Here is a 144,179-nt window from a genome sequence, read left to right on the forward strand (position 1 = left end):
ACTTATGTATTTTTTCAGGCCTGTGAAATCCCACGTTCTGGAAACCAACCACTGATCTAGAGGATTGCCCTTATACTTGTACATGATGCTGGAGTGTGCTGTTCTGTGTCACTCTCCCCCAACTGTCGCTGAACGTGAGAGTTGCTTTTTATTGTGTGCAAACCTGTCATGAAGAACGTGTTAAAAGATAAACTGAGGCATATTAAGCATTTTAAGAGTTTATTTGAGCAAATATCAATTTCAATGGAGCAGCACCCAGCCAGAAGTAGTTAGGAGCACTCCACCGATGGCAGCTTGGGGCAAGACTTTTATAGAGAAGATGCAGAAGCAAAGCAAGGAAACGACCGATTGGCCGTAGCTTAAGTGGTTGCCTATTGGGGAAAGCCTAGTTGGCTGTGTGTGATTGGTTGTCTTTAGGTCTCAATTTCTTAACCTTGAGGCGTTGACAGGCTTAGGTTTTGGTTTGCTTACAGAGGCTGCTAACGCATTAGAACCACCTCGGTCTAATTTCCTCCTTGCTTGATTAATTTAACAGATGTAAACTCAACTTCTCCTGGTTCCCAGAAAACATAACTGTCACTTTGGGCAAATCACCTAATATTCTTGGGGCTTAATTTTCTTATTAAAATGAGGGAGTTGGGCTGGGACCTCTCAAAGCTCTGTCCTAATCTAGCATTATACAGTTCAAATGAACCCATGTGAGGCCGAGTGGGGACTGCTGAAGTACACATCGGGGCCTTGAGGAAGAAGATCAGGGCAGAGAGAGAACCTTGTCTCTTGATTTTTCACAAAAACTGGGGTGGAAGAAAAATTTTTGGAATGTATTTAAAATTCTGGGTTCCACAATTCTGTTAACTCATATGCTAATCTGGTTTTATGAGATGTTCTTAGATTAAACGTGGAATATTTGCAAAAATGCATGGCTGTTTTTCTAAAAGTGGTTGAAATGCTTTTTATACAAAGATGGGTAAAGGAGGAACTGATCAAAATCAGATATCCTAATGATAGTAGCAACGAAAGGAACACTAATAATAATTACTAATTGGCTCGTTGAGTGCCAGCTCTGAACTGAACTTTGTATTTATTATCTCATTGAATCCTGCAAGATAGATTTGATCATCCCCCCCCCCCCTTTTTTTTTTTTTAGGAAGATTAGCCCTGAGCTAACTGCTGCCAATCTTCCTGTTTTCTCGGGAAGGCTGGCCCTGAGCTAACATCCGTGCCCATCTTCCTCTACTTTGTATGTGGGACGCCTACCACAGTATGGCATGCCAAGCGGTGCCATGTCTGCACCAGGAATCTAAACCGGTGAACCCTGTGCCGCTGAAGCAGAACACGTGCACTTAACCGCTGCGCCACCGGGCCAGCCCCTGATCATCCCATTTTTATAGATCCCATCTTTGGCTGGTCAGCCAGTAAGGGGAAGAGCTATGATTTGAATCCAAAACCTTTTAACTTGAAAGTTCCCACTCCTGCGAACATACCTTGAAGCCAGAGCTTTGCTTCTCAAAGTGTGGTGTGATGTCCAGCAGCAGGGGTGTCGCCTAGGAGCTTGTTGGACCATCTTGGGCCCCAACCCAGAACTATTCAAGCAAAATCTGGATTTAACCAGACTCTCAGGGGGAATGTATTCATGAGAAAGTTTGAGAAGCACTGGTTTAGATGACTGGGTTTTTTAAAAACTTGTCCCAAATGTGAGGGCACATCACGTGTTCCCTTGCTTGAGGGTTGAAGAAGAAAAGCTCCACAGTAAGGATGAGAGAGGGACGTGCTGGTGTGGAGAGTGGAGTCCCTGCTTACTGACTGGCTGGTGAGTGTCTGAACCCCTCTTATCTGTTTCCTTCCTTGAGAACTGAAGATGTCATTGACGGCACAACACCGAGAGCGAATCCTGATGTAAACTAGGGGCTCTGGGTGATGAGGAGTTTCATCCATTGTAACAAATGTGCCACTCTGGTGCAGATGTCCTTGTGGGGGAGGCTGTGTGGGGACAAGTGGTGTATGGGAACTCTCTGTATTTTCCATTTAATTTTGCTATGAACCTAATACTACTCTAAAAAAAACCCCAAACCAAAAAAACACAACTGAATATGTGAGCCTTGGGCCTTGCCAAAGATGGGGCGGCCAGTAAGATAAAGCCTGTTAAATTCTTTTTTTATCCATTTGGATAAAAGGTACTTTTGAAAGAGAGGATTTTGTCAAGTGCCATGATCTCATCATCTGGCAACACCAGTGGGAGAGGATCCAAGGGAAACCCAGGGCGTTGACGTGCGGGTGACTCAGGGGCCTTCATCGCTGACAGTGAGCAGCCCTGGTCTGGGAGTCGGTGGGAGGGGTGGGGATCTGCCGGGCTCTTTTGGGCTTTGCTGATCCGTAATGAGAGCCTCGAGGTTCCGGCCGTGGGCTCCAGCCTGCCCAGAGGGCCGGGCGCTGGCTTTTGCATCTCTAGGGTTTTCTGGGCTGTTTCCCCCTTTGTTCTTCCACAGATGGCTGTGGCCTGCGGTGGTTCTGTCAAGACCTCTGCTAACACTGGGCAGCCCTGCACCTCTGTTTACGGACAGTGCAGGCCAGGTCTCATGCTGTGCCCTCGCTGTCAGTTCCTGGGGGCAGTTGACATGCCTGAAACATACCCTCTTATGTGTTTTGCTTGGTTTTCTGGTTTATTCGCTAATATTACTAACATATGTATACAGCTTTTTAAAATTTTTTTATCCCTGTATCTTGTCTGATTCTCACGACAGTGTGTGGTAAATGGATGGGTGAATGGTAGTATTAGGGAGGTCCGGTGGGCGTGCTCATCCTCCAGATAATGAAGAAACAGAAATTCAGGAAGTGAAGGACTTGCCTCAGCTCCATGCTGGTGGGTGACGTGGGCGGCATGGGCCAAGGTTCCCGGGACTCTTCCTCAGGCATCCCAAGGTTTCTGGCCTTCTAAGCCCTGGGATCTCACTTGTGCTGCTTAAATACTGACGTGGTCAGCAAAACAAGTGGTGCATTTCTTGTTAGCCACTGAGGGAGGAAATGAACCCTGTGTGTGTTTGCATTTGCGGAATTTTTCCAAAGTTAGCACTTTCATAGGAGATTTAGGATCAGGGTGGAATACAAGATGACAAAGTGATTCTTTAAAAGGACTTTTTTTTTTCATTTGGCTGTGTTGTTGTGGCTGAGCACTTGAATAAGCCTTTCTTATTTTTATCCACAGTGTTAAGTGTTACAAAACAAAATACCCAGGAAAACAAGGCTGAGTGAAATGATTAGGCTTGGCTTCGGAATGCCAAGGTCAGGTCTCATTGGACAGGGAGGCAGCTGGGTGAAACCACGATGCCCTGGGGGAAGCTGGGGCTGTGGCTGACAGGAGGCGTTATCAGAATTTGAGGCAAATGGTCCAAGTGGCTGTTTAGCATCTTCATCTTTCACAGCTTCCATTCCAAGCCAATAACTGACTTCGGGGGCCACCCGAGTGACCTGTGTTCCCACTTCAGAGCAGTTTTCCTGGAGGTGACTTATACATTAGTAAATGTGAGAAATTACTGATTAGCAGCCGTCTGCTGTGTTAAAGCAGTCTAGGTTATAGGTGCGTATTTAAAAAGGAGAACAACCTCTCCTGCTACCCTCTTCCCTTCCAAGGTACTTGCATTAACACTGGAAGGATGCCTCCATGAATGAAACCACTGTAGCGTTCAGGACTTTTTAAACTGAAAAGATGGATATAAAAAGAATGCCAAAAAAGCCTGAAAAAATTAAAAAACCCATAACACTACCACCCTAATGTGATTGCAGTATTTTTATATTTGTGTATTTCCTAGTCTTTGCCCACATACACATTTATTTGGCATTGTGGCAAGCACATTGTAATGTACTCATTTAGTATAGTGCTTTTTTTTACCTAATATTATATTTTACGTATTTCCTCATGTTTTTACATTTGTCTTTCTTCATAATGATCATTTTCAGTGTCTGCACGATATTCATCATGTTGACACCCTCAATATACTAACCAATCCCTTTGATGGACATTTTGATTGTTTCTACGTTTTTGTTATTGAGGTGGCCAGGAACATTTTGGTATGTAGAGACTTTGTCTTCTTCGAAATTGTTTTTTTTTTAAAGGAAATACCAGCAGTGACAACTGAGAACAGTGTTGGGAGATGATGCCGCTCTTCTGCCTCTGTCCCCGCTGGAGGGAGATGCTCAGTGCTCTCAAGCCGTCTTGCCGGGGCTGCTCTTTGAAATGCTTCCTCAGTCTCTGGAAAATATCCCTCCTTGGTTCCAACTACGCTTTTGCCTTCATTGCTCTCTGCTCCCTTTCTCCCTCTCTTTCCTCAGCCCAAATCTGCCCCTTGGACTCCTCCTGAATATCTATCTCCTTACCCCTGGAAGGGTCTCTTCTGCATGATCCATCTTTTCACTCCTGGCTCCTTTCTGAGGATCTACCCTCAGAGAGATGGAGAGGAGAGGGGAACAACACACGTTTGAATCTTATCAGCCTCTGATCTGATGTCTTATCTAAATATTACTTCTTGTCCTCCTTACCTCACAAGCCCTCCAGGCAAGGGTCATGCCTATACATGTGCCATGGAGAACAGAGAGCACTGCTGGCACTTGGCAAATGTGGGGTGTTGTCGTCGTAAGGTGTTAACCATTGGGAGATGTGAGTAGATGCTCTGGGGAGGTAGAACCCATCCTAGAAACGAGTAGGGCTTCCTGGGAGAACACTGGGGAAAGAGTCTTCACAAGAAGGGGTGATTCTGGACTTTCACCCGTGTCTTCGTATAAGTGTCTGGGGCTTCTGCTGCTGGGAGATACTGGCATCTGAGCACGTGCTTGAATGGATGCTGTCCCCTTGAACGGCACTTCATGGAGTGTTTCGAGTCCTGCCAAGTTAAATTCAGGGCTGTAGACGAGGGAGTGACATGTAAACACCTCTGGGATAATCCTTCAGTGGCGTTGGGCAATGAGGCTGGAACTCCTTGACAGTTCCTACATTTTAATGTTTGAAGTTTCTGAATGGAGGGGAAACTTTAGAGAGGATTTTTCAAGAATAAAAATCTCTTGTTGGGACAATCCATTCTCTATGACATCAACAAAAGGTAAAAATTTGTCCTTTTTGACTTTATCCTAAGATATTAGTGATATATACCTAACCTCCCTTAATAATTTTAGCTAAGGTCTTTCATTAGCTAAATAGAAATTACATCAAGTAGGATAGAAATCAAAATCCTATCTGGTAAGGGTCTTCCACATCAAGTTTTAAAACAACTTAGATGAGTAGGATATTTCTACAAATGGGTTCTTTCTAATGCAGAATCTGTTTTTGTATTTGAAATGTGTTGATGTTTATGAATTTATGAAATTTTTTATGCAAATTTCATAGGAGTGTTACCTATAACTCTATCTACATATTGTTCTGTAGTTCAACAAGTGCTTTAATATACATTTTCTCTTTATTATCACAGCAACTTGTGAAGTAGATAGAGGTCTGCTTCTATTTTACAGAGGTGGACACTGAGGCAGAAGAGGGTAAGAGATTCAGGCAGTTAATTTGTTGAATCAGAATTTAAAGTCAGGCAGCCGGCCCGGTCATGCAGTGGTTAAGTTCACACGTTCTGCTTTGGCAGCCTGGGGTTCGCCGATTCAGATCCCTGGTGCGGACATGGCACCGCTTGACACACCATACTGTGGTAGGCGTCCCACATATAAAGTAGAGGAAGATGGGCACGGATGTTAGCTCAGGGCCAGTCTTCCTCAGCAAAAGGAGGAGGATTGGCGGCAGATGTTAGCTCAGGGCTAATCTTCCTCAAAAAAAAAAAAACAAAACAAAAAAGAATTTAAACTCAGTGTTACGTACGTATTTGTCTAGTGTTGTGCTGCAGCTCTGATATGGGAAATGATGGTAATTTCTGGTGTAATCTCATCCTTGTTTGGTCTTTATGAGTATTCTGTGATTTGTTTCCTTTCTCTGTCTTGTGTTCCATTGTCTGACTTGTAGGTATCATTCTTGTGTTGTTAAAATTCCAGAGAACCCATTGGACTTTGTATTGGAGAAATAGTCAATACATGAGGCACAGAAATGGCAGCCTCAGGTGTTTTCAGGAAACAGAACTAGAAGAGGGGAGGAATGAAAGCCCGGTCAGCTAAAAGCGTCCACTAGGCACCGTGGGAAGCCCACATGAGGCGTTTCGACAGAGGGGTTCTGATGTGTGGGTGGAAGGAGAGCTGGCACTTCTCAGTTGTTTTTGGAATGCGGTAACTGCTCCAGAAAGGCTGCGAAGCTGTGGGGTAACGCTGATGCGAATCTCCAGGAGATTTAGGCTCTCCTTGATACACATTTTGGTGCCCTACCAGGAATGAGCATTTTTGTAGATTTTCAATAGGTAAACATAAATGTTTAAATTACCTTTTAATTAAATTACATGAATTGCTTATCTACGTCTTTAGTGTCTCTTGGTACATCCGCTATTACTACTGTGTGACTTTGTCTTTCTGTGCCACAATTTCCTCATTTATGAAATGGAGATAATATCAGTTTCTACCACATCAGGTTCTTCTGTGGATCGACTGTGTTTAAATGAGAGCCCTAGTGAGGGCTCAATAAATGTTAACTATTATTATTATAATAAAAGCTAACTTGTCCTCTACTGTATTCTAGATGTTAATGAGGTCAGATGTCAATTGGTAATGAGTACATGTCTTTGTTCATTTTTAAAAATTGTGGCACAAATATACATAGCATAAAATTTACCGTTTTAACTATTTTTAAGTGTACAGATCTATGGCGTTAAGTATGTGCACACTGTTGTGCTGAATGCATTATTTTAAGTGGGGAGTGGACCAGGGAAGGGACAGGTATGGTGCTGCGTGTACAGCGTCCAGAGTGAGTGTCAGCTCCACGTCTGGCTGCCTTTCCCAGCTCAGCAGAGTGCAGGAGGGAGCAGGGTGACCGGGCCATGCAGAGGAGAGCCAGACAACCATGGCCAACGGTGAGCAACCGAGAGGCTGACTCAAGCATTTATGTCGTGTTATCTCCCCACTTTGTTTTTATTCACTTCACTGGCTTCTTTTGCTCAGTTCTCTGACCATGGGAAGTAAAGGCCTGAGTTCAGATCCATTTTGTACATATCATTTGTTTGAGATGTCAGCAGATCAGTGGCTGAGAGAACCATTTGAAAGTGCTGTGTACCAGGATCGGGGGCATGAGTCAGGTCTCCTAGGAATGGAACTCAGTGATTTCACCGCCTTCCTAGAAATGGACAGGGCTGCAAATTTAAAAGCTCAATTTCTTTTTTTTTTTAAAAGATTTTATTTTTCCTTTTTCTCCCCAAAGCCCCCTGGTACATAGTTGTACATTTTTAGTCGTGGGTCCTTCCAGTTGCGGCATGTGGGATGCCACCTCAGCATGGCCTAGATGAGCGGTGCCATGTCTGTGCCCAGGATTTGAACCGGCGAAACCCTGGGCCACCACAGCGGAGGGTGAGAACTTAACCACTTGGCCATGGGGCCGGCCCCCAAGAGCTCGATTTCTGAAAGTCATAAAGATGTGGGAACAAATAGACTTTAATAAAAATGAGAAGTCCGTTCCCCTATCTTTCTGAGATTGTTTCTTCAAGTTGGTGGTACCATGAAGCTGGTGAGCATGAGCGTAGCTGGAAAAGGGACTGACAGGAAGCTTGGCACGTGTGTCTGCAAATTCAGTCTCAGAGTGATGGTTTGAAATTCGTTTATTCTTTCATGTGTTCCTTCAACAAACGTGTATTGAGTATGTGCCAGAATTGTAGTGGTCCCTGGAATTCTACTTAAAATGATGTCATCCTCCCCCAGAGAAGGTTTATTGTAAGAAGTTTCTAATGTGTAACTTTTCTGGCAAATGCCTGTTATCTCGACTGCTGAATTTGCTATTTAACTCTTCTGGGCCTGTTCAGCCTGCAGGTGTCAAACAGACACAAGCTTTTAAAGATATGTGAGAGATCTTAGGTTGGCAGACTATTAAACATCAAAGAGCATCGGCTGTCTCCGACGTAACTGTGTCGGTAGGTACTTAGCGCTCACAAAGGGAACTGTCGGTAACCTAAAGGTTCCAGCTGGACAGACCCAGATGCAACCACCTAGGGGCTAGAGATTTTTATTTTATTTTCCAGCTTTATTGAGATATAATTGACATATAACATTGTTTAAGTTTAAGGTGTACAACATAGTGAATTGATATATTTATATATTGCAAAGTGATTACCACGATAAGGTTAGTTAACACATCCATCACCTCACAGAGGTACGGTATTTTTGTATGTGTCGAGAACTTTTAAAATCTACTCTCTTAGCAACTTTCAAGTAATAATATACAGTATTATACAGTATTGTCACTATAGCTACCATGCTGTACGTTATAATCTCCAGAACTTATACATCTTATAACTGGAAGATTGTACCCCTTGACCGACATCTCCCTACTTCCACCACCCCCCCTCCTGCCCCCAGCACCCACCAATCTGTTTTCTGTTTTATGAGTTCAGTTTTTTTTTAGATTCCACATACAAGTGAGATCATTCAGTATTTGTCTTTCTCTGTCTGATATATTTCACTTAGCATAACGCCCTCAAGGTCCATCCATGTTGTCACAAATGACAGGATTTTCTTCTTTCTCATGGCTGAATAATATTCCATTATTATTTTCTTTATCCATTCATCCGTCAATGGAGACATTTTCTTTATCTATTTGATAGTCGATGGACATTTAGTCGATGGACTTGGCTATTGTGAATAATGCTGCAATGAACATGCGAGTACACATATCTCTTTGAGATAGTGATTTCATTTCCTTCAGATATATACTCAGAAGTGGAACTGCTGGATCATATGGTAGGTCTATTTTTAATTTTTTGAGAAAACTCCATACTGTTTTCCATAGTGGCTGCACCAATTTATATTCCCACCAACAGTGTGCAAAGGTTCCCTTTTCTCCACATCCTTGCCAACACTTATCTTATACATTTTTGATATAGAGATTTTATTTTCGCCATCCATCCAACCATCCATTCATTCATCTATCTATCTATCTATCCAAAAAGCATTGAATATGCTCATAAGCATCGGGAATTTTCATGAGAGGGAGATGACATGTAGCATTTGCTTGGCTAGTCTGACTATGGAACCCCACGTATTCTGTGGAGCAAAGCTTTGGAAACACTAAAAAGTGAACTGTGCAATACTCTTCAATTCCCTTTGGTCTCCCTCCTATAAAAGCTTACCTGACTAGCCTTTATGTCTCCTGGGGTATTTTTGAAGAGGAAGATTTTGGTAGGCTGTAGCTAGAATTTGTTATATTCACAAGGTGTTGTGAAATCCTATCTTTTCCATGATTGAGGAGTTGAACTTTCAGTTTGGATGAAAGGAATAGAGAAACAGGTATCTGAGTATGCCAGGCTTCCCCTCCTGCGTTATCTAGATAAACAAAATCTGTCACCTTTCTTTCATGCAGAGCCACCTGGCCTCTCGCCTCACACCTGGGATGTTTCACGTCTAAGTATCTGATTGACCTGCCTTTCCACTCTCTGCCTCCTACTCCCAGTTGGAACCTGAGGAGCTGTGAATGTGTGTTTGGGGAGAAGGCAGGAATTGCACTAGCACCTGGAGGTTGGGCAGGCACACCCTGCAGTGTTTATGTTTGTGTGAAGGTGTAGAGGTCCTGGCTGGAAACTCTTGGGTTGGGTCTAACATGCTGGTGAGGCTTGGTGAAATCAATCCCAAATTTCCTGCGTCCCCAGCTTCCACCCTCTGCCTGAAGTCCCTTGCCTCATTCCGCCCTAAATGGGGAAATGGGTTGTGGGGGAGGGGCTGCAGAGGGCTGTCTCCCTTTATGTAGTCCTTGAGGGTCAGAAGCGTCATAGCATTTCCTCTGCTGAAGAACACTGCTTCCTGACATGTTGCTTGCCTTGCTATCAGGTTTCTTAGCAGGAAGAAATAGCTTCTCCTTCCCTCCCACAAGCATTCCAAGATGTGGAGATGGTCGTATAATAAAAAATAAGATGAGAATGGCTTCAAGTCCCTTTCTGCCTAGCTAGAGGAAGTGGAAGAGTGAATCTACAAACAACATAGCGGTTTCCCTAAATTTGAAAAAATTACCTTTAAAAAAACGAACTGGCCTCATTGTCCTGTATGGTAGCATGCTGAGTGTCATGCTTAAAGAGTCACTTGGCTTCTAAGGTTTTATTTTCATGCGTATGTCTGTATCATCATCGTTATCAAAATAAGATAATATATGTGAAAGTGGGTTGTAAACAGTAAAAGAAACATGTCCAGGAAAGTGATTCTTGTTATTATTGTCCTGTTACTAAGAATATCTATTAAACTCTGCGCTTTGTGGGGTGTCATGGCGGGCCCTTTTAATGGCTGACTTTAACACTTAAATGATGTAAATGGATACTCGCCTCATGGACCTCTGCAGGCTCCTAGAGCCAAAATGTCTCTCCTTGTGGTGTTACCTCAAGTTCCCATTATTTGTCCTGCTTTTATGTCAACTGAGTGGGAGAACATAGTAAGGCATGCTCATTATTGTGTAGCTTATTTGAAAATTTAGCAGACAGCAGAGCTTAGAGGTGCTGGAGTAAAGGATGATGCATTTTGAAATGGGGAAGGAGGGAGAAGAAGCAGATGACCAGAGGTTGGTGATAGCCTACCGACTAGGTGTCGGAAAAGCAGCATGCCAGAACAAAGGAGAAGGAGAATGAAAGCTCCATTTGTTTATGGTTTTCCTTGTTGTTCAATTTAAGTGAATCTGGTGAGATCCTTGCTGTTCAGAAACTCACAATGGATGATACAATACAGATACAGATAAACATATTGAAGACATTGACAAATACCTATATTAAATAAAGCATTTCCATTATGGTAAATGCAGTCTGTGGGGTGTTGAGTGATGGGGAATTCTGTGAAGTTTATTTTCAGATAGCGTGCCTGAAAATGTCCCTGTCTCCTAGAGAATCAGGGACTTCAGGAACCCTGAGAGTGACAGCATGGAGAAAGTTCTAGATGAGGAGTAGGGGATTTCAGGCATGGGATGAGGCTCAAGAGAGGACTTGGCGCTTGGAATAGAAATTTTCAGATTGATCACTGAAATATGCAGGAAATCTTTCTTTCTTTCTTCTTTTTTTGAGGAAGATTAGCCCTGAGCTAACTACTGCCAGTCCTCCTCTTGTTGCTGAGGAAGACTGGCCCTGAGCTAACATCCGTGCCCATCTTCCTCTACTTTATATGTGGGACACCTACCACAGCATGGCGTGCTAAGCGGTGCAGTGTCCGCACCCGGGATCTGAACCGGCGAACCTTGGGCCGCCGAGAAATGGAACAGGCAAACTTAACCGCTGCGCCACCGGGCCGGCCCCTGCATGAAATCTTAAAGAAATTACCCAGACACTGCCCTGGTTTAACACAGGAGAGTTTTAATGTGTTGTAAGAAATCCTGATAAATACGTCTTTCCCTAAGCTCAGCATAGATGCTGGGACCTTTAGTGCATGTAGAGTCTTACTGATGGCCTCAGGAGGATGTGGGGGGCTTCTGAGCAGGCTTCCTGTGCATGTGAAAATGCATTCGCTAAAGATGTGCACCACTGAGTCTGGTCAGAGTCGATCCTTGGAATACAGACTATACGGTGCTGCTGTGTGCTGTGATTTTCTCAAAGGCTTGGGGTGCTTCTGAGTATTTTGCTTGCTGTATGGTTCCTGAAACAAGATAATGTACCCCCTGTGGGATAGGAGGCGTTGCTCTCTGACCGGTTGCTTGATTAAGCTAGTGTTTATTTCTATCTTGGACTTTGGAGAATTTTCAGCTGAATTTACCTTGAAAGGATTATTTCTTCAAAGTTTGTTAATATGATCATTAACGCTATGTTTCCAAATTCAACAACACATTTATTCAAAACCACCGAGAGCCTACAAATGTTGGGGTTTTGCCAGATGCTGCCCCTGTCGAAGATGACTTTTAGGAATACAGAAGATAAGATGCAGGAGAATGTTCAATTTCCCCGAGGCTCAGAGTTGTAATTTATAATCATGACTCCCAAATGGTTAAAATTCCAGAATATCCAAAGCCATTATTTTCATTAACTAATGATTGTTTATTGATGGGTGTTTGAGGTCAAACTAACACTCGGGGTGAATGTACAAAAACCAAGGGCCTTTACTTCAAGGATCTTGTAGTAACAAACCAGCCCATTGTTGAACACTCGAACTCCTGCCATATATGCAGCGTTTCCCAAGTGCTGTGGGAAGTACAAAAGAAATCTAAACCTCTGCCCTTCAAGAATTTGTGGTCTAGTTGGATATTGAGATCAGTACGTAGGAAACAATGGGGCCTGTATCAGTTAGAATGCTTTTGACAGCGAGAAACAAAAACCTCAACAGAAACTGGCTTAAGCAAGGAGCTGGTTAAGTAATTAGACATCAGAGGTAGGACTGGTTTTAGACTAGAGATCCAGAGGCTCAAAAACATTATCTAAGACCCAGGTTCTTTCAGTCATTTCCCTCTGCCAATCTCAAGGCCACTTCCTTGGGCTGTAGGGTAGCAGCCGGCATCATTCAGGCTGAAGGCTCCTTCTTTACGTCCAGTAGGAGAGAGCTGGCATCCTATAACTCTCTCAGAAGAGCAAGGAAATTACTTTCCCAGAAACTCTCAGAAAGTCTCCTGTCACTTCTCATTGGCCCTAATAAGTTACACACCCATCCCTAAACCAAGCATTTTGGCAAAGGTGATGGGAGTACTCTAATTGGCTCAGATTCACCAGGGTTCACCACTGGAGCTGGGATAAAGGTCAGCTTCCACTGAGGCATAGCACTGCATGGAGGAGGAGATACCAGGAGGGGAATATGGGTTCAACTGAAATGGGATCAAACAGATGCTGCGTTGACCAATAAGTATGTTCACTACGGGATCCAAGCAAAATGTTAAAATGTATGGGGAAAATTTTGCTGTCTGTAACCACGGCTGCCTTCTAGTGATGCTGGATGTTATTAGATGGACACCATCTTGCTGGCGCCATCTTTCAAAATGAACCAGGTTTGGAATACGAAGTAGTGGGGGCTGACCAGCTCTACACAGTGGAGGCAAGAAGAATTTGAAGGTGGGGGACTGGAAGAAGAAAAATCCAACAGAGAAAGAGGAGCCAATAGGACCAGGCATTTCCTGGGGTAGGAGCAGAGAGAGAAATGCTTGGCGTGGTGGAGGAGAGGCAGATGAGAAGCTTGCCGAGAAATGTGTACTGGAGAGTTTTGAAGTTGCCGCAGGCAGGTGCAATGGAAACTCTTCCCCCGTGAGACCCTGTGAGCCTCTCTCTGAAACGCTATGTCAAATTTACATTATTCAATAATCCTTTTGCTTTAGTGCTAGAGTTTAGGAATATTCTGCAATTATGCGTTTACTCTCCAGTGTGCCTTTTTGTCACTTCTGAGGGTCATTTTTTTCCTTCCAAACAGGCTTCGGCAGCAGGGAGGCCTAGGGAGATGGAGACACTATCTGTGTCCTCCCCAGACCTCAACCCCTTGGTTCTTCTCGGAGGGAAAGGCAGTGGCTGGGAGGATGCCCAGAGGGGTGCCTTCTGTCAGCAGAGATCTGCTCTAGTGTCTCCCAGTGAGCCCGAAGGCTTCTGAGGATGGTTATGATTTCTTCGTGGTGTACAAGGCGTGCAGAGGTCCCTCGTGCTGGCTTGGACTGCGTGTACAGTACAACGTCCTTTACACAGAGAGTCGTCTTTCTCTTCCTCATTTCACAGGGGCAGTGGGATTACACGCCTGCCCTCGTTTATTCCTCACAACAGTCCCATGTGGTGGGTACTGTTTTTATCCCCATTTACAGATGAGATACTGAGGCTTAGAGACATTCAGCCCACATAGCTAGTTAGGGACATCCCGGATTCAGTTGGAGCCCATAGTCCTAACCAGCATACTGCATTGCCTCCTGCATTTCTGGAGGGGCGTACAGGTGACCATCTAGGAAATGACGGAGACGGTAGGCTTGAAGTCCTCAGTTTCCCCACCCCCAGGCCAGCGCTCGTGCTATAGTCACTGTAGTGAGCTGGTGCCTCAGATGCCTCCTCTGTAAGATAAGGGAATTGTACTAAATAAGGCTCCTTGCAGCTGTCACCTCTGGCAAATCCATAACATGGGTGAGCGTGGGGACTTGTGTTAATAAATCAAGTTCCAAGACTGGGGTGAAATTTTACTTTTAAGTAGCCACACTTTATGTGTTAAGTACATTCCGTCAATATTCAACAAAATTTAAACATCTCCTAGGGGCCAGCACTTTTCTAGAAGTGCCCGAGGCAGACAAAACCCCTCGGTCCATTCTGGGTAACATGTTTTACTAAAAGAAGTACAAGGGGATGTCTTTGGGGCAAGAAAGTGAGTTCTCCACTGTTAGCATGCCTGCCTACCCTAACAGACTAACTCCTTGTATTCTTTGGGGGAATCCATACCGTTTTTGCCCTCGTCTTACTTATTTCCCCCCTCAAGTCAGAGATCAGAGCCGAGAGCAGGAGAATTCAGCTGCCACCCTCCTTTCCTAAAACAAAGTCCGTGGCAACAGATTCTCATTCACAGGAGTGTTGAGAGCAAGTCGGCAGGTTGGAGTAGGCAGCCCTCTCACCTGGCGGGCACCTCGCACAGCCTAGCACATGCTTTATTGGGCAGGAATGAGTGAATGCACTTGTGAGTGAATGATGCGGCTTTCCGGAAATCAGGCAAAGGCAAAATGTGTCCTGAACCTAATAGACAGAAAACATTTCAGAAGTCATTTATATCTTCTCGGGTTTGCTTGGAATTTCAACTCTCCAGAAGTTTGGCATGCTGTCGATCAAAGATCAAAATGAGTGCTCTATTATTATATAACTTTATTGTTTACAATTTCTCACAGTATCTCCTTTATGTTTTGGAATTATATGATACAATCTAAACCTATAAGCAACGAGTTTCCTCCATACTATTAGGACCTAATCAATTTACTTTCTGTAACATACATACGTTAGCAGAGCAAAGAAGCTTGAAGAAGATAGAACATACATTAACTCAAATTGTTTCCCACTCTTTCTTCCTGCTGGACGCTTTATGCTGGCAACAAAATCCACCTCTTTTCTGCGATGGGGGATATCTCAGTAACCAACAGGGCACATGTGTTCTGGCATCTTTCTTTTGTTTAATACAAATATTGACACATTCTCTCTTAAATATTTAAGATGCCTGGTAAAAACCCAAACAGTATTACTCAAATTCCTTAAATCAATGATTAAAGATTTTTAATCTTGTCTTTCAAATAGCACACCGAAAGTACAGCCTGTAAGAATGGCTGACAAGCCTAGTGTTGATGTGAGTTGTAGAGTAACTAAAAAGATCTTTTCAACAAAACCCAAGTTAATTCTTGCTTGATGCTGAATCCCTTTTGTTACTTAACTTATGACTTACAATGAAAAACTATCCTAAAGTCAACTATTTCTTACTTTTGAACTTATCTATTATCTTATAGAGAATAAAAGGGATTTTTTTTTTTACAGATGAACATTTTATTGTTTTGTTTTGGATTTTTTGGTGAGGAAGATTGGCTCTGAGCTAACATCTGTTGCCAATCTTCCTCTTTTTGCCTATGGGATGCCACCACAGCATGGCTTGATGAGTAGTGTGTAGGTCTGTGCCCAGGATCCAAAGCTGCAAACCCTGGGCTGCCAAAACCAAGTGCACAGACTTAACCACTACGCCCCCAGGCCGGCCCCTCAAAGGAGTTTATTACTGGAAAAGACTTCGGAAACCTGTGGTTTACCTCAGACCTAAAAATTGGAGGTCCAAAGGGATCAAATAACTGTCCTGAAATTTCAGAGATATAGTTAAGGGACAGAGCCAGGCATGGAGCCCTGTTTTCCTGACCCCCTCCCAGTGGTTCTCCTCCACTAACGTGGCAGTGCCCACTCCAAGCCATGACCCCAACATTCCTTCTGAAGAAAGAAGTCTCAGTCTGCACCTTGAGTTAGGGACGGGCTGTGCAGGCCGAGGCTGACCTGCAGAAGCTGCAGCTATCTACCTGGCTGCCTTAATTGTGGACCTGGTAACAAAAGGGGGACATTTCCCTTTTTAAAACCCATTCATTCTAGAGGACGGACTGATAGGTTATCTCAAAAGTATTTGTCATAGCCATTATCACCATTATTAGTAATAAAAATATTTTACATTTCATTGGATTAACTCTTCACAGCACTTGCCCCTGTGCTGTTTGGTCCTCACTGTACCTTTGAGTGGCAGGTACTAGCTTCCCAGACTGCTGGTGAGGCGCTTGAGGCCCGTGTGCATTTGCTGGGGGTCACATGACTAGTAGGGGTGAGGAGGTAGGAGGTCTGAGCTCTCACTGGAACCCAGGCCTTTTAATTCCTCTCCGTTATCCATGCATTTATATTAAAACTTCTGTTACTGAGATGACAAATGGTCCTGTAACTGTGAAGGAGGAGTTTAAATCTTTTGTGATATGTTGAAAGAATCTTGGATTATTTGATTCCTACTAAGCCATTCTCTTTGGCCTCTAACTTTCGAAAGTCCTCGCCAAAAGGACCGATCATGACTGGATTCCTGTTGGGAAAGCGCTCATTCCAGGCCTACTGTGTGGCCGGGACAGTTCCAGGGTCCATCGTGGCCCTGGCCTCAAATCCACTTCAGATCCACTTCAGGAAGACCCCATGCTGTGCTGGTGATTGTCCTTTAGTTCCCAGAAGGCATTAGTGCTGGCAATGCCCCAGATTGCCGCTGAGGCACTGCCTCAGATTTTCTCACATGCATTTTCCAAATCCTGAAATCTGTGGATTTCTGGAAGTTTCTCTTAAGATCTCAGGGGCTTATTCTAATGGCTACAAAGGGCTGGTTGGGCCAATTTCCTTAGGGCATGACCTCTCTCTTTGGGAGAATTCTGCACCCACAAATCACGGATAGAACAAGGAAGCGTTTTTATTCACATATCCAGCATTCCCTTTTTTCTTTTGAGTAGTCTACCAAAGGCTCCAGGATTACCCCTCTTGCCTGCTCCTCGCCTCAAGTGTAAACAAATCATAAATTCTGCAGTAAAGCAGTGCAAAGGTTTTAAAGACTGTGTTTACAACCAGGCTTGATCTTCTAAAAACTGAACTTTACTCAAGATAGAGAAAAATCCAAGGAAGAAAGACGAGAGAGAAGGAGCGCGCACTTGCATTGCGTAAATCTCTCTTTTCACCTCATCGTCCTCCAATCTGAGAGAAAGACATTCCTGGTGTTCAGAACCTGGTGTTCTCGCCTATCGACATCTGCGATGCCAGTTAATGGCAGCTGGGTGTTTGTACGGGAGTACTGCCCACAAAACCTGTTCCTCACGATGCATGGTCATTAAGTGTTTCAGCTCTGCAGGATGGCTTCTGTGGATAGGAGAGAAGATTCTGAGCTTCAAACGTTTTTGTTCTTTTAAGAAGTCTGTCCATGGACTCAGAGGCCCTCTGAGGACCAATTTTGGCACCTGGGAGGCTGAACCCAGGGGCTTGTGACTCCCACAGGGCACCTGGTCCTGCAACCACGAATCGGAAACGTGGATGCAGAGTAGCTGTTGGAGGTGTCCTGGCCATCGAATCTACTTGCCAAAACCTCCAAAAGTCTCCTTTTCCTGCTTCCGTCCTTGGTGGAAAGATCTTCATAGAGACAGGCAAATCGAGGCTGTTAGCTATCCCTGGAAAGAATGAAGGGCTGAACCTGGGAATCTGGGGGTGGCTCAACCATTTAGACTCTTTGGGGAGGTGTCATCAATTTAAACAGAATTGAGAGGGTTCCTGATGACCACTTCAATCTTGGCAAGAGGATCTGACATAACATTTACCTTTCCCTTTGTTTTCAATTAGCAGCAAGCAACAATGGCCACTGGGGCTGCTACCAGCTGCTCCCCCCACCCCCCGCCCTGACTTCTTCCCCATGAATCCCAGCTGGCCCCATCCCTGCCCTCATTCCCGCAGCCCCTCCCCCAGGACTACACAGCTGTGGTTGGTAGTACACCTTCTTTGGGTTTGGGTTGACTTTATTTCTCATGTGTTTACTTTGTCTCTGGCTTTTGAGTGTAAGGGTCTCAGGATAGACAGAGTACCACATGACAGCACAGTGAAGGCATAGTGACTGACTCTGCCTTGTCATTTGTTGAGAGCTGAGTCTAGAAGTCTCTAAAATCCAGCTGGCAAGACAGAGGTGGGCCAGCATGAGAGTCTGCTGTGTGCCAGGTACTGGGCGGAGGATAGTGACTCAGCCAAAAGGTGGCTTTGTCATCCTGCATCGTCTCCATCAGCCCCTGTAAAGCTACCTGGTGATAATGATAACAGTCATCTTAATAATGTCTTTTGATCGGGACAATTGTTATTTTTCAATTCTGTGTGAAATTCTAAAGGAACTTTGCTATTTTTCTAGACTTGCCTCCAAGGTGTGCCTGCTATATAAACACTCCTTCAAGACAAGTTCCTGAATTTTCCCCTTTAACCTCATCCTCTCCTGAAGAGAAATTCTGGACCCACCACTGGCTACATCTCTGTGAGTTACAAAGAGGGGATCTGAGGGGCTCATGGTCAAGAAAACTGACAAGTCAATATTGGTCAGTACTGAAACCCTATCACGAGGCTGGCAAATGTCAGAAACAGACATTTTATTTGAAATGTAATAAATTTCAGGGTGTAATAGAGGGACTGTGGCTGACTAACACTCGTTTCAGAAGTGGATGGAGGTAATTTTGCTGTGCACATTCTGCCAAGCACAGGGTAAATAAATAACGTTCAGCAAGTTACGAATTTGTTTAAACAGTGGGTGTCTCACTGAGTATCACAATCGTAAATGTGCCTGAGGTCCCTTTTATACCATCCTCTGTGTGTAACAATCCTGATACCTAAATGCAGCAGTTTTTGAATTGCTTTATTTTCTTTAAACGCAAACTGTTAAGTGACAAACTCAGGAGTGAAAGTTAAGCTTTCAGTATTCAAAAACTCACTAACACACAATGTAAACCCAAAATAATAGTGAGTTCTCAGGAAGAACTTTGCTTTAACCACGGACCCCCTGAGCTCTGCTCCTAGGTGATCTCCCCAATCTTCGTCACAACCTGTGAGATGTGTGTGATTATCCCATGTCATACATGAGGAAACTGAGGCTCGGAGGTAGATAACGTGCCCGGGAGCACAGAGCCGTAAGGGCCGCATGGTGTCTGCACCCAGGTGTGCCTGACACAGCCCCTGCTTGTCGTACTGCACAGCGTGAATACACGGAGTTGGGTTTGGCATGCACGGGAACCAGTTGGAATTATATTTCAGATATTTTCCAACCCATTTAGGTTAAAAAGGAACAAGGGGGAGCCAGCCCTGATGGTTAAAGTTCGATGTGCTCCGTTTTGACGGGCTGGGTTTGGTTGCTGGGCATGGAACCGCACCACTCATCTGTCAGTACCCCTGCTGTGGCAGCGGCTCACGTAAAGGTACTAGGGGGGCCTATGACTAGAATATGCAACTACGCACTGGGGCTTTGGGGAGAAAAAAACAAGAAAGAGGAAGATTGGCAACAGATGTTAGCACAGGGTGAATTTTTCCCAGCCAAAAAGAAAAAAAAGAAAAAAAAGGAACAAGGTGGAGAAGGTCATAAACTGCTTTCTTCTTCTCACCTCCCATTTCATTGGCTTTTTTTTTTCCCATTCCCATTCCTCTCTTGGTCACTTCAAGTCCTGCCTAGATCCTGTTTTTTAAAAGTAATTTATTTTAAAATAATTTTACACTTGCGGAAGTTTTAAGAACAGCACAAAGAAACCTCGTATTCCTTTTACCCAGATTCCCCAATTGTTAATATTTTATATTTGCAGGCTCTTTCTCTTGCCTTCCCTCTCTCTCTGTAGATATCATTTAATATATTATACATATTTAAATAATTAACGTATAGTCTCTGAACCACTGGAGAACGAGTTGCACACGTGCTGCTCCATCAGCCCTAATTATTCCAGACTGTCTTTCCCCAAAGCCAGGTGCTCTCCTACGTGCCATCACACAACCATCCAAGTCACTTTCGTACATTTTCGTTTCATCCGTAGACTCTGTTTACATTTTGCCAGCTGTCCCAACGATGTCACTTCTTTCTTTCTTGTCCAGGATACAATCCAGGGTCCTATGTTACATTTAGTGGTCAAGTCTCTTTTGATCTGGACTTGTTGTTTTGTCTTTCCCCTCTCTTTCAGGACCTCAACTGGAAAGACTACTGTGCTTTCTTCTTTAGGATGGCCTGCCCCTGGGTCTGGCTGATAGCTCTCCATGCCCACACTCAGGCCATGCATGCCCGGCAGGATCCTATAGAATGCTGCCATGCACTGAGAAGTTGTCAGCTGTCTCTCCACTGGACATGTTAGCTTCCATCCTCTGGTTTCTCCACCGTAAAGTTTCCAATTGCCTTTCATAACTGACAAGGATTTTCTGAGATCACATCAGCTTGTTCCCAGCAGCCTAAGCCTCAACTGACGACTCTCTTCTGAATCAGCCACCACTATGGTGGTGGTCAAATAATGGTTTTATTTTTTTTATCATTCCTTCTGCTTAACTTTCCCTTCTCCATTTATTTGCTCGATATATATATATATATATATCTCAACCATATAAAAATATGTCATACATATATGAATGCATGGAGTCCTATTATTTAATGGGCTATCTGTTACCGTCATTATTTTTTTTATGCTCAGAATGAAACATATTTGCCCAGTGGGAACCTCTTCAAACTGGCTCCAGTCATGTCCCCATCATTTTTTTATCTTTTCCTTACTTTCTGGCACAACAAGATATTCCAGGCTCATTGCCTTAGTCTAGGAATCAGCTGTTTCTCCAGGGAACTCTCTGGTTCCTTTTAGTGGAAGGTGGTGTTTAGAAAACCAGGATCTGGTTCATACACAGACACACATATACGTACATCAATATCTATTCCTGTACAAAATGAGTGCACACTGATACATCTAATTCTAACCCAACACCTCAATTTTCTTTTTAACCTTCTCTCTTTCAATATTTATAAATTCCTTCTCTGATGATGAGAAACAGGCTCCCGTGAGCCTCAATATACTCATTTGCTCAGCCCACTGTATGTCATCAATCTCCCCACTACTCCAACTACCTCTTTGATTGGCTGTCTCTGTGGTCCCCATTTTTCCCTGCCTGCCTCCAGCTTGGCCACTGGGCAGCCACCACATCTGCACTTGCCTTCCTCTCTCTGCTGCTCCCGTGGCGGCACACCGCTGCCTCCCTGCCTGCACCCCGCCCGCCCGCCTCCGCTGCTCCCCAGCCACTGGGCATGCTGCTGCTTCCTCACAGGGAACAGAGGGCCTCAGTCCTGGTGACAAACCCTCAATCTGAGCCCTGAACAAAGCTATGTAAGAGGGGCAGCAAGCTTGATAAATAAAATGGAGCTTTTTTCTTTTCTTTTTTCTTTTAGATGAGTAGTGCTCAGTATTTTTGATAATGATGCTGTGCTGTTGTTTAAAATATATTAATAGCCACCTAATAAGCTAGTGCATGAAACTACTCTCCAATCGATGAAGCAAACAAAAGGACCAATTTTAATCTATTTTAAGAAGAAATTTGGGGCCAGCCCAGTGGCACAGCGGCAAAATTCACACATTCCACTTTGGTGGCCCAGGCTTCACGGGTTTGGATCCCGGGTGTGGACTTATGCACCACTTGGCAAGCCATGCTGTGGTAGGCGTCCCACATATAAAGTAGAGGAAGATGGGCACGGATGTTAGCTCAGGGTCAGTCTTCCTCAGCAAAAAAGAGGAGGGTTGGGGACAAATGTTAGCTCAGGGCAAATCTTCCCCAAAAACAAGAAAGAAGAAGAAGAAGAAATTTGCATGCAGCTGTGTGGTACTGTTTCTTAATACGACCCACAAAATGTTTTGAATTTGGTTTTAAAAAGCAGATACCATTTCCTGACAGCCAGAAAAGCTCAGTGTTCACATTTTTTTCCCTCACTTTTTATAAGTGTACAAAGAACGTTTCTATAAAAATTCTCACCTGGCCTATTTGGGAGGGCAGAGGGAAAGAAGACGGTAAAACTCATGTATGACTAGGGGAAAAGTGGAAGTTATAAAGTTATAAAGTTGAAATCATATCAACCATGGAGACCTCAGACCTATTTTCTACCCATGCCTTTACACTGTTTTAAAACCCCACTTCCCCAGCTGGATTACTTTAAATTTTAGTAAAATCGGTCATTTCATTTTGCAATCTGCTTATTTTGAGCGTTATTTCTTGTTATTTTGAGGGTTCTCCCATTTAGAGCGATCAGTAAAGAGTTTTGAGCAAGTATGGTTGTCAAGGACCTGGGGTGGCACAGGAGGGACAGAGTCTGGAATCACAGTTCAACATAGTTAAGCAAGCACCTAACAGAAGAAGGTAGGCCTGCTGGGACCTCTTGGGCCAATTACTTTATTTCTCAGAGTCTCAGTTTCCTAATCTATAAAATGGGGCTACTATTGTGTAGAATTGTTCTGAAGAATTAAACGAGAGAGAAAGAATGGGCCTAGACCTCTTAGCGCATGCTTAGCACACAGCGAGGGGCCAGTCAGTGGAGGTTATGATTACGAGTAAAGTCTAACACTGGCCTTGACTCTGGCTGCTCACGGTCCAGTTTAGTCAGCGAGGCATAAGTACAGGAGATGTCAGAGCACCGTCCTGTTAGCTGCATCCCCTAGTGTTACCACCACTCCAAAGCACAAAAGAACTTGGATAGTTTAGGAAATTAAAAAACAAAACAAAACCATGTTGCTTCCCTTCCCTGTGTGCCAAGGGCGTTCCCCCAGCCCCCACCTCTCCTGTCTTAGGTCAAGCTCTACAGCAGCCCGCCCTCAGAGGAGGCCTCCTGTGCATGTGATTTACAAGGACATGCTCCCTGGGGAGACAGGCAAGGGAGCCGCAGAAGCAGGACAGGAAGCAGAGGTCCCCAAGCAGAGGTGTGGTTTCAAGAAAAGTCCCCCAGGGGGTAGCTTTAGCTCATTCTGCGGAAGAATGCTGGAATGTAAGTTATGTCTTGCAATTATCCCAGCACCTGTGGGTCACTGGGCAGGGCCGCCCTGGCAGGAGAACTCCCAGGCCCTCTGGCTCTCTGGTCTTTGGGTCAAATGGCTCCAGTAGCCCGAGGGCTGTCATCCGGAGAGGAGCCTGGGGGCGCTGCTGTGGAATTGAAAGCCGTGAAGAGGGGCGGGAGAGAAAGTAGGGACAAGGGTGGAGCACGGACGTTTCTACCACTAGACTCCACTTCAGCTCTCGAGGTTGTGGAGCACTGAGCAGGTCGGAGATGACCCATGGAGTCGATGCTCTCCCGCCTCTCTCCCCTCCTCTCCACTCCATGGGAAGGTGGTGAAAGGGCCTTGGTGCATCTTCCTCTCTGCCAGGCTGTACCACCAGAACATGACTTCTGTCCTGCCAGGCCACTTCTCTTCCTGCCTCCTAGGCCCTGGGTTCTTCTCATGTAATTATTACCAGCAAATGTGAGTCATGGAATTCACAATTAGAAAAGAGTCATCTGTCCCAGGAGGGTGCACAATGAATTGTCAAAGTAGTCAATATGATGGAAAGACTGACAGTGCGGAAGAGCTTAGAAGATGGGTGGCTAGAGAAGAAGAGAGTTGCTGAGGCACAGGCTGGTCTTGACTACAGGCGTCGGATTGGTAGATGAGAGGGGAAGACCTTCCAGCAGTTGGAATGAAACAGGCAGAAGTGTAAAGCCATGGATCACCCCATTTGTCAGTGGCACCCAATGAAGAGGAGGGAATTACTGGTAGGGGTGAGGATGCCAGTGAAGAGGCTGAGTGGCAGCTAACCCCTGAGAGCCTGGGTTAGGATGGGTGCAGTGGGAACAGAAGGGACCTTCTTCTGGCACTCCTGATAGTTTGGGCCAATTTTAGAGCAATTATTTTAGGAGCTAGACAAATTGTAGACTTATACACAAAATCGTGACTTTGTCCTGAGGAGGGGATTTTGACAGAAGGTACATTCTACCCACTATCCATGGTTGGAAGAAGGTAGAATTGAAAATAAACATTCCATCCAGTAGTCTAATCTGATTTTTAAAAAGTGGGCCTCAGTGTCTGTGATACTGACACATTTAAGAGACAAATGGAGGTGTGAGTTTGAGTTGCCAGTCCTGGCAAATAGTAGTCATTCAACAAACAATTCTTGAATGAATAGAATAATTTGCTTAGAGCAAATACTGAGATAGTTTGATTTTAGTCTTGTCCCAATATTGTTTTACACCGGGTGGGGCCTCTAGGCTGGGTGTTACAGGGCGATGACTATGAGATAATCAGAGTTGTGTTCTGGTCTCTCCGAGGGTGTTTTCATGGGCACCTAGAAGTGCCAGCTCCCAAGGAAACACAAAGTTCTCGAATGGGGATCACGAGGCCGGCCCCGTGGCCGAGTGCTGACAGTTCTGCGTGCTCCACTTTGGTGGCCCGGGGCTCACGGGTTCAGATCCCAGGTGTGGACCTGCTCCACTCATCGGCCATGCTGTGGAGGCATCCCACATACAGAGTAGAGGAAGACTGGCACGGATGTTAGCTCAGGGCGAATCTTCCTCACACGCACACAAATAGAATGGGGCTCATGTATGTGTGTGTTGAGGGATTTCCCCTCAACTTGATTTTCTAAGTTCTTTTAGGCTTGTAATCTTGTTATTGACATAATCCAGTTTAATAAGAAAGTTCTATATTTTTGTAAATTAAAATAACTTAAAAATTTGATTAGGTAGTATGTACATATGGCACAAAATTACAAAATATGCAAGTTATACACCATGTAGAAAAGTTTCCCTATTGATCCATCCCTTAGTCACCATTTTCCTCCCCAGAGGGGACCACTGATGCCAGTTCCACACAGACCTTTCAGAGAGTCTCTATGCGTTCACGGGCAAGTTTCCGTAAACCAATGGTTGCATAGGATCCAAACTATTTTGTCTCTTTTTTACCTAACCCTGTATCTTAGAGGTGATAACTGATCAGTACATATAGAGCTGTCTCAGTTTTTAAATTTAGATTTTTAATTACTAAACAATCACGTGTTGTAAAGCCTTTAAATGATACAGAAATATATACAGTAAAAAGTGAAAACTCCTTCACCATTCCTCTCCCACGACTTTTTGAATGTCTCAGCAAACACACACGTGTGTTTGTACACACACGCAGAGTACATTTAAAAACACAAATGATATCCTACCGAATACATTTTGTGTGACTTTTTTTTCATTTCATTTCATTTTATTTTATTTTTTAAAGATTGGCACCTGAGCTAATATCTGTTGCCAATCTTTTTTCCCCCTTCTTCTTCCCAAAGTCCCCCCGGGACATAGTTGTATGTTCTAGTTGTGAGTGCCTCTGGCTGTGCTGTGTGGGATGCCACCTCAGCATGGCCTGATGAGCGGCGCCACGTCCGAACCCAGGATCCAAACCAGCGAAACCCTGGGCCGCTGAAGCAGAGTGTGCAAACTTAACCACTCGGCCACGGAGCTGGCCCCATTTTTCATTTTAAAATATATGATTGATATGTTTGTTTCTGTAGATATAAATCTACCTTATTCTTTTAATTTTATTTTTATTAATAAAAAATTTATGAATTTTTTTGAATAAATAATATATGTACAGGGTATAAAATTCAAAAGATAGAAAAGGCTGTACAGTGGGAAGAAAGTGTGCATCCACCCCTGGTCCCCAGCCATCTATTCCTCCTTTCAAGAACAACCCTATTTCTATTCATGTGGTATCCTTCCAGAGACAGTCTATGTATTTATAAACATATATTAAAACATTTTTTATCTACACAAATAGTAACATGCTATCCATGCTGTTCTGTCTCTAGCTTTTGTTTTTTTCCACACACAGATATTTTTCATATCCACGTGTATATAGATGTTTCATTTTTTTAACAGCCACATAGTATCGTATTCCAGAACACGGATGTACTGTAGTTCATTGAATCTGTTCGTTAATCATTTGACAAGTGGAGAGGGGATCTGCTGGGTAAATTCCTAGAATACAGAGACTGTTTGTCTCCCCGATCCTGCATATTTCCTTATCAGTCCATTCATTCATTTACTCACTCACTCATTTGTTTATTTACTAATTCTTTCAACTCCAAAGCCTGTCATGTGTGCTGCCTATCACTCGAAGTTATTGTCTAATTTAAACCTAGCTTTCTTTTTTTAAACATGATATTATTTTGCAAATAGATAAAGACTTGTTCAACTAGAGGAGAGTGTTAAAGCTCTTCCCATCTCTTTATTACTTTTTACTCAGGTCACCCTTAAGTTACCCCAATCAGCTGAGGGGACATAAGCCCTCAGGAGAAGAACATGCCCCAGTGTCTCTGAGCCCCTGGGGCCTTTGGGGGCTCTGCTATTCAGTCCCACCCAAACCTAGTCCCTCTGCCTTGGCTGTGAGTGAGTTCAGCAGTGGCTGGGAAGCCAGTGGATTGTGTTCCAAGTGCCAGATGAGTGGGAGAGAGGTCTCATGCCAGCCAGCCGGTAGGTAAGTATTAGTCAGACGAGAGCACAAACAAGTTTCTAAAACCACATTTAGCCAGCTGTGGCCAGCGGTGTCCCATGGTTGGCTGCCTACAGACACCTCTGTGCCACATTAAGAAAGAGTTCCCACTTGTTGCAGCAACAAAGCCAGCTGCTGGGAATTAGGTGGTAAAGCTCAGAGGAGGGGGTGGCTGCGGAGACTGAAAGGGAAGGCTGAGCCACTCCCTGCGCAAACAATTCCTTCTGCCTCTCCTCCAAACGGGAGCTGGCACGAGAGAGGAAGGTGGGTCAGAGGAAGGGAAGGCGGCTCTCCAAACCCTCACCACTTCTTCAACGAGAAGAGAGGACCATCGATGAGGGACGGTCCTGATAACGCAAACAGGGGCCCCAGTGGGAGAGGTCGGGATGAGGTAGAAGGGCCGTGGCAAATATCGAAATGTGCCAGATTCTTCTCTTGCATGTGAGATGGAAGAGCATTTTCTAAGCTCACCGCCCCAGAGCTCACCGCAGAAAAAACTAGATCAGAAATACCATGCACTGTTTCTCACCAAGACCTTTGGCTTTGGGGCCAAAGAATTACTTTCTGCCAATAGTCAAAGAATCAGTTACAAGTCTTCCTTTCCTTGCTTTGGGTATGATTTCTAAATTTAAATCTGAGTACAGTCTTTATTTTTTCGAATTTCCAGTCTTTAGGAAGTGAATTACTGTATCCCCTCCATTCTGTATCTATTACTTAGGATGTACTCCCGGGAGTAGATAAATATTTCCAAAGCATTTGTAGAATAAAGGCTGTGCTTTCGGCTTGAAAGACTTGTCCATGATTCTCACATCTTTCATTCACTCACTGACATTTTGATTGAATCATCCGTTTAGTGAACATTTATTTAGTGCTTGTTTTGTGTCAGGCAAAGATGTTTCTAAGCTTTTCCTCACTTCCTTCCTCTCACAGTGGTTCCTCCAGAGTGAAGGGTCCACGCGAGGGGGGGGGGGGGGCCTTTGCCTCTTCCCTTCACCACTTTGTCTCCAGTATCTAAATCTGTGCACAGTACATAAATATTTGTTGAAAAAAGCAAATAAGGTTAGTAACATTATTACATCCCTTTTACAGATGATGAAACTGAACCTTCGATGGGTCAAAGACCTGGCTTAAGGTTTCAGAGCTCGTAAGAGGCAGAGTTGGAATTTAATTTCACGTGAGTCCAAAGTCCTTGAGACTGGCTCCGTTCTCTAAAGGACATGGTTTAGGGAAGGAGACATTGTGTGTTCAAATAAGCCTTATACGGGGCAGAGGAAATGAGGTAGAGGGAGTGGAGGGTGTTGTGGGATCACAAAGGAAAGATAATTATTTTGATTGGGGAATCCAGGGAGGACCTTGAGGAGGGGGAGGCATTTGGATCTGGGCCTTGAGGGATAAAATTCCACATTTGATCTCAAGGGTTCATTGCTGGCCAAATAAGGTTGGACCAAGCCCTGATTTAATGGGAAAAAACATGCAACCTCATTTCAGATTGCCCTAATGATGTTCAGACTTCTTTGATGTAAATTCCTACCTGAGACCAGTTGGGCCCTGGTTGTGTATAGTATCCTGTCTCCGTGGGCTTGATAGAAAGCGTGTTGTCCGTGTCTCCCTCCCGAAGAGTATGCCTAAATTGCTCTTCATAGCTTTCTAAATCATGGGCCTTGTATCTCCTTTTCAGAAGTCACTATTTGGATTAAGTTATTCTGTTTGGCTAATGCCTATAAAAATTCCCGTTCCTTCCTAATGGTGGAAAACTGCTCTGACGCTGGACTCTCCCCCTCACCCTGAGCAGCCCCATCCTTCATGTGTGGAAGGAAGGGGAGAGTGAATATTCTTTGCTTTTGATCCTGACATGTCTGCTGCCAGGAGCAAGGAAGGATGTGTAGGAGGGAATGTCTCCGATAATAACAATAACAAGAGTAATGAGTAAAAGTTCTCAACAGGATCTTGAGCAACTGAGTTACCCAGACCATTTATGCGTGTTTACAGAGTGTATGTTTTTTTCTGCAGCGAACAATGGTTCACAAATGCCTTCCTTCCCTGGGCCCCCTCCCAAGCATGTTGAATGGGCCTGTTGGAACTATAGAGGAGCAGCTTTCAAAACTAGACTTTTTCCTGCTTGCTTTTGGCAGTGCATGAAGCGAAGTGGGGCGCAGGGCCTGTGGTCACGAGAGGGCCATGCGCTCACGGAGCCTGGGTTCTGGATCTCATGGCTGGGAGCGTCAAGTGACCTGTTTTGAGCCAATGGCAACTCTTCAACCAAGCAGCTGCTTCTTCGAGTGATTGAGGAGAACTTGCCTTCAATTCCCCTGTCTCTGTCTGTTCTAAGGTAACCGGAGTTGTGATCCTCATGTTTAAGAAACAGCCTGTGACTTCAGCAACAATTGACTGACTTCCTACACATTCCTCCGCACTGCCTCTCGGGTGATTTAAGAGGAAACAAGGTTTCCTCCTCCCGGGCTGTGCTGGACAGAGCCTCCTCCAGGTTGGGTCAGGGGAGCCTCAGCTGTGCGGCAGCAGGAAGTTTCTCTCATCCTCCGCACCCCATTCACATCCTGGTAACAGGAGGATGAGCAGGAAGTGGAAAGTGTCAGGGCGAAGTCTTTCAAGCTCGCAGTCGGCTCCAGGCAGCGCGTGGGCCTTTAGCAAAACAATACAAAACTTTCCAAATGGTGCTGTTAATGGCTCTCTACAAATACTTTACCCAGTTGTGTTAGAAATTGTTAGTCACAAAGACTCTGGGTTATTTATTTAGTTTTTTCTTTTTTCATTTTGCTAAAAAAGGAAAAATCCAGGTTGAGTGTTGCTCTCAGTAACTCTCTGTTTGTTTGGGAAACCTTTGATGGCAGACGGGACAGGCCACTGATGGGTCTCTTGTAGGAGGGAGCAGCCGACGGCAGCCCCTCTGCTCAGGGTCAGCAAAGCCGGTTAGTCCAAGTTGATGCTTTAAATTTAAGAAGACGCCTTCACATGCCAGGGGCCAGCTGCCGCCTTGCTCTGCACTCCAGGCCAGCCCATCACTTTTTCGGGCCTCTGTGTCCTCATGGTGACATGCAGGGGCTGGAACCACTACAGTTTAATATTATCTGAGTCAGTGAGCCTCAGGAGAGACCCCTCAGGATGCTCCGGGGGCAATAACCTTGGGTAGGCCTCACACCCCTTCTCCACAGGGCGCTGCTCTCCATCTTCGTCCTTCTTTCCCCTTCTGTGTGGGGCTGACCTCTGAAGTGCCCTTCAGCAAATCTCCACTACTTGGTGTAAGGCATGGTCTGGCAATGGGGTTTTCACACACAGGTCTTCCAGGGTCCTTATCAGGGTGATGATTTTTAATTTTAGCCCTGGGATCACAAACTGGGCCCAAAGATGGCACCCGCTTGTAAAATCTTTGCTTTTTCATCGGCTTTTCTTATTTAAGCACTCTTGTCCACACTTAGTATTATTCCGCTTCCTGAACAAAGGCCATTTGCAAAATAACCTGGGATGCTCCTCCCTGCCCACTCCCCACCCTTCATCCCTTTTCTTCTTTAGCTGTTGAGGGAGTAATGGGAAAAGGGAGCTCTGTTTTGTTAGGAGGTTGGCATTTACCAAAAATAACATTTTCCCTGACTAATTTCCAGATATTGCCCATCAATTACCTTGGAATGTAAATATATTTGAAAAGCAGACCTGTACTTAGGCATGCCCCAGCTCCCACAGTTGGAGATCTCAGGGCAAGATCTCTTTGACTTGGTGTGAGATTGACATTCAGAAGCTCCATGCGAGATGCAAAAATCCCATCTTCCTTGGATTCCAAGCTAAAGGAATGATGCCCGGCAGAGATACCTCTCCATGGGGCCTCCCTAAATTTAGAAAGTGGTGGATGATGACAAAGAGAAACTATCAAAATGGAAACAAAGCAGATCTTTTGGGAGTTATTTATGTTTCTCACTTGCTAGTGAAGCCTTTTATTCTTTGTTCTAAATGAGGTCATCTATGAGAAGCATCTGGCACCAAATAGGTACTCAGTTAACATGAGCATCCTTCTGTATTCCCACTGCTTCCCATTTCACACGATGGGTAGACGCTTCTACTCAGAGTTAGCATCCTAAAGGGCTGGGGGAATGGGCAAGGAGGAGAGAAGGAGGCTCATAGCTGCTGGTCGAGAGCTTCCTCTCCAGAATAGAGTTGTGCAAATGAAATAGTCCAGGTCTCAATGGATGCCTACGGCAGCCTTCAAGGAGAAGGGGCAGCCTGGGCAATGTGTTGGGAGGTGAGCCGACTTGACCTGCCTGCTTTTCCCTGGTGGCCTGAACGACTCTATGCTTGTACACATAGGAGTCCCATGTCCTTTTTTAAGCATCAGTGGGCTGAGTTGTCCCCTTCTTCCTCAGCAACTGTCTTCCCGAGTCACATGTACTTGAGGGCTTCCCCAAGTGCAAACCATAGCCAAGTCATTGAGTGTTTGCAAGGTCAGATGAGGCCTGGATCTATGGAATTCCCTAGGTTAGAGCCTTCTTGGCCAGCTAGTGTCTGTGAGACTGGAGGCCTGGATGACTCAGTTATGGGCCGTCACAGTAAAGACATTAAAGTCAGGCTGAGATGATAACTAATTCCACTAGTTAAAGTCGTTTCTCCTTTCACAGTACTTAGGTGAGAGTCTGTCGCTCAGAAGTTTGGAAAGCTAGATTGAGAAGTACCCAGACAAAACTGGGGGGCTTTGAAGAGACTACAGAAGCTTTGGCTGTGGTGTCTGCATCATTCGGGAATGTGCGAGACTGGCCAGCTCTTGCGGTTCCGGTTCACCTCCGTGTCACCCTCTCCTTGTCTCCTTGGCTTTTACACGTGTCCTTGCTGATCTGGATCTTCTTCCCTTGTTCTTCCATATCTAGACAGAGGCCAGCTGCAGCTTTCTCCCTTAATTGTTACTGCTTCTCTGCTGTTGTGGCTCTTTACTGCATCAGCACATTTCTAAATTTGATGAATTTCTCTATGTCATGGGAGACACTTCTCTCTGAGGAGCCTTCTCCTTGGCTATGTGGCTGGTCACTGCTCTGTGCTGACCACCTTACCCATCCTGGCCAGGAGCCATGCCATCGGCTCTGGCATTGCAGCCTTCTCAGGCTCCCTCTGATTTGACTCAGATGCTGCACCCAATGCTCCCTTTGGTCTCCACTGACTTCCGGTGCAATGCTTTCTCTGACCACCTTTGTACAATCTCACAAAAGGCTGCTCATGCTGCCTCATGGTTTTGGATGTGAAGTAGTTGCTTCTAAGCAAAGTGTGGCCAGGAGTCTGTTTTCTAGGTCAAGGGAGCTGAATGTAGAATTGTTGCAGCAGGCACTCTGCTAGGCACTAAGGGTCCAGAGAAGAAAGACCATCTCTGCTTTGAGGAGCTCTCAGTCCAGTAGGGGAACCAAACATGAACGTCTCATTTCAAGACAATGTGGTGAATTGAAGGGTAGAAAGAAGAGGTGCTGAAATTCCCTCAGAATGTTGGGTTCAGCCAAACCTGATGCCTGTGCCCAGCCTGCACTCTAACTGTTTGGGCTCCTGTTCTGGGTGGACAGAGCTCAGACAGAACTGAATATCCCCTGGACAGAAGCAAGCAGGGTACTGAGGAGGAAGACTCAGCTCAGTCCTGAGACGGGGGAGGATAAGCACCTCCGAACTGGGGTTACTTAGGTGACAACTTGAAAGAGGGGGAAGAGTTAGGTGAGCGAGGAGGGAAGGGGTGTACCAGGCAGGGGCATCAATCTGAGCCCAATCAGGGAATTGTTAGAAGGCAAGCTGTGCACGGACATCCCTGACAGCTGAGTCCACAGGGTGGAGAGAGCAGTAGGGACGAGGTGCCCTGTTAATGATGGGCAAGCTTGAGAGAGACTTGGTCAGAGTTTTTAAAAACTATATCTGGTGGCCAAGAGAAAGATGGAGTTGAGAGAGGGAGGACTGAGAAGGAAGTCTACTTAGGCACTTGTTAGAGCTAAGGGATCCAGGAAATGGGCGACCCAGTTCTTGAGGTGTTTTCCTCCTCCCTTCTTTTTTACATTTCCCTCTTCTTTCATAGCTTTGAGGCAAGTGACTGAAGGGCCATCCTCTCCCTCCTCCTCCCTTTTGTGTTGTACTTTTTATTTTGAAATAATTACAGACTCACAAGATGTAGCATAAACAGTACAAAGTCCTCTTTAACCTTCACCCAACTTCCCCTAATGGTGTCATCTTGTGTAACTTTACTACAATATCAAAACCAGGAAATTTATTCCGATTTCACCAGTTTGACACACATTTGTGTGTGCGCAGTTGTATGTGGTTTTACTTCACATGCATGTTTGAGTGACCACTGCCCTACTCAAGGTACGGAACCGTGCCAGCGCCCCCAGGGACCTCCTCATGCGGCCCCTTTCCAGCAGCACCCTCCTTCCTGTCCTGACGGCCATTCTGATGAACTAAGCTAAAGCATGTATTCAAACTGCAGCTGACTCAGAAAGGGAAGAAAAGACCCTTCTTGCCATATTTAAGTCTTTTGAGTTTTTCTTCCTTACTCTGTTTGGGTCACATTTACCTCCCTGGAGAGCTTGTGTGTGGGAGGACCCTGCGCTTTGGCCCTGAAGCAGGATTGTTGTCATCCCCTGGAGGGATTCGGAGTCTTGCCTGGGTCCTGAGGCTGAGGACCAGCCCTTCTTTAAAGTACCTCCTTTATGAGATCTCTTAAATCCTCAGCAGAGGACAGAGCTGAGGCTTGGTCAGAAATGGATGTGATGATTTTAAACGTAATAGAGAGGCACAAGAAATAAATAGTATGTGGCCCAATACGTGCTTATTTTATAGACTTTAAATATTGTTCTATTTCTTTTAAAATACCCATTCTTTCCCAAATGATGAATCAATAATTCAATAACAGCCTCTCATCCTCACTCAGACTATTGTGTACTCAAAGTTCACACGCATCACTTATATGCAGACTGACCTCACGGCAGGTGCATTTCGGACGTTTATATATGAAGTAAATATTTCAATATTCGATGGTAAGTTTAGTGAATCAAAGTAGTTGTAATTTTGGAGATGTCACATAATAGCAGCTTAGATTTGGAATGGTCCTTCATATCATCTGGTATAATGTTTTACATAATCTAGGAATTTGCTTCTCCAAAGCTTGGATGTTTGTGGACGTCCAGGAATCAGAGGGCAGCAGCCCACTTCGTGTGAGACAGCTTGAATTGTTGGTGAATTTTCCTTTTTTCAATCCAAAATCTTCCATCATATGCATTTCATTTATTGGTTATAGTTTGTCCTTGTGAACTACTCAGGATAAATGTAATCCCTTTTCCACACCCTGTCTTGTTGGAGATTTGAAAGCAGTTCTGTTTCCTTGAAGCCTTCTCCTTCTAGTATAAACACCTCCACTTCCTTTAACGGGTCCTTACAGGCTTCGTTTCCCAGACCCTCTGCCATCCCGTCACTTCCTCAGGATGTACTCTCATTTACCCATGTCACTCTTAGAATGTGCCATCCACATTTTCTCTGTTATCACAGAAAGAAAAACAACAACAAAGCTTGACGGTTCTAACTATAAACCCCATGTAGGGTATTAAATACTTTAAACAGTATCCTGCTTTTGTGATGTGAAATCTCTGCATTTAATTCTCCCTACAAATCCTGTAAGAAAAGTTAATCGTATGAAGCCTTCCTCCATATATAAGCATTTGATGAAGGTTTACTTTTATTATTGCTAATTTAAAACAACTAACACTATATATTTTAAGAAACAGAAAAAAAAATTTCCCCAAACAGCCACAAAGTCACATATCAAAGAGCATGAATAAAGGGAAAAATGACTAACCGAGAACAATGAGGCAGCTTCCCACGTTAAAAAAATTTTTTTTGAAATATATTTGATATATAACATTGTATAAATTCAAGGCGTACAACATGTTAATTGGATACATGTATATATTGTAATATGAGAGCTGTTATAGTGAGAATTAGCACCTCTATCAAGTTACAAGTTACATAATTATCCTTTCTTCTTAGTGGCTGGAATAATTACCATCTAGCCTCTTAGCAAGTTTGAGCAAATATCATACAATATTGTTGGTCTATATGCACTTTACTGTGCCTTAGATCTCCGGGGCTTGGTTACTACTCGTTGCAAGTTTGTACCCCTAAACCCCACCTGTCCTGTCCCCTCACCTCGCACCCCCTGGTAGCCACCATTTTACTCTCTGTGCTGTGAGTTTGGCTTCTTTGGATTCCACACTGAGTGACGTCACGCAGTCCTTGTCTCTCTCTGTCTGACTCGTCCCACTTAGCACGGCGCTCCCGGCCACAGCTCAGCAGGTAGGGCGGAGGACTGTAACACTTTTCCTACATCTTACCTTCAGTCGGCTTATACTCAAACTGTCCTCACTCCCTAAGGAGGCTTTGCCTTCTGAAGGATAAACAATGAAAATCAATTCATTATTGACATGCATGGGCAACAATCTTAGTTCTTTGCATTCCTGAGATAAAGCTAAGTGGACTTTTTTTTTTTTTCAAGTTACTCTGCTGGATGGGGGTCCCACCTGCAAGGCTCTGGGTGGTGGCAGCACGGCCTATTGAAGCCAGGATGTCACCACACTTTGAAACCAGGATGTCACCACACTTTGAAACCAGGATGGAGACGGTGCTAATTAGGTCTCTGAATCACCTTGGATCATCCTTCCCTTTTCTAGAAGAATAGTGAACGATTGCTGCCAAATAGCTCTATTGTCCAGTCCTGTAAAATTCAAGAAATCCACAGCCTTCATTCATTTTGTCTTTTATTTCTCTTTCCCTGATCCTGGCAGTATTTCTGCTGGTATAATAGTATCTCTTCCTGGCTTCTTCTCAGGTGGCTGATGAAATTCCTGGTTCACACCGGTACTGATCTCCTTTCCAAATGGTGTTTCAGCCACATCCTTGGTATTCTCTCCAGAGCTCTTTCTTCTCATTTTTTGCAATATGAATAAGCTGAGAATTTTCCAAATCTTCAAGTTTTAGTTCTTTTTTGCTTAAAAATTCCCTTAATTTATCTCTTTCTTCTCATATTTTACTATAAGTTGTAAAAGGAAACTGTACCACTCCTTCAAAATTTTGCTTAGACATCTCCTCAGCTAAATATCCAGTTTCACCACTTGCAAGTTCTACCTCTCACAAAACACTAGAACATGATTCACCCAAATTCTTTGCCACTTTATAACAAGGATCCCCTTTCCTCCAGTTTCCAGTAACATGTTCCTCATTTCCTCCTGAGACCTCACCAGAATGGCCTTTAGTGTCTACATTTCCACCAGCATTCTGTTCATGATTATTGAGAAGCTGGAGGATCTTTCTCTAGCTCTCCTTTCTTTCTGAGCTCTCACTCAAATTGCCTTTAACATCCATCTTTCTACCAACAATCCCTGAGTGGCAATTCAGGCTTTTTCTAGCATGGACCTCAAAACTCCTCCAGCCTCTACCCATTACCTGGTTCCGAAGCTGCTTGCCCATTTCTAGGTATTTGTTACAGCAGCATTCCACTTCCTGGTACCCAAATCACGTCTGCTTGGGCTGTCCTAACAAACGACTACAAACTGGGCGGCTTAAGCAACAGAAGTTTATTTTCTCACAACTGTGGACTCTGGAATGTCCAGGATCAAGGTTCTAGCAGGTTCGGTTTCTGTGCAGCCTCTCTCCCTGACTCGCAGACAGCGACTTCCCTGTTTGCTCTCCGTGATGCCGTTTAGCAGCGTCCAGTATTGCACACGCTTCCCTTGCTGGTCCTCCTCCTCCATGAGGAGTAAGCGCCATGAGGGCAGAGATGCTGATCCGTGCGACTCACTGATGGATCCTGGCACTTACAACATGCCTCGCGCATGGCAGGTGCCAAATAGGCATTTGTTAAGTGAGGGAATGAGTTGCCACCCCTTTTTGTGAGTAATAAAACAGAGAATATTATTTCATGTTGACTTTGTTCTCACTGCTGAGGAAAGGAAGCCTGGTCACACCTGCTTTTCACCTAAGGGTTTTTTCTTCTTTGTCTCCATGATCTAAAAGTCTTCATGTTCATTTTTGTTTCTTGAACCCTTACAGACGTTTCCTCGGAGCATGTATTTGGTTTTACGTTCCTGAGATGTTCCTCTTGAGAAAACACGGTTTCCTGTTTCTCTCATTATACGTCTTAAAATGGTAGTAAGTAAGAGGCGTATCCTCACACAGATATCATTCAAATCCTAGAAAAGTTTCCCATTGCAGGTGGCAGATAGCATTCCTGAGGTGGGAATCCTGGTGGCCGTAGACATATAGTTAAAAACAATAATAAAGGAGGCGGGAATAGGGAGCTGTCGTGCCATCCAGCAGCTTTGTAGTCAGAAACCCCGCCGAGCGTGAGGCTCATTTCTCAGTGCTGGTGCAGCCACCGTCAGCCCCAGCCTGTGGGCAGAGCCTCACCCCCAGGCCTGCCTGCACCCCCCTCCCTCCCACACTCTGGGGATGGCGACAGCGCACACGCTCCAGGCTTTGGCATGTCCAGGTGGAAGAGTGTTTTCACAGGTGCACCCCACAGCCCAGAGTTGAAATTCAGCCCGTACTGTGTCCCTGAACAGAAAAGTGAAATTTCTTTTGTAATGAATAAAATTCTCCCCCCAAAATATTGAAACAGGTCACAGAGCATTTGATATTTTGGGACCCAACGATGTTCCAGCCTTCCATTGTTACATGGAAAGTTACTTCCTGCTCCGGACAGAAACTAACGGTTATAATAATTTCTGAAATCTATCGTGGAGTTTGAAATATTTAGGAATTGAGAAAAAAGACTCTTTTCTTCCGTCCCAAGCTGACTTTTAGAAGAGCTCCCCAAATCACAGGCCTTCCTGGCCTTCTGAAGGGTAGAAAGGAAGCATCTGAACACGTCACCTAACCATATTGGCGGGGCAGGCTTGGCCTTTGTTTTATTGTAATTGTTTTAAAAACCATTTTAAAATCTGCCTCCCTCACAGTATCTTTAGTCCCCTGGTCTTAGAAGCCAATACATGAACAGATTTCTGACTGTGGTACCGAGGCTTTATCAACGCAGAGATGCAGCAGTGTGATGGTTAGATGAAAATCCTTCTGGAGTCCGGTGGAAGTCTAACTTTTTAATTTGTTACAAACTCTTACGTGTCACTTTTTGTGTGCCAGGCCATTAAAAAATGTTTAAAATGTTAATATTCATTCATTTCATCCTTGTAAACATTCTATACTCTAGATTTTAACATTGGCCTCCTTCTACAGAGGCAGGGATGGTTGGGGCCTACTACTCAAGGCACGCTGCTACTAAGTGGCAGAATTAGGATCCAAACCCAGGCAGCCTGAGTCTTGAGTCGGCTCTTCAAGACTTCTGGTTTATGGCTGGTGTGGTCGCGGATCACATACATTCTTCCTCCTTCGTGAGAAGCTGAAGTCAGACACTGCATCCTTACTCCTGGCACAGTGGCAAAAGGCCTTGGCCACTTTTCCTCCCCTGATATCAACTGTCACATGCTTGAGGAAAAAAAGCTCCTCTCCATGCCGGGGAGAGAGCCTCCGTTCTCGGCCGTTTCAGGTTGCTTGGGAGTCCTGTGAGTTTCATGGTTTCGGTGCCTCCTCCCACACAGCAAACACCTCAACAGAATGCCTGTTCTCTTTACTGAATGTTTTCGAATATCCCTCACTTGGGATTGAAGGCGAAACTCCTACCTTTCACCTGGTTGGTATTCCTGGCCGAGACGTGCACAGGAGCCACTTAGAGAAGTAGGCGTTGGGAGCGGTACTCTGAAGGCCAGAAAAGCATCCCTTTGTGATGGGAGCAGATAACGTGACATAATCCCCTGGCATCCAAAGCAGAACAGGCTGTACTTTTTAGAAATAGCACCCACCTCTTAACCAGTTATTTTAGGGTCTGTGCATCCTGAGCTGTCACCTGAGGTGACTGAATGAGTCCTGAGAGGCGACTGCATCCTGTGCTCTGGCTGCCCGGGGTCAGGGGGCAGGCAGGCACTTGGAGGCCCGGCTAGCCTGTCGGGGGCTCTAAATAGCACCGGCCAGGCTCGTGCTCTCTCCTTTGAAAGTGCTTTGACCTTTCTAATCAGCTCAAAAGAGGATGAGGCATATTCTCCATAGAGGTGAACTCCAGGCCATTCTGGAGACAAGCCCATGGGAGTTTTTATGATTCATTCAGATCGTCCATCAGGAGAATCCAAAGAGAGAGTCCTTCTTCAGCGAGTGCCCTGCTGGCTGCTGGTGTTGGCCCTGAGTGTCTGGGTACAGTCCTTCTGCCTTGACCTCCAGATGAGCCTGGAAAGTCCTGCTGGCTTTCCATGTGGGCACCACAGATGTGTGATCTGCAGTGGCTTCTTGAAGGTATCATGTCTCATGCCCCCAGGGGATGAAAAATGTGGGATTAGAATAATGTGGGTCTCGAAACTGAACTGGGAGCCTTGTGACTGAAGGAGAGTGGTGGGCATGGGAAGAGAAAAGCTGGGATCCCAGCTGGCTGTGCCCCTTCCCGCTGGGTGGTGTTGGGAAGTGCTCAGGGTCCTCCACTGCAGGCAGGAACAGGGGTCAGTGGGGGAGCAGGCTTCAAGGTACACAAATGTTCACAGCAGCATTAGTCATTAATAGTCAAAAAGTGGAAACAATCCAAATGTCCATCAAATGACAGATGGGTAAATAAATGTGGTATATCCATACAATGGAATATTGTTCAGGAGTTAAACAGGATGAAGTACTGACATATGCATAACGTGGATAAACCTTAAAAACATTATGCTCGCTGGGACCAGCCTCATGGCCTAGTGGTTAAGTTTGGTGCGCTTCACCTTGGCAACCCGGGTTAGGTTCCTGGTCACAGATCTACGCTACTCATTGTTGGCCATGCTGAGGTGGCGACCCACATACAAAATAGAAGAAGATTGGCACAGATGTTAGCTCAGGGTGAATCTTCCTCAGCAAAAAACCAAAACAAAACATTATGCTCAGTAAAAGAAGCCGGGCACAAAAGCTATTGTACGATTCGGCATTGTATGATTCCATTTATATGAACCATCCACAATAGGCAGGTCTGTAGAGACAGAAGATTGGTAGTTGCTTAGGGCTGGGGCAGAGGGAGGAGGAGTGACAGCTAATGGCTATAAAGTTTATTTTAGCGGTAATGAAAATGTTTTCAAATTAGGTCGTGGTGATAGTAGTACAGCTCTATGAATATAGTGAAAAATACTGAGTTGTTTACTTTAAACGGGTGAATTTATGCTATGTGAATTATATCTCAATAAAGCTGTTAGAAAATGCTGTGTGAACATAGGGAAGGAGAGATTACTTTTGATCCAGATATCTGACACCCAGATGTATGAAGGCTTCAAATTTGAGGAGTATTTGAATGAGCAAATGTTGAGAGGCAAATTTTCCAGGTGGAAAAGCATGGAAAAAAACTCATTCTAAACAGAAGCAATTGTTTGCAAAGACATGGAGGAATGAAAAGGAATGGCATATCTGGGGAGTGGCTGGAAGGTTGGAGTGGCTGGAGCACAGGTTATGGTGGTAGGTGGCAGCAGACAAAGCTGGAAGGGTAGGGAGGAGCTGGATTGTGAAGGGCATTTTGCGTGCGCCATGGAGTCGGGCACTGTTTTGTCCACAGCGGAAAGTCACTAAAGGTTTCAGTGAAGGGAGTGTCATGATCACATTTAAGTTGTAGAATGCAGTGAAGAGGATGGTTTGTACCAGGGGAGAAATAGAGAGAGGGATATAAGTTACATGGCTTTTGCTATTGTCTAGGCAGGAAATAATAAAGTCTTGGACTAATATGGTGTGAGTGAGATGCATTCAGGACATCTTTGGGAGATAGAATGGTTAGGACCTAATGACCCATCCTTTTCAAATGAGAAGGAGAAGGAGGAAGAGAAAGTGGAGAAGGAGGGTGGGGTGGGGGGAGGAGAAGATGAAAGAGAAGGAGGAGGAGGGAGCGGAAGATAACATACAGTATTGTAGCTTGGGTGACTGGGTGGGTAGCAGCATCGTTAGACAAAAGCAGAATGTAGCAGACAGGGGACGCATTTGGGGGTGTAGATCATATGTTTAGTTTTAGACATGTTGAATCTGAGGAGGCTTTGGGACGTCTAGGTGCAAATGCTCAGAAGGCAGTAGGGATGATCATAATCATCATGAATCACGACAGCAACAAAAGCTACCATGTAGTGTCTGTCTCCTGTCTACTAGCCGCCATACTAGGTGCTTTATGTAAAGATTTCTGATCATTATGAGCAGACTATACAGAAAGATATGCAACATCATCCCTGTTTTATAAACTAACTGAAAAATAGAGGGGTACTCTGGAAAGAGACCCCCTGGAAACATTGGACATACAGATTTGTTTTCTGAAGACTTAGGAACAATTCACCATTAAAAAGCAGTTTCCAAGCTCCTCAGTGATGGCCTGACTGCCACAGTTGGGGGTTTAGCTGAGCAGTAGACAGTGGGGACCATCAGCGTGACACTGCTCCTTTTGTCAGGACTAGAATTCCACCTCCACCAGGTGTTCTTGCCCCAGGACCAGCAAAAGACAGCAATACGGCACTCTACGTGCTGAGTTGGTTTTCTTGGGAGACAACAGCCATGAGATGGAAGGTGGAAGAAGAGACATGGGAGAGCTAGAAAGACAAAAGCTTTCCTTCTGTGTGTGGATCAGTATCCAAAAGAGTTCAGTTAAATGAAAGGCTCATTCTTTTGTTTGGCTGGATCTTTAAACAGGCGGGCTTTCGTTTTCCAAGGCTACCTTTGTGTGCCAGTACTGCCCACTACTGGGATGCAAACTACTGGAGGAAGTTATTGTTGTGGCTCTCACAGCCCATAGCCTAGATAGAGAAAGGGCTCAAGGAGGATTTGTGGAGTGAATGGATGTGCCAGAATTTTATGCTTGGGTTACGTGTGCGGCAGTTTGCTGGGATCCACCACAGCTTGCCTCCTTCTGTACGGTGGCTTTGCTGCCCAGTTGCCCTGGGGCGATGATACTGGGGCTACCAATCTCTGCAATATTCTTGCCAAAGTCCCAGCTCAATTAGGTGATTGTCTTTTAATTATTTGTGCCAAGATTCCCTGCTGTGAGTGAATCCCATTAGTACCAGTGCCTAGTACATGCATAAGTGACCCTTAATACATATTTCTTGGATTGAAGTGAAACTTTGAATAAACTTGAGGAGTAAGTTAAATTCTTGGCTGACCTCAGCTAGGAAGAGCCCTTGGATGAAATCATAGAAGAATGAATCTGAAATTTTAAATTTCACGAGGTCCCTGAAACCTCCCATAATCCTCGTTTACTTCAATTTTATTTACAATTGATTCAACATCAAGGAAAAGATGGGATTTGAGCAGAAGAGTAAAAAATAACTTTTTCCCCCAAATAATACTTCTTCTCTATGTATTGTGACTGCCTGTAAGAAAAGAAATTGAATCGGGCCAGGATTGTGACAAGGAGGAAAGCCAATAGAGACAGGGAGGGATTTTTAGAACAAGATGAGAAAGAGCTGGTGGCTGAGGGGACAGGGAGCCCTGGTGGGGGGTGGTTCTGGGGGTAGCAGGCTATGAGAGGATGGCCTCTCCTCCTTGTCCTGGCACTCTTCATTCTCTGCCAGGAGGCTATGCCTTGTGGATATTTCACACAGCTCTAATCATCCTCATGGCACACCTGGCAGAACTTCCTGACTGAGGAAAATCTGGAACCCATTGGTCAGGAGCAGAAAAACTCACTATTTGAAAAGAGAAAAACTGTTAGAGATCAGAAGAGACTTTTCTAGTTACTTCTAAGTTCTCTGATGATCTGGGTTGACCTTACCAGGACTTGAAATGGCAGTAGGTGGCCTTTAGTGGGTCCCAGCCTGAAATCTTGTCCCTGCTCTTTCTTCTCCACAGTCCTGCCCTGATTTTTAGCTTTTTCTCTGTTTCTGCCCCAGTCTTTGAGTGCTGTCATGATTCATCTTTGGCAACTGTATAAGTTTTCTATTGCTGCTGTAACAAATTACCATAAACATAAAACAAAACCCATTTATTATCTCAGTTCTATAGATCAAGAGTGTAGGTGGGCTCTGTTGGGCTTTGCTGAAATCAAGATGTCAGCTGGGTGGGCTTCTGTCTGGAGGCTGTGTGGAAGATTGTGCTTCCAAGCTCATTAGGTTGTTGACAGGATCCAGTTCCTTGTGGTTGTAGGACTGAGGTTCTGTTTTCTTGCTGGCTGTCAGCCTGGCCACTCTCTGCTCGTAGAGGGTGCCCGCCTTCCTTCTCATGTGGTCTCCATCTTCAAGCCTCTGGTGGTGCATCGGGTCCTTCTCATACTTCAATCTCTCTGTTTTCTTCTGCCTTCCTCTTTTGCCACCAGCTGGAGAAATGTCTCTGCATTTATGGCCCATGTGACTAGATTAGATCCGCTTGGATTATCTCCCCTTTTTAAGGTCAACTGTGCCATATGACATAACATGATGTGATATTTCAACACCTTCCCAGGATCTGGCATCAGGGTGTGGAATCTTGGGGGACGTTCCTAGAAATCCTGCCTACCGCACCTACCATCAGATCTGATAGCAGATGAAATGAACCCGCCAAAGCTGTTTGGGAAGGTGTGTCCATTTTAGCTACAGCCATTAGGAAGGACAACTGAGAATCACCTGTCTTCATTTGGTGGCAGAGCAGAACGATTTGCCTCACCCACAGGGCTCCTTTAAATGCTCCCTTGGTTTAGCAACTTCACAAAAGTTTGGTAGTTCTTTCAAACTTTAAAAAAAGGTGAATGGCTTAGAGGTGGATTTTCCTTCTTTTTTGATTATTTACTTATTTGTTTGTTTTATGCTAAGCTTTTGCCTCTTTTTAACCTTGCTTTTGCTAAATGAAAGCTCAGCATGAGTAATGTTATGGAAAGTTAATTATTTTCAGTCAAACAATATGGAACCAGGCAATAAAATTCAGGAAAGGGGCCTGTTTTAAAGCCCATGGCCTTGTCTAAATCACTAAGTGTCAATAAATAGCTTCCAAAGCAGGTGGGAGCCCATTTGCCTGGCCGTGGACAGAGCAGCCTGGTGTACTTGCGGGGAACTGTGAATATCTGGGCTCCACAGCCGCATTCTATTAATGCCTCGTTAGACCCAGCCATTCAGACCCTGTCTTTACATGTTATGTGCTTGGTGAGGAGAGAGACAGATGCCAGTTTCCCAAGAGGGGAAAAAAAAAGCAACTGGAAAAAAGGAAATGGCAGATCGTCAATGAGATAGCTTTTGTTTCAATTTTCCCTCCTTTGTTTTCTTTTTAAGCCCTCTGTGAATTACCGTACTTTCCCTTTTGGTATTTTGGGCCATAGATCTCTACATTAACCTAAACCCCTTTTTTGTTTCTTTTCCGTAATATTCATCTGGAAAATACCTCTGCACCTGCCTGGCTTGGTCTAGTGAGATCCAGTGTCCAGTTCCAGATTATTTTACTCGGGGGGAGTAGCGTGGTCCGGTGGCTGGAGGCCCAGCCTGGGAGCCAGGAGAGCTGGGCTCCTTTCCCAGGCTTGTCAACCGGGCCTCTTCTGGGCCTCGAGGTCCCCACTAACCTGCACTGGGCTGCAGTGCGCTCATGTGATAACCGAGATTAGCAAAGGGCAGCCTTTGTTCCGTTGTGGTCCCTGCTGTGCCGTGAACTAGCTGTGTGACCTTGGGCTCAGTCAATATTCTTACCTGAGCCTCTGTTTGCTCTTCTGTAAACTGGGGAAAAGGATATTTATCTCCTTACCAGTGAGAAACCAATAAATGACAAATATTAATATGGAGTTGTGTTTTTCAGCCTTGGTCGGCCTCACAGGGCAGGCAGGATGTGGCCAGTGGCTCTCCGGGACATGGCAGGGCTGGGCAAGAGTAGGAAGGGGCCAAGCCATGGTGTCAAGGCTTGACCCCTTCAAAGCACCTGTTTCCTTATGATTCTGGACAATACAAGGGGACCCTAGCTGCAGCCCTGTGGCTCCTACACCAGCAGGCCTGCTGAGGAGAGTGGCTGCAGAGCAGAAAGGAGCGGAGGCCATGGCAGGGGCGGGGTGGCCAGGCTCAGCGGGGCAGATGACAGCACTCATTTATAGGGCTGCCACCCGGGGGTCTTTGAGTGGGACAGAGCCTCACTCTAGCACCCTGCCCTCATACTTTCCCACATTTTCTCTATGCATTTTTGCTTCTAGCCCTGGTGGTTGTGCTTAAAAAAAAAAAAAAAACGGTGAGCTAAAAGAGCACTGGGCTTGAATTCCGACCAGTTGAATCTTGGATTTGAGCTTTGATGTCACCAGTTCCATGACCTTGGCCAATTGACTTAACTTCTGTGCCTCCATCTCCTCATCGGTAGGATAAGCATAGTAGCATCAGCCCTGCTGACCCTCTGGTTTGCTGTGAAGAGCACATGCCTCACAGGACACTGTGTGTTTTGTAGGCTTTAAAGTGAGTGTTATCGTAATTTGTCTTTTATTTTCCTGTCGGGCATTTTAAGGACAAGCTAAATGAAAGTGGCAGTTGGGTCTGGACATCAGATGACCCCAGCATATTTCCTGTCCTAAGAGGGAACAAGGTGAAGTGACCAAGTAGCTGAGAGTAGAGAGGGCATTATGAGGGGCGCACCCGTTCCTTGATTTCTCATACTAATGGACATCTATGTTTCCACTCAGAACTCCCATCCATTTGTCAGGTACAAGGCCAAGATACCAAAATAGCACTTGTGTCGGACTGGAACTATTACTGCTCAGTTGTTCCTGGGCTTCACTTCTTTCGCTCAACTCCACCTCTCTCAGAGTATCTGCAGACGTGTCAAGGATGTAATACAGGCCGGGTGATGGTGCTCAGAAACGGTCCAAACATTACACATGGAGACAGGAATTTTAGAGCTGTCCCAGCGCACGGGGGCAAGCCCTGACTTCCCTGGCAAGCTGATTGCCCAATGCCAGCAACCTCCATGGGGGCTCAGAGGTGCCCCGCGTGCTGCAGGGGACCAGCTTATGCAGGAGAAGGAGGCCAACACGACAGATGTTCAACTTTCAATGAAGAATTTAGAATACATTTCTGTACATGCAAATGGATGTCATAGATCAGCGGTTGGAAATTCATCCCTTATACTAAGCAGCAAATTCTTCTTCTTAAACACATAGAGGTTTTCTGGTAGACATAGCCATTGAATTCCATGTTTTCCATTAACAGCTTCATCTAAATAATGTTAGGAACATTGAAAATGTCACTTTGAGACGGCATGGTGACCCTGCAGGACAGGCACAGACGTTAGGGCCCATCCTCGTTTCTGTCATCTCTAGCTGTGTGGCCTTCAGCAAGCCCAGTAGCCTTCCAAGTTCCAGTTTCCTCATCTTCCAAGTGGGGAAATTATGCCGAACTTTGAGGTTGTTGTGAGGAGTTAAGATAAAGCGTGAAAAGGGCTCAACCCAGGCCCAACGAGGGTAGGAATTCAAAACCTGGGAACTTTTGTTATTAAAAAGTAAAACGGGATATATTGTGTTTATGATTCAGCATTTTAAGTTCCTGTCAGAATTTTTTCCCTTCTTATATGGAATATGATGGACAAGTTTAGTAGAACTTCTATAATTTTATTTACTTAGTATCTTAGCTGATTTTCCCCTTAGTGAGTTGCCCTAGAAATTAAGCATGAAATAAAAGTCATAGGGGCCGGCCCCATGGCCGAGTGGTTAAGTTTGCATGCTCCGCTGTGGTGGCCCAGGGTTTTGCCAGTTCGGATCCTGGGCACGGACATGGCACCACTCATCAAGCCATGCTGAGGTGGCATCCCACATGCCACAACTAGAAGGGTCCACAACTAAAAATATACAACTATCCACTTGGGGGATTTGGGGAGAAAAAGCAGAAAAAAAAAAAAAAGATTGGCAACAGTTGTTAGCTCAGGTGTCAATCTTTAAAATAAATAAATAAAAAAAATAAACGGGAGAATTTGCATTATGCACCAGGTCATGGGCTGCACATTTTACATCTATAAACAATAAATACTCAAAACAGCCCTAGGTGGTGGTACCATGTTGTCTCCGCTTTGCAGATGACAGAGCTGCATCTTACAGAGTTTGGGTCATTTGACCAGGGACACACAGCTAGTGAGGGACAGAACTGGGACTCGAATTGAAGGTTTTATGACCCAGAGGCCATATTCTCAGTCACTAAAGCGACTGCCCCCCCCACAGCCTGGCAGGGAGTCCCAGAGCAGGGTGGAGAAGCGTGGAGAGTTTATCTGGAGAGAAGCAGGAAAAGACCCAGCATGGCAGCCATCGATCTTGTCTCCTAGTTCCACCCCAGCTCTCATTCACCGTCTGCATCACAGACAAAAAAATCTCATTCCACAAAGGATTGCACCAGTGTGCAGTGAGAACACACAATGAAGAAATAAGTATAAATGCAAAAATAGAATCCAGACCACAGAAAACATAAATTACAGGTCAAGTGCGAGGAACGGGAGAAGAAGGCTGGATAATAAACAAGTGTGTGGAGATCACTTGGACCGGCATCCCGGCTGTTGTTGAGCCAGAAACATGACTCTGAGCTTCCTGGTGGCCAACTTTGAAAGGAAGATGGGGTCAGTTACGTAGTTTTCCTTGTCAAAGAAGTGAAAGCACACCAATTTGTATCGGAAGTGAGATTTTTTCTAGAACTTAGCATGAATAGGAATTTTCTCCATGGGGGCAGCATGATTTAAACAGACACTGACCGTAAGAAAATTCCTCTAGCAAATTCGGGTCAATGCCACACATCTGGCTTGTATCTGTGTTGTTCGCTGGTAGTGCTGAGTTCATTAGTAATGTTCACCGATGGTGTCCAAGCTCTGCCTCTCTCACAGGATTTTAGGTTCCTCAAGATCAGGAACCAAGCTTTGTATGTCTTTTCTACCTCCCATTACCATACTATTTTGACATTGAATCCAGTGAAAATATTTTGAGTATTAAATTTTTTGCTGTGTTTGCAGAAATGATTTCTCATACCCTGTGAAGAGTAATGAGACCAAGCACAGCCGACTCCATCATCCTTTGAACGTATTCCCGAGAAGCAGGTGCTCTAGGGTTCAAGGTACTGTGTAGAGTTTCCATTGTTGTAGGTATTTCAGAAGACTGCAGCCCTGACATCCTCATGGAACTGTGTGCCAAGATGGAAGGGAGCAATAACAATTATCCAGTTCTTAGTTCAACCTTCATGAGATGTAGCTGAGATCAGTGCTGCTTAGCATTTGGGGGTCAAAGACCCATTTGAAAAGATAATAAAGGGCTGGCCTGGTGGTATAGTGGTTAAGTTCGCACGCTCTGCTATGGTGGCCCGGGGTTCAAGGGTTTGGATCCCAGGTGTATACCTAGCACCGCTTGTCCAGCCATGCTGTGGCAGCATCCCATATAAAATAGAGGAAGACTGGCAACAGCTGTTAGCTCAGGGCCAATCTGCCTCACCAAGAAAAAAAAAAGATAATAAAAACTAAGGACTCTTGTCCCAGAAAAAGACAAAGGCACACCGTTTTGGTTTCAGTTTCAGGGAGTTCAAAAACTTCTTGGAGCCCAACCATGGACTCCAGTTTAGAATCCCTGGTCTAACCTAAGGTTTTCACAACCTTTTGTATAAGGGATTTTTCTTCTGAGTGCTCTGTGATCGCATTAGTGATAAAAACAAAGTGATATCCAGGTATCAAGTTCATCCCATAGGGAGGGGAGTGGGCCAATTACATTATCAGCCTCTTACTCCCCTTACCACACACAAATATTCTACAGGAAGGACAAAATAAATATGACACGTGGAATATTATCCAGCCATGAAATGGAAGGAAATTCTGACACTGCTATGACATGGATGAACCTTGAGAACATCATGCTAACTGAAATCAGCCAATCACAAAAGGATAAATCCTGTATGATTCTGCTTACATGAGGTACCCAGAAGAGTCAAATTCATCAGGACAGAAAGTAGAAAAGTGGTTGCTGGGGGCTGTTGGGAGGGAATGGAGAGTTAGTGTTTAATGGGTACTGAGTTTCAGTTTTGCAAGATGAAAAACATTCTGGAGATGAATGGTGGTGATGATTACACAATAATGGGAATGTACTTAATGCCACTGAACTGTACACTTAAAAAAATGGTTAAAATGGTAAATTTTATAGTATGGGTGTTTTACCACAATTAAAAACAATAAAGCAAGAGTTTAAAAACACTGGATCCTGAAGAATGCAGCATGCAGCCTGAAGGGAGGGTGGAATGGGGAGGCCTAGTCTCTTCTGCTAGCTTTGGGGGACTGTGGCCTGACCCAAACGAAAGAGCCTCTGGGAGCCAGCTCTTTCTGCTGCCAGGTAGGCTCCCTGAGCTGTGATGAGTCGCCACGGCATTGAAATCCAGCATCAGGAGCACCCAATTCGTTTGGGATGTTCTGCTAGGAGCTTTGGACTTGTCATTGCAGTGTTTTCATTTCTGGAATCGACCTTGCTACTGACATGTACTTTTCCGATAAGAGGATGGCTTGTGACCATCTTCCTAAAGCTCTACACATAATTTCGAAAGGAAAATGAGGCTGTGTATATGATTCACCAGGCAGGAACTCTTCATTTTATAGGACCCATCTTTTTTATAACAGGAAGTAAATATGTGTTGCTAAGCTACTGTGTCCACCAAAAAAAAAAAAATCATATAGTAGATTCCATTGTACTCTTTGTGTTCAGTGAGAGTTGATGATTCCTCTAGTTAATTCAGTCCTTTTGTTCTTGACCTCTTTTACCTAAAGTTAATTAGAGTGCGGCTATAGTGAACTTGGTGTAAACAGAGAAAAAGGGCCTGAATCATAATTTCCCATGAGAAAACAGTAGGCTTCCGTAAACTTTGTCAAAGGATTAAAAGGCATTTATTGGCCCATATTCTCAGTTCTGCATCTATCTATCTATCTATCTATCTATCTATCTATGGTTCAAGGACCTTGCAAACATCTGAGTTAATCTTATCATTGCAAAGGAAAGAAATACAGGCATCACAGGTAAGTTTTAGGAGTTGCAAGTACCTCTTTTGATCAAATGGGGATAGGGCATCAGTTCTCCACCTCTGAGAAGAATAAGGCAGCTAGAGAGCATTTTAAGATGCACCTAAAGGGATTAGGGCAGAGGAAAGGGAGAACTTCAGGTCAGTTATCCCATTTCCCCAAGACAGAGATCCCCAAATTAAATGGATACCATTGCCCTTATCAGATGCCCTGACCCTCAGGGCGATGGGAGGGTCCTCATGTAATGGAATCATTCCATCTGGGTATTTACTTTACATGAATTCAAAAATGCACACATTGGAGTGAGGAGGGAGCTATGTAAATAGAGCTGGCAGTCACGCCTACCGGTGCCTCCCAGGTCCCACAGGAAGACAGGATGGGGGTCCAGGAATTTGCTAGTTCACAACTGGGCTTCCTCACATGCTCTCAGTGGAAACACCTCACCTTGCTGAGTGTGATTCTTGCAGTTTTTATTCCCATACAGCCTGACTCCCAGATGCAAATCATCATCTTCATCCAACACTCGGTGGTTAGTTTCAACTCTAGTGCAAGAGCTGGCTGTGCTGAGATGGGCTGTCCGTCTCCAACATGCTTCACAATTATGGCCTTGCTCAGGCTAACAGGGGTCATGAAGATTTGAGAGAGAAAAAAGTCATCAAGCTGTGGCATCAAGTACGAAAATGATTGTTAAGGAGACAAGTCAAATATGTAGAAGATTTGAGTGAAGACGGAAAGGGCATTTGGCTTGTGCCTGGAGGACCTGAACTATGAGTATGTGCCTATGAATTTTAACACATGTTCTATCTTCCTGCCAAAGAGGTACAGATTTCTGATGAAAAGGAATTTCCGAGAGTAATTTCAACTCTACATGCTTTTCACCAATATACTGCCTTCTGACCCTAAGTCTCATGGAAATTATAAGGGTTAGAGCATGAACTTTGGGGTCAGATGTCAAATCCCAAATCCCAGCTCCACCAACAACTAACACTAATTTCACTAAGCCTCAGTTTCCTCGCGCATAACAATGGCTCCTACCTTTGGTAAGGGTAGTTCTGTGCATTAAATGAGACAACCCATGGGAAGCACTCCGCACCTGCATTTAATAAGTAATGCAATAGATGTTTACTCTGATTATTCAGGAAGCAAACACAGTCCAATGCTTTGGCTGTATGCCACTGATTTGTGGGAAGAACAAAGGACTGGTTCTGTGCTCTGGATCCAAAGCAATGAAAAAAGTTTCAAAAATATCTTTGTTTTTTACTCTTTCATATGTTATATTTTATAGACCTAATTTCTACACTATTTATTTATTTATTTATTTTAAAGATGGGCACTAGAGCTAACAACTGTTCCCAATCTTCTTTTTCTTTTTTCCTTCCACTTCCCCCCCCCCAAATCCCCCCAGTACACAGTTGTATATTTCAGTTGTGGGTCCTTCCAGTTGTGGCATGTGGGACGCCGCCTCAGCATGGCCTGATGAGCGGCGCTATGTCTGCGCCCAGGATCCAAACCTGCGAAACCCTGGGCTGCCGAAGCAGATCGCGTGAACTCAACCACTCAGCCCCGGCCCCAGCCCCTCTACGCTATTTAAATGTGCGTGTTGCCAATGAAACTCTTCATCCAATGCATTCGGCAGATATTTGTTGAGCACCTGCTGTGTGCCAAGCTAGATGCTGGTGGTGCAGAGGCAAGACAGTCCCTGAACGAGTCAAGGAGGTGGCACATAACCTGGTGGTTATATATACACCAGCCTAAGAATGGAGTGATAAGGGGGAACCTGTAAGGATTTAGATGCAGAAAGTACTGAATGGGAGGGCTTCTGGTCTGAGAAAGGCATGGAGGTGAGAAGCAGCAGGGGGCACTGGGACAACCCAAGGAAGTCAGGTTGCCAGAGTAGAAAGTGCAAATCTGGGAATGGTGGGCAAAGAGGCTGGAAAGAAAGGCTGATCCTGGAGCCCTTCCATCCTCCACCATGGCCTTTGACCTTCATCCTGAAGGCTGTGGGGAGCTCTTGATTGAATATATATTCTCATTCGAGAAAGATCATTCTGTGTGGAAGACGATTAGAGGGAGAAACCAGAAGCAAGGGTCAGGTCCTAGACTCCTGCTGCTGCGGGAGCAATGGCTGGAGGGGGATGTGGGCAGTTTCTCTGGGGAAGGGGAGGAGGCAGGGTGGCGGAGAAATGAACAGTAGTGGGTGGACTCACCAGGACTTGTGAATGCCCGGGGTGGAAAGCGAGGGAAGGGAGGAGTCAAGGATGACTCCCAGGTGTCTACTTTAGGCATCCAAGTGGATGGTGGTGCCACCAACTGAGATATTTTTAGAATAAAGGAAGAAGAACATGTTTTGAGGGTGGAAAATGATTTTGCTCCTTTTGAAACAAATTTTAGTTATATTCATTACCTACGGTCTAAGAAGATAAAGATTCAAATGTGCTTTTCTTTCATTACTGGAATTCTGGATTTCATACATTCCAGAATTCAGTAATCAAAGAAATTATTTGTAATAACAAAATCCTCAGAAAGCATGTCAAAACAGGAAGTTGCACAGTCAGATGTTCTCAGCCAGGACCAACAACATCCAAGCCCAAATACCTTAATAATTCAGGATAGGTAGGGGGAGACGCTTAACAGCTTGAGAATGAGGGAGGCTGGAGAGAGGAAGATGACATAGAATAATAATAATTCAAAACCCTGACTTCAGATATTTTCCCTGACATTTAATTGATTGCATTTCAACCCCTCTCTTTTTTTCCCCATTATCTCTGATGGAGATTCTAGAATAAGCGGTGAATAGCAAAAAATGAAGCCAGTAGAAGGAAGAGGGAGAAACAGCGGCTTGGATAATCCACAAACTGATAATTTCCCACTTAAGTCAGGTAGAGGTTGGAGTATCCAGTAGGCCAGACTGGGAGAGGTTAAGAACAAATGTGGGGATATATCCTCAGATTGGTCGATCTGTGAACTCAGATCCGCGTGCTTCTTTGCGTGGGTTAGCAGCATGAACTGCATACGCGTTTTTCGAATTTCATTTCTTTTAAATTGAGTCATCTTATTTTGGGGAGTTCTGAATGATAATGAGAGACGGTATTTGGTTTTTCCCCAAATCTACTTAAATAGGAACCTGAAAGTGGGAAGGAGAAGAAGATGCTGAAAATGGATCAGAAGTGCCCTACTGCATACAAAGGGCTTCTCAGAGTTATCATTTGACAAAGTGCCTGGGGAGAGGGCTGATGTCAGCAGGGAGAGGGCCGTGGGTGGGTGTCCCCCAGATGACTTCCTCCCTCTCGTCTCCCTGCCAGAGCACCATCGTCCAAACCTGTAATCCCTGCCCAGGCAATTCCAGTTCTGGGTGTTTCTCAAGCAAATAGAACAAATCACGCCAGTGTTAGAGGTTGCCACCTTTTATGAATTGTATTCTAGAGCAACTCCTCATGGCTTTTCCTCATGACTCAGCATCGCTGTTTCATCCATGCCTTTGCTTTCTCCCTCCTCCAGCTCCTTAGAATGCTCACATCCGTATGTATAGTTAGCAACTGTAACGGGCTGTCACATTTTCTAATTATCTACGTTGTGAAGTGGAGCACGCACTTATTTATACCTATCACATTCTCCAATTATTTCTCAGGTCTATGTTTGACTGCCAAACTATACGGGAAGCTTTTCGTGACTGGGAAGAAATCTGTTGGCTGCTTCCTGTATAAGCATCTTCTCCACCCTCCTCTCTCTGCCCCCCACCCAGAGTCCAGCGCACGGCAGGCAAGTGTTCAACAAATGCTGTGGATTGAGAAGCAGTGTCTCCAATATAAATATTTCCAAGTTAAAAAATGAAAAATCGTATGTCCAAGCGCTGAACATAAGGTTTCTACACAAAATGACAAGTTCCTTCCCCTTAAAGGAGGCTCTTTCAGTGTTCATGGAAAGAGTAATAACAGCAATGCTTGCGAAGCGCTTGCTGTGTGTCAGGAGCAGTTCTAGGCACTTTATGGGGATCATTGTATTTGAACCTCACAATAATCTTCTGCTTATTGTTACCCTCATTTTACAAAGGAGGAAACTGAGTCACAGAAAGGTTAAATAACTTGCCCAAGATTGGAATCAGACTTCAAGCTTAAGCAGTTTGACTCCAGAATGTACACTCTTACCTCCAGACTACATTGCTCTTTGCATCCAATTTAAATCTGTTTCTACCTACAATGTCATTCTCCTTTGCTTTCTTCTAGAATATTTATAGGTTTATTGTACATTTAGATCTACAACCAAGAAGAACAGATTTTATCTCTGGTGTAAGGTCAAGACTCTTTATATCTAAGAAGCAAAAGTCTTCCAACTTTTTTCTTCATTTTCAAGATTACCTTGACTACTCTTGGCCCTTTGTATTTCCATAAAAATTTTAGAATCATTTTGCCAATTTACACACACACACACTCCTGCTGGGATTTTGATTGGGATTGTGCTGACTCCATAGCTCAAATTGTGAAGAATTAACATCTTAACTGTATTGGGTCCGTGCACATGGTACATCCATGTGTTTATTTAGGTGTTCTTTAACTTCTGACGATGGTATTATATAGTTTTCTGTGTAGAGGTCTTGTTCACATTTTGTTAGATTTATTTCTAGGTATTTGGTTTTTTGAATTATATTGTAAATGCTATCATTTAAAAATTTTCTAATTGTTTGTTGTGGTATATAGGATTTTTGTATATTGATCTTGGAAGTACAGACCTTGCTCTTCACCTATTAATTATAATTGTTTGCAGAGTGTTTTAGATTTCCTGTGAATACAATCATGTCATCTGCAAATAATGACAGTTTTATTTCTTTTTTCCAATTTCTAAAACTTGTAATTTTTTTCTTGATTTATAGGCATTTAGAATAATGTTGATTAGAAGAGGTGATAGTGAGAATTCTTATTTTATTTCCAATCTTGGGGGGAAACTTTCAATATTTTGCTGTGAAGTATTATATTTGCTGTATTTTTTTAAATGTAGTTAAGATTTTAAAAGATATTTAGTTAAGGAGTTCCCTTCCATTCCTAGTAAGCTAAGCCATTTTTTAAAAATCTCAGATAGGTGTTGAATTTTATCAAATGGTTTTTCTACATCTATTGAAATGATCATGATTTTTCTTCTTTATTCTGTTAATATGGTGAGTTACATTGATTGAATTTTCCCTGTATAACTTTCTCTTGTGGTAACATGCCTAACATAAAATTGACCATCTTAATTATTTTTAGGTGTACAATTCCGTGTCATTAAGTACATTCCTGATGTTGTGCAACCATCACCATTATTCATTTCCAGAACATTTTCATCATCTCCAACAGAAACTCCATACCCATTAAACAATAAATACCCATTCCCCTCCCCCAGCCCCTGGTAACCTCTGTTCTACTTTCTGTCTCTATGAATTTGAATATTCTAGGTATCTCATATAAATGAAATCATACAATATTTGTCATTTTGTGTCTGGCTTATTTCACTTAGCATAATATCCTCAAGGTTATCTATGTTGTAGCATGTGTCAGTTTCATTCCTTTTGAAGGTTGAATAATATTCCACTGTATGCATATACCACATTTCGTTTATCTGTTCATCTGTTGATGGATATTTGGGTTGTCTACATCTTTTGGCTATTGTGAATAATGCCACTGTGAACATGGATGTACAACAACCTGTTTGAATCTCCGCTTTCAATTCTCTGGGATATATACCTAGAAGTGGGATTGCTGAATCATATAGTAAATCTATGTTTAACTTTTTGAGGAACTGTCCAACTATTTTCCACAGCAGCTGTACCATTTTGCTTTTCCACCAGCAATGCACAAGGGTTCCACTTTCTTTATATCTTTGCCAACACTTGTTTTTTTGTTTCCCTTTTTATAATAGCCGTCTTAATGTGTGTGAATGGTATCTCATGGTTTTGAGACCATGAGATTTGCATTTCCCTAATGATTAGTGATGAGCATCTTTTTCTGTGCTTGTTGGCCACTTGTAAATCTCCTTTGGAGATATGTCTATTCAAGTTCTTTGTCCATTTTTCAATTGGGTTGCTTATTTTCTTGTTGTTGAGTTGTAGGCATTCTTTATGTGTTCTGGATATTAACCCGTTGTCGTATATGTGATTTGCAAATATTTTCTTTCATTTTATGGGTTGTCTTTTCATGTTCTTGGCAGTGTCCTTTGCTGCACAGCAGTTTTTAATTTTGATGAAGTACAGATTACCTATTTTTTTCTTTTTTTGCCTGTTCTTTTGGTGTCATATCCAAGAACTCATTGCCAAGTCCAATGTCATGAAGATTTTCCCCTCTGTTTTCTTCTAAGGGTGTTATAGTTTTAACTCTTATGTTTAGATTTTTGATTGATTTTGAGTGAATTTTTGGATATGGTGTAGGTAAGGGTTCAGCTTCCCTCTTTTGCATGTGGATATCCAATTCTCCAAGCACCATTTGTTGCAAAGACTGCTTTTTCCCCATTGAATCTTCTTGGTACCCTCTCTTATTTTGACTTAAACAACAGAACCTTTACTTTTTCAGAGTTCTGGAGGCTGGAAGGCCAAGATAAGGTGTGGCAGGTTTGGTTTCTCGAAGGCCTCTCTCCTTGGCTTGCAGATTACTGCCCTCTTCTTGCCTCTTCATGTGGTCGTCTCTCTGCGAGCATGCGGCCCTAATGTTTCTTCCTCTCCTTATAAGGATACCATTTATCCCAAATTAGGGCCCCATCTTAACGGCCCCATTTTAACTTAATCACTTCTTTAAAGACTATCTCTGAACATAGTCACATTCTGAGGGACAAGGGATTGAGACCTCAGCACAGGAGTTTTAAGGAGACACAATTCAGGCCATAATACCCATCCCAGTTGGTGGAGCTCCCATCCCTTCAGCTGCTGGGACCCAAATCCCCAGGGTCATTCCTGACTCCTCCTTTTCTCTCTGTCACCTACAACATCCAAAAACCTGCTTAGTCTTCCTTAAAAAATGGACTCAGAATCCAAGCACTTCTCCCACCTCCAAGACCACCACTCTGGTCCAAAAGCATGCCCCTGGACTTTACAGTAGCCTCTCCCTGGGCCCCCCCCCCCCCCCCCTCCCCCCCCCCCCCCCCCCCCCCCCCCCCCCCCCCCCCCCCCCGCCCCCATCTCTTCTCCACTCTGCAGCCAGATGGAGCCTATTTGTGCCTGGATAAGACCACCTCCCTCCTCTGGTCGAAACCTCCTATTACCTCCATAATAGACACCCAACTTCTGAGGCAGCTATTACAGTCCAGACTCTTGCTCTATCCTCTTTATTCTCACCTGAAAAAGAGGAGACTTGTGGTTTCCTGAGCACCCCCAACTTGGCTTTACCTCTACTAATTTGCATATCCTGGTACCAGTTCCTGGGATAAATGTCCATACCTCTTACCACTGGTTCCCAAAAATGGGAACCCCTCCATAGAACTCTTGTCTTGGACTAAGGGCCTGGACTTGGGGGGCATCTCCAAGGTCCCCAGACCAAAGGGCTTAGAAAATAGCAGGTAAAGAGTCTCAGGACACCACAATCCCAGAGACTATATGCAAGGGGGTGGGACCAGGGAGGGACCGGGACACCCTCCACTTCCCTGTGAAGATTCCATAAGTGCTTCATCAGCCATTGGAACCCGGGGAGGAGGCAGGTGACCAGGGCTGGGCTCCACGGGCTCAGGCCTCACTTATTTCTCTGCTTCCCTCTGGAGCCAGGTGACCTCAGGCCATCAGACTAACCTCTGTGCTTCAGTCCTGCCTCTTAGCCAGCTCTGTGACCTCCAACAAGAAATCAACTTCCCTATAACTCAGTGTCCCCATCACCCCCATTTCAGTCTGTTCCGCCTCTGAGCAGCCTCTGGAAAAGTCTTAAAACCCTGATTCAAACTTTCCCCCTTCTGTTCACAACCCTCCGGACCTCACAATGAAGTACCAGTGCTCAGCCTGCCATTCCGGGCGCGACTCTGCTCACACTCTGTTCTCTACAGACGCAGGAAGGACCCCAGTTTCCTGAATCTTTCCAGCTCAGTCCCACCTCCAAGCCTTTACACGTGGTGGTCCCTCTGCCTGCAACACTCTCCCACACTCCATCACACTCGCTGTCAGAAACAGGGACCCCACCCAGGAGCGCCTCCCTGGCTTGGACACAGGGGCCTGGGCTGCAGCGATGTGAGCACGCCTCCCTCACTCGGGGCTTTAGGATTTGGGTTGGAGTAAGGGTGGGTGAGGGCCTGGAGAAGGAGGCAGCATTTACCTGAGTCCAGTCTGCCACTGTGACTGCCCCCATCCTAATCTGTGGACAGAGCAGGGTCAGTCAGCAGTTCCCAGCAGGCCCTCGGACCTGCCTCTGTGCAGTGACGATGACTCCTCTTGCGCCTTACCAGACCTGTTACCTGGGGCCTCACCTGGCCTCCTGGAGCCTCTGAGGGGATCTCTTATTACCTTTGAATGTCTATAGACTCTGTAGTGATGTTTCCTTTTTCATTCCAGTCTTGATTTTGGCAATTTTTTCCTTTTGTTTTCTTGATTAGTCTTACTAGGTATTATTATCTTTTCAAAGAACCAACTGTTGATTTCCTCTCTTGTACATTTCTTTTCTTTTTTTCTTTTTTAAAATTCAAAAAAAATTTTTCCTTTTTCTCCCCAAAGCCCCCTGGTACATAGTTGTATATTCTTAGTTGTGGGTCCTTCTAACTGTGGCATCTGGGATGCAACCTCAGCATGGCTTGATGAGTGGTGCCATGTCTGCGCCCAGGATTCTAACTGACGAAACACTGGGACGCTGCAGCAGAGCTCACGAACTTAACCACTCGGCCAGGGGGCCCGCCCCTGTACATTTCTTTTCTATTTCATTAATTCATGTTGTTATTTTTATTTTTTCTTACTTTTTTGGATCCAATGTACTGTTTTTGTACTAACTTCTTGAGATGGATACTTAAATAATTGATTTCCAGCCCTTTCTTTTGCCTAGTGTGTGCATTTAACGCTACACATTTTCCCTTAGCCGTAATTTTAGTCACCTTCCACAGGTATCTGATGTCATATTTTCATTATAGTATAGTTCAAAATGTTTTCTAATTTTTATTGTGATTTATTCTTTGACTCAGGGTGGGTTTTTAAAAATATTAGTTTATTCTTAAAGGTGAATTGCTTAATTTCCAAACGTGGGCATTTCACTGTGGTCAGCAGGTATACTCTGAATGATTTTAATAATTTGAAATTTGTTGAGAATTTATTTATGGATAGCGTTAGGCCAATTCTGTAGATGTTCCGTGTGTGCTTGAACGAAGGAGCACTCTTTATTGTTGAGTGGTGTATTCTGCATACGTCAGATAAATCAAACTTGTTAATTTTGTTATTCATATCTCCTGTAGCCTTACTGATTTATTGTTCTTTTTGCCTCTTTTTTCCTCTCTTATGCTGAAAGACATTTGTTAAAGTCTCCTACTATCATTGTATAGTTTTTCCTTCAGTTCTTCAACTGTGAAGCTATATTAGTTAGAATTATTATATTTTCCTGATGGATTTACATTTTTCTTCTTTTTTTTTTTTGAGGAAGATTAGCCCTGAGCTAACATGTGCCACAAATCCTCCTCTTTTTGCTGAGGAAGACTGGCCCTGAGCTAACATCCGTGCCCATCTTCCTCTACTTTATATCTGGGACGCCTACCACAGCATGGCTTGCCAAACGGTGCCATGTCTGCACCCGGGATCCAAACCAGCGAACCCGGGTCGCCAGAGCGGAATGTGTGAACTTAACCGCTGCACCACCGGGCTGGCCCAGGATTTACATTTTTATCTTTATGATTGTCTTTTATCTTTAGCAATGTTTCTTGCCTTAAAGTTTACTTTGCTTGATATTAATATAGTTATAATGCTTTTTCATTAGCATTCACATGGCTTATCTTTTTCTATCTCTTCCTTTTGACCTCTTTGTGGTTAAGGACTTTCCATCACATCCTCATATTAGGGCGTGTACACTGTAAGCTGCATAGTGGTTTTGATTTTATTATTCTTGTGGTTGTTATACAGACTGATGATATTCGTCTTTTAAGTGGAATAAAACTCTTTATATTTAGTGTAATTACAGAGGTAATTTGGTTTATCTCTCTCTTCTAAATATTAACTTTCTTTATGTTCACCTGTTTTACGGTTCCTTTTCTCTCCTTTTTTGCCTTATTTTCTTTCAATCAAATGTTTTTTACTATTCCACTCTGCCTTTTATTAGCTTGTTCGTTTATTCTTTTTTTTTTTTTTTTTTTGAGGAAGATTAGCTCTGAGCTAAGATCTGCCGCCAATCCTTCTCTTTTTGCTGAGGAAGACTGGCCCTGAGCTAACATCCTTGCCCATCTTCCTCCATTTTTAGGTGGGATGCCACCACAGCATGGCTTGCCAAGCCTTGTTACGCCTGCACCTGGGATCCGAAGCATGAACCCTGGGCTGCCAAAGTGGAACGTACACACTTAACCGCTGTGCCACTGGGCCAGCCCCTGTTTATTCTTTTGCTGTTCTTTGATTATTACTTTAGGGATTACAGTATCATTCCTTGACTTATTTGCATCTAGTGTCATTAGTACTCTTACCATTTCCTGTTAAACAGTGTTTCCTAGATAATAACTCATCTCTTCTTCTTGACTCTTTTTGTTTGTTATTTTTGGTATACATTTTAATTCTATATACATCTCCAACCCTATGAAACACTTGTGTTGCTGCAGATACAGTCAAAATTAATATGTCACAAATTTAGGCTTTCTATTCCTGCATTTCTGTGTTTCTATCTCTTATTATTTTTCTTATGTAAGAATTTTCATTGATATTTCCTTTTTAAAATTTTTTAAATTGCGATATGATTGACATATAACATTATATTAGTTTCAGGTGTACAGCATAATGATTTGATATTTGTATATATTGTGAAATGATCAGCGCAATAAATCTAGTTAACATCCATCACCACATAATATTTCCTTTGATGGAAGTCTACTGGCAATGAATTATCTGTCTTTATTTGCCTGAAAATGTCTTTAATTTATCTTCATTTTTTGGATGGATATTTTTTGGAAGGATATTTTCAGTCGGTGCATATAGAATTTTAGGTTGGCATCATTTTCTTTCAGCACCTTCAAGACATCATTCCTTTGTTTTTTTGGTTTTATTGTTGCTCCTCTGAAAGTAATGCGTATGTTTTCTCTGGTTGCTTTTAAGATTTCTGTCTTTGTCTCTGTTTTCAGCAGTTTACCTTGATACACCAAGGTGTGGTTTCTTTATGTTTATCCTACTAAGGTTCTAGAGCTGGATTTTTCCTTGGTGGCTTTTGTGAGTTTTTGAAATAGCTAGAATATTATCTCTTCATGTATTGCTTCTGTCTATTTTGTTTCTTCTCCCCTTTTGGTGATAATTTCCATTTGTCATTTATTTTCTTGAACATACAACTTACAGTTATTTCAATTATTTTAAAGTCTGTCTCTGATAACTCCAATGTCTGGGTTACCCATAAGTCTGTTTCTACTACCTATTTATTTTTCGGGCTTGTTTCTTTTCATGGCTGGTAATTATGGATTAAAGGCCAGACATTTTGTATAAAAAATATAAGAAATTCTGGATGAAATGATCTTCCTCTAGAAATGATTCGCACCATCTTCTCATAGGCAGTTAAAGTCGGGCTGTTTTGAGATGGAGCTGCGGTCTCTGTAAGGCTCGTCTGTGTTTGGTTTGTTCCTCATCTCTGTGGTGTGCGCTTCCGGACATCTCAGCTGAGACTGAAGTATTTACTAAGGCAGTCCCTTCCCGGAAGGTCTTACACTCCAATTTTTTTTCTTTAATCTTCAGTACAGTGAGACTAACGCCTCTCTTCCTGTGCAGCCTAAGAATTTGGAAAGTGCCTCAAACGTAAGTGTCGAATGTGAGGCTCACGTTTCTGTCCCTCCATTCTCTCAGGGATCTTGCCACCTCAAGTCCTAGCTGCCTGAGAAGCATACTCCTACAATTTTATTTGTTTTGCTTGTGTGCACCCCCTTAAATTCATATAATGAAACTTAATGTGATGATGTTGGAGGTGGGGCCTTTGGGAGGCGATTAGGTCATGAGGGAGGAGCCCTCATGAACGGATTAGTGTTTATAAAAGAGGTCCCAGGGAGCTCCCTCATGTGAGCTTACAGTGGGAAAATGGCTGTCAGTGAGGACACAGGCTCTCACCAGACACTGAAGCTGCTGGCGCCATGGTCTGGGACTTCTCAGCCTTTGGAACTGTAAGAAATAATTGTTGGCTGTTTATAAGCCGTCCAGTCTGTAGTATTCTGTTATGGTAGCCCTAATGATCTAAGATGGAGGGAACTTTATTTTCTTTAATTGAGGATATAATTGACATAAAACATTATATTAGCTTCAGGTGTCTAACATAGTGATTCGAGGTATGTATATGTCGTGAAACAATCACCACAATAAATCTAGTTAACATCTATCACCTCACATAGTTACAAATTTGTGTGTGCGATGAGAACTTTTAAGATGTACTCTCTTAGCACCTTTCAAATATACCATATAGTATTGTTAATCATTGTCACCATTACACCCCCAGGACTTGTTTATTTTATAACTGGAAGTCTGTACCTTTCACATACTCCCCCAATTTTAATATTTGTCTCCCCAATCCTTTGGGATTGCTGAAAGATCTGTTGACATCCTGCTTCTTAGCAGCTGTCATTTATCACCCCACCAAGAACCCACAAATGTCATGGGGAAAGCACGTTGCAAGTAAAATGTTGGGATTACCTCGACGACCTTCTCTTCACTCTAGAATCTTGGGTCCTCATGTCCTGGCTGCCTGAACAGCTCCTTCATGACCTCAGACAGTTGTTCTTTTTTTATTATATTCAGCTTTTATATTTTTTTTCTGTAGGAGCATTAGTCTGCTACAACCTACTATATCATAGCTGGAAAGTTAAATTACCAGAAGCGGTCATTTAATGTCAAATAATATGGAATTCTGTGTTAGAGTTCTCCAGAGAAACAGAGCTGGTATGGATACATAAGAGGAGATTATTATGAGAATTGGCTCATGTGATTATGGAGGCTGAGATACGCCATCTGCGAGCTGGAGAACCAGGAAATCTGGTGGTATAATTCAGTCTAAGTCCAAAGGCCTGAGAACCAAGGGAGCTGATGGTGAGTCCCAGTCTGAGGGTGAGGGCCTGAGAATGCGGAGGGTGGGGTGGGGGGCCTGGTGTGAGTCCCAGAGTCTGAATGCCCAAGACCAGGGGCTCTGATGTTGGAAGGCAGGAGAAGATGGATGCTGACGTCTCAGCCCACGAAGAGAGAGAGAGAATTCACCCTTCCTCTGCATTTCTTGTTCTGTTCAGGGCCTCCAGGGACTGGATGATGCCACCCACATGGGTGAGGGCAGATCTTCTTTACTCAGTCTACTGAGTCAAATACTAATGTCTACTAGAAACATCCTCACAGACAAACTCAGAAATAACATTTTACCAGATCTCTGGGCATCCCTTTACCCAGTCAAGTTGACACACAAAATTAACCATTATAACTTCTAAAGACTTTTTATGTATATTATCAAATTGCTCCCCAGATGGCTATTCTCATCATGTTTCCATCTAAAGGGTATTATAGTGGTCCCCCTTTCCACATTTTCACTTTCCACAGTTTCACTTACCCAAGGTCAACTGCCATCCGTAAATATTAAATGGAAAATTTCAGAAATAAACAATTCCTAGGCTTTAAGTGTACACCATTCTGAGAAATGAGGTGAAATCTTGCACCATCCCACTCCGTCCTACCTGGGATGAAACTCATCCCTGTGTCCGGTGCATCCATGCTGTAGACACTACCTGCCTGTGGGTCACCTGGTAGCCGTCTCAGTTATCAGATTGACTGTGACAGTATTGCAGTGCTTGTGTTTAAGTAACTCTCATTTTACTTAATAATGGCCCCAAAGTGCAAGAATAGTGATATGGGCAATTTGGATATGTCAAAGAGAAGCCATAAGGTGCTTTCTTTAAGTAAAAAGGTGAAAGCTCTCAACTTAATAAGAAAAGAAAAAAATTGTGTGCTGAGGTTGCTAAGATCCACAGTAAGAATGAGTCTTCTATCTGTGAAACTGTGAAGAAGGAAAAAGATATTTGTGCTAAGTTTTGCTGTCGCATCTCAAATATGTATGCATATGAGAAAACATAGTATATATAGGGTTTGGTACTATCCTTGGTTTCAGGTATCCACTAGGGGTCTGGGAACATATCCCCTACAGAAAAGGGGATGGGGGGGACTACTGCATCTAATGACCAAGCGCAAACTCCTAATGTAGTTGGTTATCTGTGTGCACATGATATCCACTATTCAGGGGTAAGCTGATGAGCAGAAGAAATTGTGGCCTTACTCCCCAGCTTACTCAGCGTAGTGCTTTATTTACAGTAATGTAGGAAGATGAGAACAGCATAGTTTCATCACTTTTAGTTGTGCAATCTTGAGTGGATTAACTTGATTCTGTGTTTTAATTTTCTTATCTTAGAATGGTGTAAATCTCCTAGGGTTGCTTAGATGATTAGTCGCGCTCCGTGTGTAAAGCTCCAGGCACAGACCGTGTGTTCATTAAATGGGAACTGTTTTTATAAGCAGTGAGTCGTAGATACTTGTTGAATGAATGGATGGATGAATGAGTGAATATGCTGATGATTTAGGGAGAATGAAGCTGCCTACACCTGGGTTCAGTGGGACAGGAGACACCATGAGGAGGTGGGGCATCTGCAGCAGGGGACAGCATAGAGGAGCAAAACAGACTTACGCTGGGCTGTGTTCAGCGCCAATGATATTTCACAGACTCGCCAAAAGGCAAAGAGGTAATTGTCAGAAAATAAGGGAGCAACTCCCAGTTGTTCTGTGGGCTGCTTTGAATTGTGGGGGACTTCAGAATCATCTGTGCTTTCTGTTACTTTTGCCCTAAGGTGAATACTGAGAAAAGAGCTCTCTTTCCCTGTCACTTGAAGCACATGTAAATTTGTCTTGCCATAAAGCAAAGTCAATGACGATAAATTCTTTGGTGAAAACCTTTCTTCACATCTCTTACCAAATCGTAGAATTCCAGAATTGCAGAACTCTCTGAATCCGAGAGCCTGAGAGACCTCAGAGCCCCTTGGTCCTTTTCTTTGTTCTCACTGGAATCCCTGTGGCAGAGTTCCTGACAGTTGCTCGTGCACCTGCTGCCTTTTTGCTCAGTGCGCCGTGGTTACTATTTCACGCTGGCCGGCCAGGTACGATGTTCTTCCAGGAAGAGAGCTGAAATGGGCTTCTTGATAATGTCCCTATATTGATCTGATGTTCAGAAGGCTGGCCTTCTAAAGTCTCATGGAATAATTCTAATCCTTCTTCCTAAAATGTCTTTTTCAAACATTTGAAGGTAGCCCTCCATAGAAAAACCACCAGACGAGCAATCAGAAGACTTGAATTGTTATCCAAGTTCTCTACTAACAATGTGACGTTGTGTAACACTCATTTTATAGAATAGGGACCTCAGGCTAAAGTTCAGCAAATTGCCCAAGGTCACAGAGCTGTTAAGTGGCAGACTTCTACTCTGAGTCCCGTTTGTTGATGCTGAAGCTCAAGCTCTTACACATTATGTTATGGGGCATCTGTGTGCTACTGCTGGTCTGTACTGAACTTGAGGTCAATTAAACTTCAGTCTTCTCTCTCCCACGAATTTGGTCCAGTCAGCTTTTCTCCATTTGGAACTTATGTGAGCCTATCTATCTATGTATCTATCATCTATCATCATCTGTCATCTACACATTTATTTTTACCTCAATGTATAACTATACTTTTCCCTGTTAAATCTGAAACAGAGGGGTTGACCATCATTTCAGTCTATCAAAATGATCATCGGTTTTTATCATATAACATGTCCCTTCAAACTTTGGGTTATCCACAAATCTGACAATTTTCAAAGTTGTAAAAGACATTGCTAAAATTTTTAATGGGATTATATTAGGCAGGGTCACATGCTAGGCCACTGGCAACTTCAACCATTTGTGAACATATCCAACTGTCCTATTAATCACGTATTTTCAATTTGACCACAGTGACATCCCAACAGGCTTCACCTCATTTCCTGGTGGATATGTTGATGGTTGGCATTATGACCTCGGTGAACCCATATTGGCTCCATGTGATCACAGCATTCTTTTCTAAGTGGTTCACGAACCATCTATTTAGTAATTTTATTCTAGAATTTTGCCAAGGTTTGACATCAAGAATTTGCTTTGACCAAACTGTAGTTCCCAGAATCTAGGCTTTCTCAAATTTCACAATCAACAACTATTTTCCAGTCTTCTGGCACCTCCTTATTGTTCATGTTTTTCCCCCCCAAAGACTGCCAACAGTGATTGCATAGTTACATCTCCGAGTCTTTCAGTGCTCTGAGCTGTGATCTGTCTGGGCTGGACGGTGTGATCTCACTTAAAGTGTGATATAGCAGAAAGAGAAGGGCATCTCGAGCTGTAGACCTGAATTCTTGTCTAGTTGCATCATGTGCTAGTTGTGTGACCTGCGGTGAATTACTTAGTCTATGTAGCCTCTGTTTCCTCATCTGTAAAGGGCTGAGGCTTGAAAGGATTACATGAGTTAACAGCTGGAAGTGTCATAAGCTTCAAAAATCTGAATTTCCCTTAATGCCTTATCTATCTTGGATTTCAATTTATTCTTTACATTTTTAAATGTCCTTTAGAATTTGAATACAATTCTTTTTGCAGAGAAGACAAAAGGAAACAAGAACTCTTTGGGGATGCAGGATGGGATAGAACAACGGAGTGGGAGTAACATGAGATGTCGCTTAATGTGAGGATGTTTCATTGACTTGCTGTGTGACCTTGAGCAAGTCTTGTGATCACTCTGGGTTTTATTTTCATCTAGAAAATGAGAGAGAAGGACTGAGTGATTTCTCAGATCTAGTTCTTAGTTCTAAAGTCTATGAATCTAATTTTGTCTTTTGCCATGTCCTTGAACAATATAACCTTCTTCCTGTAAATGGGTCTATCATTTTCGCCAGTTCCTGACCCACTTTGTGAATAAACCTCAGAAATTAAAAAATCCTGAGCAGACACCTGGCAGCACAAAATGCTTCTGAGCTGAATCTCTGTCATCAGTGGGTTGATGTGGGCTATTAGCCCAAATTAGGATGACAAACCTGCTGTCCCCTACCCTATTAGTCACTGCTTTGGATTATCCAGGATTTGATTCTATCCCTAGCCTAATGATTGAGAATTGATGGCATAATAATGCTATGTCAACATATAGAGATGTTATGGAAATAATTATGTAGCACTTTCCAAACGAAAGTGTTTTTTGATAAATGAGAATGGATTTCAGATGTAAAATACAGCAATTACTCTCTGGCCCCAGAATGCTGAAAGGCGGCCCCGGACCTACACAGGAAGCAGCTATTCATCAGTTGTGATTAATTTGGAAAAAAATCACATTCCTTGTCTCTAAAATATTAATAATAAGAATTCTGTTTTTATTGTGCCTATTTTCTACTCTTGGGACATTAACCAAAATCTACAGAAAGTGTTTTCTGGTCTCAAGGTAATGAAATCCACAGCCACTTGTGCTCCTATTTTCAGGGCGATTTTACCAGATACATTTCATTCCTTCATTTGCATTATGTAGACATTAATTTATTGAAGAAACATTTCAAACACTTATTGTGTGCTCAGCCACATGTGGGCTCAGAAGAGAACTGAGGGGGTGACCCTACGTTTAGAGCTGAATGAGGCGGGGGAGGGCGGTAAGGCCACTGGAAAGGAGGCTCTGGATCCCTGACCTTTCAGGAGGTTAATCCCTCCCTCTGCGTTCGTAACCTCTTGTTTTTATCATTCAAATGTGCTCTGTGTCTTTCATCTTAAAAATAAACAACCTTTACTAACCCGTTATGTCTCTCCAGAATTACCTTGCTTTTGTGTTCCCGTGAAAGAGCCATCTGCCCGTGCTGCTCCACTTTACCTCCCATTCATTCTTCCCCGACTCTGACCCAACTTCCCCTCCTCCGTCCCACCAAAACTGCTCCTGATAAGCTTGCTAATGACTTCCACCTTATTCAATCCAATGGATACTTTTAAATTCCCATCTTACTGGATCTCTCAGTAACATTTGAATCAATTGATATTCCCTCTTGAAATACCCTTTTCCTTTGAAAATACACCCTCTGTTCCCTTTTCTTCTATGGCCAGTCCTTTTCAGTTCCCTCTGACGGTTCCTCTTCCTCTGTGCAGCCTGTAAATGCCGATATTCCTCAGGACTTGTTCCTGCACCCTCTCATCTTGTCTCCTCTCCTCTCCTCTGCTCTCCTTTTCTCTCTTTTTCTTTTCTCTCTCTCTCCTCTCTTTTGGAGTAACCTCATCGTTTCTCATGATTTAAATGCTACCTATATGTTGAAGAGTCTCAAATTGATGTCTTCGCCCAGCTCTCTTTTCTGAGCTCCAGTTGGCAATACTGAACAGCCTACTTGATACTATTATTTGAATGTCTCATAGACATTTCAAATTTAGCATCTTAAAATATGAGTTCCAGATCTCCCTCCATAAATCTGTTCCTCCTGCAGGATTCTCCATCTCATGAACTCTACCTCCATATGCCCAGATGCTCAAGGGTATCTCTGGCCTAATTCTCTTTTTTGAATTCTAGCATCACATGTCTTATAGGCATCTCAAACTCAATATGTCCAAAACCTGTCCATTGACTTCCATCCTTTCTGCCAGCACTCTGCTCTCAAGAATCTTCATAACAAACACATTTTAAAACACACATACACAAAAAGAAGGAAGGAAGGAAGGAGGGAGAGAAAGAAGGAAAGAAAGAAGGAAGGAAGGAAGGAGGGAGAGAAGGAAAGAAAGAAAGAAGGAAGGAAGGAAGAAAAGGAGGGAGGAAGGAAGGGAAAATGGAAGAAAAGAAGAAACAAGGCCATCTGGGTCTGCCTCATGACCATCTACTGTGCTATTAAAGTCAGAACCTGGTGGTGAGTTTTGACTCCCTTTCCTTTATCCCTTATATCAAATCATGCAAGAAAAAGTCACTTCCACTTCTAGCCATGATGGAATAACAGGGAGTAAATTCACCCTTCCACCTTATAGGCTGAAAAACTATAAAATATATGAAATGATTTTCAGAGGATTGCACAACTGGTTTATTGGACAACAGGCGGTGCAGGACAATGGTCCCCGAGAGAAGAGAAACAATTAGTGTGAGCCCTACGATTGATTTCCCAACTCTTCCCTGGCACGTTATTTTACCTTTGTGTATGCCCGTGTATTGTCTGTCTCCCTCCACTAGAATATGAACTCCGGAAAGGGCAGAGACTTGCTCGTCTAGCTGAACACCCCGCCCAGCGCCTAGCCCATTGTAAGCACTCAGTAAATTTCCTGCATGGGGTAAATAAATGAGTGAATCCTTGATAACTTCTGCTCCCTCACTAACCAAGTCCAATCTATTCTATCTTTTAACTACATCTCAAATTCATCCATTTCTCTCCAGCTCCGCTGGTATTACTCTGACCCCCAAGACCATCATGTCTCCCCTGGACAAATACTATACCTTCCTAGGTGGTCTGCTTACTTCTCTTGCCTTCCTCCAAACACTTTCCTCAAGTTGGTTATTTAAAACGTAAACTTCATCCGACATGCAGAAACATCAATGGTTTCTGCACTTTGAATAATCCAAACTCCTTGCAAGGGGGTGGGCAGCGACAGCCTGTCTGCGCAGACTCCTCCTGTACCTCTAGTTTCCTCATCCAGCAGCCCGTGAGTCCACAGCACAGAACTTGAAAACCAGTAGCTAGATGATTGCTGACATCCGTTCAGCTCTTGGGTGTATGCTGTGATGCTTAGACTTATTAACCACAATCTAAATTACCCACTAAAATATAATTGATGAAAATTACCCATAAGTGACAATTCTAAGCATGATGACAAGAACAAATGGAACTAGAGTGTCTCTCGTTGACAGTGGGAAGAATGAGGGCTGGGCTGTAGGAATTTATGTGTCACTCTGGCGGCCTCAAGTGAGAGGGATATGTCATTCTGAATACTGGTCTTGGCTTTTCCAGCATAGCAGTCGTGGAAGACAAGTTCTCAGTCTACCAGAACTTTCTAGAAATCTCATGTGAGAACATGCCAACATCTTTGCTTTGATTCTCTGTTGATAGGTCAATGCTTTGCTTTATTGTTTGGCTTCCAGGGTGCACTTACTCACCCCAAACACTATGTCCAGTTTAAATACACGTCCTTGCTTTTCAGGCCAGTTTTATCTTTCTCTGTAATTTAACGTGGTGTTCTCCCAGCTCACGAATCACACTCTTGTGGGTTTAATTAGTATGAATCAATTCACCAGCCACTGGATCATACAGAATGAATAGATAGAATGCATTTTGTGGTCCTGAAAATTTGAGAACCAGACTAGAGCATGAACTTCTCACCAAAGCGTAAGTCTCCTTTGATGAAGAAATCATGTCATGGCAGAGGAGTGTCAAACACAGTGTTATACGGTGGTGGTTCAGGAAAGTTTGAGGAGGCACCAGTTCCAGACCATGATCTCAGAGATGGAATGAAGAGAAGGAGAAGGAAGTAATTATAATAATAGCCGATATAATTCATATGACCCATTTCAGGTACATGGAGAGACAAATAAAATCACAATCTACCTTTTTGGAAATAATACTTTCTCTACTCCCCGCATGGCCAGATAAGTAGAAAATCCAGTCTCTTTCTCTCGCTCTCTCTCTCTCAGCCCCTCTCTCCCTGTTATATGGCCAATAGTCGAAAGGGTCTTGTTTGTACCTATCTCTTTGGGTTGGGCTCAGAACCCAAGTGCCCCTTGAGGCTGGAGGAACCTCCTTGCTGAGTTCCAACATTTTGTTGTTGCTGGTTCTGCACCAAAACTCACACCGTGTCTGGGTGTCTTTGTGGGGTTACTGCTGTAGGCACACGGTTGTTCTTTGAAGGGTAAAGGGGTTCGACTCCTGTCAGACCTGCCCTTCCCCTGGCCCCAACAGCATTCCCCCAGCCCAGCACACACACTATCCCACCTCAAACGGGCCTCACCCCAACATCCTACTTTTAAAATCCTTGTGCTTCACTGCCGATTCCCTGGGTGCTAGCAGCCTTGGGAGGGCTGGCTTGGGACAGGCTCCAGCATCCACTGCCACGTGGACCTCGAATGGCCACGACCTTGAGGTCATTAACTTGCTCCCCCCAGGACCAAGAAGAGCCTGCCCAAGAGACATGTTCTTACTTCCACTTTTAGAGCCACAGGAAGCAAATCTCTGGAAGATTTCCAAAATATTTTGTCCCTAATTTCACCCTCAGGAGTTCAGAAATGTTGAGATCTAGTATCATAACATCCCAGTATACACTCAAAAAACTTTGTTTTAATAATTTAAAAAGTAGATATTTGTGTTCCTTGTTTTCTGGTGTGTATGTGTTTGTTTTTCAAATTTTATTAAACAAGAAGCTAAAGTACTGACTTTAAGTGCTGGGCACAACACATTCTGGCCTCATATGGTGAAAGATGCTATGTGTATGTGTGTGTGAGTGAATGTACGTGCTCCTGCAAAAGCACAGGCTGGGAGTGGCTGCTGCAGGAATCCATCCGGCCCGGGGCACTCAGTGGATGGGGGTGGGGAGGGGGTGTGGATAGGCAGGGGTGCCATCCACAGAGACGGAAAACTCAGGAGGAGAACCCCACTGGGGAGAGAGGAGATTCCATGTGGTGTAGTAGTTGAGAAGGTGGATTCTGGAGCCAGACTAAAGAGCAGGGTTCCCAGTCCTGTCCTGCTAGTTAAGCCGTGTGGCCTAGGTTTCTTCACGTGTAAAAAGGGGACGATGATGACGATAGAGAGATTAAAGGAGTTAATATACATAAAATGTTAGAAAATGCTACAAAAGCCTTAGCTCTTGGTATCATCATTTTTTCCATGTGTGCAAAGCTAGAACAATGTTTTAATTATTTTCTAAAACATTTCCTATCCTATATGACTTATGACTTGAGTATTCCCAAGAGCGTCAAGAACTATAAGTAGTTAATGTTTAGGCTAAAAGAGGGAGTTTTCTCTTGCTGAATGCCATTGAGCGAGCTCTGGCCTTTTTGGGTCTTGGTGGCTGACGGGGGTGAGGTGGGGAGTGTGTGATGACCAGGATTTTGGAGAGGGAGAAAGGGTGAAGCGGAGCCCAAGCGGCCGGCCGTCACAGTGGAGAGGGGAGTACAGAGCGAGGGGGATGGACCCGGAGAAGGAGAAGAGAGAGATTGCTACACGATGAGTGACGCCACGCAGATGCCTGCATATCCTCGAGAAATCATCAAGAAAAACGACATTATTTCGTAAGGCCTGAGTCAGATCTGAATTTGGTTTTGTTTGTTTTTCAAAACAGGCCCCATCATAGTTCAGGTAGCTGTGTAAAGAACTTTGAGACTCAAAATCAATTATGTCCATCAATTCCTCTTGTCTTTACATTTCTTTCTCTCCTAAAATACTAGAGTTACTTAGCATGAGTTCCCCCATTTTGCCACATTTTAAAAGTATGTAGGGTTTCTGCTGGATTTTCTCTCCTAGCAGCTGACCTGTCATGTAAGTGAAGCTCCTGTTTCGTTTGCACATGCTTCTCAGGACTTTCCCGTGGGCGACACTCTGCCTGGCCGTCTGCTAGGCACGCACTGATGACGGCCTCTTCGACATTTTGGGTAATAGTTCCTTCAGAACCTTTGAGTAACTGCTCTCTGGCCCTGATGACGTTTGTTCTGTCAGCCAGGTCTAGAATGTTCTGGGCATTTAATATCTCCCATTAGTGTACTTACAAACTGAATTTGGGAGGCAAAATTTTCCAGAAACTCCATTTAGTCTCTCTTTTTTCCTTTCATCTTCAAATCTTTTGTACCATGATCAAAAGGAGTCCTACAGCCTTCCAGCGAACTTCCGTATTCTCTTACCCCTGTGTCTGTAGCTCCCTAGCAGGCCCTATGTTTGTTTTGCTGCCCAATTTCTGGTTTACACCTGTCCTTCACACTGTGTGTCTCCTTGTTCCTCTCACTGGTCAATATATATACACTAAAAAAAAAAAAAGATTTTCCTCCTAAAAGAGAGGTGGTTTTTGTTGTTTGTTCGTTGCTGAGGAAGATCAGCGTGAGCTAACATCTATTGCCAATCTTGCTCTTTTTTTGCTTGAGGAAGATTAGCCCCGAGCTAACATCTGTGCCAATTCTTCTCCATTTTATATGTGAGTTGCTGCCACAGTGTGGCTGACGAGCAGTGTAGGTCCATGCCTGGGATCTGAACCTGTGAACCCGGGCTGCTGAAGTGGAATGCACCAAACTTAACCACTACTCCACCAGGCCGGCTCCTTGTTTGTTTTTAACAGTTAGTGGTCATATAGAATTTTTTTTTTTTTAAAAAGAAACATCTTTTTTATTCATGGCAAATACTTTTCTTGGGCTTCTAGTAATGCTTAAGCAGTAACCTGGCTTTTTCAATTAATTTCTCTTTACATGATTCCTTTTAACATTTTCTTCTTTTTTTCCAATTTACTGATGTGGGTTGGTCATAGTTCCCTTTTAAAAGTTGAGTAACTACATAATGGATTTTTGAGTTTTCTGCCAGAATGTGGAACTAAATCGTGTTGTAACTACTATTACACAGTGGTTCCTGTGAAAACACTTTCTATGTAAGTTCTTATCCAGCACTCAAAGCCAAGACCACGATATTCCCTTTGTTTGTGGGTTCTCAAGAGCAGTCCTTTGTGTGATCTTGAGACTGTGCCTCCTGCCTTATCAAACATGTTTTATCAGTTTGTATGATAAAACAAGGTCTACCATTTTCCTGCCTAGCTTGCTCTTGTGGTTTCTTCACTTTCATTTAGCATCTCTAGTGTCATCTCACAGATTTTTGGCTTACAGTAAAATTCCATAGTAACATAATCATGATCCAACTGTGAAATTTCTGCATAGAACAGTTCTACTGTACTTTCCTAGCCCTGCAAGAATTTTCCAAGGCTGCTGCTGATTTGTGCCTCACACACAATGTACCTCTTTTCTAGGCAACACCCTGCATCCTCGCCCATGTTTGTAACTGGGCAGCTCGTAGTGCATTGTTGACTTTCCTTCTTCTAATGATTGCTGTGTAAAGCCCCTCGCTTTCAGCTCAGGAGCCGAATCCCCCTTTTCTATTGCGTGTGTTTCTAAGCACAGAGGGTACTCTGTGTGTTTGCTCACTTTCCCAAACCCCACCTGCTCAGTTGTCTAATTAGGTGGTTTGATTACCTTACTTTCTTTTTTTCCTCAATGTCCAGCTAAAACTCATGTTCCTTCACACTGATCAGATTTGTTCTGATATTTACTGTGAAGAGATCCTGTCAGCTTTCTAGTGCTAGAAGCCTCATAGCAGCTTGGTTTGGGTTGAGCCTGTCCTGCCTCTGTAAGTTCTAGTTATCAAAGACAACTTGGTTAGTTAGGTAATTATCAGGAACTCTACCAAGTTAGAAGTTCATTTCACTTTCAGGTAAACGTTATCTATGCTGGCGCCTTTATCGTCAGGCACCCAGGGTCCTGTATTCTTGTGTCACTATCCTCAACATGGCTTTCACTTTGAGATCTGAGATGGCTTCTCTGGTCTCAGCCGTCACGCTTACATTTCAGTGACCAGGAATGAAAAATGCACAAGAACAGGGCATGCACCCTTCTTTTAAAGACATTTCCTAAAGTTACACACACCACTTCCTCTTGTAATCCTTTGGCCAAAATTTAGTCAGATGACTACACCATTGCTGTAAAGGAGGGTGGGAAATATAGTCTTTATTTTAGGCAGCCATGTGCCCTTTTAATATTTTGGGATTCTGTTACTGAGCAAGAAGGGAAGATTCGATATTGGAGGTCAATTAGAAATCCCTATATATACCTTAATTCCACATAAATTCCCAACTTCCTCTTTCTATAATCTCATCTAAGCATCCAAATTTGGGGAATTATTTATTTTATTTCATTTTCCAGCTTTATTGAGATATAATTGACATATAATACTATGTGTGTTTTGGGTGTACACCGTGTTGATATGATACACTTATATATTGCAAAATGATTACCACCACAGCATCAGCTAACACCTCCATTGTGTCACATAATTACCATTTTTCTGTGGTGAGAGCATTTAAGACCTACTCTCTCAGCATCCTCCAAGTATATAATACAGTATTATTAGCTATAATCACCATGCTGTACATTAGATTCCAAGAACTTACTCATCTTGTAACTGGAAGTTTGTGCCCTTTGACCAATATCTCCCCGTTTCTCTCCTCCCTGCCCCCGGCCCCTAGTAACCAACACTCTACTCTCTGTTTCTATGAGTTTGGCTTTTTTAGATTCCACATGTAAGTGATAGCATACAGTAATATTTGTCTTTCTCTGTCTGACTTATTTCACTTAGCATATTGCCCTTAAGATCCATACATGTTGTTGCAAATGTCAGGATTTCCTTCTTTCTCATGGCTGAATAATATTCTACTTTATATATCTCTCTCTCACATCTTTGTCCATTCATCTATTGACAGACACTTAGGTCATTTCCATTTCTTGACTATTGTGAACAATGCTGCAATGAATGTGGGAGTGCAGATGTCTCTTTGAGATCCTGTTTTCCTCTCCTTTGTATATACACCCAGAAGTGGGGTTGCTGTTTGGGAACTATTTAATTCTATAGTCTCCGAGCCTTCAGGAACACCACGGTGGAGATCCTGCACGTCATTCTTTTAATGAAGAGCTGATTTGTTTTGCCCTCGGCCCTCCCCACCCTCAATAGCATTATGAGTTATGCCACCTTTGTTCTGGCACTGAAGGACTTTTCTGGTAAACTGGAGCCTCGTGAATCTGAGAAAAGATTCTACTTTTGACAGCGTCAAAGGCTAAAGCTCTCTGCTAAATATTTTATTTCATCTCATACTAATTCATACATTTCTAATTTTTGGATCTCCAGTTCACATCTGTTTACCACATCTTTCTCCTAAATCCTCCACTTGTGGGTGGGGAGGTTTTGCTCATTCTTTTGCTTTTCCCGTTTGCTCCTGGCACATCTTCGTGTTTACATTCATTTCACATTTCTTTCTTCCTGAAATTTGCTTGCGTTGCTTTTCACCAGGTTTGAATGTCTTTCCTGGTGGCTGCCTCACTTTGTGTGGAGTCTCTATTTTGTTTTGGATTTTGGCATCAGTTTCACCTTTTTCTGCTTGCTACAGAAGTAATTATGGAAAAGAGCAGAAACGTCAGGTAAAAGGTTTACATGATACTTAAAAGATCAATTATCTTTATCTGTCTTATACCAGCTACACTTACTCAACAACCATTTTGATTTTGAGCCCTGATTGCCTGTCCTAGTAAAATACGTTTTGGTTACGCGTAGCACTCTTCTGCTATTCTGTTATAGATTAAAACATGACCTGGCAACTATACACTATTTTGATGGGTATGCTCAATCCCCCCCAACTTTGTAAATTTTAAAGTTATATGAAACGAAAGCCAACAAGAATATTAACCTTAATTTTAACCATGTGTCTTAGAATTAGAAATTAAAAAGGAAGTATTCCACGATGACTAGCTCAGTAATAAATGTTACGAAATTTAATCTGAAAGACACATCATAATCTTCATAAATTCCTCCTGTTCAGGGCCACCGCCACTGCCCCATCCCAGGGTTTTCATTCTCTCCTTCCTCTCCTTCACTTCTTGTGTCCAGTCATTCACAAGCATCTTTCCTTTCTCTGCAGAGTCTCTTGGATTTGTCCCTGGCTCTCAGTTTCAGCTGCCACTTCTCAGAGCCAAGCCCCTATCAAGTCCCATAGAAATTACTACAGCAGCCTCTTCACTGATCTTCTCACTTTCGATTTGTCCCACAGATGGCTGCCAGAGTCATCATTGCTTTCATCATCTCTCTCTCCCGATTAAGACCCTACACTCTGGCTTATTTCTGATTACTACAAGTCTGGACTCCTTAGCCTGCAAACAATGAGCCTGGCTCAGTAAATCATATTTTTCCGTCTTCTCCATGGAGCATCCCACTCCGCACGCCCTACTCCAGCAAGTAAGTTGTCTTCATGTTCTCTTCTCTCTTTTACCCATATAGTCTATCTTCATGTCTCCGTTGATACTGTGCCCTCCCTGGAGAATCTCCTCTCCTCCTCTCCGCTAATCCACATGAGGCCTTTCCTTCAATATCCTGAAGATTTTCTGCTCTCATCCCATTCCTCAGTCATTTGTCTTTTCTGTATAATATTTCTGACTTCATCTGCATTTACCAAATTACTTCAAGTGAATTGAAGATTGCCTTAAAGTTGTTACTTAATTGTTCTACTTATATACATCTTCTCTCCTCAACTAGTCTATTTTATCTGCTTTCTGTTCCTAAATGTGTCTAGCTGGATGTCATTTGGTAATGACTTTTGTTAAAGAAATCAGTGGTAGGAGAAGCTCATGAGATTCAACACATTTATTTCACGTGTTTCACTTTAATGCCCCCATACCTGTTCTTATAGTGGGGTTAGGGTTTGACTCTTTTCATTTTATTCATAAAATTCCACATTATTCTAAAACATAGCTTTGTTCCTTATCTTTATGGCCTTGTAATTTCCATTAATTGCTTAAGTGAAACAATTATGAGATGCAGAGCACAGATTAAGCACAGGGCGAATGAGATTAAACCAAGGAAGGAGAAGAGAAGTAAAAATGTCCCTGGGATCTGTGGCCTACCCTTGTTGGATTTAATTCACAAGAAATTTGAAAATGTTCAAATTTAGAGCAAGGTCCAGCTGTCTATTTGAATTTGTTCCCATCTTGCCTAAGCTATTGAGAATTGATTTATGTAGTCTGTTTCCATGATATTGGATAAACTATCATATATCTTAAGATCCATGATAAGATATTTTGTATAGCCAAACGAAAGTAGGTAGGTTAAGAAGAACTAAAAGGAAGAAAGGAGGAAACCACCAGTAAAGATGATTTACCTCAAAACTGTGGCTCTCCAAATCCATTCATCTTAGCGAGAAATGAAGCTTTGAAATTCAGAGGCTCAGGTTAGCTATTGGAGACCGTAAGTTTGGGCTGATGTTATGGCTGGAATTAAAGCCCCAATATGGTACTCCTAGGAATGCTGAGAAACGTGAAGGCAGCTGCTGGGCAAGTTAGGATCGTTCTGGCAGAGTTTCACATTCATTGGCTCTGACCGGGCCAGGAACTGCTACCTTTTCAGGTAGCAACCTCTGCGCTGAGGTTGATTCGTCAGTTCCTGTGAACCTCAAGCTCGTTCATGCGGCAGACACCTGGAAGTCGGGGTGCTCTCTGTAGAACACACGCTGCCATACAGAGACTGAGGAGATGCTCGCCAGTCCCGAATCCTCTTTGTGGGCAGCCCTCGCCTTCCCTGCAGTTAAGTTGGAGCCATATGGTTAGTTCTGGTCAATGGAAGGTGGGTAAAGTGATAGCCTTCACTTCTGACCTGGCCTCCAACGTCTCCGAGGAGATCCTTGGCCTGCTCTTTCTCTTTGCATGCTGACTGGTCGGATGAAGAGAATGCAGCGGAGGATTTGAAGGTGGAGGATGGCAGAGCCATAAGATGGAGAGATCTTGGGTCCTGGAATCATTGTGTGGAATGCTGGCCACATAATATCATCACTAAACAGTGAAATGAATGCAAAATATACTTTCACTGGTATTGTTTGCTAGCATTATTAGTCTAACTAATACAAATAATGATATCTTTAATTCATCTCAAGATTTACAACAGTTTTACTAAAAAAAAAATTACTTGTCTAAGAAAAAATTTTAAAGGCTATTAAATTTAATTCAATTTAACAAATAGTTGATGAATAACTACCCATGTGCAAATAATAATAATAATAATGATGCCATTATTTATATAGTATACTGGGAATATGATGGAGAACAAGACAGACTATTTTACTGGGAAGAACAGTTGAAAAAAAAAAGGGGCCAAGTGAATAACGAGTGAATACAAGCGAATAAATAGTATGTTCATAAGTGTTGTGAAGAAACTAAAGCACACTAACGTGAAGGAGAGTGACTGGGTGGAGTCTAGCTTAGATTGTGCCCAGGGAGGGTCTCTGAGAAGTTGACATTTAAGTTGAGACCTGGATAAAGAGAAGGTGCCAGTTGTGTAGCTATCTGGGGAAGAGCTGTCTGTATGGAAGGCACGGCATGTGCAAAATCCCTGAGGCAGGAACAAACTTGGTGTATTCAAGAAATAGGAAGATGACTAGTCTGGCTTCAGTTTAGCAAGCAAGGAGAGGGCAAGAGTGCTGGGTGATACGTGGCCTGTAGACCGCGGTGAAAGGTTTGTACTTTATTCAGAGCAACGGGGACCATTCACAGGTTTTGGAAAAGGGGTCTGATTTGTGTTTTTAAAAAATCACTGGCTGTCCTTTGGAGAATGGATTTTAGAGAGAAAACAGAGAGGCCAGTCAGGATGCTAAGCAGTGATCCTGGCAAGATATGATGGTGGCTTAAGCTAGGATAGAACTGGATGGATTTGGGATTGAGGTGACATGATGATTTTTCAGATGGATTGAACATGAGGAGTTGGAGGAAAGAAGAATAAAGATTTATTAATTAATTCAACAAATATTCATTTAACACCTACTACATGCCAGGCGCTCTTCTAGGCTCTGGGGATAGAGCAGTGAACAAAACACATCAAGTCGCTGCTCTCCTAACCCTTACACTCTGGTGGAGAGAAACAGATGGTAATAAACCACACATGTCAGGGAGTGATAGTGAAGGTAAGTAAAGCATTGTGAGGGGATGAGGAGTGACAGGGTGGCTAGTTTTAGATAAGATAATCAGGGGCATCCTCTTTGATGGGGTGATATTTGAGCAGAGAAGTGAGGAAGTAAGCCATGCTGATAGCTGAGGTGAGGGTGCTCCAGGAAGAGGAAGCTGTGAGTGCGGAGGCCCTGGGGTGGAGGCATGCAGCCTGGTAGAGGAGCAGCATGTAGACAGGGCGGCGGTGGCGTTGGTGGCGGGAGCAGACTGAACAGAGAGGAAGTGGGAGGAGACGAGGTCAGGGAGAGGTAGGTGGGTGGGCAAGTCATAAGCTAAGATCAGTATTTAGGTTTTTATTTTGAGATGGGAAGCCACTGGAGGGTTTCGAATAGAGGAACGGAAGCAGGGAGACCAGCTAGGAGGCAATAGTCTTCGCAAGATATGGTGGTTTTGTTTTTAGCCACTGGTTGGATATTGATGCCATTATTGAGAAGGGGAAGATAGAGAAAGAAATATGGGAGGAGAAATCAAAGTTCTATTCAGGACAGATTAAGTTTGAAATGCCTATTAGACATAATTAGAGTTATCAATTAGACAGCTGGATATTTGAGCCCAGAACTCAGGGCAGGAGTCAGGACTAGAGATAAAAACTTGGAGTTGTCAGCTTTCAGTGCCTCAGGACCAGATGGGATCAGCCAGGGAAAGGCTGTGAATAGGGAAGAGAGCTGAGGTGTGGCCCTGGGGCTCTCCTACTTTTAGAAGTAGCACAGAGGGGAAGGAGTGGCGAGAGAGGTGGGATCAAAATCAGAAGAGTTTCATGTTGCAGAAGCCAAGATAAGACAGTGCCTCAAATTAGGGAGTTCAACTGTGTCAAATTCTGCCAAGAGTCCAGAAGGAGGAAGACAGAAAAGTGACCACTGGATTTGACAACGTGAAGACATGGGTGACTTTGACAAGACCGGTTTGAGCGGAGTGGTGCGGGTGGAAGCTGGATAGGACTGAAGACAGGAGATGGAGAAACAGACAAGGGACACGAACAGCTCATGAGACAAATTTTGCAGGAAGGAAACACAGAAATGTGGCAGTAACAGGAAGGAAATGCAATTTCTATGACTCAAACTCCCATTTTCCTCAGTTTATCTGATCTCTCCAAGATGTTAGGGGAAAGCATCACATTACAATCTGTACAGGACTGATGTCTTAACGTATGGTTTCCTTTATATATATTTGCATTTTAAAAGGAGGAACTTTGTCTTTCGTGTGGCAGAGTGTCTAATACACATTGGATACCTAGAATGAATGAATATTCTGGCAAACACTAGCTCTGGAGTGTGTGTGTGTGTGTGTGTACGTGCATTGTCTTCACATCTAGTGGGCTGGAAATCTTCCTGACAATCTGTTAGGCATCAGGGAATTTTATCTCGAGAGGGGTGCCCCATTTTTCTTCTTGATAACCTCTTACTAATGAAGAGCCTGGGATGGGAGTTCCATTTACAAATGGTGAGTCATTAGAAACAGATTTGCCGGCGGAGAGGATCTTCCAGCAGCGGAGCCTCAGGGCTGAGGCATGCCGTCTGTTTCCTGCACAAATGGGCCCTGTGAGCAGATCCATGGAAGAAAGACGACTCCCTACACAGCCACACTCCCACACGCGTGCTCCCTACAGCCTCCGTCTAAAAACCTGAGGGCAAAGGGACGGGCACTCCATTTAAAGGTCACCTCCAGCCCCTGGCCTTACGGTTCCTCCTCATCTTCGTCCGTTAACAGCTCTCTGGGAGATGGGAATGTTTCCTTGTACCACAGCCTGCGGTTGTTAAGCTGCGGCCCAGTCTTTGAGCTCTCTCGGCCCGTCTCTGGGCTTCCTACTTGCCTGTCCTTTGTGGGGACAACCTTCATTGTCTGCTGCCCCGCTGTTCTGGAGTGGACCTGCTCCTGCTCTGAGGCCGGCTATTTTTCTCTAATTCAGAGTGGAGACAACTCCAGGGTCTCCAGGCCTTCAGAAACACTGTGGAAGGCGGGCGAGGCCAGTGGACTTTCAACGGGAAAGAAGACTCAGGACCAGCCCACATTCCAGAATTTATTATTAGTGTCTACCCTCCCAGGTCCTAGCCCCTCACCCCTACAACCTTTTGATGGGTGATCTCATTCTGCCCAGCCTCCTCCTTCTAAACGCTCATCACCTGAACATTGTCACTGTCCATCCGACCACTGGAAGAGTGGTTCTGGAACTTCAGTCATTACTATCCCTCCTTTATGGTTTTTTTTGCCATCTCTATGTACCACTAATGGTATTATTTACCTAAAATTTTTCTTTACATCAACTCACTATTTTAGTTAAATAGTTATTTAATAAGGACATTGTTACTACATAAATAGAAATTCAGGGTAAATAAAAAATAAATACAAATAAGACACCAAATTTATATTATCAAATTCTAGTTGTATGCTTATTTACCAAAGGATCTAAGTCTGCTTCTCTTTTTTTTTTAAAGGGGAATTACCAGATACTAGAGAGTTATTAAAGATACACCAGCACCAAACTGAGATTTTTTTTCAGTGACACAGACTAAAGGATTGAAGGCAAAGTACTGTAGGCACAGCACTGTAAAAGGACTAGAAGCCACTGAATTGTACACTTTAAAATGGTTAAAATGTTCAATTCCATGTTGCGTGAATTTTACCTCAATGAGAAAAGCAGAAGTGAAAAAGGATAATTTTGATTCAGTGATTTTTTTTATCATATTATAGTACTGCTTAAAACCTTTTGTCTCTCACTTTTGCAAAGCACTGCACCAGTAAAGACAGAAGGCCTGCAGGACTGAGCCCCGCCTGGTGCAGTCTCAGAGCAGCCTTGCTGTCGGAACACAGCGCCAGAGTCGAAAGCAGTTTTAAACTAAGCCAATGCCTTCCCTGGAATTTCTTGAACGATTGTAAAGTCGGGTATATAGAGCAATGCTCTTCTAAAGCCCCTATTTGTTTCCTTTTCTGAAACCTACAATATGTTTGAACTTGAACAATTTACTTTTCAGAACTTAAATGTCTGTATGTCTAAAATAGAGATGATAGTACCTAACTCATGGTGGTGGTGTGAGGATGACGTGAAGAGTCGTGGAGCAGCCTAGCAGAGTTCCCGTGTGGAATCAGTGCTAGTTCCCCTCCCCCCACCCCCTGCATCAGGTAAAGAATATTATGGAGTCACATTCACACGGACGCTTTACGAATGATTTGATGCTGATGTGACGATTTGCTAGAAATACTTATAATCTGCAAATGGAGTAACTTAGAGATTCCGGAAAACAGTCACTATTAAGTATTTAGCCAAGTCCAAAAAAAACTAAAAGAACAAAAAAACCTCAGTCAGACTACTCTAAGCTTCATCTTCAGAATCATTGACTGCTGAGATGCAACTTAACGTTTGCTTTAAGAAGTGTTAAATCTCTATTTGGATCCCCATTGGGTTTCTATTGAATTCTCTTTTACTACAGTTTTACATGCTGGGACTTTGCCAATCTGGTTTAATTAATTAATCTTCAAGTAAAACCAAAGCATCTTTAGAACATTTATGGGATTTCCTTATGAAACATCATCACTTCTGGTTCACTCGCATTTTGCTGTTTTGGTCGTCATTATTTGTGTTGTTGTGTTTGGCAGCAATCCTGGAAATACAATTTACTTTATGCTAAAACCATGTCTAAGGAAAATCGGTGACTCCGCTGTGGAGTGAAATATGGCAGACACTCCCTTGCATTGTGTTCTCAGTTTTGGATATTCATCAAACTAGAAATGATGTATTCTTTCAAGCTTCAGAACTTGAGTGTGGGAGGTAGGGAACTTTCAGATGCCACAAACACACTTTAAAAAGCATTTCAGAACCAGTCCCTTCTAGGGAGAGAAATACAATTAGATTCTCCAATCTTTTTAACCAAAAAGAAAGGTTTTAAAAAAAGAGCCCTGGGATGGGAAAAAAGGAACACTGTGAATCTAGGCTCTCGTGGCATCTGAAAAGATGAGCAAGGTATCAGTTTGTATGCCTGAGGCATAGTTTGGCCCAAGGAGTAACTAAAGCCATATGAAGTGTTTTATGATGGATTTTACAGTTCATTAAACGTTCACGAACAAGGAGGATCTCTTAACACTGTAATTCCTGAGGTAGGCATTTTCTTCCTCAAAGTCCAGAATAAAAGTTCTCTAGAATGAGAATCGGATGTTAGGCAAATTAAAGAGAGTTGGAGCTGCTTCTTCTAGGCTTTTCCACTGTGTTTTCAGCAGATGAATTATTTGGGGAGCCCCCTGTGTAAATCTTTCATTCTTATTCTTTGAGCATAGCAATTCACATATTTTCTGGGAAAAGAACTATCTAAACACTTACATCTTAAAGATGACAATGGGGATATACACATATCTAGGATAGATGTTAAATGTCTCCCTTGACTCCTGTCATTTATCAATATCCCAGGTTTGGTCTGCACGCAGAGACAGTCCAACTATTTGTGGGTTTGTTACGAGTAACGTAAACTGGCTACACGTTTGGGAAATTTGGGCTCATCCAAGAGGCTATGGATTATGGTTCTCAGGAATAATACCAACGACAGGAAACCAAGAGGAGTTTTTTGAATGTAATTAATTAATTAATTCTAAAGCGACTTCTCATCGGGTTGCCTGACCTCCGGTGGCACTGGATAGCTCTGAGTTGTAATCCCCTTTGAGTGTTGTGAGATCATTGTGTTATGTAGACAGGTAATCTTCTCGCCAGGTTTTGGGGTCACCTTGTTGGTAGGTCTGAAACAGTAGCTCAGTGTGAGCGTTGGGGCCTGGTCTTTCCTCACAGGGTGTGCGATCACATTCTGCTAGACAACACTGCTCACTTTCTTTAAATGCAGAAAGCCTGTGTGGGATTAAGTAGATGTGAGGCTCTTGGTGGAGTGCTAGAGCGGACAGAGCACTCCCCCGACAGCGACGGTCCAAGGTCGGAGGACGGGTGCGGGCTTCCTCCTCCTTTGTCCGGGCAGCACAGGTGACTCCCCCTCACGAGACTGTCCCTCCGGAGAGAAGACAGGCACCGCGTCCAAACCAGGGGCCAGGTCCTGATCCCGACTCCTCCAGCCAGAGGCACAGTGTTGAGGTCCCGGCATCTCTGTAACCACTTCACACCCCTCTTCCCTCCATTTGATCCCGACAAGTTTGAGTCAGTTCTTGCCTTGCTCAAGCAAGCGCTCCTGGGAAGACGCAGACCTTGTCTTTGGTGCATCCTGTCTGCCTTCCTTTTCTGTCCTTTTGTGGCTTTTGGTTACTTTTCATCCTCAGGCATTTTTTTGTTCTTAGTTCCTTTCATCTCCTCCCCTCCAAGAACAGACTCTTTGGCAAGGGCTCTGATAAGCACATTTGCACTGAGGTGTAAATGGCTGATAGAAGATGTGTTTCTTCTCCCAGGAGTATCTGCATTGGAGCAAGGATATAAATTTCTAAGGGTGGAATTTCAGATCAACAAGCCAAGTGGGAGAGGGGCTCGGGGGTGAGCAGTCTTCCTGAAGCTCCCACAGGTCTGCTCCTGAGGACAGCTCTGCCCCAAGGTGGCCAGCAGCTGGCAACGGGAGGCCCAGGCTGCTGGCTGTGGGAGGGGCTGGTCCCGTGGCCGAGACTCTGGCCTTGCTCCATGACCAGACTTTGAAATCGTGAGGCCCCGTCTGAAAATCTTGAGCAAGAATCTCGCTTATCCCAGAGGAATGTTTGGAAACACTATGAATATTACATTTGTGGTAAATGTTTCATTATCTTCCTGTTTTCTTCAGCTGATGTGATAGACACCTCGTAGTTTTAAGGATTCTTGAACTTGCCCTTTTGTGAAACATCCAAAGTTCCCACATGTAGGTTAACTCCTGCTGACAGAAACCATTTAGTCTCCTCATTCCCCAGCTTGTCTAAATCAGAAGTGTTTTCGATATTCAAATGCTGGCCTCTGGGTAAATGAAAAATTGTCAAGTCGCAGTGAAACTCCTCCAGGCTTGGAGCACACATTCATGAGCACATCCGTGCAGAATGGGATGGCTGGGGCTGGTGTCAAGACAGTGAACACCAGCGCCTGTGCTAAAGCCTGCCCTCCCTTGCAGTTCTCTTAATGGACCAGCCAGTCCTCTGCCTGCCCAACACGTGACAGCTCTCAAAACAACCCCCACCCCATTTTCAAAAATCATTAAGCTGCATGTAAGTAAAAGCAAAGAGTGTTGTTTAACATTTTTTTCCTAAAAAACCATTCACATCTTAGAGAGACTAGTTTTGGTTTCTGTTTCCTCCTAGTGAGTTGAAAGTTCACTATGCATTTCCCTCCTCTGATGTTTGTGTGCTGAATAACAAGTCAGCCCTGGGGTGTGTGAGTTGTATGTTTGCCTGTTTTCTCTACAGTCTGAGCTCCTTAAGGGCAACAGCTGAATCTTACATATTTTTTATTCTCTCCAGGGCCTTATAGATAGTAAGTTTTCATAAAAAATTGTGAGGTGAAAACTGAATAAAGATGCTTCTTCCTAACCCTACTTTTATAAGTTAAAATCCTTCATTTTCTGGCTGTTTTGTCTACAGCACTCTAAACATCCTATATAGCCGTAATAATACTGTTTATACTACAACCCGGGAGAACCTTGAAACTTAGGAACTTAGGCTCAGTGAAAGAAGCCAGTCACAAAGGACCACATAGTGTATGGTTCCACTTATATGAAATGTCCAGAAAATAGAGACTATTCTGTCTCTATAGAGACAGAAAATAGATTAATTGTTGCCTAGGGCTGAGGAGGACAGGGGGAAATGGTGTTGACTGCTAAAGGGTATGAAGTTTCTTTTTGGGGTGATGAAAAATATTCTAAAATTGTATTATGGTGATGGTTGCATAACTCTGTAAATATACACTGAACAGTACTCTTTGAATGTTATAGTATGTAAACTACATACCAATAAACCTGTTAAAAATGAATAAACTATGGTCTTGGGTGAAACAGAGAGAAAACGAGAGGTCTTGGCTTGGATTCCTAACTTTATACTGATGTGGAAAAAAGAGGAGAATGAATCTTAGAATTTTACAGACGCTGTAAGAAGGTGCTTTGTTGTGGATGTGAAGATGGAGACGGAATGAGAGATGGTATTCTTTGGGGATGAGAAACAAAATTGAGGCAAGTGAGGGAGAAATAAAAATTGAAGCCAAAGAACTTGTAGTGGACACAGCCTGAGGTGACCCCCCCACGACCCAGCTTGTGTAATTCCCTCCTCGTGAATGTGAGTAGGAGCCGTGACTTACTTCTAACCAATAAAATATGGCGAAGGTGATGGGATGTCACTCCCACAATTGTGTTTTCTTCTGTAAGACTTCATCTTAGTAGACTGGAGGGAGAGATGCTCCCGCTGGCCTTGAAGTAGCAAGCTGCTCTGATGTGGTTTCCCATGGAGAGAGTCACACGGCTGGGCACTGCAGGGGGCCTCCAGGACCAGTAGGCAGCCTCCAGCAACAGCCAGTAAGAACCAGGGGCCCTCACTCCTACAACCACAAGGAACTGAATTCTGCCAACAACCACATGAGCTCGGAAGAGGACTCTTACCTCCACAAGGAACGCAGCCCGGCCAACACCTCACGAGCAGCCTTGTGAGACCCTGAGCAGAGGACCCAGTTCAGCCATGCCTTGACTTCTGGCCTAGAGAAACTGTGAGATAACAAAGGCGGTTGTTTCAAGCTGCTAAATTTGGGGTAATTTTTTTTTTTGGTGAGGAGGATTGGCCCTGAGCTAACATCCGTTGCCTATCTTCCACTTTTACTCGAGGAAGACTGCCACTGGGCTAACATCTGTGGCAGTCTTTATCTATTTTGTATATGGGATGCAATCACAGCATGGCTTGATGAGCAGTGCATAGGTCCGCACCCAGGATCTGAACCTGTGAACCCCTGGTCGCTGAAGCAGAATAGGCAAACTTAACCACAATGCTACTGGCCAGCCCCCTGGTATAATTTTTGATCTAGCAATAGAAAACTAATATAGAGCTGTTGCAGAAAGAAAAAGTGATTGGGGGGATCATTTAGTTGAAGGGCTTCTGGAAGAGAAAGCTTGAGGTGACGACAAACCTGGGTTAGGATGGGGATCTTGCTGTTGTCATTTGCAGAAGGCAGTTAAGATGAGCAAAGATCAAATGAATCAAGGAACATGGCTCCTGTCCACTCAGATTTGTGCTTGGAGGTCACATCCTGCAGATGAGCAAAGAGACGACAAAGCAGAGCAATGTTCAAATATTGACTATCATTAACAAGGTGGTAACAACGACAGTAATAACATATTGAAGATTAGTGGTGCCAGGCACTGGGCTAAGCCCTTTATATGCATATTTCATTATTCCATTTTCAAGAGATAGCATAAGATAGGTTCCGACTGAATTTAGACCACCCGGTTCCAAGTTCCGGCTCTGTCACACTGCCTTCAGCAAGTCACTTAGCACCCTTTCCTCTCAATCTACACATTTGTAAATGGACCTCATAATAGTATCTACCTCACAGAGTTGGTATGAGGATTAAGTGAAATAATGCACCTACAGCTTCTAGAATGGTGCCTGGTACATGGTGAAGTCTCAGTAACCACTAATTGTTATTGCTACTGTTTATTACTGTTACATTGCATGGCAGTTAAGAGTACCTCCTCTGCCACTTAGTCATTGGGTGACCTTGGGCAAGTTATTCCCACCGTCAGTCCTTTGTCTTTAGAATGGGGATGGAAACAATAGCTTCTTCACAGGATTTTTGTGAGGATTAAATGAGACGATGCCTGTGCCCTGGTGCTGTGTACAGAGGTCTCACAGATGAGACAGTCTCCCTTCCCTTCCGTCAGGGAGGAGCCATGCCTTCTGGAAAGATGCCAAGTGCGACATGGGACCTTAGAATCTCTTCCCTCCTTCAGCATTTTTGTCTGCAAGCTTGGGAAAGGCACCTAGCGTAATAATCAAGGTGTTAATCCTCAGTGAGTGTGTTACTGTTATTATTGTGTATAATCCTCACAGCACCTCTATCAAGTTGGGTTCTTTATTATACCTATTTTACATATGCAAAATTTAGGCTTAGAGAGGGCAACTTGCCTAATGCTAATCAGAGTCAGAAATGAAAGGCAGACCTGCCTGATACCAAAAACAAGAGTATTTCAGGAAAGCATATTTTGTACAGACTACAGAGGACAGAGACCCTTGATAGGGGTCCAGACAAAGAAAATACTTGGAAATGAGAATTGAGGGACGATAGATAAAAGACAGTCAGTAAGTGTAAGTCATGACAGGAAAGAAAAGAAAACACAGGCCAAATGAAATTTCTGGTAAATAAGCCCATGGCACTAATGTCCACTGAGTCCCCCTTGTACAGGTAATTGTGATTTTTACAAGACAATAACGATGGGTTGGAAGTTCTCGTTTCCTGGCTTGGGGTGAAATGCATGGACAACCCAAGCGAGTGCTTCCATATCTGATTTCTCTGGGCCCTGATCCGAGACAGACACGATTACAAAATCTCACAGTCTGGCTGGAGTCGGTTGGGAGGCAGGAATCAATTGGTTTCTTTCTCCAGCTAAAAGAGGGAAGACAACAAGCAAATGAAATTGTTCCAGGGCCACACACTCTGACTTTGTGCCAGCTTGTATCCTGGCTTCACTCTTTCGGAATCCCGAGGCCTCCCTTGACAGTATTTCCTACCACCGGAGTATGAGCGTCGCACCACACTGGCCTTTGGGGCAGCCCCAGAGGCTGCCAGACGAACACAATATTGTTTGTGCAACAGAGTCACCGGCCCAGGGCTGACTGAGCAGCCGGCCCAGCTAGAGCACTGTTGTAATATGAGATAGACATGGTAATCCTGGACAGCAAAGATGATGATGATGATGATGATGGTTACCGTTTGTTGACTTGAAGAGTGCATTGAGGTGTTATGAGCCATTTTAATGTGTGTTAAGAGCACGGACTTTGACTCCGAATTGCCTAGGTTTAAATTCCAGATCTGCTACTTACTAGCTTTGTGACTTTGGGCAAATTAGTTAACCTGCCTCAGTTTCTTCATCTGTAAAGTGGAAATAATTATAGTACCTACATTTTAGGATTGTTGTAAGGAGTATGTTGTTATAGGCTGTGTGTGTGTGTGTGTGTGTGTGTTTGTATGTGGGTGTGTATGTAGTTACATAGTATTTAAAGCACTTAGCACAGTAAGCGGTAGCAATGATTGAGTGCTTCCTCTGTGATAAATGCTTTAAAGATAGGATCTTATTTAATCTTTACAACAGCCCCGTGAGGCATCACTTTTTCCATTTTACAGATGAGAAAACTGAGGCAGAGAGGTGAAGTGACGTGCGACAGGTCACGTGCTGGTGGAGCCAGGGTTTAGACCCCGGTCTGTCTGACTTCAAAGCCTGACATACACAAGGGTAAGGTATGCCATCTCCGCAGACACTGAAGCAAAGGAAAACCTCCTCACAAATGTCACAGTGCCTGTATTTCTCTGAGATATCCTTAATTTGTATGCCAGAAGAGAGACTCAACTATGAACCTTACACATATCTGCATGGTTTTAGCATAAAATGATTTACAGCCACTCTATTAGAAACCAGAACATTACACATGACACCTAAAATGTGCTCCACTGGACAAATGGATTTTACAACCCGCAGAGAAAGGGGGACGAGTCTGCTGGGGAGAGAGGATTCATCTAAATGAGAATTTTTCCTCTCTTCTCTCCAATACTTCACACTTACCATCCGGGAATAGTGAAAATTTTATCAGATTGCAGCTGAAGGGAAACAAAAAAAATCCGAATTAGGGATTGTGCTTTCCCACCCTAACCGCACTTAGTTATCCAGAGGGTGCCGTTTAGATTTAGTGCCACAAGATTTAATTCATTCAGAAGAGAGATTGGCAACTGCAGTGCCAGACACTGTGTTAGGTGCTGAGCGATGAAAGATAAGCAGTCCCGAGTCCCACAAGTAAGGAAGGCACGTCCAGCAGAGGGTAGAGCAGGTGGCCTAGCCTGAGGGAGACAGAGTGTCTCTCTGCTGACGGGAGGCCCCGAAAGCTTCATGGTGGAAGTGAGTTGAGCCCGATGGATGAATGGGGGCTTACCAGGCAGACAGGAGGCTGACATCCTTCCAGGTACAAGAAACTGTGTGCAAAGGTATGGAGATGTGAACAAGGCTGCACACTCAGGAAACAGAACAACGTCTGGTCCAGCTGGAGCAAAGAGCGAAGAGAGAGAGGAGGAGGGCTGTGGTGGGACTGTGTAGCTGGTGAGGTCGATGGGGGTCGGTCTGGGAAGGGCCTTGTATTCGTTTCCAGGAGTGTGGACTGTAGCTTTGGGAAGCGGGTCGCTCGACAGGCAATGACATGACTGTTTTCAGGTTTTACAGGCCCTGTAAAGACTGGAAGCAGGAAAGGCTGGGGAGAGCAACCAGAAAGGAGGTAACTGCGATAGTTAGGAAGAGATGAGGAAAGACTGAATTCAGGAAGCCATAGCAGGAGGGAGAAGAGCAGGAGCATGGGAGAGAGGTCCGTAGTGCTGAAGCATCGGGGACTGCTCTGGGGTCAGATGGGAAAGGTGAGGGCGGGAAGACAGTAAGGATGACTCTGGGATTTCTACTTTGCACAAGCAGGTATTTGACTACATAGGAAATACAAAGGGAGCATCAGCAGAAAGAAAATGAAATACTAGTTTGAGATGGATGTGAGAGAGTGAGCCACACTACAGGCTGTGTCTCTTACTGATTTTTATTTCAGATGGTAGGCAATCGACAAGTGGTTGTTGAGTTTGCTGGATTCTAGTTTGGGGAGCCAGTGGAGAGATGGAAAGGTGGCGCCGGGGCCAGGAGAGAGTTGAGGAGCAGAGACCCAGACTTGGAGTCACTAGGATATGGTCGTAGCTCAAGCCACTGGTAAAGGAGTTTGCCCAGCGGCAGCGTGTGGAGCGAAGGGCTGCAAATGCGCTTGGGGGAGCACCCACATGCTGGAGGGACAGGAGCTGGAGAAGGAGATCACAGAGAGTTGTGGAGGTAGGCACAAAAATAGGAAAAACAAGCCAATGAAAGTCAAGAGATTAGAAGGATTTGAGTGGAGAAGGGTGGGTAGCAGCAGATGCCACCAGGAGGCCACGTAGGAGAGACCTGAAAATTAGTCTTGGGTTTTCTCATTAGGAATCCTTGGAGAAGCCAGCAGAGCACCTAGGATTGATGGCTCACCACAGGAGGTGAAGGCGTGGATGGGAGGTTGTTAGGAGAAAAGGAGGTACTTTACCTGAAAGTTCTGTCATTATTGTCCAAGGGTGGGTACCGAAGTTGGGAGTCCTGTATTACTACACTCACGTCACAGGATCATTTTACAACATCCCATCACCAAATCCTGGAACTTAGGAAAAGATTTTGATCATGCTCACGGCTTGTGGAACCCCACGGAAGAGGAGAATTTTGAAGAAATGTAAGGAAGTGTTTCGTGAAAAGGAGAAAGAAAATCTCCTCAGCTGAGAGGAACAGCAGGAAAGGGTGGGAGGCGGCAGTGAGCGAGGCAGGTGAGAGGGGAGGTGGGGGGTGTGCTTGTCTGTAGTGTCTGGCGTGACGTGTAATGGCACTGGAAGTTCGTGACTAAGTCCTTGGATCTGACCTGAAAGGCCAGTGGGAGCTACAGTAGGTTTCTCGGAAATAGAGTGACGTTATCAACACAACATAGTACACGCAGCGTCAGGGTCCAGGGCCGGAATGTCAGAAATGACTCTGTGTCCTACGCTTGCTTGGTCAAACAGAGTCTGAAGTGGACACGACTGTCCCAACCAACTCCAAAAACGGCTTTGGCGTGGGTGGCTGACACCACACTCAACTGCACATGCAAATACAGTAACTATGCCTGAAATATTAGAGGTCAGCTGGAGGCCAGTGGAAGATTTGGCCTCTTTGCTTCCAGATTTTGAAATAGCAGATTATGCACAGCTCACTGTCTTCCGCCAAAACCTCGTTACACACATTTGCCAGGATCTCATTTTACAATTTTCATTCTTTTAAAGAGAAATCACTGCATAATGGCGGTTCTGGTCAACCGAGTGCTTTTCCCCAAAGTGTGGGTTGTCATAGGCTGCCCCCTTCCCCCCCAGGCTGTCTCCTGTACCTGCTGGCCTCCAGGACCTACTGTCTCAGGGCCGCAAAGGAAAACGCTCGACGCCAGGATTTTCGTAGGAGACACATTTTGGGAGAGGAGGTTATAACAGAGTCCTGAATATACTATGGCACAACAATCTTAAATATTCCAGACAGGAAAAGTTTTTTGTCAAAGCCTCTGACAGTTTAAACTTTAAAGCTTCAGCAAAACTTTTAAACTTTTAAACTTTGAACCTGTTTGAACCTCTCATGATTTATGAATTATTAAATGTACCACTGAAAATCACAGACTTTCTCCTTAACTAGTAAAGCTTTTTGCCTAAAAGCCACTGGGCAGAGGGTGGTTGTGGGAAGGCAGGAGGAGGAGAGGGCGCGGCTTCCATCGGATGGCGCTCCGCTGGTTTGTGTGAAACCCAAATCCAGAAAGCATTTAGCAGATAAAAGGCCCAAACCAAGGCACACGATGTGAAACAGGAGGAGAGAGATCAAAAAGTAAAATGTAAACTGCCTGAAGTTAGTTATATAAGTGTATTTAAATGAGTTGAGCTAACACACACACACACGCACATACATGTATACATATTTAAGGATAAAATATACATCTTATATATTAGTGGTAAAATATACATAACATGAAAGTTACCATTTTAGCCATTTTTAAATGTACAGTTCAGTGGCAGTAAGTACGTTCACATTGCTGTGCAGCGATCACCACTGCCTATCTCCAGAACTTTGTCATCTTCCGGAACCAAAAGTCTGCCCCATTCAACACTGATGCCCCATGCCTTCCTCCCAGCCCCTGGGAGCCTCCGTTCTATCACTCTGCATATTCCAGGTACCTCATATATGTGGGATTTACACACACACACAAATATTGTATGATTCCACTTAGGTGGGGTACTTGAAATCGACAAATAATAAATGTGCATTTTTTTCTCTACTATATTCCTAATATACTAACAAGCACGAGGAGGGCATTAGGCAAGGAAAAATCTGTTTTCCATGCCTTTCAGACAGAATTGAAAGGCAAGCAAAGGGAGTCCAGAGAGAAAAAGAAATTGGTGATAATTTCTGCTTCCCAGAGGGCACGATTCATGTCAAGCCTCGGGAGCTCCGAATCTCTGTGGAAATGTCCGGGCTGCGTCGCGAGGACTCCGGCGGGCAGCACATAGCGCGCGGCCGGCAAGGCAGCCGAGCAGGAAGCGCCAGGGTAGCGGTGCGCACGGACACACGCTGGGCAGCCGCGATGCGGCGGGCGTGCAGCGGGCACACGCTGGGCAGCCGCGAGGGGGCTGTGACCTGAGTCCTGAGTCCTGCTGCAGCTCAGGCCTGGAGGATGAGAGCGCTGGCCAGCTTCCCTGCAGCGCCCAGCGCAAAGGTTGTTGCTTTCTGTTAGTGTGTTTCCACGGGCTTAGTAACCAGCTCATGGAAAACCCCCTCAGCTCACAGCAGCAAGTGTAAACTCTGCCTTCATCCTAGCAGCCTGCAGGTGAGCAGCAGCAAATTTAGGAATTAACTAAAGACTCTCCACCAGCTGCATCTTTTGCACATTTGACCAGGGTTAAGGCAGAATGGCACCCGGGAAGGGCAGCCCAATAGCTAGTTGACACGTTAGCAGGGATCTGGTCCTTTGATAACCTCTATCGTTACCCAAATGAGACAGAGCCCTCAAAAGTCTAGGACGAGGAAAGGGATGTCTCATGAGGAGAAAGGAGGAAGGCAGGGCTCTTTCAGTGGGTGGGTGCCTCCACATGGCACGGGGGCACAAGGTCCGTGGGAGGGAGGAGCGGGGACCCCAAAAGGGGAAGGGTGGAGCAGCAGCTGCACACTGCTTGCATCACAGTTTGCCAAGTGCTGTCCCTCCCTTTACCTCTTGGAGCAAGCCTGTCCTCATGCCGTTGGTTTGGGGAGAGTGAACAAATCTGCCCAGAAGTTGCTTGTTATCATTGGCTCTGCCGAGTACCCCATCCTGGGTAAGGGTGCACACTCTCTTAATGACCGAGCTTCTGCGACAGCCACCGTGTCGGGGCTTTGATTCTGGCAATAGCCAGAAAGGCAGGAGGAGAACGGGGCTGGGGTGGGGCTCCTGCTGCTCCAGCTCTCAGGGCCAGAGCCTCCCTAGCAGCAGGTGGAATTGACGCCATGTCCCAGAAAACTGGACTCGAGCTGTGTGAATGCCTCCTGCTCAGGGTAGTGCAGGGCAGGGTGACAGGATGGGCACTCTAGCTAGGAGCCCACTGCGTCCCAGGGTGGATGCTCAGGAGTCAGCTTGCTCCTCCTGCCTCTGACACCATCACAGCTCCAGATCCACATCCTCAATGGGAGCATTTTCCTCCTTCCCCTCTGATGGTGGCTTTCCTAAATCCAGGGGAGGTTTTGTTCCACGATGGGTCTCTCAAGAATCTTTGTGTCAAGGACAGCACACCAGTGGGTGGCCCCATTGGGCGGATGTCCCCAAGATGGGGCTTACACATTAAGGTGTTGCTTAACTGTCACCAGTCCAAGAAAGAAGCAGGCAGCGTCTGCTCACTGTTGCCAGAAAGAGCTGCGGCCCCCTCCCCTTCTCAGACCCTCCCAGACACAGTGGTCACAGGACAGAATGAGAACAAGATGAAAAAGAGGGCAAGATGCCCCAGGAAACTGAAGGGACATGAGCAGCCTGGACATTTAAACATGGGGTCTTGGCTCTGGCTTAATGTCAACGGAGGTTGACCGGAGCCTCAGAACTGAGAGAAAGAGGAAGAGCAAGGGCAGTCCTGAGGTCGGCAAAGGGGAAGGTTTGGAGGAGGGGCCCCGGGTAGGAGACCACCACTTACTCACAGCTTTGGATACACTAAGCGCTGGCTAAGTGCTTCATTTAAACCTTGTCGTCTCATCTTGGAGGAATTCCAGAGCCAGACTGCCTGGGTTTGAATTCTGCTTCCACTCTTACTTCTTACGTGACCTTAGGCAACTGTCTTAAATACTTGTGATTCAATTTCCTTGATTGTAAAATAGAGAAAATAATAATATCTAACTCACTGGTATTATGTTCTGAGAACTGACTGAGAGAATATTGTAAATCTGTTAGATTTGGCACACAGTGGCACATAGTAAATGCCACTTAAGTGTTAGCTATACATATATATGTGTGTGTGTGTGTGTATATATATATATATGTGTGTGTGTGTGTATATATATATCCCCATTAGTGTGGATAAAGAAACTGAAGCTCAGAGAGGCCGAGTAATTTGCCAGAGGTTGCCCAGCCAAGATTTGAACCTGTTTGACCATTTCACTTGTGGTCACCTTAACTGGCGTCATGGAATATTTTCAGAAATAGAATCATTTCTCTGAGATGATGGATGATGATGATGATAAATATATTAATAGCTAAAACGTACTGAATGCTTATATTGTGCTAGGTGCTTTATATGCGTTATTGAATTTAGTTCTTAGACTGGCCCTTTGAGTTATATATCATTATTCTTTCGTTGACCTACTAGTGAAGGAATGCCAAAGAATGTCGGCAGCCACCAGAAGCTAGAAGAGCAGGGGATGGTCGTTCCCTAGAGCCATCAGAGGGAGCGTGGCCCTGCCCACACCCTCGAGCCTCCAGAACTGTGAGAGGACAGGGTCCTGTTGTGAGGTGCCCAGTTTGTGGTCCTTCGTTTGGGCAGCCCTGGAGAACTGATACAGTCCAGCTGACGTTTGAGAAACGGAGGCTCAGGGAGGCTAAGGGGCTTGCCTCAGGTTAGCTTGTGAAGGCCAGCAGACCTGGGACGTAAGCTCGGGTCTGTCTGATCCCCACACAGTGCTTTGATGTCCTCTCTGAGTGCCAGACTTGCCGAGTCACCGGCTCCATGTCAGGGCCAGCTGTCATTCGGACATTGCCCAGCACCGTTGGGCCCAGTCTCTCCTGCCCTTGACCCTGAGGTCCAGACACCATGACCCGCATGCTGCTCAGTGCACTGTGTGGAGGGGACTAAAAACCACACCTCCCACATTACTGGGGGAAAATCCACCAGAATCTTTAGAGAGAATTTCTCACTTAAGTGGGTATTAACTTATGTTCTCTTTAAGTACAAATGATCAGATAATTAGCTCCCGGTGAAGTACTTTGCTTTGTATCTCCCCAGTGCACAGAATCAGATTGGTGCTCACTCCTGGCTCATGACACACTTTTCACCTTCAGTTAGTGCACGGCTTTGCCGCTAACTGATTCTCTCTATAACAAACGCCCACAAAGCCACCGGTGAACCCCAGGACCAGAAGCCTGACAGTGACTCCCAGCGACCTGTGTTCTCCTCCCTGTCCCCCTTCCCTCCCTCCTTGTGGGTAACCACTCTCTCGAATTTTGTCTTTATTGTTTCTCTTTTCAAGAAATCCTTCTGGCAGATGTGCGTGTGTGTGCCCACGTGGATCCATGTGGCCTGGCCACGTCTTCAACCTCGACCGGTGCTTCTCTCCCTCCTTCACAGCACACCAGCCGCACTGGGGCTCCTTGCTGTTCCCCAAACATGCCAAACAGATTCCAACCCAGGGCCTGGGTACCGCTCTTCCCTATTCTTCTCCCCTATAATGGCACTCCCTATTTCATTCTGGTCTAGGCCCAAATGTCACCTCTCAGAGCTCCTGTCTCCCTCAGTGCTTGTTGCCAGCTGACAGGATGTGGTTACACATTTGGTTGTTGGCCAATGCCCCCACTAGATTGTACTATAAACTTCAGAAGGGCAAGGATTTTTCTTCTGTTCTATTCATTTCTGTAGCCCTAGTGCCAGGCATATAGTACATGTTCAATAAGTCGATTCATTTCTTCTAGTAAACCAGTATCTCTTCCATAGCTCCTACATTCCAGGCAATACGCTAGGACACAAAGCTGGACAGAGTCCTGTCCCTGCTGTTCAGGAGTTTATAGTTTAGTCAAAACATCGAAATGGGGGCTGGCCCTGTGGCCGAGTGGTTAAGCTTGCGCGCTCCACTGCAGGCGGCCCAGTGTTTCGTTGGTTCAAATCCTGGGCGCGGACATGGCACTGCTCATCAAACCACGCTGAGGCAGCACCCCACATGCCACAACTAGAAGGACCCACAACGAAGAATATACAACTATGTACCAGGGGGCTTTGGGGAGAAAAAGGAAAAAATAAAATCTTTAAAAAAAAAAAAACTTCGAAATGTCAGCATTAATTCAGCAACATGGTCAGGGTTTGCACAAGTTGTGACAAGAGTTATGGCAGTACTGGAGGACTTCCTGGAGGAGATGCATTTGAGCTGAGCCTTGAAGGATGAGTAGACTTATGTCCAGGAGCTAGAAGTCGGGTGTAGCATTGTAGGAAGAGGGAATAACAGAGGCCAAAGCACAGAGGTGACGAGGACCATGTGAGTTTTTCTGCATGGCACGGCAGCAGGGGTGGTTTATGAGAGCAGTGAGGCTGGAAATGAAGGCAGAGGCTAGACACAAAAGGCTGGGTGTGTGACACCGTCTGGCCTGACCTTGTCCTGCTAGACCTGGGGAGGCGTGGGGGATTTGAAGGAGAGGAACAGCAGGGCGAAGTGTGCATTTTGGACATTGGCAGTTTGCTTCAGTGCGAAGATCGGATTGAAAGGGGCGGAGGATGAGGCAGGGAAAGTGATGGGAAGGCTGTCTCTGGCGGGAATCCAGGCAGGAGGTGAGGCCGACCCCCAGGAAGCAGAAGAGGGTCCCTGGATCATGCTGGTGGACTTCAGTGGAGATCGGGGGTGCTGCCAAGTTCACTGTAGATGGGGGCTTTGGGTCTCTGTGGAAACCCAGGGCTGCCCAGCAGGCAGGTGGTGACTGCTGCGCTGTTCTTGGGACCCCGCCTGTGTGGGTGGCTTTCGGGAATGCTGTTTGGTGAGGGGAACTTGACAATTACGACTTCATTTTTATCAGGAAAACTTCCAAGGATGCCCCCATTAGAGCGCGCATCTGAATGAATGAAAGTCCCACACTAAAATGTAGAATTGTTTTTGTTTTTGAGGAAGATTAGCCCTGAGCTAACATCTGCTGCCAATCCTCCTCTTTTTGCTGAGGACGCCTGGCCCTGAGCTAACATCTGTGTCCATCTTCCTCTACTTTATACGTGGGACGCCTCCCACAGCATGGCCTGCCAAGCAGTGCGTAGGTCCTAACCTGGGATCTGAACCAGCAAACCCCAGGCCGCCAAAGCGGAATATGTGATCTTAACTGCTGCGCCACCGGGCTGGTCCCTAAAATGTAGACTTTTAATTCATTTGCAACAGACTGCTGTGTGACCTTGGGCATTCTCCTTAACCTCCCGGAACTCTACTTCCAGGAGAGGTAGGACAACCCCATGCTCAGGTTTCTTTCCTTACTCAGATTGTGTGATTCCCCACTGTTCAGGTGGTGGGGACATGATGGCAGCAGGGTTTGCTGTCAGTTTCTTCCTCTTTGAATTAAGAATTGCAGAAGTCTTGGGAGAGACCTTAACTCCAGTTTATTCATCCTGGTTGGTCACTGGTGGGGCGTGGTCTTCGTAGCCCAAATGACTCATCGAGTCACATTTCCTGGGTCCCTGTGAATGCCAGCACTGTGCACCCGCTGATACCATCCTTGAATTATCCCACCCCCTTGCACATCCTTGCTGGCCCCTCCAGCAGGCCTGGTGGCAGACCCCTGTATTGGAGACAAAGGCACAACTTGTAGAGAAACAAGGGCCAGTCGAGGAGCGTGACTGAGCAGAGTGCCACGGGCACGAAGGTGTGCGCAGGCACAGAGGTGTGCACCGGCTGGGTTTCTCAGCCGAGTCTCCAGGTCATTTGATAGCTCCCTTAGCTCTCAGGTGTCCTTTCGATTTGTGTGACCACACTTTTTTTAGGAGGGACTCAAACAAAAGCTTAATCCTGTGGCATTTTTACACACAGGGGCTTTTGTTCCATGTTATTCTGCATGCAAATAATAATTTTGAAGCGGTTAAACAAATCTCCTTGTAACCCACTGAGGCCCATGCCCGTCTCATATTCTGCCGAGGGAGCAGGGGCCCAGCTGAAACCCAAAGGACATGCTTCTTTGGGGGGAGACTCTGGTTGGGCTTTTCCTGCCGGGTGGATAACACCTGATTTAAACTTCAGTGCCAAGGTCGGGGTGATGCTGGGATTGGCAGGAAGAGGGGAGGAGCTTGGGAAATGGAGGTAGTTAGGGAAGAGGGACTTGGCTCAATATTGTCCCTTTTTGTGGGAGGGGAGGAAGCGGGAAAATGCATCCTCAGCTGATTCCCAGAGAGAACCGACTGTCTGGCACTTTCCCTCCTGATCGCTGACATTCTCCTCCGTGAATAAACACAGAGAAGGAAACAAAAGCAGAAAGGAGACTTCTAAGTAATTCCAGTAAGTTGTTTCTCCAGCCAGAGACCAGCCTCGAGCCAGCACACTTCAAAGGCCATACAGTCGCCTGTCAGCTGCAGAATTTCTATTCGTCCGAGGTAAAATATTGCCTGGAGGGATGAGGCAAAAGGCCTGGAAGGAGAAGGTGATAACACGAAGCCAAGGGAACCAAGGAGCAGGCGCACTGGCCCAGCAGGGAGACAGCTCGGGGCGCCGGGGACAATCTTGGCCCCGACCTAGAAGGTAGAAACGTCCTAACAGGCAAGCAGATGTCCTCTGGCCGAGAGATCAAAGCTGCTGCATTTGGAATATTGTCACTATCCATTTTTAAAAGGTGGCCATCCTCCAGATGGACGTGCAGCAACGGGCGAGTGTGATCACGAGAGGTACTTGAGTGGAAATCATCAAAATCACAGCTGTTATTCCTTTTCCTGGGAGATTAACAGTGGGTGGGGCAAGGATCGAGGCCAGGCAAGGAACGCCTGGGGCTTCCAAATGGACCCTTGGAGGTTCTGTTTTGGACATGGCCAGTGATATTTGGAAGGGTAATGCTTACCCAACACTAGTTCGGCACACGCAGAGTCCACAGATCAAAGGAGGGAGAACGGGGGCTTTCCTCCAGAGAAGTAGCCCAGCAAACGCTTCATTAAGCAGAGAAATGAGCTTTGGCAAGAACAGTCTCTTACACGTGCCGGAAACTTGATCAAGGTAAAGAAGCTGGTGAAAAGCTCTGGAAGCCAGAACTGTGGACATTTTCAACCTAGATAGAAAGAAAGAACAGGGGCCGGCCCTGTGGTGTAGTGGTTAAGGATGGTGCGCTCCATTTCCGCATTTGCGGGTTTGGATCCCAGGTGCAGACCTACACCCCTCATCAAGCCATGCTGTAGCAGCGACCCACATACAAAAGAGGAAGATTGGCACAGATGTTAGCTCAGGGGTAATCTTCCTCACCAAAAAAAAGAAAGAATAGTCATCATGGTGACAACTACAATTCAGTGACATTTCCAGCAACAAGGGATCATGACATTAATCTATTTCCAGGGAAAGTTGGTTGTGGTTTGGGAAGTTTTGGCTTTTCTGGGGCCTCTCTCTGAACAGTAGAGCCAATGATGGATTTGGAACGATAGGCCTAGTGGCAGCACCCTGATCAGGAACAACTCAGGGATGGGAGGGAAGGACTGGGATCCCAAGGAGGCGTCCCAGTCCTTGACTAACCCCTCTCACCATTTGTTCTGTTTTTTGGGACAGCCAAAAACAACTGTCTGCCAAAGTCGAAGTGATGGATTTGGGGCTGTCACCTATTTGGGGTCAAGAGAGTTTAATAGGTTTCAGTTGCATGTGTTCAAGTCCAAATGATGGACGTGCAGTACCTGCTGGAGGATGGAAACATGAGAAGGAAAGGGAGGACCTAATGGTGTAGGGTATGTATGCATAAGGTGGGATTTCAGGGAAGGAATGAAGCTGAAGAGATTTTGAGAAACCAAACCAAACCAAGAGGTATGTTAAAAGAAAAGAAGGAATCCCGTCTGCTGGAAGACAGTGTCCTAGTTCCTTGGCACAGTTTATGAAGCCCCTCATGGTCTGTACCTTCCTGCCTCCAGCCTCGTGTTGCTGCCTCACCCCCGTGGTACAAGACTACCTGCTATTCCCCAAGTGGACTGTAGGAGGCAGACTCTCAGATGGCCCCCAGTGATCCCCACCTGGTAATGTAGCTGTATAACCTCCTCCCCTTGAGCGTAGGCTGGCCTAGCAACTTGCTTCTAGCTAATAGACTATGACGAACGTGATGCGATGTCACTTCTGTCCAACTAGCAGACTCTCTATTGTCTGGCCGGCTTGCAAGCTTTGATGAGGCCAGTGGCCATGTTGGAGAGAACCACTTGGCAAGGAACTGAGGGCAGCCCCTGGCCACCAGCCAGCTAGGAATGAAGGCCCTTGGTCCAACAATTCTCAAACAGAAATCTGCCAACAACCACGTGAGCTTGGAAATGGATCCTTCAGATGAGCCCCCAGCCCTGCCCAGCAGCTTGATGGCCACCTTGTGACGGACTCTGACGAGAGGACCCGTGACCAGAATGCTGCTGCAGAGACACTGTGAGATAATAAATTTATGCTGTTTTAATCCAGTAAATGTGTGGGTAATTTGTTAGGTAGCAAGAGATATTAATGCAGAGCCCTTGCAATTTCGTGGATCCCTGCCTTTGCTTCTGGTCTTCCTGAGGCCTGGAAGGCCCTCCCCCGCCTTCTCCTTGCCCGCCTGGCCAGCCCTTCCCCACTGATTAAGATGTAGCTCAAGCACGACGTCCTCAGAAAGGCCTCCTCTGCCTGCCCCCATGGACCCTCCCTTCCCATGGGATCCCCTCTCCCTTCTTGGGCCTCGTATAGACTTCTCACAGCGTTTAAATCTACATGCAACTTTCTGTTCTTTCTATCAGTCTCCGTAAACATTGGAAGGAAGAGGCCATCCAACTTCCTGGAAGGGAAAAATGTTTTCACTGTGAGAACTGCAGTGGACCTTTCTGAAGCACATGAAGTCAGCTTGGCTCACTATGAAAGTGGCCACCATTCAGTCTGGTCTGTGACGAGGGAACGGTCACAGTTTTCATCAGGACAGAAATGAAATAGCTACCCGACTGTGGCCACCTGCGCACTCCTCCGGCCTTGCATTTTAAGGCAGTTCACACCTACGCTCACCGCCCGCTTTGGTGCCATGCCTGCACGTGGAGGAGGGGACCACTTATTTTCAGACGCTTAGCACCCTGTGTTTAGCACATGGTATAATCATTGATAAATGCTTTGTTTAGGGAATGGATGAATGAACAATGAATGAAATGAGCGTCTGAGTGAATGTTTGATGACAAAAGACACGTGGCTCAATTTGGGGCATCTTGGTGCTGAGAAGCAGGAAGACGTTCTTACAGATTGCCTGTCAAGCAGGCTCAAGGAACGTCCCTGGAGCTGGGGAGGGCTCTATGTGAGCAGTTGCTGCAACGCTGGACCAATACAAGAGCACCTGGGGAGGGAGGGAGGACCGGGGAGGGGAGCAGGGAGGACCAGGCTGTCTGCTCCAGGGCAGAGGAAGCGACAGAGGAAGGGCCCAGCCAAGGCTGCAGGTGGGTGGCAGAGGTTGTAGGGAGACAGACAAGGTGGGGAGGTGACCGTTGGGACGCAGGCTTTGGGACAGAACAGAGATGGAGGAGGGATGGTGGGGTGTGGCTGGAAGGCGGCATAATGCTCAGATGTGAGCCTAGCTCACTAGGTCATGCGGGCTAACGCCTGGGATGCAGTTCAGCGCCATGAGATTTCCTCACGTTTTAAAGATGTTGCACCCCCCGGTTTTGAACTTACTTGTAATTGTACACGCTGTCACATATGTGTTTGCTTATCTCTCGGGCATCCACCACGTAGTCTTGTTGAACGTTATAGCTGAGGGTTTAGCAGAGGGGAGAGCTCACGGTGGGTGTTCACTAAGAATGTATTGAACACGAGTTCTCTTGCATGGCCACCTTTGGGTGGCGGTTACACTGGAAAAGAGGAAACAAGCAGAGCCCTCACTGGAGGCGTGATTGCTGATTGCGGGGTGGTTGCTGATTGCCAGGAGGAGCCGCCTCTGCTCTTTCCCACCAGGGTGGCAGGACCCTAGGCAGGAGCACTTGGTTACTTCAGCATTCTGTGAGCTCCTACTGACCATCGAATAAGCGCCAAGCTTGTACGAAGATTGGGGATACTGTGACAAGACAGGATAAGGTTCCTGACCTTGAAGGGCTTGCAGTTGCCTGGTGGGGAGAGTGGGTGGTGAGGGCGGCAGATGTGTAGACAATTCCAAGTCAGTATGATGAGCGTTCAGAGAGGGGAAACGGTGGGCGTGCCAACTCAGGCTGCGGGGCACTGTCAGGAAACCTTCCCCGAGAGGCTAACCCCGGACTCAGGCCTGAAGGATGAAGGGGAGATAGGTGAAGAAGGGAGGGGGGTGGTCAGGGAGAGCAAGCAGCAGGGCAGAGACCTGCAAGGGTTCTGGAGGGCTGGGTGGGCGCAGGGTGGGCTGCGGTCAGCAGGACACACCAAGAATAGCTTCCCTGTGGTGCTTGGGTGTGGTCTCTGATCTGTATGCGATGGGACCCAGCAAGGAAGGCAATGATCAAATGATGGTGGGCTCTTTGGAATGGGACGAGCTTGCGGGTGGAGAGAGCCTTAAGGAACCTGCAGGGGCTTCCAGGTGAGAAAGAAGGAGGGCCCAAGCTGAGGACTGGGAGTGGAGGAGGGGTGAGCGTGGGAAGACTTCTGTCTGGGCCCAGAGGGGGAGTATCTGCATGTCCCTACTTGAGAAGGGTGTTGGCTTAGTGAGCTCAGGTTGCCATAACAAACTGCCATAGACTGGGTAGTTAAAACACCAGAAACTTATTCTCTCACAGCTCTGGAGTCCAGGAAGTCCCAGATCAAGGTCGGGCAGGGTTTCGTTCCTGGTGACAGCTCTCTCCCTGGCTTGTAGACAGCTGCAGGGGGAGGAGATGTAAAAAGAGAGAGGGAGATCTTCCTCTTCTTATAAGGCCACCAATCCTATTGGATAGGGCCCCACCCTTGTGAGCTCACTTAGCCTTAAGTACCTCCTAAAGGCCCATCTCCAAGTACTGACACACTGGGGGCTAGGGCTTCAACATATGCATCTTAAGGGACACAATTCAGTCCATAGCAGGTGTTTCCTTCCAGAAACAGGCAGTGCACCCAATCCACAGACAGTCCAGGCTTCACCTGTCCTGAGGCCACATGCCCAGGCAAAGGGCCAGGGCTCCTCCGGGCTCTAAGTGCAGTGCTGGGAGCATCTGACTCTTGGTCTGAAATGACTTAATGCCCCAGGGGTGCTAGATGACATTTCAAAGCAGTAGCCTTTCAGAGCTGACAGGACCCAGGCTCTACAGCTAGTGCGATGCTTTTCGGTAGAAGCAATTGTCGTGGTGTGGCGGCATCTGCTTGTGGGGGGTGCCGCTGGTGTGGCTGTGTGAGGCCAGCTCAGCACCGGGGAGAAAAGTGGTCACGCCCAGCATCACAGGCAGTGATGGGGTGAATGCTTCTCTCTAGGATGGCCCAGTAAAAACCGAGCCCAAGGCTTGAGGCCAGGCCCCACAGAGTTGTCCTGGGTTCCTGAGCACCCGGGCCTCCCCATGTGAGCTGTGAGGAAGCTCCTGAACAGCTAGCAGACCTCCTTTAACCACAGGCAATTCTCACCTCGCCTCCATCTCCCGCCCTCGTTCTGAGGTGCACTTGGCCTGTGGAAGTGGATACAGCGTCTTACACAAGGGAGGGAGCCAGGCAGGGCAGAGAGTGTGGGACAGACGCCTGTTCCTCTGATGACCCGGGAGCACGGCGACCGGCAGAGCTCCAATCCCAGCCAGGCCCCGGTTGGGGAATTAGTCCACCTTGAAAATATAAACTGTTTTTCTATTGAAAAGCAATACCAGCTCATTATAAAAAGTTAGACTACATGAAAAAGGACAAGGGAGAAAAAAATCCTCCATAATCAAACCATTGAAAGCCCCCACTATTATGATAATAGTGTATCGCGTTATATTTTAATCCATGGATACTTTTGGTTGTTTTATAGTTTTATTCATATAATGAATATAATTTTATCCTGATTTTTAAAAGTTCCAATTAATATATAAACATTTAAAAAGTTATTACAAACTTTGTAAATTTTATGATTTCTTGAGTTACAGACAAATAGTTTGTTTTTATTTTTTGCAACTTAGTAATGTAAGCGTTTTGGGCAATGACTTGTCCTCTGGGAAAAGTCTTTCATCAGTGGTGTGTTTTTGTTAATAGTTCTTTCTGAATTTTCTATGTTCTCAATTTAGATCTCAAATTTGACTTGTTTGTTAAGTATCTAAAAACTCTAAATGATGGGTTTTTATTTGTTAAAATAATTTAAAGTGGCGATTACTAGATTGGCAGGCCCATTAGTCCTCTTTGCTGCACATTTCCAGTGATTAACTATTTAATTGTTAAACAGCTTTGTACATGAATCTCTTTCCTTAGAACATGAATTCTCGGTGGGAGGGATAGTCGCCCCTAAGGCGGCTAAAACTCATTCTTGGGGGTGAAATAAATCTTACTCTTTTTGTGTATAAAGCACAGATATAAATGCAGCACATAAGCAAATATACAGTGTATCTGTGGAATGAAATGGTGGGGGAGACAAGGAAAAAGGTGTCTAAACAGGCTCTTTAATAAAGGGGCACTGAGGGGCTGGCCCAGTGGCACAGCTGTTAAGTCCACATATTCTGCTTCTGCAGCCTGGGGTTCGCCAGTTCAGATGCCGGGCATGGACCTACGTACGCAGCGTTTGGCAAGTCGTGCTGTGGCAGCATCCCACATAGAAAATAGAGGAAGATGGGCACGATGTTACCTCAGAGCCAGTCTTCCTCAGCAAAAAGAGGAGAATTGCTGGTAAATGTTAGCTCAGGGATAATCTTCCTCAAAAAAAATAAATAAATAAAGGGGCAATGATAAACAGAAAGGTTGAGAAACACTGCCTCGGACTAGAGGCCCAGAAATGGAATCATTAACTCAAAGGGCTTGAACATTTCCAGGGGCTACATACATATTCCCAGTTTGCCTTCTACAAAGGTTGTACTGATATATACTATCTCCAGCAATATAATTTTTATTCTAATTATCTCTTACCAGAAAAAGAAAATACTGTCTTTGAAGTATCCATAAAAGAAGAAACCTTTTATAATCTAAATCTCGTTTTGAACATTTAATGATTAGTATTGTTAAGAACGCAAGCTTTATAATCAGACAGGTATGAGCTGTGTGCCCTTGAACAAGTCACTTCACCTCTCTGAGCCTCAAATTCCTAACCTGTAATGCAAGAACTTTAATCTACCGTATCAGCTAGGGTTCTTGGTTGTAAGTAGCAGGAATTTATTCTGACCGATTTAGGCACAGAAGAACTTTTCTGATGGGATTTGAGTAGCTCAAAGAATCACTGATAAGGCTGGATCAAACCAGGCTCAGAAAATGGGCTGGAAACCAGGGAGGAGGCCCCTGACCTGCTGCCTCTGGCATCCAGATGTTGCTGCCAGTGCTGCTGCCGGAGTGAATTCTCCCCGTCCCCTTTCTTTCTGCCACTTGCTCCTGATTAAAATCTGATGACCCAACCAGGTCACATGCCCACGTCCTGGGTGCCGGGGAAGGAGGAGCAGAGGGCCTGGGCTTTGCAGCCTCTGGCCAGCAGCGAGAGAAATGGGCCCCAGAGCTTGCAGAGGGAGGATTTCCCCACACTGCGAAGGCGGGACAGGTGCAGGGCGGCCAAGGCACATAAGTCCAAAAGGCTCGGGACGTCCTTTACGCCACTTTAGAGGGTCGCTGGGAGGGTGACGCGAGCTGGTGCATGGAGGGCACCGGCCTTTGAGAAGAACTCAGGAGACGGCGACCGCTTCTGTTAGCTAACTATTCTCAGTCACAATGCTACTCCAGCAAAACTGTGTCCTCGTGGCGAGCCCCCGCTCCTCCTCCGCTTAGCCGAATTCTGGCTGTCCTTCAACGTCCAGATCAAGTCCACACTCATCACATAACCCTCTCTGGAATCATCCAGATACACTGCCGTTTTCTTCAATTTGGTGCTCAATTACATATGGACTCATCTTTCTCTGGGACTTTCCCCCTATGTGTGTGTGGTTGCCTTACATGATAAAAGGTCAGACCCTCAGCAGGAAGCGGTCACTGGTGGCAGCTTTTGACCTCCCCACCAACGGGACGAGGGACTGTTTTCTCTGACTGTGACCTTGAGGTTGTGGCCTCTCCTTCTGTCCAGTGCCATCCCTTGGTCATTGACTCTGTGTACGTATATACTTCACTTGTTCACTCATTCATTCTTCCACCATGTATTCATTGACTGCTTGCCACGTATGAGGCACAGATGGGAGTATTATTAGGAAAGAGGAAAGATGTTCCTCATCGTGGGGAGAGCGTGTGACTTTCCTCGTTGTCTTACAGTTGTGGGGGTCAGAAGTCTGGCTGGGCTACCAACAAGACGTGGGCGGGGCTGCATTCCTTTTTGGAGAGTTTAGAAAACAGCCCATTTCCTTGTCTTTTCTGGCTTCTGGACGCTGCCTACATTCCTTGGCTTATGGCTCCCTTCCCCCGGTCTTTAAAGCTAGCAAGGTTGCATTTCTGTGACCCTTGTTCTGCCATCACATCTCCCTTTTACTGACTGTGGCCAGGAAAGGTTCTGTTTTTTGTTTTTTTTTTTAAGGACTCATATAATTAGATTGGGCCCACCCAGACAATTCAGCAGAATCTCCCCATCTCAGAAACCTTAACACATCTTCAAAGTCTATCCAGGGATGAGGACGTGGGCATCCCTGGGGGCCATTTTTCTGACAAACAAGAGTTTGTGTACAATGACTATAGTTCAATGTTATGGGATATTCAAACAAAGAACCGTGGAGGTTTAGAGAAGAGAGAAGCCACCTTGAATTGAGGAGGAGTGCAGAAGGCAGAGGGAAAAAAAAAAACCCCTCAGCTCAGTTAGCCATTTTTGACCATAAAGCCTTCTGAGAGAGTGAGCGGCTACTGAGCGTGGGCTGGTAAGACCCGGACATCCATTTCCTTATTTATACTGGCTTAAAATATCTTTTCCTAGCCACTGGTACCTTTCACCTCGCTCATGGGATGCGACTTTATGGGCTCCAGGCCACACCTTTTGGTTTTAAGCCCGAGGAGTTATTGTCTGGTGGAATGACCTCTTACATAGAGATGAATGCCTTTTAAAAATCACATGGGCTTCTCAATTTTCTCTCCTAACTGGAGATATCTCTGGGTCACCTCAGGAAACTCTCCTAATTTTCCAGCCTCTCCAAACATGAATATTCCTTAATTCTCTGCTTATAAACAGCGTCTGTCTGTCTATCTATCTATCATTATCATCGATCATCTCTATCCATCATCTCTCCTCTGTTTTACCACCATCCCGGCCCTTACTGGGATCACATTTTCTAGCTTACTGCTTCCCAGGAATCTCTGAAAATGTTATTTCTAAAGACTGCTTTAATGTTTGCCAACTTTTCCTGGACCAGGAGGCAGGAATTCCCTCATTCCAGACTAATTTGAGAAGGGATCACTTCCTTCCACTCCAGTGTTACTGACCACATCTTCCAAGGGAGTCTCAGAGAGACTTACCCCTTGTCCAGAGTCCCCCACTAATGCCAGATCCAGAGTGAGGGGCTTGCTTCTCCTCAACACTCTGCAGAGCTCACTCACTGCTCCCAATAGGAGCTCCCGCACCAGGACACACACACACACACACACAGACACACACACACACGCTCACCTCTTTAAAGAATAATGCAGTAGGTAAAAGTTCCATATAGGACGCTGGGAATGTCACAAGACCATACTTGATTAAATGCCCAATGGTTGGTACAGACAGTTAGAAACTGAGAGCAGGAAAAGTCACTTCTGGTGGGGCCAGGCAGGGAAGACTTTGTGGAGGAGGAGAGAAAGAAATGAGTGATGAAACAGGGGCGATTGCATAATTTGGCTCATGCTGTGGAGTCACATATATCACAGTTCTTCAGCACAGGCTGAGAGCCCCCAGGGGTGACTTTCAATTTGATCTGCAGCCTCCAGAGCTTTGGGGCTGCATTGCTTTTGTGGTGAACTCTACCCCTCCGCTGGCCGACCAGGGACACAAGCGTTGGTTTACCACATGAGGCCTTTTGGAAAGCCCCGAATGGTTGCTAGAGTGTCTGAGAATTCCAGCTCCTACTGTAATAGTCAGAGCTGATATCTGTGACAATAGTGGTCCATCCCTTTGGATATTAAATGCATACCAGCCCCCTCCAGAGAGTCCCTTCCAGCCCCTTCATGCTGTTTCTGTTCCTTCCTGAGGCTGGGCCCTGGCACCTGCCCACACAGTGAGCAGGACTGCCATTTCCTTGCCCAGATGGTGAAAGCCCATGTCTGCCTTTCAGTTTGAGAAGAGAAATGGGTTGCTATTTTTAACTTTGCATGGGAAAGTCTGAGGGAGCAGGGAGAAAATGGATCAGCCAAAAACCTTTTCCGGGGCAGCTGCCATCTCAGCCGACATGGAGCAAATGAGGAGAGCAGGGAGGGAAAGACGTCTCAGCCCCTCCATTCAACGCCGCTGTCTTTGAGGGCCTCCCTGGAGCACCCTGGCCATTAGGGACGCTGGAGAATAGCATCTTTCTTGTTAGGCAGACATTCTTTGCCTGCAACAGGCAAAGAGGAAGGATGAGAAAGGAAGAGATGAGAGATTCATTGTCTTCTGAAAGTAGTGAATACCATCAGCAAGGCCCGATGGGAGCTGCCCATGGGCACTGAGCAGGACAGGAGGTGGCCCAGTGGGCAGGGTTGGGCTCAGCTACAGGGGATGGGAAGAAGCCCAATAAGACAGACAGAGAAGGTGGGGCCAGGACACTGGAGGCAGGCCAAGCAGTCGGTCCCGGCCAAAGAGAGTGAGAAGTACAGCGCAGGGAGGCGGGCAGAGCAGAGGCAGGGCAGGGCACAGGGAGGAGGCCCTGGGGGCGTGTGGTGTGTAGGGGAGTCAGGAACTGGCTCCAGCTGCTGGGATGAAATCAGGGGCAAGACTCTAAGGCTGTGAGGAGAGGGGGAGAGCAGAACAGCGCCTGTTTTTTGGAAGAAATAAGGTGCCAGGCAGGTGATTCAGTCATGGAGAAGCAGCACGTCGGATGAGAAAGTGGGGTTTTCAGGCAGAGCTGGCCTCAAATTCCCGTTATGATTCCTATTAGCTGAGTGAGCTTGAGCAAATGACTCAGCCTCTACCCTTTGGGCTGGCCGGCCAGATGTTACAGTCTGAGGGCATTTGTAGTCCAATGGATTTACCAGAATTGCGCCGGGAGAAGCATTGTGCTTTGCAGCAAAGCCGTGATGTCCCATTTGGGGGACGATGCTGACACCCCAAGACATGGATGCCAGCTAGGGAGAGCCAGGGGAGAGTGGGAGGCTTCGGAGGCTGAGCAATGTACGTCGTGCCCCTCTTCTTCTTGACCCCCAAGTCTCCAGTAACGTTGCTAAGCTTGTGAGTGGGTTGGAGATCTTTTGTGATAACCAGAGGAAGAGCTGAGGCTTGTGTCAGGGTTGATGTGGAGCAAATAAACAGCACTTCACCTGAAGTGCTGAAGTGAAGGGGAGAGGGCTTAGCTGACCTCTCAGTTACAGGCAACAAAGGGGTTAGTGATACCAACCGCCTTGCGGGGTACTTGTCAGGAGGAGAAGGGAGCCCACAGCGTGGTCCACCGCGTGGCATGAAGCTGGCACTCAATAAGTCAGAGAATTGCTCATTAGCCAGGCAAACTGACCCACAGGGGTTAGATGCTCCCCACTGTCTGGGCGTCAGCTTCAAGGAGAGGCTTCAGGCACTAGAATGAAGCGGAAGCCCAGATGCTGACCTGTGGTCAGCAGGGACAACTGGGTGCCGAGTCGCCCCAACCCGAGGACCAGGCTGCCAGACGGCGGGGAGGGGCTGGCGCAGAGCAGGACTTGGCTTTGCCATCTAGAACAGCATCGTGGACTCTACATGCTGCTTCTAGTCTTTCTTGAATTTGACTGATGCCACATTGGGAAAAAAATTATGACAAGTGAAAAATGATTTTAATGTTCACGTGTTGAAGCCAAATCTAAGGGTTTGAATAAATGGCTCGGGAATCTCTGTTTTTCATTTGAGGGACAACAATGCAAAATTGTATTTTTCCTTCTTGTTTATTTAAAACCCTTGTTCGTAACTTTTTAATTAACCTGTTTTATTTCTTTTAATGTGACGGTGTCTCGATGTAAAATACTGATACTCAACCCTAAGGTAAAGCTCGGGAAGAAGAACTCGTAAGCAATTTCGTGTTTGCAGCATTACCAACTTTCAGAAGCTGACCTCCAGCAGCGAGGGGTTTCTCCTCTCCACCCATAAATGCCTGGAGCTTGTTCTTTTGATAAATACTGACACAGAAAACAAGCATTACTGACCATTACAGCTTTATCTCTCCTCGACTATGAATGGACACACCCCAAACACAGTTTTCTCCCCCAGGCATGTTCTGAAAGACTGCACCGTCTTTGGAGAGTTGGGATGGAAGCACAGCTGTCCTTTCCTCGACACGTTCCATTCAGGTGGCCGTGATTTTCCCAGGGGGTACTCGAGGCCACCGAATGACGCAAGGTGACGTTCAAAAGCACCAGGAGTTGAATTCATGGGGGCTGGGGGTGGGCTCTTTTCGGATGTGAAAAATGAATGTCCTCTTTTAGTTAAAAGTCCCCTGTTCCGGTTGGAAACTGTTCCTAGTGGGGGCCCTTACCTACGATGGCTGTGGTTTTGATGGTAATACGATGTGTGTGAACGGTTGGCCTGGAGCGCGAAAGGCGTTACCTCCTCCAGCAGGATGCTTGTGTCCATTGGGAGCTTTAGGAACGCTGTCTGCCCCAGGGAGGATTCCCCAGGTGGAGCCTGGAGACGAGGACCCTGATGCACGTGATTTTTGTATGAGAGCTCCAAGGGGACGTGTGGCGAGGGGACCACCAAGGGAGGAGGCTGAACATGGAGGCGATATGAAGCCCAATCCTGTGGAGTCCTGAGGACAGGGCCAGGTGCGCACCCATCCCAGTCATCCTGCTCAGGGGGAAGGGGGCGGAGAGTTTGCTCTCCTGTATCTAGCTAAAGGCTGCCGTTGGAGGTTGCAAATTCCCAGGCCTTCCCTGCATGCAGGCAAAGTGGGCTCCGGCATCTGAGGGTGGCCCCCAGCAGAGGTGGCAGTGCCAGCTGTGGGGAGTGAAAGCATCGGGAAGTGGTCATCAAAGGAGATGCTGGGGGACAGTCACCATGTCCCAGCCATGTGACAGCCTCAGCCTCTTTGTCACTCATATGTCTCTTCAAGTCTCCAGAAGTTTCTCATTTGTTTCTGGATATGAATAAACACTACCTCAAGTTATACACTGATGAGGAAATGGCTGATGCAAAGTCGTAGCCGCTTCCATTTGACTCTGCTATCTTGTCATTACGGGATAATTCAAGGTGGCTCTTGAAGGAGAGAGGGTTTTCTCTCTCCTTCTTTGAGGAAATTCATCCAGTGGGGATGCACCACCTCTGGCTCTGGTTCCAGTGAGGGGCTTGGGACATTTGTGCCGACACTTGACCCCTCTCCGCGTGGTTCTCCCTTAACGCGCGTCCTCTGCCCATGCTGTCTCCCTTCTCTCTCCTCTCTTAGGTTGTCTCCGGAGGATTTTTGTCTTCTGCCCTGCTCACCTCTCTGCTTTCATTTCGCACTGCTGTTCCTCTAGTAGTCTCTTCTCCAGCTGTATTTAGTCCATTCGGCAAACCTGGATGAAGCACCTACTGTGTGCCTAACTCCCTATCTGGCCTGGAGAGACAAAGATGAACAGAATTTCTGCTTCTACAGAGCTGGTGGTCCAGGATGGAATACAAACCAATGAACAGATAATATCAATGTTGTGTGAAACATGTTAGGTACCCAAGTCCAGGGTGCTACAGGAATGAGTAAATGGGCTGCCATTCAGATCCGGTGGGCTTCCCAGAGGAGAGGAGATTTTGGAGACATAAAGGGTGAGTTGGAATAAGCCAGGAGAGGAGCAGAGGGCGTGGGAAGAGATCTCCAGACAGCACAAGTAAAGGCTGAGGCAAGAAAGGAAAAATCCCATATGACTGAATGATACAAGATGAGCTGGCAATAGAAGACAGAAGGAGAAGAGATGGGGCTGGCGGGGTGGGTAGAGGCCCAGCACACAGGACTTGTCGGCCGGCTAAGCCTCTAGCAGTTGTCTGCGTGCTCACGCGCTCCCTCTCCTTGGGCCTTCTTACCCGACATTCCCTCCACCTGAAAAGTCTCCTCTCTAGGCAATACCCTCATCCAGGGTTAGTGTCCCCGTTCCAGTGCCCTTGTCATTACAGGCGGTACCTCTGCCATAGTAGCATCACCCTCACCATGGGTGGCTGTTTTCTTGGGCATGTCTCCCATCTGGACTGTGCGCAGGTTGAGGGCAGGGTCTGTCTTTGCACGTGGCATCTGGCTCAGGGCCTGGCCCATAGCAATTGCTGACCAGCATCCTGTGTTGTCTTCACACGATGCCCACCGGCCTGGCTTGGCCTTGCCAAGGAGGTCACTGGCCTTCCAGGGAGATGGAGGTGTTGGGTCCGCTGAAGGTGGCTACAAGAAGGGGAACAGGAAGAGAATGCAGAGGCAGAGAGGGACAGAATATTGAGAGATGGAGAGAAAACAGATAGAAAAGGGAAAGGAAATGGAAAATTTCGCTCAGCTTTTTGGACTTCTTGGGGAAAGGGGACACAAGTGTGATCTGTACTACACCTGAGAAAGGACCACAGCCACTCACCTTCAGAACTGGAGACTCGGGAAGAGAAAGAGTGTACGAAAGAGTATCTGGCCGCGTCAAGGCACAGAGGCCTGCAGTGGGGGCTGAGTGGTGGCCGCTGGGGTCTCTGCCCATCAGTTAAGGGCAGGACTCCTCTGAGCCTTCCAAGCAATCAGAGCAGTCAGTACCCGCTGCAGAACTGTGGTTTGCTTTTCTGGCTTTAATTAAATTGAATTAACTACAACAATCAGGGCTTCTGTTTGCCTTCCTCTCCAATTCCAAATGGTCTATTTTAGCTGTTGGGCACAATGCTTCTGAGCTGAAAGGCAGAGCTGTGTGCATTTGTGCTCATTTTTGTCTTTTTCTAGAAGGGCAGGCTGATCTTTTAAGAGCTGAATCTCAGTAATAGGAATGGAAATGAGTTACGTATGGCAGCCGAGGCCCTAATGCCACCACTGCTTTGTATCTGTGAGCCGTGGCGTGGGCCTCACTCCAGGGGAGGTCTGCTGGGAGGCCCGCTCTCTCCTTCACTAGCTGCAAGATCTTGGGCAAAACCCCACAGAACAGCCCGAGATCCGTAAAACAGGAATGATGGCCACACCTACTCCTCAGGGCTCCTTGGGGATTAAATGTTGCACAGACAGCACAAGCCGATGCCTGGCACTCAGCAAGTGCTTAATAGATGCGCCAGTGACACACATTTGTGAAAAGTCCCACAGAATCCCTCTTGTTTTCAGAGGGGTGAAAAAGAGGCCTTTGCTGGGGAGCTGAAGCCCCTGTGCTCCCCTTCTACCTCTTAGCTGGTGCCCTTGCCATTAACCCCCAGTACCTGCTCCTTTGCCCCGGGATTACGAGGGATGGTGCGGGAGGACCGCTGATCTGCTTCCCCGCCTGTCCCCCAGCACCCCAGCTGCCCCCACGATGACGAAAGTCTCCCTCCCAGGGCCCCTGGTGTCTGTCTCCACCCTAGTCACCTCCCGGGTGTTATCTGCAGCTTTCCTTTGGAGTTGATACTTCTACATGTTGGGAAATGATCACCACAATTAGTGTAGTTAACATCTGTCACCACACATGGTTACAGAATTTTTTTTCTTGTGATGAGGACTTTTTTTTTTTTTTAGGAAGATTAGCCCTGAGTTAACTGCTGAGGAAGACTGACCCTGAGCTAACATCTGTGCCCATCTTCCTCTACTTTACATGTGGGACGCCTACCACAGCATGGCTTGCTAAGCGGTGCCGTGTCCGCACCAGGGATCTGAACCGCAAACCCCGGGCTGCTGAAGCAGAATGTGTGCACCTAACTGCTGTGCCACCAGGCCGGCCCCTGATGAGGACTTTTAAGATCTATTCTCTTAGCAACTCTTAAATATTCAATAAAGTATTATTAACTATGGTCACCATGCTGTGTATTACGTCCAGTGACATTTTTATTTTATAGCTGGAAGTTTATACCTTTTGACACCCTTCGCTTCCTGGTGTCATGCCCTCTAGGGACATTAGCCTGCTTCAGACCTCACTGGAGGCACACACTCCATCCTGCCTTCTCCCCATCCGAAATGCACAAGCCGTGGACACTGCAAGTTTTTCCTGACTCCTTGGGTGCTTAAACCTGAACTCCCATGAGGCCCTCAGAATCTTCATTTACCCACTTAGAGAGACAAATGGATTACTGCAGAATTAATAATGCGTTTGCTTACAGGATGCTCCCCAAAACTCATGGCAGGAGTTATGTGATTCAAGGTATGCACTGAACTGCTCTTCTAAAATTGGAAGAATTCCGAATCCCAAACACATGTGGACCCCTGGGTTTCAGACAGGGCTTGTGTACCTGGAACAACAATGGCCACGTTCGCAGACTTTCTGCCATCTAATCCCCACACGGCCCTGTGGGTAGGTCCTTTTAGCCTCCCCATTCAGCAGCGGCTGACGCAGATAAAGGTTAAGACCAAGCCAAGGCTGCACGTGTAATAAGCTCAGAGTCAGGACTGGACCAGGCGGCGTGGCAGCAGAGCCTTTTCTCTTCAGCATTTCTCTATGTCACCTGTGTTTTCTGTTCCACCCTCACGGAAATATGAATCACCTGCTTAAATTAGAGAAACACAGTATTTTGTGGTAGTTAAGAACATGGCCTCTGGAGACAAAATGCGTGAGTTCATATCCCAGCTCCACCACTGATCAGCTGTGTGACTTTGGGCAAGTTACTAGACTTCTCTGTGATTCAGTTTTCTCATCTATGAAATGGGGATAATAACAGTACCTACTTCTTAGGGTTGCTGTCAAGATGAGTTGCTACATGTAACGTGCTCACGTGGCACATGTTCGTGTTAGCTATTATTTCATCTCTCCTATGTCCAGCTAACCTAGAGCCAAAGAATCTTATTAGATGTTAATTGAATTAGATTAAGCTCTAGGGGCAAATCTTGATCTCTTCAGATAGGGGTATATACTGCTACTCACTGTTGACAGGGACAGCCTCAAACAGGGTTAATGTCATCCTGGCTCTGCGAACCTCTGTTTTCCTGTGGCTTCAGAGAGTGGCTGTGTGCGTAAACCAGGGGTTTCCCAACTTTACAGCACAATAAAATGAAAAGCCAGGCAGCCACATTGGTTGATCATCTTTTTTTTTTTTTTTAAAGATTTTATTTTTCCTTTTTCTCCCCAAAGCCCCCCAGTACACAGTTGTGTATTTCTAGTTGTGGGTCCTTCTAGTCGTGGCATGTGGGATGCCACCTCAGCGTGGCCTGATGAGTGGTGCCATGTTCGCGCCCAGGATTCGAACTGGTGAAACCCTGGGCCACCGAAGTGAAATGCATGAACTTAACCACTCGGCCACGGGGCTGGCTCCTGATCATCTTATTGAATTCTCAGTTCCAAAGGAAATTCATTTTACCTTATCAAATTGTTACCAAGATGTTTGCGTATGTCAATTCTAGAAGAATGTCTTTGGGAAGGTGAAAGAGTTAAACTTTTACTTTTAATACTTTAAATAACTTCTAAACACAAGCCTGTTTGGAGAAAAGGGAAGAAAGCAGGCGAATGTCTCGCTTTGCTAAAGAACAACAGGAAGCCTCAGCGGGCGATGTTTTTCTGAGCACTTTGGAGAGCTGGAGGTCAAGGTGCAGAGGCACCGCCAGGGACGGGGCTGAGGCTGGCCTGGCTCACAGGTCGGCGCCATGTGCCGCTTGCTCAGGAGGAGCTGTGCCTGCGCATCTCCCCTGGCCAGCCTGCTCCCTGGATCTTCCTGAGCCTTGTGGAAGATTCATCGTGGGCTGTTCGCAGGGGCTTTGTGCAGCTTCCACATCGGAGCCAGCTCAGGCCCGGTGGAAAGTTTTGAGGGTCATCTATTCTTAAATATTCAGGGGACAGAACCCTTGAAAATGACAGGAAAAGGTCACCCTTTCTCAACACATGGAAGTTATGTTATGATTCCTGAAAACCACAACAAAAAACAGAACAAAAAAAGTCAAAATCTTTCTGTGCTGAAAATTCAAGCAGGGAGTGATGATATTTGGGAGACCAGTGTTTCTCATGGGTCTGCCCTTCACAGATCTGCAGTTCTCCAGGACTTTCTGGATGGGGTCAGCAGCCCTTGGCAATGGGGGTCAGTGCGCCAGGCTCTCCCGTCATGGGAGTAGACAAGCAGAGGTGATGTGTGCTGGGGTTGGGCCCGGGAGTCGGCAGCCAGCCAGCCTCACTCAAACCGCAGCTCTGTCACTTCACTTGGTACTTGTGGGGCTTTGGGCAAGTACTTTATCCTCTCCGCCTCAGTTCCTCAGCTGCAAAATGGGGAGAATAAGGGTATCCACCCCACGGGGTTGCTGCGAGCATTAAATGAGTGAAAGCATGCAATGCTTTTAATGCCTTGCCCATAACAGCTAGTCAGTAAGTGTTATTTATTATCGTTGTGTTCTGATCCTAGCTGTGTGACCAGCGGAAAGTTATTAACCTCATTTAGTCTTTATTTCCTTCTTATAAAATGAAGTAAAAATACTTACTTTGGGGCCATTGTAAAGCTTAAACAGAATAGTGTACAAACTAGCATTTATTGAGTTGGATTTAATAAATGGCAGCCTTCCCAGGAAGGGTTTTTTTCTGAGTCTTCTACACTTAGATTCTGCATGACATCTTTTCAAACGCGCATCTGGTAACACTCCCCTGCTTCCTGGACAAGACAAGGTGTGATCCTTGCTCAGAATGGCAGGGCGCAGCAGTAAGGCAGGCGGACCTCCAGCTGGGACAGGCAACCCAAGTGAAACAAGCACCGAGGGAAACATTTAGAAAGTTGCACGCACTGCTAGGCACTGCTCTACGCATACGATAGGTTATTTAAATCTCACAGCACCCTTACAAGCTAGAACTATTAGCATTCGCATTTGTAGGTGATGAAACTGCGGTCCAGAGAGCTGAAGCAGAAATGGGATTTGGACGCAGGGCACTTGGCCCTGGGGTCTGTGTCCTGAGCATGTGGCACTGGCCTTGAGTAGGAGAGGAGGCTGGGAATACGTAGCAGGAAGTGAGAGGAGAGTTCAGTTAGGGTGTTGTAAACACCAGGCCCATCTTCGATTTAAAACAGTTTCTTCAAGGAAAACACAACTCCAATTATTCCTTGTCATCAAAGCAGCTGCAGTCCTTTGTTCTGTGTGTCCTCATATCCATCCTTTCCCACTTCCTCTCTCCCCTTCCCCTGACCGCCTCATGGATAGGGACATGGACAAACGAGGCCAGAAAACTCCAGGGACCGCACAGTGTCCTTCTGTGCGGGCCACTGGCTCACAAGGTCAGCACAACAAACTCACCCCACTGCAAGGACTGTCCCTGGGAAGCTGGGGGAGGAGCGGCATGGGCACTGCGGCAACTCTGTCTCCTCCTGTCCAAGGCCAGCGTGGGGACCGCCAATGGGAGAGGGAAAAGTTGGGGGAGGGCAGGAGCGAGGTGGAGGAGGAGCTGAGAATCCGGCCGAAGACTTCACTGGGGCACTTTGAAAGATGACTCAGGAGGTTAACTGCAGTGAGCTCGTGCACCGCGAATACTTCACGATCACTGAATACCTTGTTACCTTGTTTTGGTAACAACTAGAGTTTGAATCAATCACTTTTCCGCTCATTATTTTTAAGCCCACGAATGTCAGAAATATAATAATCCTTAATGTTGACGTTACTGTTTTAGAGGATGTGGGGAAAGATGAGCCAGCCTCTGAATCATCCACACGCAGTATATTTGGCCATGTAACTGGACCAGAGATACCTCAAGATTCATATTGTACATTTGTGAAACACTAGTCTATAAATTATTATTATTATTATTTTGGTGAGGAAGATTGGCTCTGAGCTAACATCTGTTCCAAATCTTCCTCTTTTTGCTTGAGGAAGATCGTGCCAGTCTTCCTCCACTTTTTTATGTTGGATGGTACCACAGCACAGCTTGATGAGCGGTGTGGAGGTCCGCGTAGGATCTGAACCTGTGAACCCTGGGCTGCCGAGGTGGAGCGCAGGAACTTAAGTACTATGCTACCTGGCAGGCCCCTAAATTATTTTATATACATTTTTTGGGAGATATAAAATCATTCTGCTTCAGACCGAAGACCCTCTCGGAAAAAAATCTAAATATCTTTCTTTCTGGGCGAAGCTTTCCCAAGCCACAGCTGCAGAACGGGGCTTTCTTTTCTCCCTTTATTTAAAGATAATATGAATCTCAGTCAAAGAAAGCCACTGATTTTAGGTGGCTAAAAGCAAAGATTTAGAAAGAAGAAAGGAGACTTGTTCAGATCTGCCTGTTTTGGAAATGAAGAGAGTTTTATTTCTTACAGACCCGAGGATTTATGGATTTATGCTTCCTCCGCAAGACAAACGACCCAAGCACGTTTTATTTCCAGTACTGACTCTAATCAATTTCCTTTGTTACTAAAGAAATAATTTCTACAAGTAAAAGAGTTAAAGTGCACTGGGTTCTAGTGTTTGGGGTTATTTGAAACATTTTTCTTTTTCAGCCTCTAGAGATGCGCTTCAGCTAATTCCTAGTTACAGAGTTATCTTTCCTTTTGCCAGGAGTCTTGATCCACGTGAGACAAACAGGACGGGCTTAGAATCACAGAACGTTCGGGCTGGCGGGCCCTAGCCCGGTGCCGCGGTTTTACAGTTGAGACTCGGAGGCCCAGAGAGCTGGAGCGTCTTGCCCAGCGTCACCCAGCGCGGAGGGCCGGGGACCTCCGAGTCGCAGCCGACCTGGGGCTTGCACACCTCCACTTGGCTGCTTCTGACGCTCGCTGCAGAGCCGTCCCTCCTCTGTTACCGCTCGCTTGGAGACAAAGCCCTCTTCCTGCTCCTCCCCCATCGCAAACAAACGGCCCCGGCGTGCGGAGGCTCCGGCCGAGGCCGGCTGCGGCGCGGGGACGCCTGGGGGCCGGCTCAGCGCCCGGCTCCGGCGGGGCGGCGGCTCGCGGGGGTCAAGTCCAGGTTGCGGCGCCGGCGGGCGGGGGCGGGGCGGCCGCGCGCTCCCGGTCTTCGCGCCGGGCGCGGAATGTTGGGCCCGGTCCCTGGCGAGGTATGTCTGTGTAAACATCGTTAGCCTCCGCGGCCGGCACGTTGTGCATTTTTAATGTCGCCTTCCGAATCGCGGCCTCCTCGCGTTGGAGGAGCGTGGAGACCGTGCCTCCCGCCTGTCTGGGGCCTTCCCGGGCACGAGCGGGAGGGGCGCGCCCCTCCGTGTTCTGCGCCCCAGGGTGATGTCCGTGCTGGATTCGTAACACACCTCATTTGTAACATTATCTGTGGTTCAGGAGGAAATCTTTCCTACTCACCTGGATCTAGCAAAACGGGGCTTCATATTACGGTTTCCCCTCCCGGGGTGGAAGAAGAGAGCAGAGGCCTCTCGCCCCTCTGTCTTTGCAACCACACGCCGCGACAAGGGGCGATGGCCGCTCCGCTCTGTCTGCGGCCTGCGGGTCGGGCGCGCTTCTCTTTCCTCCTGCGCAGGCCTCCATGGGTCCTGCTCACCTGTGTCCCTGCTACCTTTCCACCGCGCCCGGTGCTCCCCCCACTTCATCTCTCAGAGCACACATTGCCATTAAAAGCCCATTTCACCATCTCTAAAAGAGCATCTCTGCTTTCTTCGCTCTGATGGGAGGGGTCGTTCCCTCACTGGGGTAAGACACCTCAAAGTTGAGGAGACTCCTTTCGGAGTATGTATTTTGAGGCAGATCATGCAAATGACGAAGATAAAAATCTCGTGGAGGCTATGGCAGTTTTGACTTTAAACATGAAGCGAGTTAACAAGGAAAGAGCAATAAATTCAGCCCAGGGCATGACCCAGCACTAAATTGTCTCTTACAGTGTCCAGATTTCTGGCCAAGTTGTCAAGTGGATGCCCCCTTTCTCTGCTCGCCTCCTCAAGTCCCCGTCCAGGTTGTGTTGTTTTTGTTGGTTCACTTTTGTTTTACTGCCAAGTTCTCTCTGCCTAACCGCCCCCCCGCCGCCCCCATTTTCTGAGTCTGTCTTCCAAGTTCCTTAAGCATGACCAGAATAACACACCCACAGCTTCTCTGCTAAATCCCTCCAGTTGCTTCCCTGGTAGAAATTTTGAAACAAGCTCATGTTAGAACATTTTGTTCATCCCTCCCCACACACAAGCTGGTGAAAGATGGAAGGATTGGGTATTTGCTGGAAACACAAACATGGGAGCGCTGTTGGAACCGACACCACGATGTTCTTTTGTCCTTTGCACAAGGTGATCGGGTATCCTTCACATTCTGTATAAGAGCAGTCCAGAAAGAACATGTCGCCCCGACTGGAGACGAGCAGAACTAGCGAGGGTTAACCAAGGAGCGCTTAATGTGCCTGAGTAAATAGTCCAGGAAAGGATTAGACCATATTAGACTAATAGGCTGATCATAGTGATAAAGTTATCCCGAAGATTCTTTCTGCTTTATGTTTAACAGTTACTTTTCTTCAAAGGCAATGGGTAAATGGTGTCGGTTTTATGGCCTGGATCCCTCCATTCAGACAGCTAAACAGCAAGCCTGCATTAAACATTGCATTATCTTTCCTGCTCTGTTAGATTTGGAAGGAAACCATGATATCATTGTATACACATCACACAGTATTTTCCTCTTGATGCTCTACAAGTCAAAAGCGAGATCAAACACGTTCAACACGCTGAATAAGTGCTTCATAGAATAAATCGCCCACAAGGCGGAGGTTAGGGGCGTCAAGAAGATAATTCCAGCTACCCACTGGACAATGTAAGAAAGGAGAGGAGAACGAGGACTTTCCACAGCACACGAAGGTTGCTCAAAGCACATCTCTGTTTAGTGATATCAGTTGCCTTCTGCATATTGCTCAGCCGTGAAGATAATGACAGTGACAATACTACTAATAATGATATGTAACAGCTAACATTTACTGAACACTTACAATGTGCTAAGTGCCTGCATACATGATCTCATTTAATCCTCATGAAACTTCAGTGAGCTGGACCCCTATTATTCCAATTTTATAGATGAGGAAATGAAGTCAGAAAGAGGTTAGGTCACTTGCCCAGGGCCACACAGCAAGGAAACAGAGATGAATTTAGAGCCCCACTTTGAACTCTTACACTCTTCTGCCTCCCATACGATTTCATCCTGAAAAGTCAGTGGCAAAGTAAATCAAGAAATGAAATAAGACCTATTAAGTGTCTGATTCTGAGAAAACCTACCATGAAGGGGGCACTTACTATGAGCTAGGCACTGCCCCTCAAGGGAGGTGCATAGTATCACTCCCAATCTGAGGATGGGGCAACAGAGGCTCAGAGAAGCTGACTAACTTTTTCAAGATCTTGTAGTGGTAGAGCTGGTCTGAACCCTGAGTCTGGGCTTTTCCTCTGCACCCTCGCTTATGTCCGTGTGTGTGTGTATGGAGGAGGGAGACAGAGAAGTCCACTTAGGATGAATAGTAAGAAATGAAATCTTTTCTTTAGTAGCCTGTTACCCTCCTTAAATTCATATCAACTGACTGCAGTTGCTGTGGTAGCCCGGAAAATGGAGAGATCAGGGCAGGTGGGAGTGACTGTGGTGGGCTTCAGGAGGCAGGGGCTCTGGGGACTGTCCTTAAGGACAGGTAAGGTCTGGATGGCGGGAGACGAGGGGACACCACCTTTGCAGAGGGCTAGGCGTAGAAATGGGCATGGCAGTGAGGAAGGAGTCTGGCTGACCTGGAACTCGGTTCATTGACTGTAGCTGAGCCTGGCATCGCGTCCTGTTCATCTCAGAACCCCCTCGTCTAGCACATGCCTGACAAGCAGATGCTCAGTAAATGTCGAGGCGAATCGAGCTGAGTTAAATCAGCTGCACCTCCTCACCCAGTTTGAGACCCATCTCCCTCGACCCTCTCGCATCACCACCCTGTGCCTTGCTTCCTTCCCTCTTCTCTGCATGCTTGTATTGGATTCACCAGTTCCTTGCCACAATCAGGAGACATTTTTAAAATGGAGAAATGGCAGAGCTCATTGGCCAAGTCCCTGAAAGGAAGCAGTGATGGTGAGGATTGTAAACATGTACATAGCTCTCTGGGTACCAGCCACTGTTCTAAGCACTTTATAGGCATTAATTTGTTTAATCCTCTAAGAAGTAAGCATGCTTATGATGCTCATTTTACAGATGAGGAAACTGAGTCACAGAGTAAGTAGTCTGCTTAAAGTCATTCTGAGACGTAGAGACTGAACTCTGGCTTAAACCCAGGTAGTCTGGCTTCAGTATCTGTATTCTTAACCATTTATAGCATACTGCCTTTTAAACATAGCTGAACATTGTTCCAGCTGCATCCAGTCCACACACAGCCACCTCTCTGATGGGCCTAATTCTGACCCTCAAGTCAAGGAAGTCAAGGTCAAGTCTTGTCGTCTCAATCAGTTCTGAGATGTGCTGGCTCTCTCTCTCTCCTTCTCTCTCTCCTTTGTCTTTCAGTTTTCTTGGAACTTTTAATTCTTCTTATTCGTAATCATCATGGCATAGCACCCAATTTAGGCATGAAAATATGCCCTTTTGAAACTCCCGTAGAGAGCAACTTGTGGCTCTAGATCATGAGCATTATGAAATAATTTTCATTAAGACAGGCCTTGTGTGAACTGGCCTCAAATTCAGTGTCCCATCTGTCCTATGTGGGACTTACAGCAACAGAGGAGAACTCTTCCACCCCGAGAGCTCATCTGTCTTCTTGTCTGCTTGTCGGAGCCTTGCAGAAGCTCAGGATGAAGACGTGTCGTGTTCCAATCTGCGGATAACACAGAGAGCTCACTAGCCAGCTTCACCACCTCGAGCTGACTGTGTAACGGCAGAGAGACCTGACTAGTTCCTTCCAAACTGGAAACAGGAAGCGGCAACACATGAAATTTTGGACTCCTGAATGCAAGTTAATACATCAAGCAGCTGTACTGAATGTGACCATGAACTGGTGTTCCTCTCAATGCACTTAACAGCACAGCCAAATTTGCACTTCCTGTATTGCCCTGCAAGCATCCTTCAAATCTGGCCTCTCAGTGACGTTGGTGAGCTGGACATTTTTAGGATTGGAGACATTGTGTTAAAGTAGAGGCCAAGAACACGATAGAGAAGAATGGCTTGTAACAGCAACAAGACGGTCCAGGGAAAGTGATGTGCCATTCTAGTATTGAAAACGCCCTCTGATAAGTGTATGAAGTTTCCTGGACATTAAATAGGAACAGGAAATACTATGCAGAAGACTTATTAACACAGTAACTATTGAATATTCTAGTTCAAGGTAGCGCTGGATTGATCAAGACGAGTATAGGCACTTGTAACTGTTTAAAGCAGGACCCCAGATCTATGCTAACCCCTCATTGGCTGAAGAGCTGGACCACAGGCGGGCTCATTTAGGCAAAGCGAGGAAGAGTTTGAGGGGTCCTCAAACCTTGGGATAAAAGTCCATATGAAACAGTATTCAGACAATTTCCTCAATGCTAGGAAGTCAGTTAGTTTTGTATTTCTGCCAGTTCTAGAAATAAATACAATGCCTCGCGTCCTATTTAAGCCTGTGATCTCACTTTGCCCTTCACAACTGCTCTGTGAGGTAAGTGGCCCGTAATCTCCTTGACGTCTGTTTTACAGATGAAAAATCAGTTATAGGAGATTTAGGGCCTCTGTTCAAGCTTCAGAGGTTTATCTGTTGGCCCTGGGACCCAGGTCTTCCAACTGCCATGTGAATACATCTTCACCATAGTCACACAACCCAGGCTGCTCAAGTTTGTCACATGTTTAATGTAAGATGTGTCTGAGGATGATGGGGGTTCTGGTAACAACTGAATATTGGGGTGAAGTAAAGACATTGGGATATCCCCCTCACACCTGGGAACAATATTCTGCTTGTTCCACAAAGCTTTCAAGACCAGGATAAAGGTTGAACCATGAGCATGTGGGCCTGTGGGAGTTGGCCAGCAAGCTGTGAGGAGAGTTCAGGTTCGTTCACTCTCATTGCTTGTTCATTTCGTTTGTCCCTATAGCTGTCTCTGAGTGAGGATAAGGACTGTGATTCATGAGTTGCTAAAGACTGTGGAGGAAACTACTCTTATGTAAACACCACTGATGTGGAATAGCTGTAGAAAGCCAATTATTCAAAGTTGACTTTTATTGTACTTTCAAACTGGATTTGTTGTCATTCTCCATCTCTGTTCTTTTCCTTTTAGAGTTTCTTTTCTTTTTTTGCAAACAACCACATCTGAGTAGCTTAACACAATTAGAGCGTAATATCTTGCTCACATCAAATCTAAAATGAGTACTTCTGATTAGCGGGCAGCTCTTCTCCAAGCAGCGATGGTGAGCAGGCTGTTCCACACTTGGGCTCTGTCACATCGGAGCTCATCAGTGTGTGGCCTCTTAGATCTTCATGCTCATTTCCATCAAGCCCACAGAAGTAAAAAGAGCCTGCAGCATTGTGCGTGGAAAGGCTATTTCGGCCCCCCTGGAAATGGCACATGCTACTCTGCTCAGATCCCATTGGCCAGAATTTGGTCCCAGGTTCACACCTACATGTGGTGCTGGGAAGGTGTCTAGCTATGTGCCAAGAAAGAAAGAAATGGGTTTGGAGAAGAGCCAACAGTTGTGCCACACTACTTCATGCAGATGAGTTCTCCTCCTGACAGAGCTGTGCAGGACCTTGAGTGATGGGAGCGATATCAGAATGTGTGGGACTCCTGCAACATGTGGCGATGAACCCTTACTTTAATTCAGGCTAAAAATGGCATCGATGCCCTCTACTGCAAAGAGGCACTTTCACATTGAAAAAAGTTTTCAAGTAATCGATTTCATGAAAGAAAACACAGGCAATTAAAAAGAAGGAAAAAATACCCACAAAGAATCACTATTATCATTTTGATATATCTTATTATAGTTAATTTTTATTAAAAACAATTTTTTATTAAAATAATTTTATTCCAGAATTTTTTATTAAAATAATCTTATTTAAATTTTACTTAAAACGCATCTCCACTTATACTTAAATATAGGTTTTCCATGGTTGTGATAGAGAAGTATAATTTTGAGTTCTGCTTTTTTCATTCTGTAATAATACTTTACACGAGTATAGTATATTACAGAGTACGGAGGACATTTTTGCACCCGTTTCCATGACCTTATTTAAGATTACCTACACACTTTTCTACGTATCTGTATAGTCTTCATATTTATAGTCTTTAATACCATGTATATTTTGCTGTTTCAACTGGACGATAATAGGCTTAAGCATTCTCTTCTTAGATTTTGATTTTGTTTTCTTCCACTCTGTAGTGGACAGGGTGGGTGCTCCCTCCAGATCCTTGGGAATTCTTTTCAGCATTTCTGTGTTGATAGAAATGTGAGTCATTTAAGGTTTTTTGGAAGACTACCTGGAAGAATATATTCAAAATTCATGCACCTTTTGACCCAGAAGTCCCTCTTAGGGACTGGTATTTTTATGATATAGATTCCCAGGAATGGACTCTCTGGAAATCATATTGAGGGATTATTCATAGTAACAAAACAGAAAGAAAAATAAAATCTCAGAGTAAAACAACAAAAATCTGGTGATAACATGATTGTCTGGTAATGGAATATTATGCAGCCATTAATGAGAATGAACGGGATTTACACCAGTGGAACTGAAGGGCTTTCCATGAAGTATTGAAAGGTGAGACAAAATGCAAGAAACTGTGTATAGTGTGCATAATATGATCCTATTTCTAGAAAACAAACAGGACAAAAATAAACAAACAAAAAAGTCTGAGTGTATGTTTTAGATGACCCAAGTGGGAGTCCAGATATATTTACGTCCCAGTCACAAACTTTATTTTTTCAAGTAACTGGAATAGTGATAATCAAATGAAATGTTATCTGTTTCTTTGGAGCAGAAATTATTACCCACCTCCAGTACTTGATGAGAACGAGCATTTTAAATACGTGGTCTGAAGGCATTCATTTAGAATCCAAGGGTTAAAGGAGATGTTTATTTTGATTGCCCAGAAGTAATGCTATTCTTAGTCGGGCAGTAGTTTGGCCTCACGTTTTCAGTACTGCTTGAAAAGCATTGTGATACTTGTTCCTGGGGGAAAATAAAATCGTGAGATAAAGACTGTCTGTCTGTTTAAAATGATAAGGATGACAATAACTAACCTTTACTGTTCGTGCTATGTTCTAGATAGTGGACTAATTGCTTTAAATGTATTAGCTTATTTGTCACAATTCTGAGAGGTATGATTCTTCTCTCCACTTTCCAGAAAACCCAGAAAAATAAATATTTATTGAACCTTATACAGCTTGTGAGTGGCCAGGTCAGACTTGGAATCAGAGTGGCTGACTTCAAAGCCTGTGTGCTTAACCATCTTCCTGAGTGGCCTGTCTTTTTACAGCATGAACTTCTTTCCATACATGGAATTTATGCGTTCTTGAAATATCATGGTATTTTTTTCGGCTTGAATCATAATTCATTATTCATTTCTATTTTAAAATTAGATACGTGTTCCTAAGGCCTAAATGTTGGTCAAATGACAATATAAAATTGTATATGTACATATATATATGAATATATATGTATAATATGTGTGTGTGTATATATATGTAATATATGTGCATATGTGTAGACAGAGAGTGGAGGGATATGAACGGTATGGAGCAGCTTTGTATTTCATTCTGTAGCTGAGCAGTAGTTTTACCTTTCTCTTATTTGGGGTCTAGACAGCAAAAAGGAAGATGAGCTCTGTGTTACTCATCTTACGGATTTTGAGATACCTTGATTAAGCTGGAGCCGGTGAGAGGCTGGAAGTGGTGGGTGCATCTACAGAACAAAGGGAGCTTAACAATCCACGAAGAAGGAGGAGTTTGAAGTAATTAAATTAAAAAATTACATAATGTTTTTGTTTTACATGTTGATTATTGCCCAATTCAACAGGGTGTTTTACTTCATGACGACATTTCCACTTTCAGGAAAACTCAAGCTATCAGTAAAGTTGGAAATATATTAAAGACAATAGAATGGAATTATCTATGCTGCAAGTAGAACTTCTGTCTCAGATTTAAAAATACCAACAACTTTATAAACAAAGAAGATTAATGGGATAATTGCTATCTCTATTTTACTTTGGCTGGTAAAAATATATGAGTATTATTGGGCGTATATTAAAATGTTTATGTATTGTAATTTTTTAACCTAATACAAATTTTTTTCAATATATTAAGGGCTATCTATTCAAAAATAAAAATAATAAAGTCCACAAAATCAATGACTTCTTATGCTCCAGATGTTTAAAAAATGCTTTCTTCCTCCTCGATACACCCAAGGCAGGATTAGGTTTTCATTTTCGCACATACAGGCACACTGGAGGAAGCAAGAAGACTGCCTGCAGAGCATTTGCTTGTTACTATTATTTTGATCCCCATTTAGACACCCTCTAGTTTTAAGAAATACAGCTAAAGGCTGGGAATCAGGAATTCTCTCTATGGCGCCATAGAGATCTGCTAATGAATCTTCCCTGAATTGCCTGAGAAAAAAAAGTAATTGCTCTTTCTGTATATCATAGAGATGGAAAAGTTTTCATTTCCCATGCCAGCTTTGACAAATTAGTCGTTGTTCCCTGGGTTGAGAAGAATTTTGAGGCCAACTTCAATTTTGAGTTTAGTCAAAGTGTTCTGGGACCAGTATTTTATGCTGGACTTCTGAGTTTACCATATTTGGTAGATTGACCCTACGCATAAAAATGTTAGATTAAAAAAGTGTTCAGAAAATACTTTAAAATATATAGTTAGGCCAGAAGGAAAGGGAAAGTTTTGGGTTTCAAAAAAACCTCAAACCTAGAGCGGGGAGCTACAGCTGGTGCTGAGATGACCCGCGTGTAATGGGCATGGTGTAGGTCTTAGGAGCTGGGTGCTGAGAGTTTTAATACATGGTGACAAGACACGGTCTTGAGGACTGGGACTGAGGCCCTCAATGTGGGACACTCAAAGAGCCACTGGCCTTTGAAAGGGGGACTGCAAAAACAATGTCTTTGGGTCAGACTGAAAACTAGAAGCAAATATAAAAATTTCTCCAAAGGTACCCTTGCCCAAGCAGGGCTGCATGGGACTCCTACTGAAAAACAACTTTTGCTGAAGATAAGCTAAAAAAATTACAAACTCCATGAGGAACAAAGCCACCATGATGCAAAGTCACCAGATGCAATAAATGGGAATACTGGCACCCAAGAAGGGGAGAAAATAGAACAGTCTGAAAGAGACACAGAATAAAAATGCTTGAAATGAACAGAAGTAAATTATAGAAATAGGAAGATAATGACTTTATAAGAAAAGAATAAGCAGATTTGAAAAATAACAAAATAGAGGGGCTGACCCCATGGCCGAGTGGTTAAGTTCGCGTGCTCCGCTGCAGGCGGCCCAGTGTTTCATTGGTTCGGGTCCTGGGTGCAGACATGGCACTGCTCATTGAGCCACACTGGGGCAGCATCCCACCTGCCACGGCTGGAAGGACCCACAACGGAGAATATACAACTATGTACTGGGGGGCTTTGGGGAGAAAAAGGAAAAAAAAAAAGAAAAAAAAAGAAAAAGAAAATAGAAATTGTAAAAATGAAAAGTACTGAAATTTAGAATTTAACAGATGGATCAAAGAACAAATTAGTCATAGTCAGAGGGAGAATTATTTAACTGGAAGGTAGAGCAGACGAAATCACCTGGAATGTAGTACAGAACGGTAAGGAAATGGAAATTTGAATAAAGATCTAGTGATGTGAATGATAGACTAAGGAGATCCAACACATCTGGTTATGAGTTCTGGAATGAACGTATTCTGAGAATCAAGAAGATGTATTATTTGAAGACAGAGAGGCTGATAATATTCTAGAAATGAAGAAAACTTTGAGTCCTCAGAATGAAGCAGCACAGTCTCCCATCAGCAATTGTTCTCTCTCTCTTAATCTCTATCAATTATTCCCTCTCTACTATCTTATTAACTGTCAGCAAACGTATCCCAATAACATGTCTTTGTGAAATAAATTAAACTTCCCTTGTCCCCCGTCCCCCAGATGCTGCTCCGTTCCTCTGTTCTTTTTACAGCAACACTCATTCAGAGAGTTGCCTATGTCCCCCACCTACACTCTCTCTCCTCATAGACTTTCTTGGTCCCCTTCTCATAAGGACTTCATCTGCATCCCTCCACAGAGAGGTCACCCAGGATCTCCACATTGCTAAATCCGGCGGTGCAATCTCAGTCCTCATTACGTGCAATCAGCAGCAGTTGGCAGAGTTGAGCACTCCCTTCTCTTTGAAATGCTTTCTTCACTTGGCTTCTAAGGCACCACTCTCTCTTGGTTCTCCTCATACTGCTCTGCCTGTTCCCTCCCAGCATCCTCTGCTAGTTTCTTTTCATCTCCTGACCTTAAACTGTGGAGTCATTGAGTGCTTAGTCTCCTTCTCTGTTCTGTAAGGCAATCTCATCTCTGTCACCTGGCTGTAGGTAGTAAATGTTGCAGCTCCCAAATTTCTCTCTCCAGTTTGGAGGTCTTCTCTGAACTTTAAATTCCTATATCCAGCTTCTTCCACTACAGCTCCACTTGGATGTCTAATAGACATCTCAAACTTAATATATTCAAAAGGAAACTCCTGGTTTCCCCTATCCCACCCCCTAAGCTCTTCCTTTTGAAATTTCCCATCTTAGAAAATGACTATTCTATTCTTTCAATTACTTGGTTCACAAAATATGGTGTGATACTTATATCTTCTCTTGATCTCATACCCCACATCCAGTTCAGCAAATGCTATCAGTTCTACCCTCACAATGTATCCAGAATTTGATCACTTCTCAACACCTCCACCACTACTGCCAGGGTTCAAATCTCCATCATCTTTCCTCTGGACCACTGTGATGGCCTGCTAATTGTCATCCTGTTTCCATACTTGCTTCCCTACATAATAAAATGTCTGTCCTCTGCACTGCAGACAGAGTGAGCCTTTTAGACATATGTCACTCCGTTATTTAAGACTCCAGTGGCTTCCCAGAGCCTATCCAAAGTCCTTCCAATGGACTGTAGGGTCTGTGTGCATTAACTTTTGCTTGTCTGACTTGATCCACTACCATTCTCTCTCTCGCTTCTCCTGTCCAGCCGTTTTGGCTTCTGTGCTATTCCTCGACCACACCTGCTCTGACTTCAGGGCTCTCACACGTGCCATATCCTCCCTCATAATGCTCTTTCCCCAGATATATACATAATTGGTGTCCTCATTTTCTTCAGTATCTGCTCAAATGTCACCTCATCAAAAGAGCTTCCTGATCACCTTATTTAGTACTTTCTTAGAACTCAGTATCCCCCATACCTTAATTTATTTTTCTCCATAGCACTTACCATTACCAGACATAATGTATTTGTATGAGACTTTTGTTTAATTACTGTTTCCTCTCACCAGAATGTAGGCTGCTTGAACACGGGGACTTTGTCTGATTTGCTTTCTGTTGATCCCTAGTACTCAGGCCTGGCATATAGTAGGTGCACAATAAATACATATTGAGTGATTGAATGGGTCCTGAACAGGATGTTATAAATACAAATCTATACCTAGGCATATCACAATGAAAACTGCAGAAATCAGAGAATCAAGAGAAATAGTAAAAGAATTCAGAGGAAAAAAGACAGATTACCTACAAAGGAATTATAATCAGATTGAACAGAATTCTTAAAAATAACAGCAAAAGATGGTGAAATAATATTATTAAATTGTAGAAGGCAAAAACAGTCAACCTAGAATGAGTACTTAGCTAAGTTATTAGAAGTGAAAGTAGAATGAAGACATTGCAGATAATTTAGAGTCCATTAAAGAGCTACTTAAAAATATGCACGTATTGCCCACTTAACTCCAGTAATTCCTTCCCCCAAATCAGGCAATCTACATGAAAACACTGCCAAGCCTATTTCCCATTGTATCGAATGGGAAAAATTCTAATTCATTATATACCAAGTCCAAATTACAAACTACTTTCCTAAAATGCAACCAAAATAGAGCAAAACTTTGACAGATAACTCCTATCAAATGCCTAAATATAGAAATGCTTAAAGCATCACTTCCTGATTACAGGATAGTGAATATGGCCATCAACAAACACTGGTTTGGATTAGCACGCGGTGCTTCTCTTCAGCGCTGACACCGTACAGATGTGCCCTTTGCTGACTCCCAGTGGGCTTTTCAATATGTCTTCACATGATTCTACCAATTGTATATGGAATAAAACTTTAGACTCTTGCAGCTTGCTTTGTTTAAAGTGTTGATTAAATTTTGAGATGTACATAAATTTTCTATAAAAACGTTAGCCAAGAAAGCATTGCATTCAGAAATAGATAAGTTGTAAGATGTTTGGGAATTAAAAACAAGAAATTGTTAATCTAAGAATCAGTTTTCAGAGTATGCCTGCATTTCAGTGAGAAGGAAATTGAAACCAATGGAGAACAAAAAAACTGATAAGCATATTAGTAAAATAAATAAGCATTGATGTAAAAAAATCCCCAAAACCAGTAATGATAATATTGACTAATAGAGAGAGTTAAAAATAAAGTGGAATTAAACGCTAGGTAATGATATGGCTGACAGGAGGGGTGCGTGTCCCTCACTTTGTTTGCGAGAAGATAGAGCCGTTGGTGCCTTGTGACTTTATTACATGTTCACGTTAAAATGTTTAGTGGTAACTCAGCAAAAGAATAGAAATACAGCTTATAACTTCAAGTCAGTAGAAAGAAACAAAACAGAACAAAGAAAGAGTGATCCTATATAAGACAGGAACATGGAGAAAAAGAAGCAAGAACTGTGGTAATAGAAAACACAAAATAAGATGGCAGAAATAAGTCAAAGTATCAGTACACAAATTATTCAGTTAAAAGACAGGAAATCTCAGATTGTATTGGAGAATACCCAACCACATTCTGTTTATGAGACTTGCTTTAAACTAACGATGCAGAAAGATACAGAAGGATGTGAAAGAATCTTATAAAGTCCTTTCCAAGTGGGAAAGACTGTGATTTATTTAAGTTACGTCACGCACTAGGTTATTCCTTGATTATCTTTGATTGTCTCCCCTGCTACAGCATGAACTTTTTGAGGACAGTTATTATGCATTTTCAGCACTCTACCCTAGTGTCCAACACATGGTAGGCTCTGAATAAATATTTGTTAAATGAAAATATGAATAAATGAATGAATGAATGGACAAGATAACGTCACCCTTTGACATTTACTGTTTTACCTGTGTGTGTGTGTGTGTGTGTGTTAAAGTTCTTTTCTTTAAGTTGATAAAGAGTTCCATGGAATTATTTAGATAGTGTCAATTTTATTTTAGTTTTAATTGCAGCTATTAAAATATCTTGGTTATTTTGTAATATATCAGGTCTTTATTTCCTAGTTTCCTCCCCTCCTCGTTTCATTGGCTCGATGTCACTGATTCTCTTCTTGAAAATGAAATGATGCCAAAGACATCAGAGTTTGTAAAGCCTGCATTGTTAGTGTATCTTCTTTCAGTTTTTCTTATTTATGTTGCCCAAGGTTGTGGTTATGATTATTTCTGAAAATTATAAAAATGTCTCCAGGCAGGCACACCCTCATTTGTAAATAATAATTGTGTCACTTAAAGAGTATGTACAGCTTGGTAACCATCGGAATTAAAACAGTTCCTATCAGTGTTCTCGGTGAGGCCGTGTAGGATGAGGGAGGTGTTTGGCTGGGTGCTGTCATGTCCGTACTTGAGCCTCTGGGAGGCTGCCCGTGGCGGCTTCAGGCGGGTGTGTGTAGAATGTAGTGACAGTTCTTGTTCCATCCTCTGGGAAACTAGAGACAGGAAACACCACTCGATGTCCTATTAATAAAGAACAAAACCACTTGGTGGTAATTAATATCATCCTCATGACTAAATATAGGTGTTAGCCAAGTTGTTCGGGTGTGTTTGCTTCTTCTGAAGAAAATGTTATCTGGATGTGGCTTTTATCATTTTGCTATATTAATTCCAGCTTTACATTTTTGTGTGTGAAATGCTCTAAGAACATTGCCTCATACCCTCAGCTTAATTCCACATGATCAACGTCGAGGCCGAGACTGCAGGACACTAAACATCTGGATGTTCACAGACATTCAGTTTTCTGACTGAAGTTTTCACTTGTTGATGTGGATTTGCCGGCCTTCCTTGACACTTCTGATTACCAACCACCAACAAAAACTCCCTAAATAATCCCTATAGGTGTTATTTGAACTCAGGGTCTCTTTACAAAGAATGAGCTATTTGTACAGAAAAAGCAACTTAAAATGGTCTATTTGCATGTTCTAGATTTGAATCCTCCTTATGCTCATTTGTGGGCTCTGGGCTGGGCTCCACAGGTGCACAGACAACGTGGGCCCCAGTGCCTGGGCCGTAGACCCCTCTGTACACGCGTGCTGCAGCCTGGGCTCATGACTGGCTCAGGGAAAGACCTGCGCCTGGGAACCGCTGGCGCAGACGAGGACTCTTACTGGCAGCACAAACCCAAATGGCAATTCTGAGTTCTGCTGAATGAGATCCTCATCACCAGGGAAAACGGATCCTGGCACTGCCAGGTGGCCGACTGTCTCGGTGTATCTGGGACTAGGGGGTTTCTTGGGACCCGGGATTTCAGAGCTAATGCTGGGAGAACCCTAGGTAGCCCAGGATGGTTGGTCACCCTAGTGGGCTGCTGGGCCTTTTGGGTTTGTGGCAAACATCACATGGAGCCAGTCTGTGATAACCTGAGGAGTCTTTCCTGCACCCCGTCTCCCATGCTGTGTTTGTCGAATTCCCTTTATAGAAGGTGTATATGACTTCTCTGGCTTTTGAAATCCTACTGATTCTTCAAGGCCTGGCTAAGATATCACTTCCTTTATGAAATGTCCCTTGATTGAATTCTCCAGGCCAAACGGGCTAGTTCTCTCCCGCTGGAACATGCCCCTGGTTCCCTCTCTGTACTTCCGAAATCCAAAAACTCAGAAAATGGAAAGCTTTTATGTAACTTACTGGGCTGCACAACCTGACCTTACTGATCTGAAGCCATTCGTAATCTTTATGTATCTCACAAATGTGAATATTCGTACATTTTTGCTGCATAAATACATTAATGTTTGATGACAAAGGGATGCCCAGACTCTGATGTGGGTGTTAGTTAATAAATGATATATGCACTATATTTTCTTTCTAGAATCTGAAAACTTCCTACTTGCAAGTGGCCCTGAGTTTTCACATAAGGGAAAGTGAGCATGTGCTTCTATGAGGGCGCTGTTTCATTCAGCCTGTTTGTGGTTAATTCTGTGTATGTTCCTGAGCCTCAGCTTCCTCATCCATAAAACGAGAACAATAATGTCTGTCCTGAATTATAAAATGAGAAGTGTTGCAAACAAATAAAAGGCATCATTACTGTGACTTTTCTCCTCTCCCTTCTTCTAGTGTACTTTCCATTTCAGTTGTTTTTGAGTCTCTGCCAATAGCCACCTTTTGCATAGCTGGTGTTCAATAAACATTGTGAGATCTGAATGTGGACATGCACTCAAATTACACATTCATGAGTGATTTTCTCAGTGTCCCATCTTGTAAGTCAAACTTAACGTTAAATTAACCCATAATGAATTTCCAGAAAGTAGCCAGAATGTGGCAATTAAAACGTTGCTTCTGCCCTGTTGGCCACATGCAGAGCCTGCGTCATAATATATGGAAGTAGCTGTTCTTGGGTCATCCTTGAGCGTGATTAAAGGAAGAATTTAATAGACCTCAGAGCTCAGTGTGATAGTGCCCAGAATATCTGGGGCTGTGAGAAGATGCCACAACAGAAGATGAGCTCGTTTGGCACTCAGCAATCAGAAATGAGGTAACTCCTTCAGAGTAAAGCAGTGTTCTCGAAACAGGAATTTGACCAGAACAGTCTTAGTCAAACGGTCAGTTTTTAATAAAAATATAAGCTACTGTAACAGATCATGGAACACTGTTTGGTTCAATGCAAAGGCCAAGGTAAAGAAATTTGAAACAAAATTTGTATGTTTTCAAATATTGAGATACCTGGTATCAGGAAAGCATTGTTCTTAATCTTGAGCAATCTAGAAAAATAATTGGTAATCTGCCACCCTTCTAAAGCCAGTTTTCTTATATATGACTAGCAAATATCAGTAGAGTTTTTTTCACATATAAAGCCATAGTATGGTAATTAAAGTTGAAAGGGACCTTGGAACCTCCCAACTTATGTGGACATTCCTTCTTTAGCACCCTTGCCAGTGGTGAGCCACTTTCTACTTGGATGTGTTTGTGATGGGGGATCCCTGACTTCAGAGGAAACCTATTTTCCAGCAATTCTATTTGTTAGAAAGTGATTTCTGATATTGACCCCAAATCATCTTTCTTGTAACTCCCGCTCTGTGGTTTCAGTTTTGCCTTCTAGAATGTCTGAGGGCCAAATGCGTTTTTCTTCCTATGATGGCAGTATCAGCTAGGAGGGTGTAGCTGCAATGAGCAGAATACCTAATTACCGTGGTGAAACAAATAGGAGCTTGTCTTTCTCATAAAGCAAAATATCTGCAGGTAGACAGTCCAGCTGGTACAGCTCTCAAGGATCTTTCTACCCTGCAATTCTTAGTGCAATTTCTGCTGTATCCTCAGGTAGGAGGAAAAAAAGAACTAGGGCGTGAAAGGCATGCCAGTCATCTCTTTCCTTCTTAAAAGGTAAGTAAAAACTTTGATTCATCTGACTTCTCCTTAGCCTGAATTGGGTACAAAATCACCTCTAGACCCATCGCTGGCCATGGGGAATGAGATTACAGTCATGTGTTGCTTAACGTCCGGGATAATTCTGAGAAATGTGTGATTAGTGATTAAGTTGTTGTGCGAACATCATGGAGTGCACTTACACAAACCTAGATGGCAGAGCCTACTACACAGCTAGGATATCTGGTACTAATGTTGGGACCACAGTCGAATATATGGTTTGTCATTGACCAAAGTGTCGTTATGCAGTGCTTGACTGTACTACGGCTGGTTTAGACCCATCGTGATTCTGTGCCTGGAGCTTGGGTGGGCTTCCTCCTGAGAGGAGTCTCCCTGGCAACCTAAACAAATCTGTTTGATTAGTAGGGAAAAAGTGGGTAGGCTAGACAGATCGTGATAAGGCTGTGAGAACAGATCCTGACACAACCATGCTTCAAATATTCAAAGAGTGCTCTCAGATCTCCCTGTAACTTTCTTTCTGTGAGGTTGAAATGCACTCAGTTTCCTCACCCAGTTCTCTTACCCGTTTCGGTTGGCCTCCAGTGTGTGCCTGGAACTCAGCCCAGTCTTCCAGATGCACCTGGCACCATGTGTAGTGCACTAGGATTATCTCTGGGGTCAGACTCTGCATTTTCCATCCACGTCGCTGGCCTTTGTGGCAGTCATTTTGTGGGAAGTCGCTTGTAGTGTTTGCAGTCAATTTTTCAGTTTCGTAGGAACTGCCCACAAGTCATATCTCTTATCCAGCATCTGTGTAATTGCTTTTTTAAAAAACCTAAATGAGGCCTAGAATGTGCCAATTTGGGGAATCAATGTATCAAAATACAGTAGTGGTTTATTTTGGATAACCTTAAACAGCTGTTCACTAATGATATGTGTTTAGAGACTAAGACATGAATTTTACAAAGAGCCTTTTAAAAAATTTCTGTAAAATCCATAGGTAGCATTGATATATTTTTACTGCATATGGACTTAAAAGAAAAACCGTCACCTCTTTAGGTTTCTTTTGCTTTTCCTAAAACGCTCTTTTCTGGTATACTATTGTGTGCTACCACTAGCCCATACCAAGTCAATTTGATTTATGCTGTCACCGAGTGGAACATAGAAAGTAAGGCATAATGACTTTAGTATGTTCAATAATAGGTGTGTAATGGAGAACTAATACTTTTGGAAATATATTATTTCATGAAATTTTAGGAAATATGGAATTCTGGTTCTAGGTGCTTTTTGGTCTAAGGCATTTTTATCCAATATAGGATTTATATGTCTTGAAAAGCAGAAGTGTTAACAGTTATACTGTAATGATCACATTTGGTTTCATGATACCCAGAATGTATCCAGCCCTCTCTAGGGTTGTCATAAAATGTTGATTATCAATGCCAATGATTTTGATTCACTTTATATAGAGATGAATAGATATAGATAAAGTTAGATAAATAGATGACATAGACTTTATATGAAGAGTGGAGTATGTTATGGGGTATAAATCATAGTTACATATTGTGGTGTGGGTCTTAAAGCCTGTCAAAAATATGTTCTGAACATTAGAATTTCTTCACAATCTGTAAGAGATTATTTTCATTGAATCTATAAGGAACCACTGAGATGGTGACAAGAATATTTATTTCACAAAGCTTATGAATAGCTCTCCAAGCAACCTGGAAAGAACAAAGTTGGCTTCCAAACCCACACACAAAATTGAAAGTATCATGTGTTTGCAGACTTTTAAAAGTATACTATTGTTCAACATGAACATGACGGTATTCTGTGAGTTATGCCAATGCATTGAAATGAATATATAAAATAACAAGTTAAAAACAACTCAGAATTCAAAAAAATATGTACACACTACTTGCAATCATGTAAAATAGATGTGTAACATTAAAAATGGTCAGGAGAGGGGCCAGTCCCGTGGTGTAGTGGTTAAGTTCAGCGTGCTCCGCTTTGGCAGCCTGGGTTTGCAGATTTGGATCCTGGGCGCGGACCTACACCACTCATCAGCCATGCTGTGGTTGCAACCCACATACGACATAGAGGAAGAATGGCACAAATGTTAGTTCAAGGAGAAACTTCCTCAGCAAAAAAAAAAAAAAAAAGATAGGTCAGGAGAATGTCTAGAGATATAATTAAGAGTTTAAGGTTTGGTAGGTTCTTTCTTTCAAACTAAGTTAAAAACTAAGTTTCTGGCTACGGCTGAGTGAAGAGAGTAGCAAATTTTGTCCCTAAAAAGCAATTATAAGTATGGACAAATTGAAAAAACAACAACAAACCATTCAGTATTTGAGAAACCAACCAAAGATATACAAGAATTTGAGTAGCATTTATGCTTGAAACACTGCTAAACATTGGTTAAGAAGTGTGAGAATCTGTGATGTTCTGGTCTATGGATGCTCCTATTTCTCCCTTACCCATCCCCAAGCTCAGTTCACACAGAGCTTCTCCCAGTGAAGCTTTTGCCCAGTGAAGGCTGGCAGCTTCTCTACTGTAGTTGAAGGAGGCTCAGTTGATTTAGTGGCATTGGAGATATTGGTGGAAGTGACAGTCTCAGAGGCAGGTGAGCGAACATGCCAGGGCTCCAGCCAGAGGTTGTGGTGGTGGTTGGGACAAACATATTCTTGGCTGAGGCTGCCTAAATACAGAGCAAGATAGGAAAGTGCTCAAGCCAAGCGTCGTCCTGACCACCCCTGAGGCTGTGTGCGTACACGGAGGAGATGCAAAAGGGCCCGGTGGAAAGTGATGACTGGGAAGACTCGAAAATGACTTGATCATTGAACTTGCTTCTCCAGCCACACACAGATCCTTTGATATAGGACAGAAGGCTTGCTGGTTTGAGGTGGTTGAGCACAGTCTCTCTCTAATCATTGGCTGACAGGTGCACTACTCAGACACAGGAATGAATGTAAGAAGCTAGGCTTAAAAAAAATAAGGAAAATCAATGCAGCCAAAAGCTGTTCCTTGAAAAGATTTCTTTTTTTTTTTTAAAAAAAGGACAAACTTTTAGCTAGACTGACCAAGAAAAACAGAAAGAAGACAGAAATTTCCAAAATTAGGAATGAAAGAGGGGACATTACCACTGACCCTACCGAAGTTAAAAGGACTATAAGAAAATATTAAGAACAATTTTATGACAATAAATTTAAAAACTTAGATGGGTGAGCTTTGGTAATTTGTGTCTTTCAAAAAATTGCTTCATTTTATCAAACATTTAAGGAAGAAACAATACCAGTTATATTTATATACTTATATATATACAAATTTGTGTATTTATATACTTTCCAGAAAAGTAGAAAAGGAGGCTTGCTTTATAAGGCCAGCAATACCCTGATATCAAAACCAGACAAAAATATAGCAAGAGAAGACAACTACAGGCCAATATCCTTCATAAACACAGATACAAAAATCCTCAAAATGTTAGCAAATTAAATCCAGTAATGCATAAAAAGGCAAACACATTATGACCAAGAAGGGTTTATCTCAAAAATGAAGGCTGGTTCAACACTTGAAATCAATCCGTGTAACTACAATATTAATAAACTAAAGAAGAAAAACCACACGATCATCTTAATAGACTTGAATGCAAAAGCATTTGACAAAATTCAACATCTACTTATATTTTAAAATTTCAGCAAACTAGAAATAATGGGGAATTTCCTTAATCTGATAAACAGCATCAACAAAATATCCACAGCTAACATACTTAATGGTGAAAGACTGAATGCTTTTCCCCTAAAATCAGGGGAATATCATAGTGAAAGTCCTAGACACAATAAGGCAAGGAAAAGACATAAAAAGCATTCATATTGGAAAAGAAGAAATAAAAATGTCTCCATTCACAGATGGCATGATTGCCTATTTAGAAACCCCAGGGAATCTTCTAGAAAGCTACTGGAATTAACAAGTTTAGTAATGTTTCAAGACACATGATTAATACATAAAAGATACTAATCTGGAAAAATACGTGCAAATTTGGTGTGCTGAAAATGACAAAATACTGATGAAAAAAGTAACAAAGATATAAATAAATGGAAAAATATACTTTGTTCATGGGTTGGAAGACTCAATATTATTAAGACGTAGATTCTCCCTGTATTGAATATAGACTCAGTGCAATCCCAAGAAAAATATCAAAAGGACTTTTGTAGATATAAACAAGTTGATTCTAAAATGTTTATGGCAAAGGAATAAGATAGCCAAAACAGTTTTGAAAACGAACAAAGTTGGAGGACTCCCTGATCTGAAGACTTATGCTAAAGCCATAGTCACCAAAAGAATGTGGTCTAGAGAAAGGATAAACACACAGGTAAATGCAGCAGAATAGAGAGCACAGAAGTAGAGGCACACAATATAGTCACTGGAGTTTTGACAAAGGTACAAAGCAATTCAACGGAGAAAGGATTGTCATCTTTTCAACAAATAGTGTTGGAATAATAGGACATTCATTTACAAAACAAGAACTTTGACCTAAACCTCCTTTTCTTCCTCCCTCCCTTCCTCCCTCCTCCCTTCCTCTCTTCCTTTTTCTTTCATCATTTTATTATGTGAATTTTCAAAATTACAAAAAAGTTGAATAGTATAATGAACCTTATGTCCCTGTCACCTAGCTTCAATATCAATATCAGTAGCTTGCTAATTTCATTTCATCTATCTTCCTCCAGCTTTTTATTTTTGCTGAGATAGTTCAAAATAAATCCCAGAATCATGTTATTTCACCCATAAATACTACATTATACTTAATGATTTCTTTCGGCTAGCAAAACTAATGCAGGTTTATTGCGGAAAATTCAGAAAAGCATAAAGGGGAAATTAAAGTTGCCCACATTCTTAGAATCTAAATCACTGTTAATTTTTGATGTTTTTCAGTCTAGCTCTTTAAATGATGCATGTTTGTGTGAGTAGATATACAATATATATATTCATATGCATCTACTTAATACATCATATTTATCGTATGTTAGTCAGTTAGGAGGCCATCTGTAGCAAGTAACAGAAAACCCAATCCAAACTTGCTTCAATGATAAAGGGGACTTTTGACCTAAACCTCACAACTTTTACAAAAATTTAAAATGCATCATAGACATAAATGTAAGACAAAACCATAAAACTTTTAAAAGAAAAGACGGAAGAAAATCTTTCTGACCTCAAGTTAGGCAAAAGGTTTCTAGATACAGCTCTAAGATCATGATCAATAAGGAAAAAGATTGATAATATGGACTTCATCAAAATTAAAATCTTTTGCTTTGAGAAAGTCATGCTAATAGAATAAAAAGACAAGCTACTGACTGGGTGAAACTATTTGAAAATCACATATCTGATGAAGGACTTGCATCTAGAATATATAAAGAGCTCTCAAAACTCAATAATTAGGAAAGAAACACTCAATTATATAAATCGGCAAAAAAATTTTAACACTTCACTAAACAAGATATGTGGGCAGCAAATAAGTACACAGAAGGAAGTTCAATATCAGTAGTCAGAGGGAAATGCAAATTAAAGCCATAATGAGACACTGCTACATACTTAGTAGAATGGCTAAAAAACAAACAAACCTGACAATGCCAAGTGCTGGTGAGCATTCAGAACAACTGGAACTATTATATATTGCTGCTGGGAGGCAAACTGGTACAGCTATTCTGGAAAAACTGGCAATTTCTTATAAAGCTATATATACATTTACCATGTGACCCAGCAGTTTAACCTAGAGAAATGAAAGGTTATATTCACACAAAAACCTGTACGTGAATATTTATAGCAGCACTATTCACAACGACCAAAACCTGGAAACAAGCCAAATGTCCTTTACTGGGTGAATGGATAAACAAATTGTGGTACCTCCATACAGTTGAAATACTTACTCAGCAATAAAGATAATGAACTATTGACACATGTAACAACACGGATGAAGCTGGATGATGCTAAGTTAGAAAAGCCAGACTCAAAAGGCTGCCGGCTGCAGGATTCCATTTATATGACATTCTAGAAGAGGCCAAGCTGTAGACATGGAAGACAGATGAGAAGGGTTCTAGGCAAGATGATCCATGTCCGTGATTGCCTGGGATGTTCTGGTTTATATCTGTTATCCTGTCTGTCTGTATGCCGGAGTCTATGTCTTCTTACTTTCTCTATTTATATATTTATCTATCTTCTTCCCTTTAAGTCTTTGAAATTTTGTTTGAATCCCCCGTTCACGCAGGATAAACATACCCACTCCTTGAATGTCCCGAGAGAAACAACTCACGTGTGTCTGGTAGACTCTACTAAATATTTTGGGCATATGGGGAGTAGGGAAGAGTTTACTCTGTAGCAATACAGATTACTTAAAACAGAATATTAGTAGCCCTCTAACGCAGTGGTTCTCAACTAGGGGTGATGTTGCCTCCTAGGGACATTTGGCAGTGACTGGAGACATTTTTGACTGTCACACATTTTTGGTTGTCACAAGCGCTACTAGCATCCGAGTAGAGACCAAAGATGCTGCTAAACGTCCTACGGTGTGCAGGATAGCCCTGCTCCTCAACAATGAGGTATCCAACCCAAAATTTCGATAGTGCCTTTGTTGGGAAACCCTGCTTTAAGATATCTAAAAGTCCTTGGGCCATATTCCATGATGCTTAACAATTCCCTCTGATTCCTTTCTACTATTCCCTCTTCATTGCTCACTCTTATCCCAAATTCCCATTTATTTCTAATATGGAACACTTTAGCTATTCCCTTTTTTTCTCATTATCCAATAGATTATGTTTTCAGGCTCATACGTC

The 144,179-nt window shown here is 44.4% G+C and overlaps 1 long non-coding RNA gene across 3 annotated transcripts; it reads left to right on the plus strand.

The window, feature by feature from the left end:
• The first annotated feature begins 1,721 nt into the window (after window positions 1–1,721).
• On the plus strand, window positions 1,722–76,661 carry LOC124244496 (uncharacterized). Of its 3 annotated transcripts, XR_006890032.1 has the most exons (4): window positions 4,714–5,090; window positions 18,430–18,549; window positions 28,699–28,895; window positions 76,484–76,661. It is a non-coding gene; the product is annotated as an uncharacterized LOC124244496 (long non-coding RNA). The 3 variants fall into 3 exon arrangements; XR_006890031.1 differs by lacking the exons at window positions 4,714–5,090; window positions 28,699–28,895; window positions 76,484–76,661 and adding exons at window positions 1,722–1,810; window positions 20,228–20,591; XR_006890030.1 differs by lacking the exons at window positions 28,699–28,895; window positions 76,484–76,661 and adding an exon at window positions 20,228–20,591.
• Window positions 76,662–144,179: the final 67,518 nt, after the last annotated feature.

This window comes from Equus quagga, chromosome 9 (genome assembly GCF_021613505.1).
Source record: "Equus quagga isolate Etosha38 chromosome 9, UCLA_HA_Equagga_1.0, whole genome shotgun sequence".
In the NCBI taxonomy this organism is placed as follows: domain Eukaryota; kingdom Metazoa; phylum Chordata; class Mammalia; order Perissodactyla; family Equidae; genus Equus; species Equus quagga.